At 37.3% G+C, this 144179-nt stretch overlaps 1 long non-coding RNA gene and 1 pseudogene across 1 annotated transcript; one reads left to right on the top strand and one right to left on the bottom strand.

Annotated features, from left to right (window-relative positions):
* Nucleotides 1-37019: 37019 nt before the first annotated feature.
* LOC135971123 (uncharacterized) lies at nt 37020-88702 on the bottom strand. Its single transcript, XR_010587203.2, has 3 exons — nt 88433-88702; nt 86895-86949; nt 37020-37116 (listed from the first exon to the last, which is right to left on the bottom strand). It is a non-coding gene; the product is annotated as an uncharacterized lncRNA (long non-coding RNA).
* A 10424-nt stretch (nt 88703-99126) lies between these two features.
* LOC102131917 (DNA polymerase delta subunit 2 pseudogene) lies at nt 99127-101158 on the top strand (annotated as a pseudogene).
* The last annotated feature ends 43021 nt before the right edge of the window (nt 101159-144179 follow it).

Consider the following 144179-nt stretch of genomic DNA (forward strand, 5'->3'; position numbering starts at 1 on the left):
CCATTTTTATTTTATTCCCTTCTATGCCTAGGAATTGAGATTGTGTTCTGAGGTGGAATGAAGGATATAGGAAAGACCTCGATCTGTTGCATACATTAAAAAGGTAATTTGGGGAAACGTAAAATGTCCAAATTGTGTCATTTCTGGCCTCTTTTATGGCCACTGAAGGAGATGTAAGACATATTGTCACACTGAAAACCAATCATTCAGAAATTAAAAATATATGTTTAACTAGGTGACCATACATTCTTGTTTGCCCAGGGACAGTCTTGGCTAGTGCCTGTAGTCAGGCATAATTATTAAAAGTGCCATTTTTCACCTCCAAAAGTGTCCCAGTTTGGACAATAAATTACATGGTGATCCTACTTACAACCAAGTTGGAAGAGAGAATTCTTCAAGCTTCCTAAAAATAATCTGCCAGGTAAATAGGAAGTTTCTACTGGTACTCAACCTCAAAGAGAAAAATATAATACTTCAGGGATGAGGGCTTAGTTACATCTATCTGTCTACAGATTTTTATTTTCAAAAATCTTATCTTTATATCTTTTTAATTAAATGTAGAAGTCATCCCCTATGATGAGGATGCACTATTTTATGTGTTCAATCTAACAATCAGCTAACTAATTTAACAATCTAACTAAACAATAGAGATTGAAAATCACAAGACAGCTTACCTATTTTCACCAACATTCCTAGACCCAGAGGATTTGAATAAATGTCCCACATTCATTTATTCATTCAGCAGATATTCAATAAGTATGAAGAACTGTGCTAAGAAAAGTTGTGGGGCATAGACATCAAATCAGATTCGGACACTGCCCTCATGGACTTTATAGTCTAGTAGATAAGATGAGGGACATATGTGATAAATGTCCACAGGAAAGAAGACTATGCAGTACTAATTGAGTCCAGTGGGAAAAGAAGATGGCATTCTTACCAGGAGACCTGGGATATACACTGGCATAACCATTCTGGTTGTTTAAATTTTGAAATACTTCCCAAGCAGTTGATAAAAAAGAAATTCTCCAAGCCAACCTTATGGTGTTCCCAAGTCACTTATTTAGGCCCCCAGGTCACCTTATGGTGCCCCAACATGAGCCGCAGCAGCAGGTAAACAAGTCCAGGAGCATTTCTGGTGAAAATAAGGATGGTCCAAATAGCTGCAGAGTAGATTGAGACAGATGCTCAGGCGGTGGAGAAGATGCAGGTTGGAAAGGTGAAGGACCCATACACTGCTCAGGAACCCAGTGTCCATGGGCCTGCAGAGCAGTGGCATTGGTATCAACATTATCAGCAGGAGCCTGGCCATGGGCTGTCTAGATTGGTTCACCTGAGAAATGCTGGTGTTCAGATGCATCCCCCATCAAAGCGTAGACAGCTGCAACAAAACACCAAGCTACAGGGGACCTGGTGACTATTTCATTCTATTCCCTATGGAAGCACATTGACATCATTGCAATACAGCATCATTCTCTTGATTTTTACTAAGGATCAGCATAAGAAATGACAGTATGAATACATTTTCCATATCTTCCGTAAAGGCCACTATTAAAGAGAAATTGATTGAAAATGAAAGTGAAGTGTCTTGAAGAAGATGGCCTATAAGCCTGACAGTGTGAACTAAAAAAAAAAAAAAAAAAAGTTAAAAAATACAATCAGAAAAAACTACCCTCTGTGAGATTAAAATATCTCTTTGGCCCTATAAAATATTTTCAATCTATATTTGAATATAAAATATTTTCTTTAAAAATATTTTCAATATTTTCTTTTAAAATATTTTCAATATTTTCTTTTATTTTAGTAATTCATGGTTAGGTTATTGTTTATTTCCAGGAACATTTTATTCTTACCAACTGGTATATATCCTTTTATTAGAAAAAGAATACTACATGACTCATGGAATTTCTTTATTGGCCTTTGTGACCTGCACAGGAACTAAATTTAATGTGCAACTGTAGAAAATATCCCTAGCTTCGATTTCAGATCTAATGATCTCCTCTGTTCCTACATATGGCCCTTAATATTTTACCCTTATGTTAACATCTTGTTGTATATGTGTAACCCTTCCAAAATAGGTGACTTACATCAAGTAACAGGTATATTTATGTATATGTTTTATAAAATATCCAATCTTTTGAAATTTTAGACAGAAATTTCAAGAAAGTACTAAATAGATGAAGTGTTCATCTAAACTCTGTGTCTTTAGTGGATAGTGTCCTATTACTCCACCCTTTCTTGAAGGCTTACAACAATTCTTAGCCCATATTTGTTGAATAACAGAATAAATGAATACTGCATTAAGAGAGTATTACTGTGTTATTCTCAAGATCATAATGGAGGTCCAACACCACCATAATGATGTCAAAATCCCTTCATTTTCTGAACTAAATGTGTAACAAGCTTGCCGAAAGTATATTAATCATTATCTGTGACCAGGAAATACTTTTGAATTATTTGGATATTTTGTGGCATTTGTTATAGCAGGAATTTTAACTGGAATGCAACTTAAAGAAAATCCTGTCTGCAACCATAATGCAAAACTTTCCACTTAGCAGGAGAACACCCAGCATATCTGCCTCTCCAGCAGTCCATTCATTTTCAGTTTCCAGGGTTGAGGTCCCCCTCTGGAACTATAGCAAATTAAGAGGTGTGTGATTCTTGAAGCTTTGTCTCTTTTACATTAATAAAGACTAATCATGTTTAAACATGTTAGCACAGCAAGTCTGGGGATGTGGGATAGGATGCCAGCTCTAAAGTGAAATTAGTAGTGTGAAGGAAGCTATGTGGAAAGTCGTGGAGAGAAATTGATTGAAAATGAAAGTGAAGTGTCTTGAAGATGATGGCCTGTAAGCCTGACAGTGTGAACTAAAAAAATAAGGTTAAAAAAATGCAATCAGAAAAACCTGGCCTCTGGGAGATTAAAATAACTCCTTGGCCCCTCACTACAAAGCAACTGCATTAAAAGGGGAAAAAACCATACCCATTATATGCATATTGCACAGAAGATACCTTTCAGAAAGGAGTCATGAGCAGAAAATCCTCTGGGTATAAGAAAACAAATGAAGAAGGAAAAAAATGAGCTTGCTCTTTACAATCAGTGAAAACTCTCTCTCTCTCTCTCTCTCTCTCTCTCTCTCTCTCTCTCCCCCCCCTTTCTTCCTTCCCTCCCTCTGAAACATACACACACTGTTCCCACCTTCCTCTCCGCTTCTTTGCAACTCTTAGACTATTATGTGTATCTAAAGTCTTCTGGTCACTCTAATAGCACCCCTGTGACAGCATGAGCCTGCTGACCATCCGCTATTAGTTGTGAAGCTCGACCCCCTCTCCTGCTACTGCATGGGTAAAATGTTAACATTTATAACTTGTTTTTACTGCTTACTGTGATGATGTGTGCCTGCATTTGTCCCTCATGATTACTAGGGAGGATTAAGGCATCACCTTGGGGTACCAAATACTCTGGGTTCATGACCAGAACAGCCACGTGCCCTATATCAAGATACAGAGAGTGGAACCTACACATTTTATTTGAAGCTCCTTTCTGAGAGGAACAGAAGCACACACATGGTGTACAGGTAGTAAATCAGGCTATAATGAGCCACACACTGCTTGTTAAGCATTGTGAGCAGTTCACAAGCTACACGGTGAGTGAGAATCACTGCCTTAGGGTAAGTCGTTCTTACAAATAAGAAGTCGGGACCTCTGAGGCCCATATTCATTTTGCCTAATTTCTTCATGCTAGGTAGGACTTCTATAGTTAAATATTTTTCTTCTCATGTGATATTCAACTACAGATCAAACATTTTGGGCCATTTTGCATTAATGCAAAGTTTCATCATGGTTCACCAATTTCAGGTAGTTAAGTCAATAATAATAAGGAAGAGGAGGAAGAGAAAAAATAATTTATTGTAGGCTTGCTGTGTGCTAGGAGCTTTCTGCACATTATCCCATAGGAGGCTCATGCCACTGAAGCTAGAATTTTTGTTGACCCCTTTTATACGTAGGTAACGAGTTGAGAGAAAAAGGTCAAATCTGCACTTGTGACTTCAAGTGTGGCCATGGAGAACGAGGGCTTAGTTCATCAAAAAGTAGGCATTAGTAGCTCGCAGATTGCATTTTTGTAGTTCTTTACTCCAACCCAACTTTGCAGAAGGGTTCTCACCAACCCGACTGTCCCTAGCAATGCAGCTGCTTCCTTCCCTTCACTTAATTGATCATTTTTAATAGAAGGAAACAGATAATTAACTAATCAGGCAAGACATCTATTAGTGCAGACAGGCTTGTAGATAAATATTCTATTTATTTCAGGATGTCTGTAAAAGTGTTACATATTGTCAAAACCTTGCATATTATAAGTAATGCCACCTTTAGCTAGGGGTGTATTTCTTACCTCTAGAGTCTTATGAAGTCATTCCTTTAATGGAGGAATGGAGCTCCTGGCATTCTTAGAGGACGTACCAGTGTTGCAGAGGATGCTAGGTATTAAGTGAAAGGGAGAAGCTATATCCTAATTCCTTTTCATCCCCTCCTCCCTCCACCATGGAACTACTGACAAGCTGAATAGCTTATGGGGGTGAGTTGATCAGTAGAAGTGAGTGAAGAAGGCTGAGGCAGACAATTCTCCCAAATTAGTCCGCTGCCAGTCTTGGTTCGCTGGCACTTTGACACCAACGTTAGGATGCGAGCTTTATTGCAGTGGCATTTTGGCAGGATACCATTTCACAAGGAGCTTCCAGCTCAGAAAAGAAGAACAGGCCTGTTATTACCAGATGCTTTAAATTCATGGGCCTTGCAAATGGAGAGATGTGTTTGTCAAGAAGTCCACATTTAAAGAAATACTTGATGTTGACTTTTTGTGTGGGGGAAACTCACTTAACCCTCTGAGATCTCACATTTTGGCTAAGAAAGAGCAGTGGTTAGCTGCGTTCTATAGAAGGAATGATAAGCATTACAAATTCTCTTCCAAAATCCAAATTTACTCAAGAATGCACAATAGTAATGAACATTTATAAATGCCAAGAATAAAACACGTAGTGAGAAGGGTGATGTTAGATTGTACCTATTTGCCATAGGATTTCACTGGAAGCCTTTTAAGTAAATTCCTCCAGTTCTGACAGATAATTTGTAGGTTGACACAAATGCTGTGATGTGTTGCAGATGCTATAAGCCCTCTAAGGCTGAGACTGTGAGCAAAATCAGCAGTACTCTCCCCGCATTCCCTTTATTAAGTTGTAAGCAGACAATCATGTTCCATAGGTCACAAAGTGTAAAGGTTAAACCTGTCGGATGTAAAGTGAGGAAAGCAATTCACATGTATTATCTAAGAAACTAGTCTCACTGCTTTAGAATCGTAGGCTTTGAAAGTGAGGAGCTGACTCTTAATCAAATTCAACTTAGCAAAATTAACCTAAGACACATGTAATGACTGCTATTGACTGATAATTAGTCATAAATGGAAAGTAATTCACAATATGATTAAAACTTTTATTACTGTTTTATTATCATAAAATATCTTTTCTTGTGATTCTTCCAGTACTTGAAATCAACATGAATGTAACCATACAGTTCTCAAACTTTGCACCAAAACACCTCAGCATGCCAAAATGAATTCATGACAAGATATTTTTAAATTTCAGAGGAAAACACACAGATATTGAATATCTGTCAGATACCCCATAAACTACCAGCTTTGAGTTATTCACAATGTCATTACTGATTCCTAGATTCCTTTTGATGACATCATGCCTTCACAAAACTAGGTTCTCAGCAGTTACTATGAGCAGACACCACATGGAAATCAATATAGAATGTGGAACAGGATCTAAGGCTTTCAAAGTCTCATCCAATTTCAAAGTTTGAGAAGATGCATGAAGCCCAGTAAACACACACACACTGTTTGTATGTCATACTAGATAAGAGTCAAATAAAAATATATTTTTTCAATTGATGTGTAATTTTTTAAAAGGCCACTAAGTTGTTAGGACATAAACACTCAAGTTTTTTTTTTGGACCTAACCACTTAATTGAACTGTTACATATTTATTTTGGCCTAAAAATGCTGTGAAAAAAAAATTACTAAACACTAAGAACACAGTGAACAAAAAAAGTTTGAGAAGCTCTGATGTAAACTGTTTTCCCTAATCTCTCTCTCTCTCATCTCTCATGCACATGCATGACACACATGTGCATCCGTATCCACACTCTGACCCATAATTTAAAAGTGATGTGTACCTTTTTTTCCATTTAATAGATATTTATTGAGCATCATGTGTGTGCCATGCACCAAATTAGTCTAGATACACAGAGTGAGTGGAACCAATAGTCTCTGCTGTCACAAAGCTTAAGCTCCTGAGACAGGCAGTTGACAAACAAGTAAACACCCAAACACAGAACACAATAAGAAAAGAATAAGAAAAGGTTCTTTCTAGATTTCACTCTCTAACTTCAGGGGCTCCCTTTCCCACTCACCAGGCAACAAAATTATGCTTGGCTTTCCTCCCACAAAACCCTAAGAGAGTCTTAAACCACACATGCCCACTTGCCCACCCTACTGAGGAGTAGGCAACATCATAATCAACATACAGGATTAGAAGTGGCATCAGAGACAGCTCCAATTAGCTCCAATGAGAAAGAGCTCTGGGTATATACATAGTCTTGAGACAACTGGACAGAGGTGTGCTCAACAGGGAGCTTGGATTAGGCAAGAGGAAAAGGAGAAAAGGACCCGGTGGGGACCAGCCTTATGAAAGCCTACATCCTCAGGCAGGACACCTCTGAATGGTCTACTACTCTAAGAATCAGTAATTCCAGAGCATGTCACTTCCCACCTAGATGCTTGGAAGGCTAGGGAATAAGATTGGTTGTTAGAGGATGCCACTGAAAAGAATATGGGAGCCTTCCCATTTGGTCTAAACCAACTCCAGTTTGCAATCAATTCTCAGACAAACAAAATTGTGCACAAAGTATCTCCCATCCAATGGAGGCTTTTCTCCTTCTCCTCCCTACTTCTAGCAAGAAGGATGACTAGACACTACCAATGACTAGACTAGTCATGACTAGTATTATTAGATACTACCGTTGTACCCTTTTCCATAGCTCTACATAGAGGTACTTGTGCAGTCTCTTTACCAGAAATAGCCATGCTTAAACAACAATCACCAAACAAATCCCTTGAGAATTTAAGTAACAAGGGGAATTTCAACTAGAAGCAAACTCTACACTTCTATGCATGCATTTTTATTCCAAAAGGATTGTGGATGATGACAGAGAAAGTAGTGCCAGAACAAACAAAGTATTAGCGAGAAAAGCAAATGGAGATCTTGCCTCTCCTAACAAAGTGAGATTTCTGGACTACAATATTTGTCTTCCTTCTTAGACTTGCCTGATATTAGCAGTGATACTTGGAAGAGTCAATCACTCTGGTACCATCACAAGAAGGAAAGTAATTCTAAGTTATAATTTAGAGCCTATGAAGGATTTTTATGAGACTCCTCCTAACTGAGGAACTCAAGGGAAATCAAATGATCTCCTACCTACATTTAGCAAATTAGAGTTGGAGAGTATCCTATGCCATCAGACTTAGAGCTGGGCAACTCACTACATGCTTTCACAGCAAGAGGACTAGAGCAATTTGTCTTACAGAAAGAAAAAGTAGAAACAGAAGGACAAGAGAATAAAAGGCATTTTGAAAGGTGGTGCAATGTTCAGCTATCTCAACATGTGGAGACAATGCTTCTTGTTGCTTCTGCCTTGCTGCAAGGACGGTTGTAACTATGGAGTAATCTGCCAGCCTCCTTCAGCTCATGAACCTTCTAGGTAGGAGCCATACTCATTCCCTCATTGACACGTGGTGCGCAATAATGTCAGCCGTGCCTCTGCTGTTAGATGCTCTCAGCTGCTGGGGAATCATCTACCCAAGTGTGTTCTCTTTTTTCATCTGAATCAGAGTAGTCCAGCACAAAGAAAGCAGGTTTTCAGAAGAAAATCATTAGCACTTGAAGGATTTTTTTTAGAGAAAGAAACAATGTTTTTAAAAAGCATGATCATGTTGTTCAGTACACATCTGGGTACTTAATGGCATGCTGTCTTGTTTTATTCTCTACTGGAATTGCTAAAGTCTAGAACTGGACATGACCTCAGACCTCATCTAGTCCAACCCTTTAATTTTAAAGATTTTAAAGAGAACACCTTGGAAAAGTTTTCTGGCAGGGAAATAATCTGGAGACAGATTTTCAGATTCCCAGACTGGTGTTTGACTCTATTCTATCTGTCTCAGATGTTTTAGAAGACAGTAAGTTTAGGATTGCAAATATGCCTGTATCTTCATCATAATTCTCAAATACTTACCCCCAATGAATTTCCAAGGTTGTTTACATTTTTCTTGTAAGTCTAAGAAGGAGAAGTTGTAAGAAAGAGAGAAATTCAGACAGAAAAAAAAAATATGGTATGAAGACTTTAGATATTTTTTAAATTAGTTCTAATAATAGCTATCAATTATTTAATGCTTACTCTATCCTAGATACTGGAGATGAACAGGTGGGCAAAAGTATACAGTGATCCTGTGATCAAAGAGCTTAAACCTAGTGGAGGAGTCATACATTAATTTAAAAGAACAGAAACCTCAGCACTTTGGGAGGCCGAGGTGGGGAAATCATGAGGTCAGGAGTTCAGGACCAGCCTGGCCAAGAGAGTGAAACCCTGTCTCTACTAAAAATACAAAACTTAGCCAGGCATGATGGCAGGCACCTGTAATCCCAGCTACTCAGGAGGCTGAGGCAGAGAATTGCTTGAACCCGGGAGGTGGAGGTTGCAGTGAACCGACATCACGCCACTTCACTCCAGCCAGCGTGACAGAGCAAGACTCCATTTCAAAAAAAAAAAAAGAAAAAAAAAAACAGAAACACATTTATTGAGTGTCTTCAATGTGCCAGAAACACTGACAGAGCTCTTCCTCGTTATCTCATATAATCCTAACAAAAATCTTCAAGATAAATAATATTACCTTTACTGACATCATTGCCATTTTATATATGAGAAAACCAAGTCACCATGAGTTTAAGTAAGATCCATAAGGTCTGGCCAGTGAAGGTGGAGAGATGAGATTTGAACCCAGGGAGTCTGAAGCCGGACTCCAGGCCCGACTTGCTTAACCACCATTGGCTGCCATGATGAACTATAAAATAGGAAATGTGGCAGGAAATGTTCCATGCCATTAGAGAAACCCACAATATTTTCTTCTGCCTTTCAAAGAAAAATAGTTATTTAACTTAAAACTGTTAACCTGAAATCGTGGACCCCTTCGATCTGAGTTAAAAGGAAGAGTGCAATCTATTTGAAAATAGAGGAATGACTACTTCCCATTCTACTCTCAATTACCACAAGGGACAATAACCCAAATCTAAAAACATTTTATAACACCAGGACAAAACACCTCTCATTTAACTTATGTGGAGCACTCAAAAAAATTCACGTGACCTTTGTAATGGGCAAACCACTGTGATGATGTAGGCCTTTAGTTACTGGGCGGGCATTACCCTCTGGCCTGTGCATGGTGTTAGCAGTCCTACTTCTTGTCTCTATGCTGTAAATTGAAGCATTTTGCTATGAATCTTGCCTTTCTGACTTTGAAGGTAGGGTAACCAATTATCTCGGATTTCTTGACACCAAGGTCTTTTCCAGGATGCAGACTGGAAAAACTGGGACAGAGCTAAAAACCAGGACAGTCTCAGGCAACCTTGTCTTCCTACTCATGCTTATCATGGTGGCTGAGTGCATGAGGAATTGATATAGCCCATGTGAGTGGGAAAGATCCGGCCCTGCTCATTTCTGGGTAGCCATGTCCATCTTCATGGACTCCATTGCTAATCATAGCTGATGAAATTAGTGGTTTCTTTACTTAGCACAGTGATAGCTCCTCAGTGAGCTCACCCTCCTCTTCATATGACAAAGCCACAAAAACATCTTGGCTCTCTTGGGCTATAAGATTGCCTGAGCTCCAGATGTGGCTTTCATTTGATCCTCAACATGGGCATCTTTCCTGTTGCAGGACTCTGCGGCAGGCCACTCTGACCATCACCCCAGTGACTATGCTGGTAGCCGGCCAGCTGACAGCCTCAGCAGACTGTGGGAATCTGAGGTCATGTCTCAGGCTTGTGTCTGCCTGAACAAGCCATTCTGCCCTTCCAGCTCTGCTGCAACCACTTCTTGTTAGGAGGATTTGCCATGAGAAAGTTTCCTCCCAGAATTCTATATACCAAATATGCATAGCATCCCTCTACCGAGTCTTCCTTCTCCACCCATTCCCCTTAGTTTTACAACCCCTCCCACTGCTCACAAGGGTTTGAAGCCAGAGAGGTGAGCCTGGACATGAATGTCTCTATCCTTACATTTACCTCTCTCTTTGAATGACACTCTTTCCCCATCAGAAGACTTTATGTTTCCTCCTAATGGGAACTGTTTTTGTTATTGTTGTTGTTGTTGTTGTTGTTTTGAGACAGAGTCTTGCGCTGTCGCACAGGCTGGAGTGCAATGACGCAATTTCAGCTCACTGCAACCTCTGCCTCCCAGGTTCGAGTGATTCTCCGGCCTCAGCCTTCTGAGTAGCTGGGATTACAGGTGCACGCCACCACACCTGGTTAATTTTTGTATTTTTTAGTGGAGACATGGTTTAATCATGTTGGTCATGCTGGTCTTGAACTCCTGAGCTTGTAATCCACCCGCCTCTGCCTCCAATGTGTTGGGATTACAGGTGGGAGCCACAGCGCCCGGCCCCCAGGAACTTTTCTAACATCACATTCTATATATCTCTACAATGGAGCTGGCATGTAAAGGGAAGCTCGTGAAATTAGAAAACCCTGAACTTAAGAACCGAGGTTGCTACTCCAAGCTAAGCAGTGGCCTTCTATGCCAGGGGACTCTGCCTGAAACAATAAATGCTGTTGGCTCTATGAATAAAAAATTACTAAGCAACTTGCTAAATACATCAGCAATACTTGCAAAAATATTAACCTCATTATGCTTTTTAGTTGTCTAAATTTCATACTGTCTTCTTATTTTTTTCTCTATTTTTTATCACCATGATAGCAAATGAATCTATGGCAACGTTGCCTCTGCCAGAATGAGAGAGGAGGAGCCCTGCACCTGAAGGAGGGGACATGTCAAAGAATATCTTCCTTCTGCCCTGCCAACAACATGCCACCCTGTTAAAACAGCAAGTGAAATATAACTCTACGACAACCATTCAGAAGGGTTATTTAAATTCATTTCCTAAAAAGACTTTTTTTGGATCACCAGAAAAAAAAGCTAAGTTTTGGCCGGGCGCGGTGGCTCAAGCCTGTAATCCCAGCACTTTGGGAGGCCGAGACGGGTGGATCACGAGGTCAGGAGATCGAGACCATCCTGGATAACACGGTGAAACCCCGTCTCTACTAAGAAATACAAAGAGCTAGCCAGGCGAGGTGGCGGGCGCCTGTAGTCCCAGCTACTCGGGAGGCTGAGGCCGGAGAATGGCGTGAACCCGGGAGGCGGAGCTTGCAGTGAGCTGAGATCTGGCCACTGCACTCCAGCCTGGGCTACAGAGTGAGACTCCATCTCAAAAAAAAAAAAAAAAAAAAGCTAAGTTTTATCTTCACAAATGATAATTTGTGATAGATTTGTGAAGATAATTTGTTTGCTCACTGATAATTTTTATTTTAGATATACTGCTGTACCTCGTGGTAGTCTTTTCATGAGAATATTTGACATAGACTATTTGAGCCTACTAGGTCCCAAGAGGTCATCTAGTACAGCCTTTTAAAAAAATTTCATAGACTTTATTTTTTGGAGTGGTTTTAGGTGCACAGCAAAATTGACAGGAGAGATTTCCCATATACTCCCAGCCACAATGCTGCATAGACACCCCCATTAAGAATGTCCTCCACCTTCCTATCAATCCCAAATAGTATATTTGTTACAATAGATGAGCCTGTATTGATGTATCATTACCTCCCAAAGTCTGTCATTTACATTAGGGTTCACTCTTGCTGTTGTACATTCTATAGGTTTGGACAGTTGTTTAATGACATGGTTCCATCATTATAACATCAGAGTATTTTCACGACCCTAAGAAGCCTCTGTATTCCATGTAATCATCCCTCCCTCCCTGTAACCCCTGGCAGCAGTGACTGATCTTCTTACTGTCTCCATAGTTTTGGCTTTTCCAGAATGTTATAGATTGGGAATCATGTAGTATGTAGCGTTTTCACATTGCCTTATTTCACTTAATCATATGCATTTAAGTTTCTTCCATCCTTTTTATGGCTTGAAACTTATTTCATTTAGCACTGAGTAATATTCCATTGTCTGATGTACACCAACACCTCAATACACTTTTGGTATAGCCACTTTGAAAGACAGTTTGGAGGTTTATACAAAACTAAACATTGTTTTACCATACGATGTGGCCAATTGCACTGCTTGGTACTTATTCAAAGAGTTGAAAACTTTTGTCCTCATAAAAACCTGCACACAGATGTTTACGGCAGCTTTATTCATAATTGCCAGAACTTGGAAGCAGCCAAGATATTCTTCAGTAGGTGAATGGCTAAATAAACTGTGGTCCATACAGACAATGAAATATTATTCAGCACTTTAAAAATATTTTTAAAGCAACAGGATTATGAAATATTTCATTTCCCCCAAAAAGAAATCTTGCTCAAAAACTCCATATTGAAAAAGCAGTGGTACTCTGTAGCTGAGACCAGGATGGAACCCTGGAGCCGAACCCTCAAAAGCTTCTGCTACACAGGCATAGCAGAATTTCAAAGCATCCTTTTGCAAAGCATTGATGACCACCATCAAAGACTGGCAAAGCCTGATTCCCAGGCCACCTCACTGCTCAAGATCACATTGCAGGTTTGGCTTACTGACGGTCTCCACTATTTCATGCTTACACATATTTTAGAGTATTTTAACAAAGGTTTGGTGCATTTACTAAATATTTTTAGTCGTATGCCTATTTACACATCTTTAAGTTATTTTGGGACCTGATTTTCTTTTTAGTGATGACAAATCTTTAGGCTATACATCAACAGAAGAAACTGATTCAATTTTCAAAAATTCTATATTCAGAAAAGGTTGCTTAAAAAAACAAAATGCAGCTCTACTATTTACCAGCACCTCTTTGAATGGAAACTTCAAGAACTCAGTTGAATCCTGGAACATGCCAAACATATCCCAAGAGAAATTTCAGGAGACAATTCTTTCCAAGAAGATACTTATCCGCATAAGCAAATTATTATCTCACATAAAGCAAATAGAATGAGAGTTGGGGATTTAAACAATAATATCAGGTTAAAGAAAAAAATGTTAAACTGGCTGTTCAGATCACAAAAAGGTGAGAGCCTTAGGGGTTCTAAGGGTTTTTTTACAAGTCTAATTTCTGAGATTTGAATATCCATTAAGTTGTCTTATACTTTGGAGGACTTTGTGCAGATGTTTAAACTTCAAGAACTATGAGTTCTTTAAAGCCATGGAAGATTGATTTCATGTTTTTCTTTTACAGCATTTTGATGTGGACTTGGCAAAGAATAAGGTTCCTGTGCTAATTTCCTCTTGCTCTATGTAATTAGTCAGCATTTTAAATGAGGTAACAGGATATAATTGCCTACTGACCATTGCAGCCCATTTGTTTATGACACACTCCCCAGGCTTTTAGATGTACAATATTATTACCCACCTCTTTATTTGTGTTGCTGTCTCTTTCCACCTTTTTAATTTCTCCAGTTCTTCTCCCCTCAATCTCTGCTTCCTTTGTGGGTAATGCAAGAGGCTCTTTTCCTTCCAGCTGGCAAGGCATTAAGGAGGTCTGAGGGGGTGTACAAGAGTGACTTACATACTCCCTGGAGGCCAATTACACTTGGAATCCTCCTGATCTGCCCTGATCAGGGAGTGGGGCTTCCGCTCACAGTCTATTGTGCTAGCTCTGAGCCACCTGATCTGCCTGGTCCTACCCAGGACTTAAATTAGGGTGTCACCAGTCCTGGACCCATGTCAGGGCCTCTAGGTAACACTGGGGAATAAATTAACATACTACTGTTGTTCCAGAGCCACATGGACACCATTATTTGAAACCCATCAGCAATAAAGGAGGCTGTTTCACAAGTCTCAAGAAGAAAGGGGATGAAATAGCATCATGCAATTGTGTGTTATTGCACTGTGTCTTAATACAAAAATTAGCATGTTGCCTTTGTTAGTTTGGTGGAACAGTGATTACAGTTTAATATGGCATCACATTATGTAGCTAGTAGTATAACTTTACAGCAAGCATTTCTTTCAGGATTGCCAAATATTTATTTTTTGAAAGGAAAAAGAGAGAGAGAGAAAAGAAAGAAAGAAAGAAAGAAAGAAAGAAAGAAAGAAAGAAAGAAAGAAAGAAAGAAAGAAAGAAAGAAAGAAAGAAAGAAAGAAAGAAAGAAAGGAAGGAAGGAAGGAAGGAAGGAAGGAAGGAAGGAAGGAAGGAAGGAAGGAAGGAAGGAAGGAAGGAAAGAAAGAAGGAAAGAAAGAAAGAAAGAAAGAAAAGTTCAGGCTTTATTCATGTGTTACCTAAACTTACAATCCTAACCACCAAAAGGCTAATGTAAGTGGTCAAGCTGGTTTAGAGGAACACTTGCATAACAAAGCAAAGACAGAAAGAAAGGATATGGGAAAATGACTAATAGGCAAGTTAGCAGACCTCAAACAAACTGGCTCCAAGTAAGAATTATTTGAGAAAATATGTGTTTCAGAATCAATAGCAATACACTTTACAGAATTTTGGAAAGCAAAGAAGACTTTGAATTTATTGAGGACAAATCTTGGCAGGACATCATGATGAAATGCTTTCATTTCACAGCAAAAAAAAAAAAAAAATACATATTTTTGTTGAGATTTCCCGCATTCTTTTTGGTTTTTTCCAAGGCAGTATTGCTACTGAAACTGTGCAGTGAATTTCCACAATAAGTTTCATAGTCCTTCACATTCAAAGTACACATCTATTAGGTAATTACATTTATCTGTATATCAGCCATTTTACTTTCCACTACTTTCATAATCTGTATTATAATGTCCTGAAATGAACACAAAAGAAATGAACTCAAACAGTTTTTTAAATTAGGCAATAAAATATTTTTGGGTAGATCATACTTTCATTCTTCTCTCTTAAAAAGCTATGTGTATAACAATGTATGAAGTAATATTCAATCCGCTACTATTTTAGAAAAGTATAGATCAGAAATGATGAGTTTTTATTCCATAATAAAATGGCAACACATAGTTAATATAACTCCTAGAATATGAAACATTTAAATAAATTATTTGCTATTTTAAGAAACTCAAAGTAATCAAATATTAATCCTGATTTTAGAGTATATTTTATATCTTTTTTTGAGAGAAATAATTTTAAAATTGCATAATCACCTCAATTTTTATCTTTCTGTATAGTTCAGATTAATTAGGAGTAGCGGGTAAAATTATGCCAATAATAAAAATTATTAAAATTATTTCAAAAGTATTTTAAAACTAATTGAAATTTATGACATGTAAGGAAATACTTAACTATATGAATCATGACAGCTTGAATTTCTGTTCAAAAGTAGTTAGACATATTTTGTCACAACTTACGTCTTTATAATAGTTGTTTAATATATAAAGAGTTCAGATAAAGTGGTTTTAAAAATAGTGTCTCAATAATGAATGAACAAATATATGAAAGTAATAGAAATTAATAATAAACATGAAAAAATGTCAGCCTTATAAGTGATCACATAAATAAAAATAACATCAATAAGATTTTTATAACAATCAAATGTATAAAGACTTAAAAATTTAAAAGTTGATGAAGGTATAGTGAGACAAGTACTCAGTAATAGTAACGATAGTGTACGTTTCTGAAAAGCAATTTGACTATATCATAGTCCTTATAATTTTTCATATCTTTAGTTAATTTTGCTTCTTAGACTACATATTAAGGAACTAATACAAAATTTAGTCATAAATGTATGTATCACAATTTTGATTACATATTGTTAATATAATCAAAATATTATTACTCAGTTGTGTGACAATAGGTTAGTGACTATGTAAATTATGTTGTATAACATGTAATATCATGCAGCTATGAAAATCAATTGCTAAAAAAATTTTGTGAAATGGAAAAATGCGTACAACATGATTTTAAACTTTAAATGCCAGATTCAAAACTGAATATACAGCTGTATTCCAATCATATTTTAAAAATATATGTATATCTGGAACATTTGCTCTTAGAACTCAGCCCCATGCTGCGGGGAAGTCCTAACAGCCTCATGGCAAGGATCCTAGAGAAAAGAATTAATTTACTTGCCCAACAGCTCCAGGTGGGCTTAGTCATGCAGCCATCTCTGTCAAGGTGCCAGATGTGTGAGAAAAGCCAGCTAAGACCTTCCAGGTCAGCCTGTTTGCCAACTGAATGTCACAAAGTAACCTCAGGAAATGCCGTGTGAGAAAAACACCAAATACCTATTAAGCCCTGCAAAAATCCCAGATCTACACAATTGTGAGACATAATAAAATGGCTGTTTATATGTAACTATATGGATGTATAAAGATGTAGATGTGGACATAGATAAATGAAGATAGGTAGATATGAACCTAAAAGAAATGATTAGAAAGAAATACTCTAAAATATTAATGTGGTTATCTTTGGTTAGGATGTTTATCAACAAATTTTTAACAGCATTTTGTACTTATCAAGTTTCCAATGATAAACTTGTATTGCTTTTATTTCAAATATAATTTTTTAAAAAAGAGAAATGTATTAATCATTATTGTTTTAAATAAAAAATATATCTTTAACATAATATATCCAGAGAAATATAGCAAAAAGGGCTTTGGATTAAATTACCTGCTTTGAGATTTAAACAGTTTAAATGACTAAGTTGTTAAAATTCTAAAAATGAAAATGTTTTCCTTAAACATTTGCTACTCAGGCTCTTTTAATGGATCTAACCAAATTTAGAAAATAGCAATCGACTACTTTATACATGGGTGATGTTAGGCTCTGAGATCTTCAGTGATGATAATGTACTCATATACTGGAATCTACCTTTGGATTGGTGAACCAGATCATTCATCCATCAGTTTATGGACATTTTTAGTTTTGTTCATCAGCTTCATTTCAAATTCCCAGGATCTGAATTAATTGCAGGTGTCTGCTTCCAACAGGAGTGTGGTCTTTAAATTATACATGTCACTGCATCACTTACATCATGTCACATCCTGTTATGTTTCTTCCCTCCACAAACTAGCTTAACACAACACGACACGAGAGAAATGCATTGACATGGTACAAGATGTCAAAAAATAAAGACTACGTTTTAGCAGATAATATGGTACAGATATTTTGAGTTATCTGAATTCTTTTGAGTGACTTGGTTTACTTTATCAAGGTAAAGTAAACCTTCAACTGGTTCTGTAAAAGCTGATAGCAAAATCGTTTGGGGTTGCTTCCAAGTTATTTCAACTTAAGTTTGCAGATTTTAAAATGTTAAATGATAATATGGTACAGGAGAAACGTTGTTTATTCAGGTGGCATTTGAAAAATCTATTACAAATAAACTATGAGGAAATTGTGTAGAACGGTGACTTATCATGGAATAATGGTCATGGCTTCATGAGACAAGAGCACTAATACAGAAGGAATGTTGTTTTAATATGCTGCACAAGCAAGAGTCAGGATTTGCAATCAAACTGCTAATGCATTAGTCCATTCTCACACTGCGATAAAGAACTACCTGAAATTTGGTAATTTATAAAGAAAAGAGGTTTAATTGACTCAGTTCTGCAGGCGGTACAGGAAGCATGGCTGGGGAGGCCTCAGGAAACTTAACAATCATGGGAGAAAGTGAAGGGGAAGCTGGCACATCCTCACATGGCCTAGGCTAGTATGTGTGTTTGTGTGTTAGTTTTTAACAAAAAAGATTAAAAATTTAAAAATAAAATTTAAAAAGCAATAATTTAAAAAACTACAGAATAAGGATATGAGGAAAATATTTTTGTACAGCCATACAATGTGTTTGTGTTTTAAGCTAAGGGTTATTACAAAAGAGTCAAAAAGGTAAAAAAGTTTTAAAGTTTAGAAGGTAAAAAGTTATAGTAAGCTAAGGTTAATTTATTATTGAAGAAAAATATTTTTTAGAAATTTAGTGTAGCCTAAATGTAAAGTGTTTATAAAGTCTACAGTCATGTACAGTAAAGTGCTAGGCCTTCACATTCACACACCATTCACTGACTCACCCAGAGCAACTTCCACTCCTGCAAGCTCCATCCACAGTACGTGTCCTTTTGGAATGTACCACTTTTTATATTTTATACTGTATTTTTACTGTAACTTTTCCATGTTTAGATCCACACATAATTTACATTGTGTTACAATTCCCTACAATATTCAGTACAGTAACATGATGTACAGATTTGTAGCCTAGGAGCAATAGGCTATACTATAGTGTGTAGTAGGCTATAGCATTAAGGTCTGTGTGAAGGCACTCTGTGAGGTTTACACAGCAACAAAATCACCCACCAAGGTTTTTGTTTGTTTGTTTTTTGTTTTTTGAGACAGAGTCTCGCTCTGTCGCCCAGGCTGGAGTGCAGTGGCGCAATCTCGGCTCACTGCAAGCTCCGCTTCCCGGGTTCACACCATTCTCCTGCCTCAGCCTCCGGAGTAGCTGGGACCACAGGCACCCGCCACCACGCCCGGCTAATTTTTTGTATTTTTAGTAGATACGGGGTTTCACGGTGTTAGCCAGGATGGTCTCGATCTCCTGACTTCGTGATCCACCCGCCTCGGCCTCCCAAAGTGCTGGGATTACAGGCCTGAGCCACCGCGCCCGGCCAACCAACGTATTTCTTAGAACATATCACTGTTGTTAGCAATGAGTAACTGTACTCTGCTAAGGACTGGCTATACAAAAACTAACGAAACCTTGTTCTTTCTCTCTAGTGGAAGAGAGAGTTACATAAGCCAATTGTAATACAGTGTGATTCCTGCTTATAAAAGGGGGAAGAACAAAGTAGACTTCCCTAGAAGAGAGCGATAAAATCCAATTGGATGTAGAGAAAGTTTTGCAGCAGAGGAGGCATTTGAACTGCCTGAGTGACCAAAACCACATGGCCCTGAACAGAGGACCAGGAGAAATGGAACACGCATACTGCATGGGGTGGAAGGAGGGTGGAAAAAAGAGAGCAGCAAGTTGTAGATTTGGACGTAATCTTTGGTAATGAAGAACTATGCAAGACTTTTAAGCAGAGAAGTATGAGCTGATCAAATCTGTGTTTTAGAAAAATCAATGAGGACAACATGTAGGACTTCAAAGGAGGAACTCACAAGGAGGGAAATGAAATAAGAGCTACTCAATAATCCGTGAAAGAATTATGAAGGTCTAATATTTTTATTAAGCAAAAGTAAGAAAAGGATAAATTACAATTATTTGTACATATTATATAATGTATAATAAACATAATTATACTTGGTTCTACTTCTTTGTCACTTTTTAGATCAGATTAATCATGTATATTGTGTCTACATTGCCACAAAATGCAATGTTAGTAGAATTTAAGTTCATAAACAATAGCTAGTGACTAAAATCGTATCTCAATTAGGGTCTATGTTAGGAAAGAAAAAATTATAGCTGCTAATCTTGAGCTAAATTTTTTCAGGTTCTCTTGATGTTTATTCACAAGATAAGTGATTTGTTGAAATAGTACAGTTTTATTCCTTTGTTGAAGGTGGCAGAGAATAAACATGTTATGGTGCTTGTCTCAGGCTGGGTTCCCAGAGAGCAGAGCCTGAAGAAGAATCCTCACAGCAGGAGTGAGGAAGAAGCAGGTAGACAGGGAAGGAGAGGGAGCCGGTACAGGATGCCACGATGTGTTTGAAGCTGGGCACTGCTAAGTGTAACTAAGTGCTCCAGCTCCCTAGAAGCTGTATATCCAACCTCTCAGAATGAGCTGTCTGAGGAGGCAAAAGGAGGAAGAACTTTTCCATCAGCTCCTCCTTTCTATGGGTTAAAATGTCACCCTACTAACTCCCTACACATTTCTGAGTTGCATATGCAGAGACCCCAAGCACCAAGCTCACCACGTGGTGCTCCACTCTTGACAATCAACACCTGTGTAGTAGGTGAGTGACCCAGAGGGGCACCAAGTAGGTGCTGTCAGATTGCACCTGCATGAAGTCATTCAGAGCCCACTCAATTGTAGCTGCAGCAGCGGGGGTAGGACAAGGGAGGTGACACCAGTGGTATCTAAAGTGGTGCCACCAGTCGTCTGATCCAGAGCATGAATTCCAAAACAGACAAAACTTATTACACAATCAGAATGATTTATGAAAATTAAATAACCTTCATTAATTACTTTCTTTTTTTTTTTTTTTGAGAGGGAGTCTCGCTCTGTCGCCCATGCTGGAGTGCAGTGGCCGGATCTCAGCTCACTGCAAGCTCCGCCTCCCGGGTTCACGCCATTCTCCTGCCTCAGCCTCCCGAGTAGCTGGGACTACAGGCGCCGCCACCTCGCCCGGCTAGTTTTTTGTATTTTTTAAAGTAGAGACGGGGTTTCACCGTGTCAGCCAGGATGGTCTCGATCTCCTGACCTCGTGATCCGCCCGTCTCGGCTTCCCAAAGTGCTGGGATTACAGGCTTGAGCCACCGCGCCCGGCCAACCTTCATTAATTACTTTCTACAATCAATTTTTGCCAAGAATTTGTCTTTGATAAAATCAGTAATGTAAAATTATGTAAATTTACACATTGCTTACTCACTCAATAAATAATCTGGTTTTTGTCTTAACCATGCTGTATGCCAGAATTTCAATACATTTAATAATGTAATTCACTGATCCTAGCACCCCTTCATGTCTCTCACTTCTTTCGTGTCCTCTTTCCTTCCCACCTTGGATTCTATGGTCCAGTCTTATAATTATTCACTTGCCTATATCAACTTCTTCACTCTTCTCTCTGGGGTCTTATGGGACAGAAGAAATCAGAAAAGAACTTCAACAACTCTTACAGCCACATCCTCATACCTTCCTGTGGTTTCACTCCTGTGACTGTTCTTACGAGGGTCCAGCTTCTCCACCTCTTCCCATTTTCCCTGGTTCTATCTCATCTTGTTTACTGAGACATTGCTTGAGAATTTGACTTCTCTTTCTCATCTATAATCAATTTTCTCTACTTGATTAGTATACAGTATGCAGACATACTAGAATGTTCTGATCTTTATTTAAAGCCTCTCTTGACCACACCTCATCTAGTAGCCCACAGCCGACTAGCTAACAAATCCTTTCTCTGCTCCCCTTGACAGAATCTCTCCTTATCTTTTTCTCTCTCATTCTCCCTTGAACCTCCTCCCATATGGCCTTCATTCCCTCCTCTCTATCAAGCATTCACTTGTCAAGATTGGTAACGCCTACCACACTGACGAGTGCAATGGCCAATTAGCAGACCTCATCCACTTCAATGTCAACAACATAAGACACAGATCATCTCTTCCTCCTTTTAAGCTTCTTTATTGTTTTCACTTGGCTTCTGGGGCAACATTCCCTGTAAGTTTCCTTCCACTTCCCTATCTGTTCTTTCTCATTCTCTCTGTTTATTCTTCATCTTCTCAACCTCTAAACTTTGGAGAGCCTCAGACCTCAGTTTTGTGACTTCTGTTTTCTAAGTGCACTCAGGTTTTAGATAACCTCATTCAGTTCCTGTGGCTGTAAATAACATCTATTCCCTGAAGCAATGTCTCCCAGATGTAATGTCTCCAGTCTTCATCTCTCCCCTGAATTCCAGACTCAGTAACATCCAGCTGCTTGCATGAGTTTTCTAAGTGTCTAAAAAGCATTTTCAACGTAATGTGCCAAAAACAAAATTCTTGATTCCCTCTCCTTTACTCCACGACAAAAATCCAGCTCCTCCCATTGTTTTCTCTATCTCACAAAATACTTTTGCAAGACAAAAATCTCATAGTTATCTTTGTTTGTCTCCCCTCTTTACATCTCATATATGATCTATCAGCAAACTATATGTGCTCAACTTTCAAACTATAACCAGAAATAGAACATTGCACTACTCTCGTGCTACTATCCTCATCTAAATGGTCATCATTGCCCACCTGGGTGATTGCAATAGCCTCCTAACTTAGCTCCCTGCTTTCCACATATGCCAACCACCCACCTCCAGCTCCAACCCTTCTGTCTACTCTGCGATTCTTTTAAAATACAAATCAGATCATGGGACTATTCTGTTCAGATCTTTCCAGTGACTGGTCATCTCACTCAGAGTAAAAACCATCATCACCTCCAAGACCTTCAACGATATCGCCATCCATCCCGCTCTGACATTATTCCTTGTCACTTTCTACCTCACTCATCCAGCACCAACCACACTTGTCACATTGGCTTTTCTCTGGGCATGTCAAGTACACTCCTGCCTCAACAGTTTTCCCCTTATTCCCTTGGCCTCAGATAGACTTCCTCCAGACAATCACATAGCTTTGTCCTTCCCTTCCTTCAAGTCTCCACTCAAATGACACTTTTTAAGAACGCCTCCTCAACCTCCTCAACCAAGCTGCATTACAATTGATCCTCTTCATCCGTTTTTCTTTTTCTCCGCAGGGCTTAGAGTCACCTAATAGGTACTTATGTGCTTAATTACTTATTTCTTATCTTTCTGCCCTACAAGGATGTAAGCTCTACAAGGGCAGGGACTTTGTCTGCATTGTTCATTTCTGTTTCCCTAATGACTGGCACATGGGAGGTACTCTGTATACATTTGTTGAATGAATTAATAACATCAATAGTTAAAAACAAAAGGGATACTCATTTATTAAATTTATTTAAAATTAGTTTTACTAAAATTGAAAACTTTAATTGACTCTGCATAAGAGAGAATTCTAAGTGATTTGGGAAACCAAAATGGGTTTAATTTATAAATTTGGTAACAGAAAATTAAATCCAATGTGTATTTTTCACTCTGAATCATTAAAACCCCAATTTACACTTAATAGATGTGTGATTTTTCTCCAGCTACTTTAGTTACCAGTGTAAGAGTACAAAATGGAGAAACACTTGGCATTAAATAGGACAGGAATTTCTCGAGGTGACATCGATGGTGAGAGAGAACCAGGGTGTTGATATATGCAACTGCGTGACTATAACAATAATATAAACCTAGGAATATAATGTAGGAAAAGAGAGAAGTATGGTAAAGGGAAAGGTGGTAGAATCAGTGGATTCTAACATTAAATATTCCAATTTACAGCATGGATAAATCAGAGGGCAAGTTTCTTAAAATGAATGTATAAACTGTGTAAATTAATATTATCTCTGCTTACATTTCTATAAGCAGAAAGAAAATCATTTTATTTAGTAATATAAGTTCATGAGGAAAGATGTTTACATTAATTTCAAAATACATAAATTTAAAAAGATGGTAAAGAAAATCAGTTTTACTTGACTGAAACCTAATTGCCAACCTTCAAATGATAAAACATAGCTCATTAACATTGAATTAAACTTAAAACGAATATCTGGAGCTTTCTTTACTGAAGATCTTTACATTTAGACAGTCTCATCGTTGAAATTGTTCTGCAAGAGCCTCATTATAATGAAGTTCCAACGGAGACTATTATTATCTTTTTATTGCAGTGTTGCATTAGATAAAACCAGATGTTAATCTTCAGTGTTCAGGTTACACTCCACGTACAAACCCAGTCTATTTCCCAGTGAGCAGATGGCAGGCAAAGTCTACCCGAGGACTAGCACAGCTAACGCCTCAATCTTCGTGAAGTTGATCACAGCGGATGATATATTCTTCCTAATGTGTAACTCTCATCATCATGACATAAAATGACTTTTATCCCCTTTTTGTCATTTTCCTTCTGAGTATAATAGAATCAAAATCTAAATCTTAATTCCGCTTCAAAGTCAAACTGGATGTCATTCTTTCCCACACCCTGGGAAGCCCCGTTACGACACTTATTTTATTTCTCAATCTCTAACCTTTTTCTCTCTTTATCAGCTCTTTTCCATCTGCCTTTAAATCAACAGGAACTTGAAAAACCATTTTAAATAAATGCTTGACCTCAGGATTTATTCCAATTGCTATTGTTTTTTCCCGTCTTCCTTTTGCCACTCTTGTGTGATCTCTACTCCCTGTTGTAATTTCCACAATCTCTTATAAAATGGTTTTCCTACCACAATATCGTTTAAAATCTCTCCATCTGAGAACACATGTTCCCTCCCTCTCAGTAACTGAAGTGGCCTTTCCTCCATCCCCCTCTCATCCTGAGTTTCTGAGCCGCACGTGACCCTGGGGTTCCAGGGCTCCATACAGAAGCAGCACAGTTATCATCCTTTAGTTAAGATTGCCCCTCCTCTCTTTCCTTCAGTGGCTCCTGTTCCTCCCCTCATTTTATCTGTGGATGTTTTCTAAGCTCAGCCTCTTTTGCTAAACTCTTTTTTTCTGCTTGGAGAACATTTCTAAATGAACTCTAGCATGTCCAGTATAGGCTTCCCATTTTTAACATTTACAGGCCTGAGGGATTTCACCTGGATTATAAACTCATATTTCCATCCATCCACAGAACACCATTTTTGCAAATTTGGCCTGTTGGAAATGAAATTCATTTTTCTCTAATCCAGGCTGTCACTAACCAACTCAATTTTAATACCAAAATTTGCTTCTTTCTGCAGATTTAGCCTTAGAGTCATGTATCAATTCTCTTCCTTTTACCCCAGGACTTAACCTCTCATCAAGTTCTTTGAATTATTTGCAGCAATAATAACAATGATAAGACTTACAGATGCAATAGCTTGAACACATTTCATTTTCTCCACTTCTACTACTCCCAACCTAATTAGGATCTGCTGTAATGAAATTACTAATACAGTTTCCTCACTTCCTTCAGTTTTCCTTCCTCACTCATTCACTTCCAATTCATTCTTCCAAAACTGCCAAATAAGTCTTTCGATTCTTACCATGGTTTTCAGATGCTCATTAGAATTTATATAAACTATTAGGGGACCAGATATACACATGTGTTTCAAATTTACAGTCTAAGCACCGCTAATGGCTTATTTTTCTTATGGATCATGAATGAACCATTGACTGAAAAGATAGAAATGACCAGCTTTAAATTTTCCTAGTACCTCCATACTGGTCAGGATAAGTTTGGATTAGGCTACAGTAGCACACAATCCAAAAATCTCACTGCTATCAAGCAAAAAGTTGTATTTTAGAGAACTTATATTCACTACAAGCTTGACATCTTCCAAGTACTTAAACTCTTCTGATGAGATCAGTGGTGATATTAACAAATGCCACCTTTAGATATCGGCTAACGAAATGTGTCATCATTTTGGAAATCTGAAAATTCAGTAAACAAATATTTTCCAAAAGATCAAAGTATGATGATCAAATAATCAGAATCATGCATGGGTAAAAGGTTTATTCAAAGTACAAGGCAGGCCAGTGGATTTTAATGATGCAGAGTACAAAAAGTTCATTAATATCATTTTGGACTCTTCATTGCAACTGCACTTCAAGAAACTATCACTTGTCAAGTTAAAAGGAGAAATGTGCATAATTCTCCCAAATGGATATTAAACTGTCCCTCCCTTTTTCAACTACATATCTGTGTAAGGCCAGATTTTCCTCATATACTTTAATCAAAACAGCATATCACAACAAAATGAATACAGAGGCAGACATACAAATTCAGCTATCTTCTGTTAAGCCTGGCATTAAATTAGAGATTTGAAAAAACGTAAACAGCAATGCCACCCTTCTCACTACATTTTAGAGGGAAGGGGTTGGAAAACATAGTTGTTTCTCATAAAATACATGTTATTATTTTAACGTATATTGCTTTATTATTGTTTTTAAATTAACTACTAAATAGTAATAGTACTTTTCTAATTTATCTGTTTTAATCACTAATAAAATAATTATAAACAGATATAGCTCACATAAACAAAAGCCCATCAGCATTGTCAATACTTCTTAATAATGTTACAGAATTCTGATGCCAAAAAATTTGAGAATCATTGGTCTAAGTCCCATCTGGATTTTCTTCCTTTCTTTTTGTTCCTGAGGTCATAGAGTCCTTTTTGTTGTTGTTGCCTGAACTAAACATATTTCTGCTCATATAAAGCCTTTATTTATTTATTTGGTTATTTCATTTTTGTCTGTTTGTTTCCTCATGGTCCACTCACTTTCTTTAACCCTATATTAATCCAAACAGTCTTTCTATTAATTTTTCTGCTTTTTGGATATACAATGAAATCACTGGAAAATAATGAAAACTGAATCTTCTTTCTAAGATACAGCTTTATTCTTATTCATTAGTGTTATTGACTCCTACTGACAGAACAATATTAAGTAATAGCACAGTAACATTCATTTTCATCTTAATAGAAATATCTTCAGCGTTTCTCAAAAAATAAGATGACAGTAATTAATTGGTAATGCAAATGCTTCATGATGTGAAAAAAAAAATTATCCTTCTGGTCCTGGTTTAATAAGAATTTTATCAGAAAATACGTTAAATTTAATCAAATTTATTTTGGATGTGGTGAACAGAATAACAGCCCCCATGGATGTCCATGCCCTAATCCCCAGAACCTACGGATCTGTGACCTTACACAGCAAAAGGTATTTTACAGATGTGATTAAGTTAAGAACCTTGATATGATATGGGGAGATTATCCTGAATCATCCTGATGAACTCAATGTAATCACAGTATTCTTATAAAAGGGAAGCAGGGGAGTCAGAGTCAGCATAGAAAATGGGATGACAGAAGAAAAGATTGGAGGGATAAGAGGAAGGGGACACAAGCCAAAGCATGCAGATGACCTCTGGAAGCTGGAAAAGCATAAAAACAGATTCTCTCCTAGAGCCTCCAGAAGGAATGCGGTCCTATTCACCCCTTGATTTTAGGACTCCTGACCTCCAGAACTGTAAGATAAAAAATTTGTTGTTTCAAGTCACTAGGTTTGTGATCATTTGTTTCAGCTGCAATAAGAAACTATTCCATTAGGCATCACTCATATTGATCATATTACCTTTATTCTGCAATCTATGACATAAATTTCAAATTAATATGTCAAGTAATAATGGATTATTATTTTATTTGGTGATTAAAAACTAGTTTTGGTTATGGTGTTTTATTATTTTAACAAAGTTCTGTATTTTATTTTCTGTTATTTATTTGCATCTGTGTAGTATAGTAATGAGATTAAGCTGTAGTTTTTACCGCTATGCTAAATTTGTCAGGTTTTGTTATTAAAACTCACTTGCTTCATAAAATTACTTGAAAGATGTTCTCTCTGTATGCTCTCAATCAGCTTATGTACTACAGGAATTTTTAGTCATTGTAATTTCGAAAGCACAAAAGTTAAAACTTGAGTTTACACCTTAATTTTTTTTTCCAAAAAATGTAAGCCTACCTATGTTTCTTTTTCTTTACAGACCAATTTTGATAACTTATGCCTTGTTAGGAGCTAATCTATTTTGTTGATATTTGGAAAATTATTAGCATAGTTTCTACAGTTCTCTTAAAGTATTTAAACTCTCTATTAATATATCCCCCTTATAAATTATAAACTTCCACATTTAGTTTTTCCTTTATTTTGTTCTTCTTTGAATATGCCAGTTTTCTATTAGTTATTATTCTAATAATTTTTTTGTTGTGTTTCCTAAAAATTAATTACTGACTAAACCACATTGTTCTTCCTGAGTTTCCTATGTTTGCTTTATTGTTTATGTTCAAACTTTTGGGTTAATATTAAATTACTTGATTTTTGTTCTTTGTTGTTAAGTAAACAGAGAACTCCAGGCTACAAATTTGCTTTAAAGTCATGACTTTGGAAACATCATAGAGGTTTTAATTTTAAAAATTATCCTTGTCTCTCTAAACACTCCATAGCTAAAGTCTGTACTCTTACTTTAATCCAAGAACTCTTTAGCCAAGTGCTATTTTTTTAAGCCAAGTGGTATGAATTTTTTGTTTAGATGTACAATTAGGTTTTAATTTCATTGCAATGCCATTAAAGAATATAATTTATGCATTTTTTACTCCTTGTTCTTAATTAGGATTGCATGTGATCACTTTTTATAAATGTTTCTTATATGGCTTTCATAGAGTACAGTACTTTTATACAACCATATACATATATTTTATAAAGTTTTTAAATAGATATGTAAGCCATACATCGCATATAAACAGAAATATAGATATTGATAAAATTATTATTTTAATTATATTTTTTTCAAGTCCTTTCAGTCCACGTGTTTTTTTTAGGCTTTTGATCTGTCAAAGACTAACAATGGTGTATGATAAAGCATGCCATCATAACTGTGCTTCTACCAGCCTTCCAATGTATTTTTAACATGCTACATATGTTTTTTATTACCTTTTTAGTTGCAGGTGTTTCATGACTATTATATCTCTACTATGAATATTATTAGCTTTTGTCAATATAAAAACATCATGTTACATGCTTCTTGTTCTTAAATTCTATTTTTTTTAAACTATATTGCTTCTGCTAATTTTTGTTCCTCTATTCTTTTCTGTTTTTGTGGAAGTCTGTTATATCTTTGTCTATAACTTTATATTTAACATTCTCTTTCATGTTGTTTTTTCAGATGTGTCTCAAAATAAATATTTGGAGAGGTCCATTACTAACCTAAATTTTGTTCCATATTAGTAACACATGCTAATATTTCTGAGATTTTTGGTCTATTTTCAGAATGCGGTAATTACTGACATTAATATTGCCTAGTAATATAAGCTATTTCTATATTTTTAAAAATCAGTCTTACTTTTGCTAGTGAATCTTCTTCTATTATATCATTGCTTATTACTTCTTCCTTCTATTCTCTTTTTATATACATAGATTGGATCATATATCTCCAATCTTCATATCACTAAAATTGTTGTATTATTCTTAATTATTTATACTTTCTTAAATTGTAATATTTTTCGTCTTTTTATTTTGTTAATTTTTTCTTTCTGCTAATCTTTTCTTCTCTTGAAATTGTTAATCTAACAGTTGTGTTTTTCATATCCACACAATACTATTATCACAATTTTGTTTTATCTTCATAATTGCTTGTTAGTGTCTAATACACAAATATTTTTAAATCTCACTAGAAACATAAACCAGGAATTTTAGATTTCCTCATGTTTCTGAACACAGATTTACTACAGAGAATACATCCTCTATCCTCTGATTCTGCAGATACTTCGGTGCTTTTGATCTCAAGTAACTGCCTATTATAGTCATTACCTGAGGTGGTAATCCGTTCAATATCAGCCTCTGAAGAAAAGAGCCCAGTGTTGTGGTCTTATGATGATACGGCCATCCTTCACACAGCTGGATTCCTTTCTCAGAATCCACACACACACACACACACACACACACACACACACACACATACACGGAAGACCTGAAAATAAGACCATGGTAATAGAATCTTCAAAGGGATGGAGATAATATTGTCCAGAGCTAAAGAAAGACCATGCCTTTGGGTCTACCTAGGGCTCAGTAGAAAGAATTAAAATATATACATATGTAGATACACACACACACACATATATGCACATCGAGACTAATTGTTGTAGAGTTTCAGAACTCCAAAGGAAGGAAAAATCTTAACATTTCCTTGGAGAAATAAACAGGTGATTTACAAAGGAATGAGATTCATTATGTTTATATTAGATTTCTCAACGGCAACTTATTCTGGAAGACAATGGAGCAATGCTTTGAAAGTATGGGAAGGATATTTATTTAAACCTGGAAATCTTGATTCAGCCACATTTGTAATCAATTATAAGGGGAAAATAATTACAGATTCAGGAAAGTAAAGACTCAAAAAGCTTGCCATTCTCATGTCCTTTCTAAAAATAACAATTTGAGAATGTTTTATTTTATACCAATGAAAAGCTCAATGAGATGAATTCTATAAATGATCAAAATTGCTTCAAGAAGTGGTAGAAAATCTGAGCAGAATAATTACTATAGGAGAAAGTTTTAAAGTTTATGCCTAAAAAGGCACCAGACTTAGATGATTTTATAGAAAAGTCTTAACAAATACTTCTCAGAACAGATTATCCCCAAGAGGATAGAAAATAGGAAAATGTGGATGTCTGCCCAGCATATTCTTCAAGGCTAGCATAATCCTGATACCAAAAATTGGACAAGGATAAGACAATAAAATAAAACTGTAGTCCAATTTCACTTACTGTAGTAAGTAAATTCAAGAATGATTAATAAGTTATTCCCACAGTACAGCCACAAAATAAAATATTATCAAATAGGATTTATCGTAAAAATGAAAGGCCAATGTGACATTAAAAATGTATTACAGTAATTCAGCATAAGAAGTAGATTAAAGGAAGAAAATAATATAACTTCGATAGATGCCAAGAAAGTTTAATAAAACTCACCCCTATTACTGATTTAAAGTGGTGATTAAATACTCTGCCATCCTGGAATACTATAAGTCCCAAAGAAAATGGAAAGTCCATTTTTATTGGATGATTGCCTATCAAATTGCCTATCAAGACTCCCAAAGATAGAGAGAGCCACTACTGATTTTCTAAAGAAATTTGTTATTCCCTCACCAGTGAATGTTTCAATGTTTCATTGAAGACAATGCTCTCTGGACCCTCTTAGAAAACAATTAAAGTGAGCAGGTTATACATAATTTCAAGGCAACACTTATATCTAAACACTTATTTCCTTCCACTTTAAAACATTAAAGAATTTCTGTTATCTCAACTTGATTTAAAGTAGGCCACCACAAAAAACAGATTTCAGTCAATCATTGGAGCAAGCTATTGGCACCCTTCTCTGCTATGTTGTGTATTTCTAAGTCCCATGTGCTCTGCTTCATGATCATTTGGTACCATCTTATGACTAGAAGGTAAACTCCATTGAGAGACCTGAATAATAGCATCCTCTTTTTATTATTATTATTATTTTAGACTGATTCTCACTCTGTCGCCCAGGCTGGAGTACAGTGACACAATCTCGCCTCACTGCAACCTCCACCTCCCGGGTTCAAGCAATTCTCCTGCCTCAGCCTCCTGAGTAGCTGGGACTGTAGGCAACTGCCACCACGCCCAGCTAAATTTTTTGTTTTTTAGTAGAGACGGGGTTTTACCATGTTGGCCAATCTAGTCTTAGGTGATCCACCTGCCTTGGCCTCCCAAAGTGCTGGGATTACAGGTGTGAGCCACCACACCTGCCCAGAATAGCCCCTTACACTTAAACTTATGCATCTCCTGCAACATTTTGAACAGTATCTTGTACATACCAGTGCTAGTAATTTTTGTATTAACTTCATAAAATAAAGGTTTGATCCACATCTTAAAGAACATTGAAATTAAACCTTTATAACAGTTTTAAGAAATAACAAATAAATATTTTAATTAAAATTTTGTATTTATTTAATTTTATTTGAATCCAATGGACAAATAGGGAGGCATTTGTTTTTCTCATTTAATTACATTTTGAGCCCTGAGTCAACCTTTTCTCTGCACTTGGGACCTTTCCATTTTCTAGCAGGCTAAGTTCTTTGTAAGTGTACTGGTTGCTATGTGAGAGCCATAACATACAAATTGAGATATAGAGTGGAACCGTAGACACCTAGAAAAGCGAACACCTAATTCCTTCCTATCTGCAACTGGGAGCTTCATCACTAACATTGCAGAAAAGTACATTTTTCATTATAAGAAATAACAAACCAGATTTCTCTAGTACCTACTTGAGAAATAATACATTTGAGGATTTGTGGTGAAAATTAATGATCTTAGTAGTACTCTAGTGGCCTGAAAACCTTCATGAACATCCCTAAACACCTTACCTCATGCCAAGAAGCAGCAGGCACTGTGGGGAACAAATAAGCCCATAATTACTTAGCTTTTTATGAAATGATTTTGCGAATTGTTGAGTTTCTTCTGACACAATCTGAAGTGTAGACTTTTATTCCAGAACGTGTCTAAGTGTTAAGGACATCACATGTCCTAACACATGTGGTTGGAGGGTGGTGAATAATAGGTAGTGACAAAGTATCCCTGTGCCCAGTAACTCAAATTCCATGGGAGAAATGAGTCTTTACTTTAGTGGAGCGGACTTACTTGTCAGTGGTCACTTACCCAGCTGTGGTCTATCAAATGTTAATAGAAGATTGTAATGAACACTTGAATAGGCTGGAGCTCTACAAATAAGAAATGGCTGTGTATTCAGAGTCATTTTACAAACTGCAGCTATCTTCAGAAAATTAAGATTGCACTTTCCTTCCTCCCATCCCATTTTTTTTTCAACTTTATTTTGAAGTCATAGGGTAGAATCTGATTCATACCACTGATGTCTCTTTGTTCTCAGTTCTACTGCTTTCACAGAAATGCTGTAGGCAGCCAACCAGAATGACTAATTTACTGGAGAAGTGATCAGAGTCCATTCAGTTGCCACTATAAAATAATTCATGTAAGACAATGGTGACTGCTTGCACTCCATAGCAAAAGTTTGTCCCAGAAACCACTTGATTCACCCCCAACATATTCATCCATGAAGTTAAAAGTCTCATCTAAAACATCCTGCTCATAATCAATTTGTTTTTCATATTATAAATTAAGAAATGAAAATAGAAGAGATTTTTTAAAGGTAAAACAAAATCAAAACATTTTTCACATCACTCAACTACATTTTGCTTTACAAAATTTAAATATTTTAAATACTATTTTTATTGTATTTAGAAGCAAAATTGCCTTACCTGAGCTAGTTTCAAAAGAAGTTCTTTGTTGTATTGCTCTAGCAGGTGTTAAATATTCAAGAACCCATGAATATATACTGGGTTTGTCATTTTTAATCTCTTAAAAATGTTATTCACCAAAAGCATAATAATAAATGCCAATACACTTAGGCTTAGAATACAGTTATAATAGAATTACAGAGACTCTCATATGTGCCATTGCTCCAAAAGGGCCGAGTTACCCAGTTGCATGAACTTTCAATGGGTTCTGTCAGATAAACTGCATTTTACAACTCACTCACCACCGAGATTTTTTTCGAGTATATAACTACCAAACATTTTATACCTGATTTTTTCCATTTTTAAATAGAGAGAGTTAAGTATTCAAACAGCTATTCAATATTTGGAATTACTGTTTCCCTGTAGTTTTAAAGATAAAAACTGGAATTAAATTATTATGAACAGTAAATATTTGTCAAAACATTCAGTTTTGGAGTCAATCTTTCCAGAAAATTGCTACTCAAAACCAAATGAAGTAAACAGATAATAAAAGAAGACCACAATATAGACAGAGATATAATAGAAAAATAAAGAGACTAGAAATATAACAGAATGCAATGTTTCCAGTCTCAAAAATTATAATTTTGTTTATGCTTACCCTCCCCTTAGTATAATAAATAGAACCCATTCTTATAGGATAGGGATGGCTTACACAGAAAAGTTGGAAGGACTCAGAAATGTCATATGGAACATCAAAAGAACATAATTCCATAAAATGCCCTGGGCCCAGTCCCCACTTTCAGACTTATTTCTTACCTATTTTCATCTGCCTTATTCTTTGTAAAAATATTAAGCTATTTTTAATTCCCTAAACATCGCAGGCCTTCTCACATCACCTTGTCTTTAAGAATAATGTTTTCTATTCCTTCCATCTGATAAATTCCTGTTTGACCATGTTTTTGCCCAAACATAACTTCCTCTGGGAACTTTTCTCTTACTGCCAAAGAAAGCCTAGATTCTCTTTATGTTCCCTCCACGTGTTATACAGCTACATTATGAGAAATGCTCTCATTTTATTCATTTTACCATAATTATGTACATATTTTCCTCCCCACTAATCACTTATTAAGCACCTTTTTGAGATCAAGAATTATATCTGATTCCTAATATCTATTACTGTGTCTGGCACATTATAGGTGATCAGTAGATTTTTTTAAGGAATCAAATGAGGGAATCAAAAGTAACAAAGTTATGAATTCTGCCTGAAGTTTTATCAGGGATGTTTTGAAGTGGGAACTAAGGAAGTATATATTAACAACACTTTCATGAATGTTTCTAGGTGGGGACTTCAAAATAGCAACTCTAGAGCTAATTAGAGTTGTCATGAAACTAAACTCAATAAAAGAAAATAATATGTAGATAGAAGAAAAGAGAACTCGACACTGATCTATAGGAGTTTACTTTTCACAAAGTGTAGAGGTGAGGAAAGGAAGAAAAAGAGTGGACTACCAAGTGTTAAGAATAAAGGCAGGCATCATTCTCAGCAAACTAACACAGGAGCAGAAAACAAACTTCATGTTCTCACCCATAAGTGGGGGTTGAACAATGAGAACAAATGGACACAGGGAGGGGAACATCACACACCAGGGCCTGTGGCGGGGGGTGGGCAAGGGAGGGAGAGCATTAGGACAAATACCTAATGCATGCAGGACTTAAAACCTAGATGACGGGTTAATAGGTGCAGCCAACCACCATGACACACGCATACCTATGTAACAAACCTGCACGTTCTGCACGTGTATCCCAGAACTTAAAGGAAAATAAAAATAAAAATAAATTTTAGAAAAAAATTTTTTAAAAAGAATAAAGGCAGGAATGAGACCTACTATTTGATAGCATAATAGGGTGACTATAGTCAATAATAACTTAATTGTATATTTTTAAATAACTTAAAGATATAGTTGGATTGTTTGTAACAAACAATCTCCTGCCTGTAATAAAGGCAGAAGACTGTGCTGGAAGCCAAGAGAAGTTTTCCGTGAGGGATGAAATGGCCAACTCAGTGACATGCTGCTAAGAATGTGAGTAAAGTCAGTATAAAGTGTCCCTTGGACTGGGCAATACATAGGCTTTTGGTTATCTTGACAAGAGCGATTTGTTTTCAGTAGTGGGATGAAAGCCAGATCAGAGTAGGTTAGAGATTGAATGGGAGGTGAGGAAGTGGAGACAGTGCACAGTTAAGTAGTTGATATATTTGGTTGAGAAAAGGGAGAGAGAAATGGAAAGGGGCTAGCTGAAAGGAATGTGGAGCCAAGAAAGAATTGTTTTTACCATGAAAGATATGAATGGCCCACTAGAAAAGGACAGATTGGCATTGTCGGACAGAAGAGATAACTCCCAGAGAAAAGGCTGTATTTGAGAGGCGATGGGATCCAGAGCACGGGCAGGGGCTTGGCCATTGATCCCAGGTTTGCTCTATCCGTTAACAAGGAAAGAACAGATACAGATGTAAAAGCAAGCAGGTTCCCGTGCATGACAGCAGGAAGATGAGAGCTAATTTCATCTCAAAACTCTTGGAGTTGTAATTAACACCATATTCTTTAACTCATGCCAAAAGGATATAGTTCACATCTGTGTCAGTCAGGATAATCTGTGTATTGTAGTGATAATAGACAATCCCACATCTCAATGGCTAACAGTAACAAGAGTGTGTTTCCCATTCACACTGTTGTGCCTATCACAAATCAGCCATAACTTGACTCTACTTTGCCCTTTACCTGGAACTTTGCTGATGGTCATTCACTGGGAAAAGGGACTAATCCAACTATGCTTTGACTCTTCTGCCTGAAAGTGACATACCTCACTTCTGCTCACACTTCGCTGGCTAAACCACATCAAAATGGCATGCCTGAGTTAAATAGTGCAGGAATGTATAACCTTCCTCCAGGAAGAGACATTGCAGAGGAGGAAAGCCGTGGGTGAAGAGTTATACAATCTATGACAAGTCTTATAAATAGTTCATTCATGTCTTTCAGTTAGTAAGTCTGAGGCAAAGCTAATATTCCAAGTCATGGATTTTTTTTACTCCTGTAACTACCTATTCTCTACATCCATGCTTGCTAGACTAAAATGACTAACAATTACTCATGTATTCTAGAGCCTTCACTGAGCTATTACCATTAGCTAAGCTGTCACTCCAGCTGTAGCTCTAGTCTTCCCTTGGTAGACAGATGGTTACAGGTTGTTTCTGCCATTCAGTCATTGAATAAATATTTACTATATGCCAGCTCTGTCAAGGTCAGTAAGATCCAGCCCTTCTATAAAGGAAAGTATTATATTTTCCACATGATTAATGGGTAAAATATACTCTTTATGATCTCATACATGTGATTAAATATCTCCTAGGTTTGAGAAAACTATAGGAAAACATTAAATGTGAAATATGGGTGTTGATTCCTAAATTAAATTACGCATTCACTGTATCTTATGACAATTGAACAGATTTTCTCTTTATTGGAGAAGAAATGCCTGTGAGAAGTTCTATTCTTTGGAATTGTGCCAGAATTGTGCCATTTTTATTCCAAACAACATAACAAGTGGAAAAAATTAATCACTTTATTAATTAATCAGGTAACTGTGTAGGATAGATTCATTGGGGAAACGCTATAAGATTGAGCCTTGCTCTGCTAAGGTTCAAAAAGCAGAAAGACTCTTTTAAGTTGTAGAATTCAGTAACAGACAAGAGAAAGAAAGCAAGGTGGAATTAGCTCATCTATAAATAAAGAAATATAAGACTTCCATAAGCCTTACATAAATTAAAACACCCTCATTGATAATTGACCAGCATAGCAATAAGATAGCAGAATATTTTCTAGCAAATACGGTATACCCTTTAAACAACGTTCTTGGTGGTATTTTTCTATATTTAAAATGATTCCTGTCCAGGGCATATTGCTACTTTGTATTCCTCTTGATATTTTCATTTAAAAGAGAGCCTCTGTGCAAAATAATGTCCTTGTCTGTCCCTTCCTCATACAAACCTCCAATCAAATTTAATAAAGCTAGTTTGACACAATGCCAGCCTACACTTGGTTTACCCTTGGTCGACTTTAATAGGGTCAAAAATATTTTCGCATTGGCAGTGTACGCATTAATCATTTTTCCAGAGGATTTAGAAAATTGGAAGAGACAAGGCCAAGCAAAATTTTAAATTAATTGGGCCTACCCCAGCCTTCCAGGGTCACCTTGTGGCAGTTGTCCCACATTTTCCAGGTCACGGAGTTCCTGTGTTTCCTACAGCTGCCATGAGGAGAGATCCATGCTGTGGGCACACAAAGGTGAAAGAATTTCTCTCAGAAAGTGCGAATTTTCCTACGGCAACCACAACAATTGCAGTTTCCAGATTGTCGCCAGACACCAACCACTTAAATAATGCATGCTCGGCTGACGCCTCCACTTGTGCATTTTCTAATCGAGTAGTCAGGAAAATTTGCAAACACTCTGTCATTTACCATAAATCCACTGCCTACTCATAACTACAGAGTAATTAATTTTAGTGCTGCTCAGAATTATTAATTTCAGCCAGAAAATCTCTTTTCACAATTGCCATATCCCCCATTTTATTTTCTTCCACTAATATTCATCGGAAAGGTTGAAGCGGTTTTCTCATAGGAGAAAGCTTATTCAGAGTAATGTTATTGAGAGTGTAGTGTAATAGCAGTAACGGAATCTATATTTCTGGGTCTCATCCACAATCACGTGCTCCAGAGTGTCCGGCTGACTCACCAGATGAAACTGGCAACATAAAATGAAGGCTTTTATGAAAGAAGTGATATGGTAGTCTATAAAGCCTTGCTATGTGAGAGACAACCCACCTCAGAGTTTGGTTTTTCTAATATAAGGTAGTAATCATCTATACCCTCCGTGCAGAAAACACCTTCAGCCTTTTGAGAAAATTAGCAAATATTATTTTTCACTTGTTAAACAATTGACCAAAAAGAAAGTAAGAATCTTTACCAAGTGCAAAAATAACTTGTAGTGGAATACACAATTATGAATACACTGGAATAAAATTCTCAGCAATCACGTGTATATCTAACATACACAGAATGAAAATTGAGCATTAAATATGGTGCATTTTCTCTTGATAAGGCTAAATCTGGCACTCTCATTTGACATTAGTTTCCTGCTAAAGCAGCTGCATGATATGCCATAAGAATGTCCATTTATAAATAGGTAATGAGCATGAGAAAATTGGTACAGCTTTGTTTGACTAATGGCCAGATCACTCCCTATCAGTAGCAGGAACACATAGCTAGCACAAGTATTGGCACTTTAATTGCCATGGAAGATTTCGTTTCCACTTTCTACTGCATGAATGATCAAGAAAAAAATGGAAGAAAAGTAAACTAACATCTAGAGCTGTAAACATGACTCACTGGGAAATCAGACATGGTTAAGTAAATTCCAGGATGTTTGTGGTTATCTGGGTCTAAACACTGCTGATAGTTCTGACTGCTCTTGTTTTTAACTGTTTTTCCCCTGGGTGTTTCTTAGCCCAAGTGCATTCTTACAAAGACCTTCAACCTTTGATTATGAACACTCTGATTGCAATATAGCAAAGAAGAGATGTGTCAGTACTAATGAGACTACCTAGTAGAATGCAAAATGCTCTCACCAAGACCACGACCTAGTGAGAAACTAATGATTGAAGAGCAAGGGTGACAAAACCTGACATTGTTTCCATCTTTGTGGGTATCTTTTCTTCATAATAAGATAGAGTCATTTTGAGATGATGTAACTACAGTTACATTAAAATTAGAAAGTTCCTAAAAGAGATCAAGTCACTGACACATAGAAAAAGATCATAAACAGGAAAGTGTGTCAGAAGGGAGTTTTAAAATAATCTTTTTGAACCTCAGAACTCTATGGGAATCTTGAGGCACTTGACATACTTGGGGAAAGTTAAAAAGAGTCACTTAAAACCTTAGGCTCAGTAGCATCTGCCCCACCTGGGAATCTGTTAGAAATGCAGACACTCAGTCCCCACCCCACACCTATTGAATCTGAATCTGCACGTTGACAAGATCCAGGTAATTCATGAGTGCACTAAAGTTTGAGAAGCACTGGTCTAAGACATTGTGTAGAAGGTAAAGAAATTTATATATATTTCACAAATCATTGCCAAAAATCAACTTGCCACTTCTATTTCAAGCTAACTAACTGCTTTCTAGGTCTACACATCTTTTTTTCTCCCTCAAGTTTTTCACACACACTAATAACCTTGTTCCAGACAAGGATACAATGAACACATCTTTAAGAAATGTACCTTCATTTCAAGTCAAGCCTGGGCCAACATAAGAATGAAGCAAAGAAAACGAAAAAGCTAACATCTCTGTTGTGCTGTTAAAGTTTCTGGGTTTATATCCATGGATCATCTCATCTCTCCCAATCTGGCCTCTTGTTTAGAGTGACAGATCTAACAAACATGTCTTTGAAACTGCAATTTTTTATTTTCTTGGTTATGGGGCAAAGCCCTGAGATTACTCCCAAACTGATGAAACAAAATTATCTTTTCTAAAAAAACTATTCAATTGCCTGGGCTATGATAAAAGGTCATAAGAAAAAGGGAGAAAAAAGGAGAAAAAAAAAAAGAAACGTTTTTTAAATCACTGTGATAAATAATTCATACATTGTATAACTAATCCAGAAAGTGAACAGAGTTCAACACCATTAATTAGTCATTACAAACTACTGACTTGTACAATAATATCAGTGGTGTTTCTGGAATAAAATACTAGGGAGTTATGTCCAGGGTAGAGTTAAGATACAGGACTTTTCCAAACACATGAGTTTTTGCTGGAAATATTTGCTACTAAATTGAGCTGTTATTGAAACTCTACATTGTTTAATTTCATTTTTTCAATTAATCACATACATTTAAATTTTAATTCATTATATTTTGTTAAAAGCATTATTGTGCTGATCTTCACTGTATTTTGACAGAAAGCTGAATTCTTGTTCACAAGTATAGGATTTGTTTAGCTCCAGGCATCTGTGTTTGGATTACAAGAATGCTGATTGGTTCACTGCCAGGGGCACCCAAAGGTCAAGCTGTCCTTTTTAAAAGTCTCTCTCTCTCCCCCACCCCCCTTTTTTTGTCTCATTAATCAGAGTTAAAAGACAGTGGAAAAAGCAATGACTTGAAGTCATTTAATTCTTTTTCAAGGCTATTTTTAAAAGCAGAACTCAATGTTGGTGTGAGGTCAAGTCACGTGAGTGCAGATCACACTGGCACACTTAGGACAGGTGACCTGAAACCTTTCAAAATGACATCTGTCACAGAGACAGACACAAGTTTTTTAGCCCAAGAGCTTGTTTCCTGACATTTCATTTTTCATCAGATTTTGAGAGAAGGGAAAAAAGATGAACTTGAAAAAGTCTTGCCAGGGGCAGAAAATAAGATCAGGTTTTCTGCAGCTGCCTGACTCACCTTTAAAGGTTAAAGGTCTAACAAAAGTGAACAAAAAAGGTCTCAGCTTGATGTTATTGGATAAAAGGACATGTTATTACTTTAAATATGTTTCTGAGACTTGCATAACCATTAGGCAGCATTACAGGAGAAATGGAATCAGAGTGAGATTACAGACCCATTTTAAATCCCAATTTTAGAGTTTAGTCATGGAGCAAATCAAATCCAACCTCACCCATTCATCTGGCACAAGAGATGAAATCCACAGGTGCATGAATTTTCTCATGAATTGAATCATTTCCTGCTCCTATGGTATTGAAATGGCTACTGAAATTTAGACAAAGTATAGAAATTCTTACTTTGGACTAGAAAGACTTCTGCACTAAAATACTTACATGGTTTATCTTGACTTAAAACATTAGGGAAAACACATGCTTTTGAATAATCAAAAGAGAAAATAATTGGAAGTCGGAAAAATACATGGGCTATAGTATTAGCTCTAGTAAAAGTGTGAGCTTGGGCAAGTGACATTTTCATTTCAGTTTTATCTTCTACAAAATGGGGGAAATAATACCTATCTCATGGAGTCGCAATGAGGATAAAACAGGATAATGTAATTGCATGCTGCCAAATAGAAAATGGTGTATCCATGGGTGGAAACCATACTAGCCTCATCTTTTTCTTTCAAGTGCTGAGTACAGAACCTGACAAATGCAGCATTTGATAAATGGCTCTTGATTTGAAATGGAAGGTAGTACTTTCTTTATTATTAGTTAACCGATTATTTTTAAAACTGATTCCAGGAAATTTTTCAATGAGAAACAGTGTGATTAAAGGTTGGGAAATGTTTTGTTTTGTTTGTTGCCTTTTTAGATTATCTCCAAATAAGGAAATAGGAACAAGAACTTTGACATTCACTAAGCGACTAAGCATAGTTATATTGATATAATTTTCAATTCTATGGAACCAGGCAAATCAAACTTATTGGGGACAGAATTGCTCATATTTTCCAAAATAATGGTTCGTATATTGCCAACTGGATAGTGTTGCCTTGACTATCAAATGAGAGATTTGATGTTCATCTTAGCCAAAATGCTCATCTTCGTATACAATCTGAGAAAATACAGAATTAACTGGCTAAGTAACAGGAGCTAAATATTCTACGTCTGGTCAATTCTTTGTGAAAACCAGGCTCATCTTGATAAGCACACCATCATAGCAGTCTCAAAATACTGACTATTTATATACTGTACTGACAACTCCCCCCTACAAAAATAGGACAACCTTTAATCACCAAGATGATATTTGGTGGGGGGGCCATAGACCTAAACCATATCACTAGTAGTGCATATTTTGAAATATGTAGCAATGAAACCATATTTGTATGGTCCTGTTCTTATTTGAGAACAGATTCTGTTCTTCCTTTAAGTAAAATTATTATCATATTATTAATACATACTTCAGTTCTTGGTTTTGAGAGGAGACTCCACAAAAATAGTGAAAATAACCTGGATCCTTGAATTTATTTTTTAAGCTCCTCTGGGTTTCCTTAAGAAATTCTTGCCTGTTGCTATTTTGGAGAAGTTGTCTAGCTTTTGTAGTTCACAGTCACTCTGGATTATTTTCCTGACAAGCCTGAGAAAAGCTTTCTTATACAAATTTATTTATTTTAGTTTATTTTATGAGATATTTTCTGCAAGCTTCGGATACTCAATAGTTCTTTTGACAACAGCTATTTTAGTACTGATCACGAAAGAAAACTGCATGAAAATTTTGTTCTATACTACCTGGAACTTAAAAGTACAGACATTTCTAAAGAACAACTATATAAAAATTCCTCCAGTAATCTTTGTTGTACTTTAGCCATCTCTCTAGCCTTACTTGACATTGTAATTTCCTTTTTTTTAGATTAATTAATGTGTTATACTGGATCATAATCCATTTTTGTCTTTCTATATCCTTTTCCTCAATTCTTGATGCAATTTCCAATACCGGATTTTAAAGGGGCAAATACATTTTTATTATTTCTACACTTGTGTGTAATCTGAGGTACATAATCTGTACACGTCTGCTTCTTAGGTATTTACTTATTCACAATGACACAGAATTTCGGTACTAGAGTTTGTAAGTGCTACTTGATATCCAAGAACAGGCTGGACTCATTTATGAGACTTTTAAAGCCATTCTTCTTCAAAACAAAAAGTTATATTGTTCTAACATCATGTGAACTAAAGTGCCAGAGTTCAATTTCAGTTCAGACGTAGAAACCCAGAAGATATGAGTGGATTTCCAATTTGGTGGAATATTTCAGATTTAGTTTCTGAACTGTAGAAGAGGGATGGTACAAACAAAGCAACACTTCAGAGTCTGTCAATAAACAGACATTTCATACACTGGGTGGCTTTGGGCAAATAGAAAGGGCTGTTAAAAGCTTTAGCTTCTTTTCCTCTGTAAACCACTCACTTTTTAGTCAAAAAAGGTGGTTCTTTTTATTTGAGTAGGATTTACACCCGATCAGGTAAACAGACTGTGACACGGGTATTCGAATCTGTCCACTCTTCTTGGCATCCCAATCTGCACTGATCACATTGAGGCAGTCTTTCGCAACAGCAAATACTCGTAAACCAGGAAACTCCCACCTCTGCCGTCTCATTTGAGGCGCCGCTGTGCAAAACCTGTCTTCAGCCCCTCCCAGTGCCTTTCCTTTGGCCCATCTTTGTTCTCTCTGCCAGTATCGGACTTTGCCAAGGATATCATGTATGACCCTTTCTTCTTTAAACAAAAATAGATTTTTTTTCTTTTCTGATGACATGGGCATATACACTTGCTCATTCGAGATAGAAAAAATACCATCCAGGAGTGTATTTGCTTTCAGTCACTTTTTCCTAAGCCTTGTTTTATGTACATAAAGATGTACAAAACAATGATTTTGTATTCAGATTTTTCACCATATTATAAGCGTTTCTTCTTCATTGTATTTAGGTTGATGCAAAAGTCATTGTGGTTTTTACATTGAAAGTAAATGGCAAAAACCGCAATTACTTTTGCACCAACCTAATGGAAACCATTTTTTAAGACAATCTTACTGGCTGAATAATATTCTCTTGATATAATCTTCATGGTGTATTTTGTGTTGTTTGTCCTTTTATATATCCCTTACTGAGCTTTTTACTCATTTTTAAATAATTTATATCTCTTTATAGATTAAAACTTAATCACTTGACATCTTCAAAAATATTTCCCAGATTTTTACTTGTTTTTTAAATCATTTAAGATTTGTTGATACTTTGAAGTTTTTTATATATGTGTTGACAAGTATATTTATCTTTAATTTTTTTTTTTTTTTTTTTGCAGTTGCTCATTCTATTTTTCGTACTTTTGGTTTTTCTCATTGTGTTTTAAGCTTGTAAGTTTTTCCCTAAGCAGGTGAGTTTTTGCTAAATTATGTCTTTTCTGAGATTTGATGGAGACAGTGTTGACTTGAAATAAAGGGTTAACGAATAGTAATCTTATTATGCCAGTTGCTCTCAAAGTTTGGTATCCACAAGAATCACCTAGGATATTTGTCATAAGATTTTAATTTGAAGGGCTAGTGTGAGACCTAGGAATTTGCATTTTTAAAAAGCACTAGGAGTGATTATGCTGAGATAGTCTATGGACCACACTGGAATTATGTGTTCCATATTTTAAAATTAGATGAGCGATTTCAACACATGGTGCTGGAACACTTGGATATCCATATGCAAAAAAATAAAATGAATTTCAATCCATATCTTGCACCATATACAAAAATTAACTCAAAATGGATCATATAAAAAATTAAAAATAAATGGATCATAGACCCAAATGTAAAACCTAAAACTATAAAACTTCTAGAAGAAACCATAGAAGAAAATCTTTGTGACTTTGGGTTACGCAGATATTTCTTAGCTATGACACCAAAAGCAAAATCTATAAAATTAAAAAATTGATAAATTGGATTTAATTAAAATAAAAAATTTCTGCTCTTTGAAAGATATTGTTAAGAGAAGAGATTGAAAAGACAAGCCATAGACTAGGAGAAAATATTTTCAAAGCACATGTATGGTAACATATTTGTATGCAGAATACATCATTTTTTAAAAACTCTTAAAACATCATGATAAAAAATTAAATGATGAGCAAAATATCTGAACAGACATTTCACCAAAGATGTATATGATTGGCAAATAATTGTGTGAAAAAATGCTCAACATTGTTAGTCATTAGGGAAAGACAAATTAAAACCAATGAGATGCCACCTCAGAGTTAAAGAAAAGATCATATCAAGAACCAGTGAGCATATGGAGAAACTGGAACTCTCATACACCACTGGTAGGGATGTAATATGATGCAACCACTTTGGAAAATAGTTTGGCAGTTTCTTAAAAAGTTAAACTGGCCAAGAAAAATGAAAGCATATGTCTGTGTGAAGACTTGTACCTAATTGCTCATAGTAGCTTTATTTATAATATCCAAAAGCTGGGAACAAATCAAGTGTCTATTAACAAGTGAATGAATAAATGCATTGTTGTATATGCATACAATGGGAAGCGATTCATCAGTAAAAAGGAATGAAGAATTGATACATGCAACATGGATGACTCTCAAAATAATTATGCTGAGTGAAATAAGGCAAACCAAAAAAGTGCATACTGTATGATTCCATTTACATAAAATTCTTTAAAATGCAAAGGAATCTATAGTGACAAAAAGCAGATCTGTGGCTGCATGGGGATGGGTAAAGAAGTGGCAGGGAGGAACTACAAAAGTATCTTGATTATGTTGATGGTTTCATGGGTATATAAATACATCAAAAATAATAAATAAAACATAAATTTGACTAGAGATTCTAGAAGTCTGTGGTCTAACCTGATTTCCTCTCCCTCCTACCCCTTACTGGGATAACTCAACCTCTCATTGGTTAACTGTTGGATCTCAAAGCAAAAGCTTATAGATGGATTTCCAAAACTTTGTAAAAATGAGATACAATAAAAATTGTTTTATTTTGTTTTGTTTTGATTGGGGGTGAGCCCATGGAAAATCAGTCTGCCTAAAACAAACTACATCTGTTATAGATTGGGTGCTCCAGGGAGAAGACTCTGAGATGGAGTTTCCTGTGCAGGATGTTTATTAGGGAGTGCCCTTGGGATCAACCCCTATAGAAGAAAGAAAGCAGTATTTGGTAGAGAGAGAAATAAAGCTGTGATAGAGACGTGGATGCTTCAGCCAACCCCATGGGACTCTCTGGAACAAGAAAGGCAGTGATATATAGAATTAAACCAAATAAATGATTTTCACATGACTACTAATTATGACATGCATACTAGGTGGCAATTAGTTCAGGTGAGGCTCAATTCAATGTTCAAAGGATGTTGCAAAGGGTGCAGCTTCTTGCTGTCTCACTGTCCCACTTTCCATATGCTCTACTTCAAGTTTAGGCTCCACTCAGTGGTCCCCTCCATTCCAAACTTATGTGATAGAAAACGAAGACTGTGATTACATACATCACATCCTCCCACCAACAACTCCAGTGGAAAAAAGAGATCAAATGTCTAGTAGTTCCTGTGAAAAACAAAACACTTGGCTTAAAAAGAAAAATCATCTAGCAAAAGTCTCTTTGCATCTCTTCTATCAGGCTATGTGCCCATATGTGAACCAATTCTCCTTGTCAAGAGACTGGACTAGGCTTATTGGCACAGCCTTGTAACTCAGGTGAAATCAGCTCTTCCACAATGGAGGCGGGATTATTTTATTTTCATAGGGAACTTGTGGGTACTTGCATTAAAAAGTAGAGGTAATAGATGCTGAACCACAAACTAGACTAGTGCTGTAGTCAAACTACAGTGATTTAAAGCAAAGGCACTGCAATGAGGGCATTTCAGGGGCGGAGATAATAAAAAGGGCCCTTTTTGGAGCACAGGGGTTATCTGATGGCCACTCAAATATTATCACAAATGGACAGCTGACCCTGCTTACTCATACACAGTCTGTTTTTATTTTCCCGATGAGTAAACATATCCTCTTCTTTTCAAATTAAAAACTGCAAGAAATGTCAAAAATGAAAAAACACTTTAAAATTAAACTCTATTAAAGAAATGCTAGTTCCAAAAAGACATAATTGGGCTCTCTAAAACCTGGCAGCTCCCAAACGCCAACAAGTTTTTCTCTTCGCAAGTCTGTTCTCAGCCATTCCAAGAAAGGAACAGAGAAGAACAGAGCTATATCATTTTGATGACAACCCACTTCTAATCCACAGGATCATATGCCTTTGCACCCTGCTCAAAGGAAACTTGGCCTAGAAAAGAATTAGTTTCATAACAAACCAGCCATTCTGAGAATAGAGGTGAGAAGAGATCGGGTGGAAGAATCCGAGACAGTGTTGAGGAGTTGGCGAGTTTTAATTGCCAGTTCATATGCAGCTTCATGATTGTGCACAATGACCGGAGGAACTTGGCTTCCAGTTCCTCAAACTCTTAAGTCAGGAGTAGAAAATAACAAAATCTGGAAGGTGTTTCATCCTGCTAAAAATAGGGGGAAAAAGAAATGTTTTGAGTCACTGAGACAAATACAATTATTTCAAGGCAAATAGATTACTAGGAAAGGTCAGCATCTGCAGCGTCATCTCCATTATCCTCATCCAGCATTTATTAAGTGCATGGTTTGCAAGACATGCCAAAGTTCCTCTCTCACAAAGATTATACGCCAGTACTCAAGTGCATGGTTAGCTGGGCAAATGAAGTTTAGGGAGATTTAAGCCCAAGGAAAGCTATAAAATTGGGAAGTCGCTATGAAGCAAAAGCAGCACAAAACAAATTGCATATGAATAAAAATTCTAACTAAGGTCCAATCAAAATAAGACGTGTGTAACATCTGATTAGAAGAATATTTAAAGATTACAATTTAGGAAATAATAGAATTTAAGCCCAATGCCAAAAACCTTTAGGAGGAAAAACATGTTAAATGGCTAGAGAGATCATCCAGCAGCTTCTCTTTCCTGTGAATGTATTTGAATAGCACTATTCTTTAAGCCTCTTCTTTTATTTCTCCTTCCCTGCCTACTTTCTCTTAGTACTTCCTATTTCAAGCAAGCTTTACACCCAAGAAGTTACTGCTGTTAATGAAGCAAATGGTAGTCATGAAACTCAAGCTGGAAACAAACAAACAAACAAAAAACTGCTTAAACTAAGTTCTAATAAAGCATCTTACAGATTAAAACCAGGTAGATGAAATGTGCATAATGCTTGCCTTTTTTGTGGTGCTTTGATGAAATAAGCAAAAAGACATGAAAAATTAGTTGCATTCAACCAACCTTTTCCCCTCATCACCCTGTCACCCAACAGGCCACTAAATACACTAGAGAATGATTCTGGGAAACAGAAGACATGCTCCTTTGGTTTTCTTGATTTTCTCTCATTTCTGTGAATTTAATTTTCTGTGTGAGCATGTGTCTGAGCTGGGGCAGACAGATTGGTGCAGGGTTTCTTAAAAACAATTTTTTGCTCCATCAGACACAATATATTCTGCTGAAAGAGAAGAAAGCACTATACCCGAGGGACAAAAAGTTTCCCTAAAAGTTTGTTCCCTCAAAACTTTACAATGGAAAGCAGCGTCCCTCTTGGGTGATTTAATTTAATTGTTATGTTTTTTAACTTTGTTCTGGGGAAAATTAAGCAACCATCAGCTGCACTTCATAGACAAATACCACTTTTTGGTAGATAGAACACAAAACTAGGAATCGGAAAACCCAAAAAAGAAACCTGGCACAGTGCTGGGTGATTTCATCTCCACACGCCTAAATTTCCTGTTTGCAAAATGAGATAGAGCTTCCCACTCGTCATTTCTTTCTTGGAGATGCTGTGAGGATTAATAGTCTTCACTCTGATTTTTTCTTCCAAGAAGAAGCAGAGACTTTTAATGGTGCAAAAGGCGCATCTTGATAAGTGTGGAGAGGGCAACACAGATTCTGTACTCAATTTGATGGTTAAAGGTAAGACATGTTCTGGGTGCGTGAAGGAGCTTGTAATTCAAAGAGGCATCAGACACAAATAGATAATTGAACACGGAACATGTTAAGATACATATGTGATCAGATCATACTAAGTCTTAAGAGGTACAGGGTCCTGGAGGTTAAATGCACAAACTCCAAATCACAGTTCTGGAAGCAGACTTTTAGCCGAGTGACTTCGGACAAATTATTTAACTTCCCAGTGCCCTAGTTTCCTTATCTGTAAGAAGGAGGTGAAAAAGTAGTACCCCCTTCATAGGGATAATCTACACACATATGAAGTATTCAGAACAGTCAATGCCTGGCATATAATAAGTGGCATTGTTTTTATTATTAGACTGAGTAAGCTCATCCAAACATGGAAAGGTGGGAGGAGCTCTCCAGGCAGAGGGAACAGCATGAACTGCAAAGGCTAGAAACTGTACAAGTGTTTCGTTTTTTGCTTTTGATTATAAGAAATGTCCTATTCTTAAAGCATAAAGGACCAGGTAGATGACACCAATATGAAAAGTTCATGGAGACCTTTGTTATGAACTTGGACTTTATTTTATAGACAATGAAGAGTCACCTAATAGTGTAGTCTAGGAGGTAACATGGTCAGATTTGTGACGTGGTAAATAATTGAAAGAAGATGATGACAGCATGTGGTGGCCACAATTCCTCCATCCCTGTATCCACACCTCTTTATAATATGCTTTTGGGGGTTTTCCTATCAAGAGGTGGAAAATACTTCCCTACTTATTTAAAATAGGCTGACTTGGGATTTGTGTTGTCTACTAAAGTGCGGCAAAGTTATATTGTGCCATTTCCAAGCCAAAAAGTCAAGAGGCCCTATGTTCTTCCATCTACTGTCATGGAACCCTGCCTCCACTGAGTGAACAAGCCCATGCTCACCTGCTGGAGGATGAGGCAGGGCCAAGCTCTTGAGCCAAAACCACCCCAGACCAGCCAGCTTCCAGCTGACCTAATAATTGACTAGAGAGCCAGCCAAAACCAACTGCCCAGTTGAACCCAGCCTAAATTGCCAACCCACCGAATCATGGGGTAAATAAACAGTTGCTGTTTTAAGCCATTAAGTTTTTGAAGAAGGTTATTATGCCACAATACATATATACACACAGTATAAAATTTTTAAGTAGCTAAATTTAAATAGTAGGTCTACAATAGTTAATATATACATGAATATGCCAATGAAGGTATAAATGACCATTGTAAAAATGACATGTCTTTGTAGGAAATGTTACAGTTTACAGTGAGCTTGCTTCCTTTTTCTCTTTTCTTCTTCTTTTTTTAAACAGAGTCTCACTCTGTCACCCAGGCTGGAGTGCAGTGGTGTGATCATGGCTCTCCACAGCCTTGACCTCCCCAGGCTCAGGTGATCCTCCCACCCCAGCCTGCTGAGTAGCTGGAACCACAGGCACTCACCACTACACCCAGCTAATTTTTGTATTTTTTGTAAAGATGGGGTTTCATCATGTTGCCCAGGCTGCTCTCAAACTCCTGGGCTCAAGCAATCCATCCACCTCCACCTCCCAAAGTGCTGGGATTACAGGAATGAGCCACCATGCCCAGCATAGTGAACTTTCACGCAAATAACCTCACTACTATTAAAACAACTCTTGAAGTAGTCTGAAATCGATATTGCTATTCCATTCTATAGAGAAGTTTGTGTGATACACAATCACATAATTGGGAAGTCAGACTTTAATATAGGACCGCTGACACCTGGTTTATTTTTTAACCATATCATTCTGTTTCCCCAGGAAAATTAACAAAGATATCATTTGTTTTCTTTCTTTCTTTATTCAACAAATACTTGAGAGTTTTCTATGTTTCAGGTACTGTGACAAATACTTAAACTATAGGGAGAAACCAGCCAGACATAATCCCTGCCTCTGTGGAGTGTTAGTGAGGGACATAGGTGGGTAAAAAGACAAGGACCAAGCAATGCCATGAGTGTTGTTACAGCAGAAGTTCAAGGTGTTCTTAGAGCTTGTGGAATTAGGAAAAGCCTTCTACAAGAGGCAACATCTAAACTGAAATCCAAAAAATGATTGGGAATTAGCAAGACAAAGAGGGGAAAGAAAGTAACCCAAGTAAGAAGGACTAGCATTGCAAAATCGTGGCACATTCTTGAAACTGAAAGTAATCAATCACTTAAATTTATAAGCTGTTCATACATAGTAAGAATGGGGAGACGAAAGCTGGAGGCAATAGGGGAAATTTAACTTTACAGGATTCATGGGATTTGGCCAGTATCTTAAAGACAATTGGAAGCCATTGAAAACATTTCAGGCAGGGTGGTGACATGGTCAGATTTGCTTTTCACAATGATAACTCTGGCTTGAATATGGAGACAGAATCGAGGGAGGTAGCAGAATGAGGAGACACCAGTTGACAATTTATGAAGGTGTGGCTGTAATGCAGGTACGGAATGATGATGTCCTGAAACAGGGTAGATGGCAATGAAGATGAAGAAAATTAAATAGAATTAAGTGTTTAGGAAACAGACACAAAGGCTTTCGTGTTTAATTAGATATTGACTAGAGAGAGGGCAACCCCAGATTGCTCCCTTGGGCAAGTGAGTGAATGGGAGTGCTATACACTGAGATGGGGGCCGCTGGAAAGAAACAGTGTGGGAAAAGTAAATATTAACTCCAATTTTAGGCCTTTCAAGTACGATCTTCCTGTGGGATGTCCCAAAGGAGATGTCCAGTAGGCAGTTGAGGAAACATGAATGTAAAGAAGGGTGGATTTCGTCTCTGTAGTCTCTGAAAGGATTGTGGATGCTGTGGCATAACTAGATTCAGCTGCAGCTTAGAATGGCCTTTCAGTAGTAATGGTATGGGGTGATGTGTTGTGTGCCTCTTCTCTTGGTCCACAGGGGTAAGCACTGTGATGAGCAGCTTCTAGAGGGTTTAATCCTCATGATGATCAGAGATGGGTATCAGCAGTAAGTGACAGCAAGCTAGTCGTCTAATTTGGCAAAGGTATGGATGGGAGTTGATGGTGTGCAAAGAACAGAAGTGTCATGCCCTGGTGCCCAAAGAAAGGCAATCTTATTAGGTCACTCTTGCTTCTTTCTATTACATAGATTGGCATAATCAACAATTTATACTAACTCATTTCATAATGAAAGCATCTCTGTGAGGTCAGCAAACATATATGGCTATTGCTCATTCTATAGGTGAAGACACTAAAACTTAGCAACTTGCCAGCTCTCATAATCAGTAAGTGGCAGAGTTGGGATACTAGAATTCCAGGTCCGCTTTTCTAAATCTATCACTTTCTTCACTAAAAAGGGAGTCTATTGAGAAAGACTCAACAGCACATAACATATTAAAGAGAATTAGAAAGGAGGATTAAGAACTTTATGATTTCTGATTTGGGAAACTGGAATACTTGTAATATCTCCAGCCAAAATTGAAAACTTGAGGACAGAAAAGAGCTTGGGCGAGAATATGACTTCAGTTTTGGAATGAAATTGCTGAGCAAAAAATGACCAGGCGAAATCTCTAACTATGACAGCTCTTGTCTCTCTGTAGCTGTAAATCAAGGGCCATCTTTTGGATCAGCAGGATGGAAGCTGGAACTTTTCAGAAAATAGCCTCTTCAATCCCTCTCACATCCACCCAGTCTCTTTGCAAAGAAGGTAATTAAAACAAACCATAGTTCGTGGCAATGTTCAGATTAATGAAATTAAGAACATAAAATAAGGATATTACTGAAGAGTTAACTCAGCCTCAGAAGACAGCTCCTAAGCATGGCTTACAATACTTTTAATTATAGTTCCAGGTTACCCACGAGGAAAAGGGCCATATTTCTACTCACTTACCTAGAAGAAGCATATGTGTCTTAACTGATAAATGTGTTTAGATGAAAGGAGCCAAAAAGGTTGTTATTTATTAGAAAATACCATAACTAGAGCATCTCAGGCTATATTTTTTCTTAGTACCTTTCTGACATTTGCTTTGAAGGTCGTGGAGATGACCGAGTGCAAAGAGGTTCACAGTATTTGGGGTTATTTATGCAACTTCTTGTGGATGTACAATTTAAGCTTGGCCAGTCTGATCACTCTGGAATGAGCCCTGGCCAAGTGGCAAGGATTAATCTGCCAGGAGACGGTCTTCCATAAATTATTTGGTTGGATTTTTCTTTTTTTCGTTTTCCTGGTTTAAAACATTTTCCTCCAATAAATAATCGAGTTGTACACTGGAAAACGAAAATGACTGACCTCCTCAGAAAGTAAAAGAAAGTCTGAAAATGGAAACTGGAGAGTTTTCCCTTCTAGTGTCTACCGAGTGAGAAAATGTACTTGTTTATTTGAAATACCAGCAAATGGGCTCCCACGTAATGAAATATTTATTGAAATTGCTTCTTTGGCCCTCTACAGTCACTGATAGGGTTTAACGAGAGTCAGGTAAGGAAGTCAGAGTGAAGGTACGTCTATTTATTTATTTATGGTTCAGGCCGTTTCGACCATAAGGTTTATGTTGGGAAATCATACAGACAGGGCCATACATGACTGACAATAACAGTTACTTCCCATTTTCATTGAATTGTTTGCCACAGCTCAGAAAAATCAATCTTGAGAGATTTCTGTATTTACTTGGGTCAGTATTTAAGCTTTTTCTCTGTTGTTAAAATATATTTAGGTTCGTTTTAATTAAAGTTCACAATGTTGAGTACTTAATATTTTTTTTCAGAATTCTGTGACTACCTTCATTCCCTTTTTTGTTATCTACTTTCTGTTTGTTTATCTGTTTGTGTGTTTGTTTCTCTAGCCTTTCTATACTCTGAGAACCAGTTTTAGTTCACCAACCCAAGCTAAGGGCATTTTCCATTCCTTCTTGCTTTGATCAAGATATATCTACCCAAATTAAAACCATGTCTGTACAAACTATAACAATGACCCTGTGAAAGCAATTATTTCAAAACAATGCTTAAAATAAAACATCTGTATGAGCTATGCTCAGAAAGAATGAGAAGTGTCTAGCATTCCAAAATCTCATATATGCCAAATAAAGACATCCCAGGGAGAAAAGGATCATCTCTGTTCTTCAGAGAACGCTGGGTGATACTGAGGCTCTGTGAATTTTCATGAGGTTCATCATGATTTATTGAGAAAGCTTGAGAAAGTCACTAACTGGGAGTTGCAAGAAATAATATCCAGTGTTACTTAAAAAGCATTCCAACATGTTTATTTTTGCTATTTCTGGCTTTTAGAAAGCTAATAAATTAAGAGAAACATAGAACTTTACAGCTGAAAGCAGCCTTAGAGACCATCTAATCAAAGCTTCTCAATTTATGAATAAGGAAACCAGGATCCAAAAACATCAAGTAGATTGAACAAAAGCACATAGATAGTTGGCAGCAGACCAAGAACTTGAATCCAAATATCTTAACTCTTACTTCAGTGTTTTCTCAGCAATGTTGAATAATTACACTATAATCATTATTATCATCACACACACACACACACACACACACACTCACACACTCAAACAAGCTAGAGAAACCAACCATATACATAAGTCTAATAAAAATGTTCCAAGATGGCCCATAATTTGAGCCAGCTGCTAACTTCTGACACCCATATGTGTTTCAAACAATGTAATGATGCCATGGTGTGTTGCCCAGATCTGCCCTGCAGGACTAGACCCTCATTCCCCAGCTGCTGGAAGCGCTGGCAGTCACCACTCTCAACAGTTTCTCCTCGGGACTTGCTTTGGCTGAAGAGAGCCACAGGTTAAAGCCCTGCATTGAGCGACTGGTCAATACTAGGGTGTAAAACCCTAGTTCCCCTACCTTAGTTTGAGAGTTATCCCAGCTCCAGAACTCCTCATGTGGTCATCATAGGCTTGCATTGCCATTGCATTATAGTTGGCCTTCCCCTTCTACCCAATCCTGTTGCCTTCACTCTCTCAGAGGCATTGATTCTGAGAGCTCTACCTCCAAAGATGCCGCCTGCCTGCAAACCTTCTTCTCACAGTCCACCTCCCAGAGAACCTGGCCAGAGACATACAGTGTCAAGCCTAAGAGAGGGGCTCTAGAATCCAACTGCCTGGGTTTGAATCCCGGCCTTGCCACTTTCAAGTTATGTTCCCTTGGTCAAACTACTCTCTCTAAATCTCCTTTTGATCAGTTTTTATAAAAAATAAAAATAATATTAGAGCCTAACAGATAGGGTGGGTATGTATTATATGAGATAATCCATGTAGAAGTCATAGCATAGTACTTGGCACAGACTAATTGGCAGTATCAGTCAGGATGCTAAAGGAAACAGATGGCACATTCAAAATAAAGGACTATTTACAGGGGTGTGGGCAAAGCTAAAGCAACCAATAGGGAATGGCGAGGCATCCAGGGACTAGGAACAGTGGGAAGGCAGTATCAGCCCTAGGTCTGACAGGGCAAGTAGTCAAAACAATGTTGCAGAGCCAGGAGAGAGCTGGAACTGGGAAAGAGGCACCCCTGACAGATTCAAAGCAGCAGAGGAACTCATCCCTGCCAGACCACGACAAGAGAGGGAGAGAGCAGAGAGAGCAGAAATAAATACAACGGGTTCTCTCGCCTCCCACCCCCTGCTTTCCTGCTGGTCAACCAAATAGAGCCAGAACACAAAAAGGAAGAGATGCCAGGAGAATCAATATGTAGAGATCAGCACTCCCACCACCCCCTTACCACACACTCCCCAAAGAACGGGACAGGGCAAAGAAGGGCAGAGAAGAGATCTAGAGGGAAAACAGAACAATCAGCATGGTGGCCCTCAAAGGTTAGCTATTAGCCCAATTTGTATTATTCCTGCATACCCTGTATTCAGACTCTTGCTGTTCATAAAAATGCAAGCTAATCCAAATCTTGATTAAAAGATAGAATTGGAATTTTCTTAAAAATAAGTCCAACAAATTCATTAACATAATATCTGGCATATAGTTGGTGCTCACTAAATGTTCTTTGATCAATAGACTAATTGACTTCTTATAAATGAAATAAAATTTTCTTCAATAGAAAAAGGCAAAAGAAAACCCTTTGGGAAATGAACTGACTTTAACATTCTCAAGATAATTTCAAGTTACTAAAAAATTTTAGAATTGTCAGAAGTTATATTTGCTGAGTTTCTTAAAAGAACGTTATCAAATAAATGCAACTTAGGATTGTTATTTCTCAGCATGATGATAAAAGGTTGCAAGAATAAAATTTTACATACAAAAAAATAGAAGAAAATAATCGCCCCCAAAGTGATTTTATTAAAGGTAAATATAAAATATATAAATAATTTCTTTAAATATAAATGTATATAAATATAAATTATTCTGATGAGAAAGTTCTTTTTTCACCTGGATGGAGATCTTCAAAGGATCTTTTTAGGAACAGAGAGAAGAATTGCCCTTTCTCCTGAACGGGAAGAAGAGTAAGGCCTGGAGACCACACAGGTCTGGAGTTTACACTCCAGATCCACAGGTACTGGCTGTGTAACTTTGGATATGCTTCCTGCCTTTTTGAGTCTCAATTTTTTTCTCTGTAAGCCCGTGTGGGGAGAGGAATTTCTATCTCAGAGGGTTACAGGGACAAAAATAATAAACCTAGTTCATAGCAAGCACACAGAACTGATGGTGTTAGTTCCTTATCCCACTACATATATATTTACGTATACACACACAGTTGCCAGAGACCTGCCTGTCCTCCATCAAGGAAGCTTGGATGTTGCCAGTGAAGAGTGACTTGTCACACTTTCACAGGGACACTAAAAAGTTCCAGAGATCCCTGAAGAGCCCAGTCTCCTGATTCCAGACTCTGAACACTTTCCAAGGTGTGGAGCATAGGCCTTCTTTAAGATGTGTAACCAGAAGTTCTCATCTTGGGGTCTGTGACGTAAAAGGATGAAAAAAAAATGTTGTCTGGTTCAGTGGAGATGGTCCACAGATTACATTAGATCCTCAAAGAAGTGTGTGATCGAAAGAAAGATTAAGATGCCCTCCTCAGTAATAATACCTCAGCACCCGCCCTAACCACATCCCAGCAGCTAGCCTCTCCTCATCTGGTCATGGAGGGTGCTAGAGGCCCTCCATTAACCTACGTTCCACATTTTCTTCAGGAAGGTAAAGAAAGGAGTTTTTAATCTGTGGATATTGTGACTTTACTTCCTGAAGTTTGAATGTCAATTTACATAATTCAGTTTCCAGCATATCTAGTCTGTTCTTCCAATCCAATATCCTTTTTTATTATTATTTTAGATTTTGCTGAGGCAAATCTTTTGATTGCCTTGAGGTTTGCCTGCAAGCTTTATGCAGTGGACATTTTAAAACATAGGTTAATATTGATGAAAATATAATTTCTATGAATTAAATGCAATGCTTTTATGTTCGAAAAACTGAGGTTGTTTCATTAATAAAGTTATTATAAGATTTTTAAGGTAATCTTTCCTGTTTTTATTAATCATTGAAATACAGTTAACCAGATGTTTCCATTACCTTGAAAAACGTTATCTCTTTAGAATTTGATTTTGTATTTCATGGGTAAAGGAAAGAAGAATTTCTCTTTAATTTGATTAGCGTAATGATAATAGTGTTATTTAATGATTTAACATACATATATAGCACTGCATGCTAGACACTCTTCCATGAACTTTATATACATATCAGTTTATTTAATCCTCATAATAATTTTATGAGATGGGTAATAATATTATCACTATTTTTTTAGATGAGGAAACTAAGGCACCGAAAGGTTGATTTAACAATGTGCCCAAAGTTACACAGCTAGTAAGGGGCAGAGCCAGGATTCAAACTCAGGCAAGAACAATAAACAGTGGCCACAATAAAATTAACAGCAGCTAGTGTTTGTTGACTACTTACTATGTGCCAGGCATTGAGCTAGGTGTTTCCCCTGCATTATCTTACTTAGACAAACAAGAATATCTTGTACATACTAATTTTGGCACACATCACAAATAAACAGACAAGCCCAGAGATGTAAAGTAATTGGCTCAAGACCACGCAGTTAGTAAGGGGCAGAGTCCAGACTCAATTCAGGTCTCTGCTAGCTCCACAGCCCCACGCTCTTAATTACAGTGTTTTATATATATATATATAAATGACTATATATATATATATATGACAATACAGAAAGGTTGTCAGCCATCAGGCAAAACCGAATGAAATTCAATGAGAGAATAAACATCCCTCAGCCTGTAAGTTTCTGTTCACTTTCTGATAATAACTGAAAAGGCTGAGGATGTTTGGTTGGCTTGCACCTTTATTGCAGGCTCTCCTCTCCTCCTCTCCTGTTCTCCCAAGCCGTCTTCTGCTAGCTCCCTCTCTCTGAGACCACAGAAAGAGTGATTAGAGTGACTGAGTGGGCTGTGACCAGATTTCCTGTCCATGGGCTCTGGGAATTAGAGGCAACCCTTCCCCCCTCCCCACCCCCACCTCTCCACACAGGCAGAATACCCGGAGGTCTTTTCTCTGGAGACTGTTGTTAATCTGGTCTCCTGGCCCTGAAGAATGAGAATCTGGGCCAAGATATGTAGCAACAAAATAGCAGAAGTCAGCAATGCAAATAATACAACTGCATTTTAAAAACTGTGCCTTTCCAAAACTGTTTCACATATGTATTGTCTCATTAGGGCATTTCCTATGGGAATTATTGGAAACGGAAACTGGTTCAAAGTAGTATTTGATACTTCTGAGTTTCTGTGTTTACCTCTGGCTTCATTATTATTAAATATTGCCTTCCCTCTAATGGTTTTAAATTTGTATTTGAACTTTTTCTGTTTACTTAGGAAGAGACTGATACTTTCTCAAAACATATTTAATTTCTACCAGAATTTTTTAAAGGACAAAATGATTACCATCTTGTCACAAATATTGATAGCTTTGTCCTCAATTTAGATGGAACATCACAGGCTTGGCACTTAATCACACACACACACACACACATATATATGTATATGCCACACACACACACAGACATATATATGGACTGAATGTTTGTGTTACCCCCCAAAAATTCATATGTTAAAGCCTTAACTCCCAATGTGATGTTATTTGAACATGGACTTTGGGAGGTAATTAGGTTTGGATGGGGTCATGAGTGTGACATCATGGGATTAGTTCCTTTATAAGAAGAGACACTAGAGAGCTTGAGCTCACTTTCTCTCTTCTCAAACAAATGCACACAGAGAAGAGGCCAGGCCACGTGAGCACACAGTGCGATGGCAGCCAGGAACAGGCCAGGAAGAGAGCTTTCACCAGAACTCAACCCTGCTGGCACCTTGATCGTGGACTTGAAGCCTGCGAACTATGAGAAAATAAATCTCTGTTATTTAAGCCCCCTACTCTATGGCATTATTTTTATGGTAGCCGGAGCTGACCAAAACAGATTAATATACATAAACATATAATATAATATATAATATAAAGAGACATACATAACACACCAGAAAGTGAAAAAGAAACATTGTATTGAATAAATAATTAAATAAATACCTAAGAGGCCAGAAACTTCCCAAGTTTTGGGTCAGACTCTGATATAAAGCAGACAGTCTAACTGAGGCAACCTCAGATTTAAGCTCGACAGAGGTGGTAGGAAAGGAAACTGCCCAAGGAGCCATTGATAGTGGCCACAAAAGGATGGTACAGGTGGTGGAGAGGAGGGTAAGGCCCTTTGCTGAAAGCCCCCACTCTGAAGTTGTGTAAGGTGACAAGAAACAGAGGAAGGGTTTTTGTTGGGGGTACAGGAGACTGGCCCCTGTGTGCTTACTGTTCAAGAGGAAGAAGATCCATCTCTGCTTCTGACAGCTTGGTCTTTTGTGCCCCTAATTGTGGCTTCCCTGCTACTGGAGCGCTTGATTGGTGTGGGAGAGCAGAACCAAAGGCCCTGTGGCCGGGTGCAGTGGCTCACACCTGTAATCCCAGCACTTTGGGAGGCCGAGGCAGGTCGATCTCTTGAAGCCAGGAGCTTGAGATCAGCCCGGCCAACATGGGGAAACCCCATCTTTACTGAAAATACAAAAATTAGCTGGGCATGGTGGCACATGGCTATAATCCAGCTACTAGGGAAGCTGAGGCAAGAAAATTGCTTGAACCTAGGAGGTGGAGGTTGCAGTGAGCCAAAATCGCACCACTGCACTCCAGCCTGGGCAACAGAGTGAGACCCTGTCTCAAAATATAAAATAAAATATTTAAGGAAAAAGCAAGAAAACAAAACAAAAACAAGAGCCCTGAGCTCTTAGCAAGCTTGGCTTCAGTCTATTGAGTTTCCTGGTGAGTTAAATGACTCACTTGGGAGTTATTGGTACCTTCTGGAATAATTACCAGTGTCAGAAAAAACAGAGAACAGGTCTCCATCAATAGTACCAAAAGAAATATTTCTACAGAGCCATCGAAAATAATGAGAGAAAAAATTGTAGAGAACCAAACAGGGCTTTTATTTAAAGAATTTTAATTTTGCTGTTATAATACTTAAGTGGTGAAATTTTTAAGTAAGTGCTGTCAGCTCTTCCAAAACCTTTAATAAAATTAGTCAGCAAGAAAAGTGATGGTCCAAGCAAGGAAAGATTGGAAAGGAATTAAGGAATTTCTTGATGTACTAACTTATGCAACTTTAACGGGGGCAGATACAGTCTCAATTTTTAAATATATGAAGGATTTTCTTACACTATCTTTTAGAGGTTTTTTAAAAAAAATTTATCTTAAAATTTGATAACAAGAATACCAATTCTGCTTTTATCCTAGAACTTAAATTTCCAAGACAAATGTAACCTAATCTTTCAAAGCTGAGGAAACTCACAGAATTGCTGATCTTTAAGATTGCTACTTAAGACTGATCGGTTTGGCTAAGAAGTCAGTGAGCCTGAAGAAGATTTCAGATTTTGGGGGGAATAAGTCATTGTCATTGAGTGAGTCAAACCCAGGATGAAATGAAAATTCACAACAATATTTTCCTAATTTTTTGGCTGTTACATGTGATAAGTTCTCAGCCTTCGTCATATTAGATATTTTTTCCTGACAAAATAGAACAGGATTTCTACCTAGTCAGTGGATGACTTTGAAATTCCCATATTTATTTGTATTTCCTATTGAGTTAAAATAATTAGTGCAAAAGGCATGTGGCATTTCTAAACTTTAAAAATTGGAGGTTGATTTATACCATGATTTTGGAGCTATTTAATCTGGGAAAGGCCTGGGACCCTTCCTCTCGAATGGACTTTTTAATCAAGTAGGATACAGGGTAATGAATCGGTGCCAAAATGGAAGAAGTTTTCAGTAACACTTATCCAGTGCTTCCTATGAGGCAGACATTCTTCTAAATGTTTTGCAGTACAGGCCCATAGTCCCTTACTGGTAATTCTAAAACCCAAAAGCCTTTGAAACCAATTATTTTTGTAACTCAGTCAGCAGCAAAACTTGGCCAAACTCATTTGGATGCAAAATCTGTTCTGATGTTTAGCTGCAGAAAGTGTTAATGTTCAGTTACTGATTGGTGCCCTAGATTCCACTGGGGTATTACATAAGGTATGGTATATTACATACATATAAATTAATTGTATATAATACATGGTAATGTTTATGGTAAATATTAGGTACTTGTGCCATATTACCTTTCTAAAATCCAAAAAGTTCCAAATTCCAAAACTTATCTGACACAAAATATTTCTTTTTTTTTTTATCTATTAAAATGTTTAATAAAATTAACAGCACTCTGATAAAACTGATAAATCTAATAAAATATATAATTTATATATCTGATAATTCACATATATTATATATACAATTTCAGTAGACAAGCAGGCGATGACTTGATAGATCCTACAGATATTAAAAAGATAATAAATGGATAATAAGCTATATTACAGATAATAAAATATATACTCATTAATATCTGTATACACTCTGAGTAACATAAATTGACATAAAAATTTTGAGTACTTTTATAGTTACTGAGGATGTTGAAACTCCCAAAAATTATCTCCTCAAAACAAGTAAAGCTCATATGATTTTGCTAATGCATTTTGTTAGTTTTAGGCAAAGCAAAAAACTATTTTAACACCAATTCTTCTTAAGAATAGAAAATGCAAAATGTATTGAAAATAACTAAACAATAACTAAATAGTCTCTTCTAATTACAAATTCAATACTTTTGCATTCAAATTTTCATCAGGTTTTAGAATTGGAAATTGATAAGTTGATTTTAGAACATACGGGCAAACAAAATGAACCAAAAAAAAGCCAAATTTTTCATACTTGTTTTCAACTGCTGCACAAGTTACCAAAGACTTGGTGTCTTTTTTTTTTTTTTTTTAATTTATTTATTATTATTATACTTTAAGTTGTAGGGTACATGTGCATAACGTGCAGGTTTGTTACATATGTATACTTGTGCCATGTTGCTGTGCTGCACCCATCAACTCGTCATTTACATCAGGTATAACTCCCAATGCAATCCCTCCCCCCTCCCCCCTCCCCATGATAGGCCCCGGTGTGTGATGTTCCCCTTCCTGAGTCCGAGTGATCTCATTGTTCAGTTCCCACCTATGAGTGAGAACATGCGGTGTTTGGTTTTCTGTTCTTGTGATAGTTTGCTAAGAATGATGGATTCCAGCTGTATCCAAGTCCCTACAAAGGACTCAAATTCATCCTTTTTTATGGCTGCATAGTATTCCATGGTGTATATGTGCCACATTTTCTTAATCCAGTCTGTCACTGATGGACATTTGGGTTGATTCCAAGTCTTTGCTATTGTGAATAGTGCTGCAATAAACATACGTGTGCATGTGACACAAAATATTTCAAATACAGAAAGTATTTCCCATAAGTCTCACAATTCTCTACAGTACACTTTTAGTGTTCTGAACTTACAAAGGGAAAACTAAGACAAAGAGAATATAAACACATAGACACAGTGCTCAAGGTGATACATCTAATAAGTGATGGATCTAGGATTTGAAGACAGAAAAATCTGACTCCAGAGCTCATGCTCTTAATCACTGCTCCATTATACCACTCCGAGTGACCTGCTAATGGGGTATATTTTCAATAAATCTTCTTTTTGTTATTTGTAAACGAGAAGGAGAGAATATAGAGAGTTATGACTAACAGCCTCCAACTAGGTAATTCACCCAAGGAAATTCAATATGGGATCCATTTACAAAGGGATAGAAAAAACTTAAAAGGCCCAACAGGTGACTTTGAGGCAACCCAGAGATTAGCCAGACTCAGAAAGCTACCACTACCTCTAGGACTAAAATAACAAAGAGAGGAGGTGATATTACTGAGGCCAAGAGTCAAGGAGTTGTTGACACCACGAACTGAGATGCTGTCCTACAAAGGCAGCAGACACTGCCCTGGAGACTGATGGTCAAAGCAAGAGAGATGGGGAGAAACATCCTGGTTTATCCCGTTCTCTTGCCCTCCAATCCCCCTTGGGTATCATCATTATCTGAACCTAGCTAGAAGCCAATTAGCAATGGAACCTGGAAAACATAGTTTTCAGGGATAAATTCTCTATGCTACAAAACAGAGTAGAGCAAAAGAGAGAAAAGAAAACTGGATCTAAGGGCAAGTGATCAAGTGACTACTATATGAATTTGAGAGTAAGAAATGTTGGATAATAGATTAAGGATAAATCTGAAAAGATTTGACAAGTGATTGCAAAGGAAAACCCTAACAAAATGAGTTTTCCACATTTAGTTATTAAAGAAATATTTATTAAAGACCTTTATATGACAAACATGATCAGTGAAGAAGGTAAGCTCCTAAAGGGCAGGGAGCAGGTTTTGTTTATTTACAAAAATAATTTTTTTCTTTTTAACAAAAATTAAATTCAAGCAATGTAAATGAAGAGTCTTGAACCTCGGTACAAAGAGCCAACAGTACATAAAATGGGAGAAAGGCTTTCTTAGAAGCATGTACAGAAGGGACTTCAAGGTTTTAGTCAACAACAAATTCTATGAGCCAATAAGATGAGGTGACTATAAGAAAAAAAACAATTGAATCTTGGGCAGCAGAGTTGAAGCAAAATATTAAACATAGTAGATGATATTCCTATCCTAAAGCTCACTTGTTGGATTAATTTGGAATGATTTTTGAACTTCCAGCCATCATTTAAGTACAGAAGAGAGATGAAGTGGTGAAGACACTCAAAACCATGTCCAAAGAGCAACAATTGAAAAACCAGGGAATATTTAACCTGGAGAATAAAAGGGTTAGAAGATATAAAAGCACACACTTCAAATAATTAGAAGACATATACTGGAGTATCACCTACTGCCCACCCACCCTCTCCACTTGGAAGAGATAGTGCCTCTACCACAGTCCTGCCCCCTAGAGACCCATGCAACCACCACGCTTTACACATGCATAACCCAGCAGCACTCCAGTTGCACGTGACTGAACCAGTAGTTGACAGGCAGTGAGTGGCTTATTCACCTATGCCAGCACCTGGAGTAAAAAAGGTCAGTTAGGCCGGGTGCAGTGGCTCACCCCTGCAATCCCAGCACTTTGGGAGGCCCAGGCGGGTGGAGTTCCTGAGGTCAGGAGTTCAAGACCAGCCCAACCAACATGATGAAACCCCGTCTCAACTAAAAATACAAAACAGGTGCAGTGGCTCACACCTATAATCCCAGCACTTTGGAAGGCTGAGGAGGGTAGATCATGAGGTCAGGAGATCGAAACCATCCTGGCTAACATGGTGAAACCCCTTCTCTACTTAAAAAAAAAAAAAAATACAAAAAAAATAGCTGGATGTGGTGGCGGGCCCCTGTAGTCCCAGCTACTAGGGAGGCTGAGACAGGAGAATGGCGTGAACCCAGGAGGCGGAGCTTGCAGTGAGCCGAGATCGCACCACTGCACTCCAGTCTGGGCGACAGAGCAATACTCCGTCTCAAAAAAAATACAAAAAAAAAATACAAAAAAAAAAAAAATTAGCTGGGCATGGTGGCAGAAGCCTGTAATCCCAGCCAGTCGGAAGGCTCAGGCAGGAGAATAGCTTGAACCCAGGAGTGGAGGTTCCAGTGAGCCAGCCAAGATGGTGCCATTGCACGCCAGCCTGGGCAACAAGAACGAAACTCCATCTCAAAAAGAAAAAAAAGAAAAAGGGTCAGCTGGACCTCTCACTAAAACGGAATTTGGTTTAGAAAACCAGTTAGTAATAGAGGCAAACGCTAAAGAGAAGCCAACAGATAAGAGTTGGCCCACAGCAAACAGAGGACACATGTAAACTAAAATGATGAGTGAGCAAAACTCCTTATAAGCAGAGAACATTCTGGAGCAGAGAAAAGAAAACAAAGCAAACTTCAGAATGCAGCCAAGGTGCTCAGAAGGAGCAAGGGACAAGAACAAGGGAGAAAGAGAGAGAGAGCAGAAAAGGGCAGAGACAGAATGAGGTCCTAGGAAGCTGGCTTTGTTCCTGCTAACTTCTCTCTTTTGGTTCCATTCCATGTGGATCCTTATAAGAAACACCCTTTTTCTTAAGGTAACATTTGTGAGTTTCTGCTCTTGCAAAACAAAAATAACTAAAACAAACTGTTCTAAGAAAAAAAAATGAATTAAACCAGTTTTGTATAGTCTTGAGGGCTAAACACAAATTGGTGGAAGCTCCAGAGAGACTGGTTTCTTTCTAATAGTCCATTAAATGTGTAATGGGCTGCCTGAAGAAACAGATCTTTGTTTGCCACAGAGATGGTCCAAACACAAGCCACTAGTCATATGGCAGGGATTCAAGCCCAGGATATGGTGCCATGACTGAACAATTTTCAAGGCCTTTCCAGCCTGGAGACTACATCATCTGATTCCAGGTGCAAAATTCTACATCTTGAGGTAATACAGATGGCTTTCATAATAAGAAATACACAGTCTTCTAAAATAGTTTTTTCTTTTGTTTATTAGAATACTTTTCTGTCCAGTGCTTTGCCATCTTGATCTTCTTTTCACTCAAATAGGAAATAACAAGCCCAGCTACAGTTTTAAGTTCAGCAAATAATGTTTTAAGTGTTTCTGGTTTTGAGATAAGACACTGGTCATTTTGGCATTGATTTTTTTCCATTAATTTTTAAATTTACGTGTATTTTTCAGTAAATTTAGTTCATATGATTTTGATTTGTTTACACTTAGCTCCCTAAAATGTGTGGTTTAGCAATTTGATGACTATGCACCTTCTCATTCCTCTGTCTCAGAACCAGAAAGTCATGTGTTGCCAACAGGACCAAAGTGAAATCCAGCTGACATAAATTTGCATACAAATCGAAGAAGCCATAAAATTCAAGACCATTCTAAACTTGGTGATAAAAGTTCTCTTGTTTTCAAAAAGTTACAGACAAAACAAGTTCCAAGTATAAAGTACTTTATAATGTTTTATGCAAACATGTGTTGCACAGACAAATGGCAGTGGGACAGCTGCCTCTCTTGTTACTCTGCTACCACAATTACCAGAACTTGTGATTATAGGAGGTTGTTGCTTCACATGAAGTTGTGTCTGCATCCTCAAAGAATCTGGTTACCCAGTCAAGAAAGCCAGTAAACCTGATCATTTAGCAGAATGTAAACCAAAGCACTTCCAGTAGACAAAATGCTTCTCATTCACAGAATTAGTTAATGTTGATCGTGGTAGAAACTTGAAATCATCTCGGCCAATCCTTCACTCTACCAATGTGTTTTAAATGGCTGTTTTGACATTCCATGTATATAACCTTTAAAATTCTGATGACTTGGTCCAGGCATGACTTTAATTATAAACTCAAGGCACATATGGAGCGGAGAGAATATTTTCCAGGAAAACCTAAAGAATTATGTTTTATGGGTATTTTTTTTCCTTTAAATGTGTTTGAAAGAGTGATAGCACTACCGGTATATAGAAGATGTATATTTTATATACAATTTATGTTGATAGAAATTTTTAACATATATATATGCTAATTTTCTGTGAGACAACATTGCATAAGTCATATATTCAAAACAAATACCAAAAATATATGACTTACATAATTAAATCTCTATGTATTAAACTTACACATGGGTATAATCTTTCCAATTTAGAGATATTTGCCTATGCCAGGGTCCATGTATTCAGCAATGGTTGAGAAAAAAATAAATCTTTAACCCAAAGTTGTTTTTCCCGTTTTTTTTTTTTTTATTTTTTGAGACAGAGTCTTACTCTGTCACCCAGGCTGGAATGCAATGGTATGATCTCAGCTCCCTACCACCTTGGCCTCCTGCGTTCAAGTGATTCTCCTGACTCAGGCTCCTGAGTAGCTGGGATTACATGTGTGCACCATCACACCTGGCTAATTTTTGTAATTTTAGTAGAGACCGGGTTTCACCATGTTGACCAGGCTGGTCTCAAACTCCTGATCTCAGGTGATCCACCCACCTCAGCCTCCCAAAGTGCTGGTATTACAGGCATGAGCCACTGTGCCAGGCCAGTTTTTTTCTTAATGAGTTCAGTGATTAAAGGTTTGGGCCACTGCCCTTATGTCACGTTGGGCACCTTGGCCTAGTTAGGAACCCAGGCCTAAGGCTCCACCTATTGATCTTCCTTTCTCCCAGAAGCCCCTGGATATCTTACCATATTTACAAACTTTAGTCTTCAGTATTTGAGTTTCTACTAACTACTGAGATTTCAGAAGACGGCTCATCAGGCTTGAACAGCCATTATCCAGACCACCCACTGCCTCAGATATCTCTTTTATTATTTATGTCACCCATCATTCAACTGAGACATCTTGTTTGTCTTCACCACATGACAGAGAAGAAGCACAAATCTCAATATTTATTGGTTCTTGAGACCTTGTCTTTCCTTTCTGTAATTTAAAAATGTATTTCCTATTTAAAATCTCCTTCTTCCAGAAATTTCTCATTCTACCAAAACCAGTAGTGCTTTCCCTTCATCTACTCAAACCATACCCCATAGTTCAGGACCCTACTCGAGTTTCACCTGTTGCAAAAATCCCTGATCCTCCAGCCCTGTGTAATCTATGCCAACTTTGAAACTCTCATGTATATATTCTTTACCACCTTGTTTTAGGCCCACATTTTATACAAGGTTAGATTTACTCAGATTGTTTTATATGTTGTTCTTATCTTCCTAACTAGAGTAGGGACTCCTAAGAGGAGAGAATTAGGCTTTATACAATCTTCCCATTACCACAGTGACCAGTAAACTTCAGGACCTGAAGAAGATGTCAAATACATACCAGTTACTAAATAGATAATTATTATATTTCATTTCTACTTTATAAATTATAATACAGTAATATTTCTGCCCCTAGCTACAACAGATTCATTATCTCTAAAATTACCATATTAATTTATAAAAACATTTGTCATCTATTTAAAAAGTTGTTTATAATATTTATTAAAACGTTATGAACTTTGCAACAAAAAATCATCCCTTCTAGTAATAAATTAGTTCAGCTAACAAGCATTTAAGTTTTAATCCCTACCTTCCAGAAGCTCACATTCTCATGAGAGAAAGGCATGTCAATAAATTAAGATGTAATGTAAAAGTGCTTCCAAAGAGACAAGGTCTACCACATCAAAGGCCAGAAAGGAAGTAACAACTCCCAGAGGTTCTCTAATCAAGTTCTACAATCAAATGATTATTATCCCACACAACTTGGAGGATACAAATTCTAAGCCAATTTTTAAAACTTGCCTTTATTGTATAAAACTAGAGTGCTTTAAACTAATAAGATTTATAATTTGTATTGAGGGTCACAGCAAAGTAGACAGTAAAAATAAGAAATAATTTTTAAAAAATCTTAACAAAAATCATATTTGGAGAATGTACATTTGAAAAAAATGTGAGATGTGAAGTCATATTAATGAAAGTATAATTAGCTTTTTATTAAAAATAAAAACCGCACTCACCTGAAGCATCTGTCTGTTTCAATCATGTTATTTACTGTGGTTTTGTTTTTTCATGCAGTGCAATTCCTTGTACACATGCCTGGGGACTGGCATAGGTCCAGTTGGCTTTTATTGGGGCCTATCTTTTGTTAAAAATTAGTGTAAGATGAAAACAGTGTATCTATTTTGCAATCTTGATATTACATGACAATTTCAAGATCTCACTGTAGATCAGTGTACACATCAAATGTGTGTCTTAAAACTCTTTGAATTTATTGTGAATGTTCATTTTTACATCTTCTTTTTACATTTCATGATTTTATTATCTCTATTACGTATGTATGAAATATGATAATTAAATTTCATTTTCTTCCAGAAGCAAATGGACTAGAGTTTTGACATAACTTGTTTTGAAATAAGTTCATCTGATAAGTAGTGGCTGGTAGCAAGGGAAAGCAATAAGACTTACAGATCTTGAAAAGAAATTTAGAATAGTAACTTAAATAAAGAGTAGTCTACGGTGGAAGGAGAAACAAGTATGAAATCTAAAGAAGAAAAAAATATGCATCATCTGTTGCTTTTTCTAAATTATAGTTGACAGTTGAAGCAAAAATTATAACACTTTCTGATGTGGTTCTAAATGTATATAGAAGAAATACTTAAGACAATTATATAATAAAAGGAGGAGGAAGGGGTTTAAAGAAAGATGAGGTTTCTATACTTCATTTAACCGGTAAAATTGTGAAACCAATAGACTATAATAAATTATGTGTATGTAATATAATACCAAAAGCAATCACTAAAAATATTATACATTTAAAAACACTATAGGTAAATCAAAATGGAATTATAAAAAACACTCAAGTAATCCACAGGACAACAAGAAAAAGAAAAAAAGTAAAATGAAACCAGAGAGACCAAACAAAACAAAAACTAAAATAGCAGACTTAAGCCCAAATATGTCAATAATTACGTTAAGTATTAATTTTCTAAATATACCAATGAAAAGGTAGAGATTGGCAGAGTCGATTGAAAAACATAACCAAACCACATGTTGTCTAAAAGAAACTCACTGTAAATATAACGATACAGGTAAGTTAAAAGCAAAGGATCGAAAAAGATAGATATGCCAGCATTAGCCAAAGGAAAGCAGGAGTAGCTAATAGCTACTTAATATCAGATTAAGTCAACTTCAGAGCAAAGAAAATGACCAGAGACTATGAGGAACATTATCTAATGATAAAAAAGGTAAATCTACAAAAAAGATATAGCAATCTTAAATGTGTATGCACCAAATAACAGAGCTACAAAATATGGGAAGCGAAAACTGGTGAAACTGAAAGGAGTAATAGACAAATCCAAATAAGGCTGGATACCTCAATGTCCCTGTAGAATGACTGATAGAAGTAGACAGAACATCAACAAGGATATAGGAAGACTGAACAACATCATCAATCAAAAGGATCTAATTCACATTTTTTGGACACTTCATCAATAACAGCTGAACACTCATTCTTTTCAAGTGTCTGTGGATTATATACCAAGATAGACCATACGCTGGACTGTAAAACAAACTTCAACAAGTTGAAAAAAATAGAATGTATTCTCCCACCATAATGAACTGAAAGTAGATATCAATAACAGAAAGAAGACAGGAAAATCTTCAAACACTTTGAAACTAAACAACATAATTTCTAATAACCCATGGGCCAAAGAAGAAGTCTCAAGGAAGTCAAAAAATACACAGACCTGAATGACAATGAAAATACACATATCAAAATTTGTGAGTAGAGCTAAAGCAATGCTAAGAGGAAATGTTATAGCACGAAATTGATATATTAGAAAAGAGTAAGTCTCAAACAATAATCTAAACTACTACCTCGAGAACCTAGAAAAAGAAGTGCAAAATAAACAAATCAGGCAGAAGGAAGTACATCTCAAAAATAAGAGCAGATGAATGAAAATGAAAAGTAGAAAAAAATAGAGACAACCAATGAAACAAAGAGCTATTTCTTATAAAACTTTAATAAAACTGACAACCCTCTAGTAATACTGACAAAGAAAAAGAGAAAAATTACCAGTATCAGAAATGAAGCAAGGGAAATCACTAAAAACTCTGGAAACATCAAAAGGATAAGGAAATACTATGAACAACACTACACACATAAATTTGACAACTTAGATAAAATAATTCAATTTCTTAAAAACCACAAACTACTACAGCTTATCCAATATGAAACAGATCATTTGAATAGTCCTGTAACTATTAATCTGTAATCTGAAAACTGCCCCCTACCACCAATTCTTGTAGTTCATATGGTTTCACTGGAGAATTCTACAAAACTTCTAAAGAAGAATTAATAGATAGGTGATGTCAGTAAGATGGTAGAACAAGAAGCACTGAATCCTCCTTCACCTAATGAATACACCCAATTCAGCAACAATTCGTAGACAAATTCACTTTGTGAGAAATCCAGAGACTAATTTTAAGGCTCCTGCACCCCAGACAAACATGAAACTAGACTCGTCAAAGCTAATACAGATATTTGGGCACCCTGTCACCAGAATTCCTATCCCTGGCACAGCACCTTAAATTTGCAAGTGCTGCACAAGTTTCCAGCTTCTCTGAAGGGAAGGAAAGAGTTGGTCTGCATGTTCAATATCCCAAGAAGCTATACAAGGAACTGGATTCTGTCTTGCCTGTCTCAGATCACTCACAGGTCCAGCATAAGCTAGCCATGTGGGGGAGAACAGAGACTGCAGCTTGGGCTAGTAATAACCATAAACTCCCCCAGCTCAGCACAGAGCAAACAGACAAAAAACAAAACAAAACAGAAAGCAAAAAAAACAGCCACTAGCATCCTCCCTGGAAAGGGAAATAATTGGTCTGTGTATCTAAGGCCTCAACTTTTTCAAGGGCTGCCCAAAGAACTGGCCTCTATCTTACCTGTTCCAGTGACTGACAGGACCAGGCATACCCTAGACACCTTGGTACTGAAAATAACATAGAAAGCAAGTTGGACCAAAGTGAAGTCTTGGGGCCCACAGGGTCTCTGACCAGGCTGATTGGTGAGGGTCTTTTCCTGCACAAGGCCAATTCATGAAGTCTGAGAGAGGAGATCACTTTGTCTAATGCACAACCCTAGCATAGAGAGTCAAAGAAAATGAAGAAATAGGTAAATATGTTCCAAATTCCTGACAAATATTTCAAACTAACCATCATAAAGATGCTCACCAAGGTTGGGAAAATGAGGTCATGCATGAACAAAGTGAGAATTTCAACAAAGCCATAGTAAACATCTAAAAGTATCAAACAGAAATCATAGAGCTGAGGAATACAATAACTGGACCAAAAAATTCACTACAGGAGTTCCACAACATACTAGATAAAGCAGAAGAAAGGATTGGTGAACTCAAAGACAAGTCACTGGAAGTTCTTCAATCAGAGAAGGAGAAAGTAAAGAAAGCTTAAGGGGTTTATGGAGACCATCAAGTAGACCAATATACACCTTATAGAAGTAAATAAAGGAAACGAGAAAGTACCAAAAAGCTTATTCAAAAAAAAAAAAAAATGGATGAATACTTCCGAAATCTGCAGAAGGAAATGGGACAAACTAGAAATAAAAGGAAAGTATCTCAACATAATAAATACCACAGCTAATATTATACTCAAAGAAGAAAACCTGAGAAGTTTTCCTTTCAGATCAGGAAAAAGGCAAAGATGCCCATTCTCACCACTTCTAGTTAACAACTACTGGAAGTCCCAGTGGAGTAATTAGGCAAGAAAAAGAATTAAAAGGTATCCAAATCAGAAAGGAAGAAGTAAAATTGTCCCTGTTTGCCAATGCTATGATTTTATATAGAGAATATCATAAAGACTCAATTAAGAAACTGTTAGAACTAATAAATTTAGTAAAATTGCAGAATACAAAATCAACATACAAAAATCAGTTACATTTTCATGCAATAACAATGAACTATCTGAAAAGAAAATTAGGAAAACAATCTCATTTTCAATAGTACCAAAAAAAAAAATACTTAGTAATAAATTTAATCAAGGAGATGAAAGATTTGTACACCAAAAACACAAAATACTGACGAAAGAAATTAATTAAACACAAGCAAATGGAAATACATATCCTCCTCATAAATTGGAAGATGTAATACTGTTAAAATTTCCATACTACCCAAAGAAATCTACAAATTCAATACAAACTCTGTTAGAATCCCAATGGCACTTTTTACAGAAATGGAAAAATAATCTAAAGTTGATATGGAGCCACATGAGACCCCAAATAGCCCAACAAATCTTAAGAAAAAAAAAGCTAGAAAATCACATTTCCTGATTTCAAAAGGTATTACAAAGTGATAGTAATTAAAACAGTATAGTACTAGCATTAAAAAAAAAAAAAACCATATACTCCAATAGAACAGAATAGAGCTGAGAAATAAATCCACACAGATGTGGTCAACTGATCATTGAAAAGGTGTCAAGAGTACACGCTAGGAAACAGCCTCTTCGATAAATGGTATTGGGAAAACTGGATATCCACATACAAAGAATGAAACTGTGCCCTTATCTTATACCATACACAAAAATCAACTTTAATGGATTAAAGACTTAAATGTAATACCAGAAACTATAAAACTCCTAGAAGAAAACAGGGGAGATCTTCATAACATTGTTCTTGGCAATAAATTTATGGTTAGAACACTAAAAGTAGACAAGTGGAATTACATTAAACTAAAAAACTCTGCACGGAAATGGAAACAATCAACAGAATAAAAAGGCAACCTACAGAATGGGAGAAAATATTTGCAAACCATATATTAGATAAGGGGTTAATTTCTAAAATATATAAGAAATACTCCTACAACTCAATAACAAAAAAACAAACAAACAAAAACAAAGTCCTAACAAGTAGGTAAAGGATTTGAATAGGCATATACACATTTCTCCAAGGAAGTCATACCAATGGCCAACAGGCATATGAAATGGTATCCAACATCACCAATCATCAGTGAAATGCACAAAACTATGAGATATCACCTCACACCTTTCAGGATGGTTACTATCAAAGAAAGAAAGAGACAAGTGTTAGTGAGGATGTAGGGAAATTGGAATCCTTGTATTTGGTTCGTGGGAATCCAAACTAATGCAGCCACTATGGAAAATAGTATAAAGGTTCCTAGAAAACTTAAAAACAGAACTACCATATGATCCAGAAATTCCACTGTCAAATATTTATCAAAAAGAATTGAAATCAGGATATTAAAGAGATATCAGCAGTTCCATGTTTACCGCAGCACTATTTACAAAAAACCAAGATGATTATGAACAGATTACTGGATAATGAAAATGTGATACGTACATTCAATGGATATTATTCAGCCTTTAAAAAGAAGGAAATTCTGTAAATTGCAATAACATAGATGAACCAGGGGAACATAACGATAAATAAAATAAGCCAGTCACAAAAGGACAAATATTGCATTGGAAGTATATAACTGGAATCCTAGTTATATGAGAGTATTCATCTGAAATCTAAAAAGTGAAATTCGTATAATTAAAGAGTAACTTGGTGGTTGCCAAGGGATGGGGGAGGAATAAAAGGGGAGTTACCAATCAATAGGCATAAAGTTTCAGTTAAGAAAGATGAATAAGTTCTAGAGATCTGCGTATCTATAGTAAACAATACTGTATTATATATTTAAAATTTGTTATGAGGTTTGATTCCATGTTAAGTGTTCTTACTGCAACGAATTTTTTTAATAATACATTTTTAAAATGACTAGTGGAAAAAAGAATTAAATACAATCTACACAATCTGTCCTAGAAAACAAAAGAAGATTAAACATTTCTTGATTCTTTATATTAAGCTCTTAGAATACCCTAATACCAAAACCAAAGAGGTACTAAACAAATAAAATTATGGACCAATATCCTTCATGACTATACATGTTAAATCCTTCACCAAATGTTAGCAAATAGAGTTTAGCAATATATGAAACAAATTATACACCATAACCAAGTGGGGTTTACGCTGAAGATGCAAAGTCCAAAATTTGAAAAATCCAATGTAATCCATTATAGTAACAAGCTAAAGAAAAATTCATATGATCATATCAATCAATGCAGAAAAAGAATTTGACAAAATTTAACACCAATTCACAATAAAAGCTGACAGAAAAATAGGGATCTCAGGGAACTTTCTGAACTTGATAAAAAGCACCTACAAGAAGCAAAATTAATGGTAAAAGACTGACTAATATTCCTTAATATTGGGAACAAGCCAAGCACGACTCTTTTTCACCACTGTTATGCAACATAATGCTGGAGATTCTAACCAATGCATTAAGACAGAAAAGGAAACAAAATACTAGTCTAAGAAGGAAATTAAAATGCCTTTATTTGCAGAAGACATGATTGTCTACATAAATAATACCAAAGAATCTTGAAGAAGAAGAAAGAGAAGGAGGAGGAAAGAAAGAAACTCCTAAAAGTAATAAATGAGTTCATCGAGGTCATAGGATACAAAATAAATACAGAAAAATATATTGTATTTCTATATGCCAGAAATGAATATGTGACCACTGCAATTAGAAATATGATACTAATTGCAATTGCTCAAAAATGAAAAAGATATAAATCTACAAAATATTTACAGGACTTGTACACTCAAAATGACACAACACTAATCAAACAATGTCTAAATAAATGGAGAGACATTCCATTTTCATGGATTAGAAGACCAAATAGTAAATCTATCAATTCTCCCCAAATTGGTTCCTATTAATATCTCAGCAAGAATTTTTTATAGATGTATACACAGATTATTCTAAAGTGTTTATGGGAAAAAAAGAAACTGGAATTGCTAAGACAATCTTGATAAAGAATAATAAAGTGGGAGACATGATTCTGCAGAATACTAAGTTTTACCATACAGCTACAGTGTGGAATTGGTAAAGAGATCAGTGCAACAGAATGGAGAACTCAGAAATAGCCCACATATAAATGCTCAACTGGTTTTTGATGAAAAGTCAAAAGATATTCAGTGTAGAAAAGCCAGACTTTTCAATAGGTGGTAGAGCAATTGGACCACCAGAGGCAAAAAACAACAACAAAAAACTGACATAAACCTCACATCTTATAGAAAAACTAATGCAACATGTATTATAGACTTATATGCAAAATTCTTAGCTATAAAACTTTTAGAAAAATACAGAAGGAAATCCTTGGGATCTAGGACTCACTAAGGAGTTCTCAGACTTAACACTAAAAATATGATTCATAAAAGGAAAAATTAGTAAACTAGATACTATGAAAATTTAAAACTTTTACTGTGCAAGAGATTCTGTTAATATACAAGCTACAGAATGGGAGAAAATATTTAAAAACTACATATCCAGCAAACAAATCATGTTTAGAATATATTTTAAAAGCCCTTAAAACTCAATAGTAAAAATCCAAGCAATCTAATTCAAAAAGGGGTGAAAGAAATGAAGAGCCATTTCGCCAGAGATAATATATGGATGGCAGATAAGCACATGAAAAAATGTTACAAATGTACAAAAGAAGAGGGGAGGAAGCAGAAGAGAAGTTAGTGTGGCTACAAAAGGGCCACATGAAGAATCCTTGTAGTGATGAAATGTTCTATATCTTGACTACAGTAGTCCCTTCCTGTGCTTGGGGAATGCATTCCAAGACACCTAATGGATGTCTGACACCATGGATAGTTCAAAACATACACAGCTATGGTAAAGTTTAATTTCTAAATTAGATACAGTAAGAGGTTAACAATAACATAGTAAAATAGAACAATTATAACAATATGCCAGCATCACTACTCTTGTGCTTTGGGGCCATTAGTAAGTAAAATAGGGGGTATTTGAATACAAGCACTGTGATACCACTACAGTTGATGTGATGATCAAGATAGCTACTAAGTGACTAAGGTAGGTAGCATATACAAAGGGATGATTCATGTCCTGGGCAGGTTGGAATGCAACAGCAAGAGATTTCCTCACGCTACTCAAAACGGTGCAAAATTTAAAACTTATGAATTGTTTATTTCTGAAATTTTCCATTTAATATTTTCAGACCATGGTTAGCTACAGGTAACTGAAACTTTGGAAAGCAAAGCCAAGGATAAAGAAAGGACTATTGTATATCAATGTCAATGTCCTGGTTGTGATATTATATATTATAGCTTTGCAAGATATTATTGAGGGAAATGGGTAAAAAATAGACAAGAACTCTCTATATTATTTCTTACAGTTGCATGTGAATCTTACAGTTATCTCAAAATAAAAAGTTTTATTTTATTTTATTTTATTTTATTTTATTTTAGTGGTCTCACTCTGTCACCCAGGCTACAGTGCAGTAACACAATCACGGCTCGCTGTAGCCTTGAACTCCTGAGCTCAAGCCATCCTCTTGCTTCAGCCTCCTGAGTAGCTGAGACCACAGACATATGCAACTGTGCCCAGATAATTTTTGTGTTTTTTGTAGAGATGGGGTCTCACCATGTTTCCTAGTCTGGTCTCAAACTCCTGGGCTCAAGCAATCTGCCCACCTCGACCTCCCAAAGTGCTAGGATTATAGGCGTGAGTCACCATGCCTAGCAAAAACTTAACTTTAAAAAGTAACCCAACATAATGGCTGGTATCTTTTACAAAAAATAAAGCATAGAGACATCAAAAATCATAAATAAGGAAAACTAGGCATTTTCTTTCCAAAATATCTGCCTAACAATATAAAACGGGAAGTGAACTGAAAGCATTAAAAGAAGCAATATACATGAGCAAAAACTGATCTCAAAGGTTGTATTTTTCCACACATAATAAATTTTAAAGAGGTTATTTTTATATACATAGTGATGTAATAAATCAGTAATATAAAAAGTAAAGAATAAATTAATGTGTGCAGACATTTACATTTAAAATGTGTAAAAATATAAAAAGAATGGATTTTGAATTTTACATTGCTCGAAATTAAGAGTTCATTCAGAATAGTCACTGTTTAAGTAGACTCATATGCTTTGTTTCCATTAAATTATGCAGCAATTTAAAATAAGAACGTATTGGTCTGTTCTCACACTGCTATAAAGAAATACCTGAAACTGGGCAATCTATAAAGAACAGAGGTTTAGTTGGCTCACAGTTCGATGAGCCATACAGGAAGCATGACGACTTCTGGGGAGGCCTCAGGAAACATTCAATTATGATGGTAGGTGAAGGAGAAGCAGGCAGGTCTTACGTGGCTGTAGCAGGAGGGAGAATGGAGGAAGGTGCCATACACTTTTAAACAACCAGATCTCATGAGCACTCACTCAATATCATGAGAACAGCGCCCAGGGGGACATTGTTAAACCATTAGAAACCATCCCCATGAGCCAATCACCTCTCACATGGCCCCACCTCCAACACCAAAGAATACAATTAAACATGAGATTTGAGCAGGGACACAGATCCAAACCATATCAAGGAAAAATGAAAGACAAGGCAAAAATGAATTTAGTCTAATATACTTTGCACCTCTAAAAAGTGCCAAAATTTTCATACTCATGATACATGCCTTGATGTATATGTACACCATATATCCGTGTCTGCATTTACAAAGAACATGCTCTTTTTACTCAGGTCATATGGTACCAGGAAGTCACTGCAAAATTAAATAAGGAAATTAGTGACCTAACTTTGGTCGTGTGTGTGTGTGTGTGTGTGTGTGTGTAACATTTACATATAAACAAATGCTAAACAATTGGCTTAAATGTTTCTGTGAAATTGAGTCATTATTAACTGACCACTTTGCCAAGTGTGTTCACATTTTAAATTACACTGAGAAATGTTATACAGAGGGCAGATACTAATTGGCTCATTGTTTGAGTGAAGTGATTGGGTTAGGAGTTAACTAACCTGGTCAGTCCAGTCAAAGTAGTCATTCAGATTGTGTTATACAGGTACATCTTAAAGTTTTTAGGTCATAGACATTGTGGATAAAGGCATTTTTTAAGATAATAAATACTTCAGAAATTCGAAGTTTCTTTTTGACTGATCTTTAGCAACATCCTTGGATTTGAGGAATAAAGAAGTGATAAACATCAGTGTGTTATTAAGTCCTATTTTTCCTTCCTGAAGATAAACTCCACCTTTATTCTTCATTTCAACTTCAACCACCCTTGTTCTGGCTTTCATCACTTATATTTAAATGCTGCTGCAACCTCCTCTCTGGTCTCTCTGCCTCTAATTGATTTTTCCTCCGATCCTTTCTGAGCACTGCACTTCTTAAAATACATTTTTCTATTTTCACTCCCCAACTCAGGGCTCCATCATGATTCAGTGCCGTCAACTCCTCTAGCCCTTCCCAATCTATTCCAATCCCCCATTGAGCCTTGCTTCCTGCAATTCACCCCCACACACTTCACCCCAAGCAAGTGTCCTCACATGCCCCTGTGATTACCCAAATCTGCCCTCATGTCTCAGATTTTCCTGCCTGAAAATATTCCCCTATCAACCCCACTGCATTCTCTTTTAACCTTCCTCTAATTTCCATGCTACCCGTACTTCAAGGCCGAGCTCAAGACTACCATCTTCAACAATCCTTGACTTCCCAACCTGCAGTCATTGTTGTTCCTGATTGTCCTCTTATCCAATTCATTCATTCATCTGCTCTACGCAAATATCTTGAGGTATTATTTGTGTGTCAGTTACTTTGCTCATTGTAGTACTTCTTTCATATCACTTAATTTTGTTCTATGATTAATATATTTGTCAAATAAAAGGGATCATGCCTTAATATTCTTTTCCAGATCCCTCGGTACTCAGCAGTGGAGTTGGCATATTATCATCACCATTAACACCACCAATATCGAACATCAACTGAACTGCTTCTACCTATAGTCAGTACTCTCCTTGGCCCTGAAAACTCAAAGATGTAAGATATGACCCTGTAATCACAGTTTAGGTGGGGAAAAAAGTGCCAAATGAATGGTGTGTACTATAATGTTAGAAGGCCTCAGATGCAGGCGCAAGCACTGAGACAGAGCATGGCAAAGGTGATGCAGCTCTAAGTGTTTTCCATTATTGTGGTGGATCCTGCAGTGACTGACCCAGCCTCCTGGGGACTAATGCACCCATTTCAAGCTGCTGGGACTATCAATATCAACTGCTGTACCCCTCACTGGTGATTGCCTGCGGCTGCACAGGATTACAGCCCCTCCCAAGGGGCAACCCACAGGCAATGATTAGTTTATTCAGGGAAATAGAGGCCCAGGTGCCTTTGTTTCAATTTCAGTCAACTCTGAAGGGCCTTATAACCTCAGAGCTCTGGCTAACATAGGTAGAGACCTCACTTGCAATCACGCTTCAGCTTCTCACTCTATCCAGTACTTCAATGATTACTTGGTTTTAAGTTATCTTCCAAAACCACTCTCCAATAAAACTTGGGCTTGGGCATGCAACTTCCTATCTCACAATCTGGTTCCAAGGATCCCAATCTACTTTCGTGCTTTCAAAAGAAGGGTATAGTTACCTACACAGTTCCTAGCTAAAAAAAAAAAAAAAAAAAAAAAAAAAGTTCTAGTTCAGATTCAGAACACTAGCAAACAGATGCCCTATCTTAACTTTTCCAAAGTTCTTGGAGTCAGCAGGAATTTCTGTCTCATCTCTCACAAATAAAGAAACTGAAGACTAGAGAGAGGAAGTGTCCAAGACCACACATCTAGGACATAGCGGGTCCAGGACTCAAACCCTGGCCTTCTCAATCTTACCCAGTGTTCTTATGCTACACCAGACAGTTTGGAAAGTGGTCTGGTATTAAGAAAAGAATATGCACATTAAAGGTAAACTTGGGCTTTTCTTTTCTACCAGTTACTAACCATGTGATTTTCAGCAAATCATTTAACTTCTCAAAATTTAATTTCTTAGGTGGCTTTGTGTCTATAAAATTGACATGAACATACCTCTTCATAGCATTATTATGAGAATTAACTGAAACATAGAAGACACTATTTCCTGTTCTCATAAAGGAGTGGTGATGTATAAGATCAAAGACGTTTGTAAAGTTCAGATTATGGAACTTGGAATATTTTCCTGATCATCCCATTGAAAGTGACCTCTCCTTTTGATCATCTCTTATTTAAAGTGACCTCCTATTTCTCTAGAATTCCACATATTGTGGTTCACACTACTCTTAGAAACATGCACATTTTATTTTTTATAGGCTTTATTTTATAGTTATTTGCCTTTATTTTCCCATCAGTATGTGAAGTCTTTGAGGGCCAGAATGATCCTAGACATTTCTGTACATGTCTCAGAGCCTTGCTCAGTAAGTGTCAGAGAGTAAATGTTGCATGGATGTATGTTGACTGTGCTGATACATGCTAAATAAATGGATGCTTTGTGGTGCTGCGCCTGCCCCAGCAAGTCGTCATGTGAAGGCAAGAAGATAATACATTTACTGTGAGAACAGGCTACTCTGGAAGACATAGAGGAAGTTGCAACCAAAGGGAACAGTGAATTGAAACATCCAACCTGCCCTATAAAAGAATGTGGACCTATGGACGTCAGATTTTCTTGGTACTGACAAGCAGCTAAATCACTGATTTTAAAAATCACTAAACTCATTTTAATGAGTTTTAAAAGCATGGTATTAGAGTAAGGGTTACTCTTATGGGGGATAAGAGTAAAGAGTCGGGGGAAATGGGAAGTGCTGCTCCACTACTGTTCATTCCCGGGAAACATGGAAACAAGGATTAGGAAGAGGGTTCCCCCAACAGTGCGCATTTACAAACACTAATCTCAGTCAAATCGGAAGTGAAGACTTTTGCTGAGATGGAGGATGGGGTGGAAATGCTGCTGTAGGAAATGTGATAGGGAGTCAGCAAAAGAATTGTGAGCAGCCATAAAATTAGAAAGCATGACTCTGTACAGATCCCAGTCGGAACAGCTTTGTGATTTTCAATAGCAACACTCAACAGCCCAGCTGTGTGACAAGAGAAATAATATAGTAAGGATGACCTGGGTGGAGAAATTCTCTTCCTTTGACTTATGCCTTGTGCATGTTCATAGATTTAAATATATATGATAGAGTGTCAACTCATTAGAAATATTAACATATTGAATCCTAGCTCTTATCCTCCTATCGGAGAGATGGTACAGCAGAACTACTAAGAGCAAAAGCTCTACAGACTAATAGTCCTAGATTTGAATCCAGTCCCTATTCCAATTGGCAGCATATCCTTGGGAACATTATTCAACTGTACTATATATTGTATATACAATAGTACATATCCCTTAAATTAATTGTGAGAATTAAATAATGCATAAAACATTTTAACACAGTGCTCATGAATGCTGAATAAATGCTAAATAACAATAAATGAGGAAAAGAACTTGGCACACACAAGATTAAGCACTACTTGGTTTAGAGCTTATGAGAATTAGATCAGAGGTTATGAAACTAGCACTTATTATAGTTTATAATTAAATACAATTTTCTCATTTATTATTTACTCCCCAACAGACTATAGATTCCATAAAGGCAGAGACCTTCTCTGTTTTGACCAATTATCGCCCAAATATAGTACCGAACACCTAGCAGGTATTAATTAAATAACCAGTTAATTAATTAAAATGAGCAAGCTATTAAGCTAAGACAATGATCACAGAAATACTTTATTAGGAACTTGTGTTTCCAGATCACTCTGCAAGTTATCATACTGATTAAAAAATAAATAACATAAACAACAAATCAATCTAACCTTCTTCCAAGTTTCTAGTTAAATGCCTTTCCTTCCCCAAACAAAAAATAACCTGCCATTTTGTTAGTTCTGTTAAACCTCCATTCCTTCAGTGACTCCTCCCTCCCCAGCCTACAGAGTGTGTGAGGTATTGTGGGTGTGTGTGTGGTATTTTGTGTGTGTGTGTGTGTGTTTTCTCATCACAACACTTTTACTTTGTCACCTAGAGCAGCCCTTTCTTTCTGTTTACAGTCCCTGCCACTATTCCTACTTACTGTCCACAACTGCTGCCACTTTGATTTCCCTCTATAATTTGATGTTTGTATTAGAATCTTGAATCCCTTTAGAACTTTCATCAAACAGTATAATCAGTAACATATTATAGAAAGTGACCATCTTTATTTATCCTGAAATTGTACATAGAGTAAGCAGACAAATATTTGTTTGGTTGTGTTACCACTTTTAAAGCAAAACTCCCGAAAGCATTTTTTAAGTAGAAATTGTGAAGGGATACTGGATGCCAGGAGTGTAAAAATAACTAAGATGGGAAGTTGCCATTTCCTCTGCTAATTGACATCACTGTGTCAGAGTTTTCAGCTTTTCAGGGCTCATTTTTGCTTTTTGAATACATGAAAAACAACTAGAGACCTTCACACCTTTTGCAAACTGTTGTTTACTGGAAAGAACTTCTTTAACATTGGTTGACTGTGAGCAATGCTTATTTATTTTCTTATCTCTCTTTCTAGTAAATAATAGATCTTACCTAAAAATGGTTGAGGCAACCCTAAAGGCTTTGTGATTCAAGCATTAAATGACAATCTGCCATCACACTAGCCTCCCCCACTGACAGGGAATCCTTCCTCTGGATCTTCAACAAGGGCCCCCTGATCCACGCAGCTTTGAGAATATTCAGCTAGTAGAATTTAGATCATATTTGCTATGTATGTCCAGCTATTTTTCTTTCCAGTATGTTTCTTGAATTCACCCTTGGTGAATACCAAGCTACCTTGATGTAGCTTCTGGTAGAAATTAAATATGATACATTTCAAGGATGTAAATTAAAGAAATCCTTTTTTAAAGATAACTCCTCTTGCCTGAAATAATATTTTAATTTATTTATCATCGATTTTGGTGTTGAAGCCATCTCTATTAATACAAAAGAAAAAGTAACTTCCAGACTACTGATTTACCTCGCCTTCAGTCAAATTTTTAAAATATTTGGAAAAACTGATTCTGGGTAATTTAAGCCCATACAGCCACATGAGTAAAGTGATTTGGCTGTTAATAGGAAAGAAAAGAGAAATAAGTTTAAGTAAATAAACCGAAAAAGCCACCACATCACAGGTTCACAAAATAGCAGAAACAAGGTATTTTTGTTAGGTGAAGGCTCTCTTGTGGAATTAGGTGTATGAGTTCAATTTCATATAGCAACGGAGCCCTCAAAGAGGAGTTAATTCAAAGATAGAGAGTAAATAAATATTCCTTAGTGAAACAACTGCATACACAGAAAAAAATAGTCAGCATCAACATGTCAGAGACAAACCACGCTAATGCAGAGTCAGATACCCAGAAAAAGTCAAGTATATGTCTTTTGTGAAAAGAATGCTAATTATCAAAAAACTCATGAAGACTTAACCTAGCCTTTTTGTTTCTTCAATAACAATTATAAACTTTGAAATTGAAGCTATGATTCTGTTATTGTTTCATATCTTTGCAATTCCTATTACTCATCACATACTAGAAGATCCCTCCATAAGTAAGTAAAATAGTTTTCTAGGAGGGTACTGGGGTATCATGAACTCAAATGAAGCAGAAATTGACCCAATAGAACATGGGTAGTCTCAATGAGTTGAAGTATCTTCCAAGTGCTATGTGTTTGGAGAAGGATTTTTGTTTCTAGAAACAACAAATACTCTCAAACCAGTTAAGTAAGCATTCATGCAAAGTCCACTATGTGCAAAGCCCCATATTTGATACTTGGAGAGACAGCCAGGAACAGTACATTTGTCAAAGGAAAGGTAAGAGATAACAAGTAACTTTAAAACAAGGCAGAATATAAACATATTATATTGGGGCTTAAAACAATGCACCATGAAAAGAAACAAAGATGTATTCAGTTCAGATTAGTTTGGGAGTTACGGGTGGTCTTCAGCTGGAGAAAGAGCTTATTTACTATTAGTTATTATTTTGAAGAGTTTCTTTTCTTATAATAAAAGTGTCATCCAGAGGGTAGCATAAGCGTGAATAAATGATTAAATACAATCAAAACCTGAGGCAAGCGACTTCTTTTGGCTTACATCCCGAAGACTCCTGGGCAGACTTGAAGTTAAGCCAGACGTGCTAGCCCAGTTGCGTGGGCCACTTTGGCCATTCGAGCTTGGATTAGCTTTTGGTGGACTGACCTGGATCTCCTGAAGTGACCCATAATTTCCAAGACCACTGGTGAAAAACCCGCTCATGAATCTTCAGATCTCAACACAAAGTCTGTGAGCCCACATACAGCAACCATTACTGGAGCCGCACACGTGCCCTCTGTAAGGCATATGTATTTTAAATATTAAGCACACTTTAAAAGTTTGTTTTGCCCAGGATTTTTAAAATCACACTAAAAAACTACTGTAAATATTTAAAGAAGGATCCAGTGTTGAAAAATAAAACTTTTAGGTTTGTCCTACTAGTCATCTTTAATTGCACTGTTTTCTCTGCCTCTTTTTTCCTACAGAGCAGTCACAGTAGTTCACAGAAGCCTGGCTTCTGCACAATTTTTGAAAATAAGAGTTTACATTGAAAAACATTGGCATTGAGAGATCAATCACCTAATATGCGAATAAAAACCAACAACTAAATTTTAACAAAGGTCCAGCAGCCTTCTCTTGGTCTTTTCCTAAGTGCTTAGTTTGCCGTTCTAACTGTAACCTAATCATTGCTTTTCTGATTCAAATATCAATACTTAATATTTATCACCAGAATGCTAAGTTAGATGGTCTGGCCACCTCCTCTTTAACAAGCAAAAATGATCTAAGCACTAGCCAGGCTTTGATGAAGCAGGGAATGAACTGAAGGGAGCCTCCTTCCACCAACACAGCAGCAATGTGTTTTCTGTCTCAACTGAACGTCCACAAATTTGTAATTTATTTGGGAAAATATGTTGCAGATAAGCAAAAAAAGGCATCTGGAAGCCTTCTTGCCAAATGGTAACTTTCTGGAAGTTTCCTCATTTAGAAGTAATTTCTGGAAAATTTCTTGATTAATACAAATCCGTGAACAAACTTAAAAATGATGGCTTTGTTATTGCTTTGGCACAATATGTTAACAACACTGTGAGTGCTGCCAAAACTCTGAGAGTTCTTTCATGCGGATTATGGTCTTGTTTACATATCCAGCTGTACTGAGGCCTTGTCCATGGTGGTAACCTAACAATGTTCCCAGTGGGGGTGCCCATTAGGGGAGGGGAGACTAACTGAAGTTTAGTTTGTTTAAATTGAGCAAGAATGCACAGCGGCACTCAGATCTTTGGGGAATGTGTTGGAAGCATACCCTTTCTGGGATCTGTTTTCGTTTATTTAAGGGGGATGTTTGCATTGCTCAAAAATTGCAATACACAAACTTGCCATGCAAAATGCCTTCCACATGTTTACTGTGGTCTATACAGAAGTGAGTAGAAAACACAAATAGTGCTTGATTGAAGTAAAATGCTAAATAAAATAGTAATTGCTGGCCTTGGTCATTTTATTAATTAAAACCCCAAACCGCTCTCTGTTATATGTATGTGTGCATACATGTGTAAAGTAAATTCTCCCAAGCATGACCATTTAGATCTGATAGGAAATTCATTGAAGAAATTGAATCTGGAATTGTGAGAAATTTGTTCCCGTTGATAGGACATTTATGTAAAATTTTTGTTGTTTTGCACTGATTTGTATACATGGACTTCACTGAGATTTTACTTTACAGGTTCTAATAACAAAATAACAATTGTTTTTCCCCAGAGGACAAATGTGAGAAACAATACATGTTTTCTCATTTTTGACAAAAATTTTAGCAGCGTTTTAGTTGCTGCATGTTATTACTAAAAACGAATCCGGGATATGAGTTGCCTCTACTCTTACTTCCTGACATTTATGAAGTCTACAAATGAAAATAGTCTGTTCAGAAGAAACTTCCACTTTTTGTGCTTTTATCTTTGCCAGTAATAGAGAATCAGGAGTAGACCAAGGAGACCTCAGGCAACTGCGGTAGCCTAACTCTGTTAAATAAAGGCTCCGCACAAAGTATTTCTTGTCTGACACCAGCTGAGAGGCCAAGGTGCTTCTGTTTTGTTGAAAAACGCACCAAGGTTTAACTTGATCTATTGGATATCATTTAGGTCAGAATAAAATTCTTATTGGAAAACTCATAATTCATACAGTTTTTAATTCTTCAAATTACATCTTAGGTCAGTTTTACCAAAGTAATTTTCATCATGGAATTTATTTATTAGTTTAATCAAAAAGCGAAACTCCAGTAAGTATTTTTCCAAAAAAGCCGGTTTTCATTTCTCAAAAAGAAATCTATTTTAAAAACTAATTTCAGTGTATAACATTAGCTTTGGTATCAGTATGTCAGGATTTTAATTAAATGTATTATGTTATTTTGTTCTAACATAGAAATCTCATTAATACGCAAGAGAAAAATATAACATTCCCATTGTCTATGGAATTGTTGAGTCAGTTACTTCTGTGTCTCTTACTTAGCATTCCCACATGAAAATGGCATATTCTGTTTAAGAAGGTGCAATATATTCCCACACTGTTACCAAGCTTCAAATTTAAGCTTCAAATTTAAACCATGATCACTGGATTACAAAGCCATTTTTATTTTTCCTGTCACTGAGTTTTACTCCTACATTTTTTTCAAAAAATCTCATATATTAACATACTTTTAAGTCAATATTAACAAGGAGAAGTAAACAAAATGTAAGTGCAAAGAACACAGCACCAGGCTACCTAGGTTTTTACACTTATTTCTACTTACCAGTTACATGCCTTTGCGCAAGTTACATATCCTGTCTCCAGCTCTGTTTCCTCATCTAGAGAAATGAATTAATAATGTTAACTTTCTCATTGGATTATGTAGAAGATTAAATGAAATAATACATGTATAGCACTGAAAAAAGTGCCTGGCATGTAGTAAGCCCTCAATAAATGGTAGGTATAAAACTAGTACTAGAAGGATTGGCCATTAATTTTAGTTAATTTTAAAATTCTTTTTAGAATTGTATGTGTTTTAAAGCAGTTAATAGGGTCATGTTAAAAAATATCCAAGACCTTGTTGACACAGTACTTCTAAAAGTATTCATAATTATGCTGACAATATCAGACAGTCAAACCTGGAAATATTTAGAAACTATTAAGTTTATGAAAGACAAGTCTGACTAAACCACTTAAAAGCAAGCCTGTTGCTATACTATTTCTAAAATTCTTCTAGGGAAAACATTGTGAGGTTAAAATAGAACAAAGAATAGATTGCGACACATTCCTATGGGCTCTAAATAATATTAATAATGATCATCTTAATATTCAAATGGTTTCAGAGCATCGTATTCAGTATATAATTATTCTTCACTGTGATTTATTTTCTTGCATTCAAAGAACGTATTCTTTAGTGACAATTTTAAAATACTGTATTAAATATATTAGGTATTCTTTTTTAACAGTATTCTTAAAATAGAATACTCTGAGTATCTAGAAGGAACTGCTAAATGTGTCCATAGTCTGACAATGGAATTTCCTTAACATTTTGTCCAACAGAGCTTCAGTGAACTGGCACCAATGATAACCATTCTGGGCTTCTGGGTTATTTCTCTACATTTTCAGTGCTACCTTGGTAGATACCAGGCCAATTTCCTAGATAGGCCAGAGCAAGGGAGAGGTGGGGATGTTTCACTACCATTTCTGGGTTAGTTCAGCACAAATTATTTCCCAATCCTATTTCTTATTCTTATTTGCTTCCCAAGGACATAAACAATATAGAGTGTTAGGAAAACAAATATCTTTTAGAAAAAGTTTGATATTTATAATTTAATAATTGAAAAAATAAGATAGATGTTTCTGTTTTCTAGAGATGCACTATAAAATTTCTTTATTAACTCACTGGAATAAGTAGGTTAATGAGCCACATAGGGTATTTTAAAGTACCTGTTAGATTATTGTCACAGCACCTTTTAAATAATTCACCCTAATTTTGTTCAAACTGGCACCCAGCATTTGGGATAAGATTGATCAGACCATGTTATTGTCTGATGGAAGCTGAGGAATTCAGGAGCAATAAGTTATGATGGCACGCTTGAGAATTGTTGGAGACAAATCTTCCTCCTGAAATTACAAGTTCATACTATAATATTGTCATGCCTTTGTATGCCATTATTTTATAAATGTTTATGAAAATCAGTTTCTTTAAATAATCCTTTCTCTATGCTATCCTTTCACTTTTATTTCCTAAATAAGGAAGGCTATTTATTAAATCTTTAGAATTCAAAGTCATTTTGGAGGAAAAAAGAAAGTATTTTTTACCACAGTAGCGAATCATTCCTAGCTGAAGGCGGCTTTTGTTCTCAGTCATCGGTTAGACTGCACTTTCATAGCCTAGTGCCTTCTACCAGAGCCTCTTGATATATTCACATAAATGATGGAAGATGCATGAGACGTGAAGGTGACATGTGCAGTCTCCAGGAGGAAACTGATGCCCTGGTTGCTCGCTAAGGAGCCATGCTGGCGTCAGCGGCATACGCAGCCATGCGGCTGCCCTCCCAGCTGGAAGGAAGGAGGTAAGCAGCAGCTGTCAGCAGAAAGAGATGGGAAAGGGGCAATGACTCTCCAATTCACAGAAATAAAATTGTTCATGAAAATTCCCAGTAATGCCCTCCCATAGCTGCATTCCTTCCAAGACTTCTGACTGACTTCCCTGAAACTTCTTTCGTCTTCTGGCTTATCAGTTGTTTCAGGGTGATGTATTACTCAGCCACCGCCTGTGAAGTGAACCAGAACAATTTGAGGTTAATTCACCTCTCCCAACAATAATAAAAGTTTGTTCGTTCAGAGATTCAACAATGAAATTGTTACTGATTAGTCCAAATCAAAAAATCTGCACTTCTGTCGTTTCAAAAAGATTTAATTACCTTTTCCTAATGCAGTATATATGCCCCATTTGCCAAGACAAAAGAGCTATTATTCAAAGGAAAAAAATATTGCTGTAGCAAGCACAGTAACTTTTAATATTTTCACTGCTGAACTGTCAAAATGTGAGCACTCCCACCCCCTTAAAAAATGAAAGTATGGAACTATCGCATAACCTTCACTTTTATAGTAAGAGGTTTCTAGAATATGACAAAGAAAACATAGCAATTTCAGCCAGGTCATAATTTAGTATAAAATAAAACAAGACATTTAAACCCAAGGAGGAAAAAAAAAAACCGAGAGTGGTAGAACTATCCAACTATGTGTGCAATTTCCTTGTGCTCAAATTGCATTTTCTCCCTTCAGTGTTATACTGAGCAGGGTCTTGCCCTCTAGATTAGAGACTTTTGCATTAGAGGAAACTAGGTTATGTCTTCCACTGTCAGAGACAGAAATTATGAGCTGGAGTGCATTTTAGCCAGTCACTCTGAAAAATGTTCGCCCAAGGGGGTAATAATTAGAACTGTTTTTGTCAGGTGACTGCATTTTAAGCAGTGATGTGTCTGAGAATCTAGCTAAGGGCTTTAATATAAATATAAATATTTTTTTCAGTCAGCATTGTGGCTTGATGTTTTTTTTTTTTTTTTTTTTGCTTTGCTTTTTATTTCAAAAGTAAGCACTTTTCAGGAATTATCAGCTAACATGTCCTACAGTTTAGCATGATGGTGACCTGATAATATAATAGCCAGCAGAGAATGATACCCAAGCAGCCTGAGAAGTTAATGCATAAAACGATAAATGAATTCATTTTGAGATCACCATGCATGTACGGGCACAAATAATTAGTCTGTATAGATTGCTTAGAGGAGTCTAAGCCCAAACATAAAATAGTTTTACTTCTAAATTATTGTTTTACTTATTTAAGTAGTTATTTAATGCAATTTAATATGGTAGTTCACACAAACATAAATAAAATATACAAAAATACAATTGATGCGCTTTTGGATTACTTCAAAGTGGTTTGACACCTTTGGGGTCAAGATCCCATGGTCGGTGGGTTACCTAGGAGTTCTCTATTATTTATTAAGTTGTCCAAATCTGAATATAACCTTTTTAGACAAGAATGGATCATTTTAATATTTGTTCCCATTACAAAAGCATTATGGAAAGATGGGGACGAATGGAAATAATCTCATATCCTTTGGCTTATAAACTTTAATAAAGACTATCCTTTTGTTCCTACAATAACCCTATCTTTGCAAATAAATGAATCACTTTCAATTATGAGCTTCTCAGAACAAAAGGTCATGTTTTCTGTAGAGTCTTAAAAATACCACATCCCATCCCCATCAGAGTATAAATAATGAATAATTACAAAATGAAACTTTCCTCCTGAAAATTAGCTTTAACTATGTTATATCACAGGAAATAATAAATATCAATAATTTGAAAGTAACTAATTTTCTGGAACTATTCTACTTTATATATCACAGACCATTTGAAATCTTTTATTTGTTAATTTTTAAAGACTGGGTCTTGCTATGTTGCCCAGGCTAGAGTGCAGTGGCTATTCACAGGCACAATCATCACAGACTACAGCCTTGAACTCCTGGCCTCAAATGATCCTCCCACTTCAGCCTCCTGAGTAGCTGGGACTACAGGCTGGCACTGCTGCACCCAGCCTGAAATCTTAAACTTTCTATTCTAAAAGGGGTTCAGTTGGAAAAATGTTGACTTTCATTATAACCAATTATAAGTAGTACGTCTTTCATAATATCAGAAGCATGACATGACAAAGAATAAGCTTCTACAGTGTGAATTCCCCCCACTGCCATGTAACTCACCTTATCTTGCTTTGCGTATATCCACGTTGTAATCTTCCAGTTTGAACTTTAAATTGCTTTTAAAAAAAATTGTGCTTAAAACTCTGTACTAAAGCTGATTCTCTCCCTCTCAAATGATCTTACCTCCTTCTTTTTTTCCCAAGGTCCTCTCTGGGTATAAAAGGATAATCCCATGTTCTCATGGTGACTTACATACTAGCGTCTGGGTCTTTGCTGGCCTCTGCTGGTCTGTTCCCCTCTGTATCAGGTTATTGAACACCCTGTTCTAGTGTGCAATATTTTGTGCTTTTTACTGCCCAGTGCTTTGGGGGTGTGGAGAGGAGACAGAGAGGTCACGGTAGTAACTATTCCCAAAGTCCTTAGATCCTGCTGTAACGTCCTATATCACAGTCCCTGTACTCTGCAGCATCGTTGTTCCAACCCCAGGCTTCTTGCATTGCACTGATTCTCTTAATAGCAGGACACTCTAGAAATTATGGAATCCCTAGATAATCTCATGGGCCATGGGCAACCAGGGGCATTATTTAATGCACTTGTCTAATGCTTCCTTCAGCATTTCTAATTGACCAATCGTGTGCTGCCATATTAGTGTTGTACCATGATAAACATGGGATTTCTTCAAGGAATTTGAAAAGTTCTCAGGATAGAACCTGAAGCAACTATCAAGCTTAACTTAACCCCTCCCCTTATCTATGAACCCCACAATTTTAACTAGATTTTTCTGTTAGCCTTCACTTTACTCCAACCCAAAGGGTTTGAGCCCAATTAAGCATACATTTGACAGAACTCTTATCTGACCCCTTGCCATTCATATGCCTTTTCTGTTTTCCCTCTTCTCAGACCTTTCTGCCTAATTTCCCTTCTCTTCTCTCAGTAGCTGTCGCTATGTAACATCTTCCTCCTTCCCTTAGTTTAACTCACTCTTCCCTTCACTGCATCATAGTGATGAAGGAGTTTCAGGAAAATTAACAGATTATTAAAGACAGAAGAGACAATGACATGTGTTCTGGAGGGGGTGTTGTCTCCCGGCTCCTCCTCTGTTCTTCTCTGCCTTTTTTGTACCTCACGGACAGGGAGCCAGCAAAGCTATTTTCCCCAAGTTCCCTTGACTTTCTGTTAGATTTTTGCCAGTGGAAGGCAGGCACTGAAAGAAAAGTGAAGAAAGAAGGAGGCCATTTTCTTCCCAGCTTCTAAAGGCAGTTTCAGCAGCCATAAAAATGATAGGTATATGTGGCTCCAAGTTCTACTCAGGTAACCCAATTTCAACTTCAGCAATCTCACCTGCATATGGACTCTAGGTAACACTATTTTCTCCTTTGGATTTCTAGGCCTATGGGTAGTAGTGGCTTAATATAGGTACTACTTTCTAGGTAACATTACTCAATCAGTGCCCCAGCCCTTCTAATACTTTGAAACTAATTCACTGTATTAACTCTGAAATTCCTGAGTTGGATTATGTTTGTGTGATTAAACAGAGAAAGTATGTCAATCATATGATCTCTATTACATTTTTTTAAAGTCTACCTGTGGAAATATTATTAGTTCCTTTTTGTTAAAACCGTGGTTGAAAAGTATTCGAAGTAGACTTCTGGAGTAGTATGTATTAACCATCAAGACTGTCTAAAGAGAATTTTTAGTCTTATAAGGCAATTACTCTCGTAGGGCCTAAATGGAATCTATAGCCATTTAGAAAACAAGAAACGTTCATTATTATGACTCATTTTTGGCCATATATTTCTGTAAATCATGGACTGCCTACACTCTTTATAAATTTTCTTTGGGTTCAGGAAGGAATACCAAGTACTTTTCTGGAGTCTTATTGCTTTCTGGCCTCTCTGACTTCCCTTGCCATTTTGACCCACATATGGAAATGAGAATTACAAAGTTTTGTGTCTCTTTCCTTACTCCATCTAGCACCACTCATGCTGCCACTCACTTCAAATTCCTTACTTTGAATGAATTACTGCCCAGCAAGCTAGGATGCCTGCAGTAATAGAGCAATGCTGTAGGCCAAGGACTCCAAAGACACAAATAAGGTATACACACACGCACGCACACACACACGCATTCAGTTACCCATCCATTTTCCTTCTAAACCAGTGGCCCGTTAAGTACAGGAACAGGTTTACTTTTTTATCTTTGTATCTCTAGGTTTGTTTTTTCCCACAGTCAAAAGGTATGTGAATAACTTTTAGAACTTTTATAGAATGAGAACTGTAAACTTATAAAAGTAAAAAGAGCAATAGAAATCACATTATTCTACTAATGATTATCTCTACTGTAACATATCATTCCTATCATAATTTTTTAACTCTTCCTAATTTATCTGTGAATGCCTTCCTTAAAGGAATGTCTGATTTTTATCTTACCATCCTGTGTTTAACACAGTGCTTAAAACACAGGGAACATTCAATAAATGCTTGGTGAAAAGGAGTAGATGAATAGATGAATGAGTTAATGGCTTACTGAAATAATGAATTACTAAGGAGTCAAATATCTTGTCCAAGAATGCAGCGCGTAAGTAGACTAACAAGGCTAAATAGCACCTAAATGATTCAAGTTTTCTGATCCCGAGTTCAGTGTTCTTTTCACAGACCTTCTTCTGAGTTAACATTTTTAGTGTTTTCTCATAAAAGAAGTTTTAATCCTTTGCCATCAGAATAATGTAGAAATGTGGGTGAAATAAGGAGAGATGCTGTTACACTTGTCGAAACAAGGCAAACCATAAAGAAAGGGCTCGGTTCCTAGTACCAGGTTCAGAAGCAACAGTGAAGTCTCCAAGACCAACTGGAGAATACAATGATAAGCATGCATGATAGGGAAACAATACTGAGCACAATTCCCCTGCAAGCTCAGTTTCCACTGGGGTCACTCTGTGCCTCTTTATGGAAAATGTATCATACATAATCAGCAACATACACTGAACTTCCATCAGAGTAGAGATAACTTCAATATCTGTCTACATTATCATTATTTTTTCCCAAGAACAGTATATTCCACTCATATGAACTGTGTAAAAGAACAAAAACCCACAAGATATGAAAGTGCTCTTTCAGAACATGATTGCTGTAGAAGCATCACTGATTTTAATGTATAATGTTTAGGAAAAATGTATTCAATTAGCTTCTCTCTCAACATGTATCATTTTTAAAACAAAAAAAAGAGGATAAAGAAATGTCATTGAAAGATAGATACTATTAAAATTCTGTTACAAAAATACTTCAATTCCTTTGTTTTTATGTTAAATCCAACTGCAAATCACAAAACCACCTCATCTAAGACCCAAAACAAAATTGAATACCCATATTAATACCCAAAATTTTTGGTAGAAAATTAACACACCATAATGCTTAGGGAAAAAGCCTGATATACCACCATTTGGTTGCATCAGTTTTTCCCAATATGAGATGGAGTAGAAATATGACATTTGATATTATCACTGACGGTTAATTCTGTGAACATTTTAATATTTTTCAGATATCCCAAGATTTATATTTTTCCTTCCTCAAATGAAAGCAAGAATTTAAATACCAAGTCTTTCCTTTCTTTTGAAAAAATAAATGCTATAATATACCTCCCAAGGTTAATCTGTGTCCTTGCACCTCCAATGAATCTATGGCAAGAATGTTTTTTATTGCTCTGCCACATCTAAAATTGCTTAGTCCATACTCTCTTAGACACATCATTTTTCAAACTCAAACTTCCAAGTTTCATCAGAAAAGAGCACATTACACTAAATGCAAAGCAAATGATTACTAGCTCATCTTCTAGGGATATATGCATTCTTTGCCAAACAAGCAAGCCCATGTGTTTTAGTTTGAAGAAAGAATCTTGCAGCAAGCAAGCACTCTTAATATACCATAGACTTTGAATGATTCTTTGGCAAACTGTAAAGTAGTTTGTTCTGGAAATTGTATGAGCCACGGAGCCCTTGCCCTCATCATTTGACTTGTAATGGATGTAGTTCCAAATAAATAGTTTACATTCCCAGCCTTGGCTTTTTAAAAATCTCTTATTAATTATCGGCCTATTGCAGTCTGGCTTCTTTCTCCCTACTCCAAATCATGCTAGAAGGAGGAGTAGAAGAAGCCTTTTATGGATAGAATTGGTTACCCCAAAATTCATATGTTGAAGTCCTAACCCCAGTACCTGTGAATGTGACCTTATTTGATAATAGAGTCTGCAGATGATCAGGATAACTGAGGTCATTAGAGTGGGCCTTAATCCAATCTGACTGGTGTCCTTATAAATAGGGGAAATGTGAACGCAGACACAGATGTGCATCCCGGGAGGGCACCACAAGGAGATCAAGTCGGAGATCAGAGTGACTTAGCTAAAGCCAAAGAACACCAAAGATCACCAGCAAATCACCAGAAGCCAGGAGAGAGACATGGAACAGATTCTCCCTCACAGCCCTCAGGAGGAACCAACTCTGCTAACACCTTGATCTCAGGCTTCTATCCTCCAGAACTGTGACACAGTGTCTGTAGTTTAAGCCACCTCATTTGTGGTACTCCATTACAGCAGCCCTAGGCTAATACAAAGCTTCTGTTCTAGAAATGAGCAGACCTGGGCTTTGCATCCATCTTTTCACACAGTGAAGGTTTCCCAGAGTTTCATCCTCAGCCTCTTCTCCCTGGGAAACCCCACAGCCTCCATTGTCATCTTGAGGCCAAGTGCAGTAGCTCCTCCTTATATGCAGTTTTGCTTTCTAGGGTTTCAGTTACCCATGGCCAACCATGGCCTGGAAATATTAAGATATTTTGAGAAAGAGAGAGAAAGCGAACATTCACATAACTTTTATTACAGTATGCTGTTATAATTGTTCTATTTCATTATTCATTATTATTGTTAATCTCTTATTGTGCCCAATTTATAAATTAAACTCTATCACGGACATGTATGTATAGGGAAGAAAACATAGTATGTATAGAGTTCACTACTGTCTCTGGTTTCAGGCATCCACCAGAGGTCTTGAAACATATCCCCCAAGGATAAGGGGGTGCTACTGTACTTCCATATTTCCATGTCTAGCTCTAGCCTCTCTTCTTTGATTCAAAAATGTATTTGTGACTGCTTGGTCAATATCTCCAAGTGATTTTCTTGCAAGGATCACAATCAAGTTCACCCCAAGTCTGCTGCTGCTTCTGGGTAAATGGTTATCTCATCAGTTAACAGCATCACCACCCACTCAGTAAACCAAGATAGAAAGGTGAATTATATTTAACTCTTCCTTCTCCTTCAGTCATTATATCAAGTAATTCCAATTAAACCGACCTGTGAAAATTTCTTTAATCCATTTCATCCTTTCCAGTCATGCTATTATTTAATACTGCGTTGGTTGGAACCCAATTACTTGCTCCAGCTTCTCCATGAGTCTTCTGAAGGTTCTGCCTACCTCCAAACAACCCTCTGTGCCTTTTACCAAAGTCATTTTCTGCACAGTGCCTATTATATCTTCCCTATTCAAAACCTTTGTTTTTCCACTACATATAAAACCAAGGTGAAATTTCTTATCAAACCACATCAGGTCTTTCAGAATCTGATTTAACCCTAACATTCCAACCTCATCTTCTGCCACATCCCACCTACATCCAACCCCATCTGAAGATGCAAGAGAACTACACTTTTCTGAACACTTGAAGGCACTCACGGCTATGTGACTAATTTTGGCCAATGGTCTGTGACTCATTGCCCCATATATCACTTTCAGGCCAGAGTATTTAATTGTCAAGATGAATCCACTAGCACTCTCTTTCCTGATACAGCGATCAGAGAGGAGGCTCTGTGATAATACCAGAGAGAAGGTCCCTGAGACACTGCATGGCAAACAGTTGCTAAAGAGTGAGCAGACTTGCAGCCAATTTTGTGTAAATAATAAATAAACTGTAGTTATGTTAAGCCACTGAGATACATGAGAGGTTTGTTGCTGGTGCATAAACTAACTTTCTGTCTGGTATATCACCCATATCCACCAATCTTTTTATACTCCTATGTACTATGCTTTGATTCACATGTTAAAGTGTGTTGGTTTTACATTAAATTGCCACTGGTAGGTGTATTTTGTGGCATTTTCAGTGTAATGATATAGTATATACTTTAAGAAAATTTAAACAAAAAAAACAAAGACTATTATGCATGCCATAAAGCTCAGTTCAGTTGCTTCTCCTTCTTGAAGGTCATCTTAAATTTCGCCTCCTCCCCAGTTTCTCATACTCATTTTTTTCTGCCTTGTCAAAAGAGTTGCTTTTTATCTTTGGTGTCTCACCTTATCTTATGGTTATTTATTCATCTCTTTTCCCTTCAGTCACACATTTAAAAAAAAAAAAAACTGTAAGCTCCTTAAGGTCAGGACCTGTATCTAACTTATTCTTTAATCCTCCTAAGCACTTCACACAAAGTGCAAGCCCATTGTCTGTGCTCTTCATGCATTGTCTATGCTCAGTAAATGTGCATTGGATGAGTTCAGTTGTAGAAAGTAATAAATGGATTTTTTTAATAAATGCACCATCTCTCTGGAAATCCACAGTGCTCACATTTTGTGTTATGAGCTCATTTTAGAGTGATTGGATGACTTTTATTGGCTAATGTCTGCCATGTGGTAATGTCTTCATTTGCTGAGTTGATGTTCCAAATCTTACAATTCTTCGTCATAATTATTAGCTTTTCCCCTGAATTTTGTGCTTCATTGAGGTTCTAAAGGGTAAAATTAACCTCCCAGCTTTTCCTCCATAAATTTATAATTTCATTGTGATTTCATTGCTAGATTGGCTTCCATTTCAGAGGTTTGTCCAAAGTTTAGGTGATTATGTGTCTGTTGTTTTTCTCTTCTCTCCAATATGGTTATTTCCTTACAGTCTAACTTGCTCAACTGCATAGCAATAGATACAGCAACATGAAATTCTAAATACTACTTACTTAGAAAAGGTAAATCTTAAGGGAAATGAGACATGTTTTTTCACCTGTTAAAATTATATGAGAATTTATGAAAATAAAGACTCATTCCCATAATATTCTTCCCTGCTCTGGCATCTGTTTACCTGGACATAAGTCAATGTTTTCTGTGGAACACAACATTGTAAAGTGTACATTAACAAGTTCTTAAGGGATATCATAAGCATAAAATCTGTTTAGCTATTCAACAATATGGAAATTTGATTGTTTAACTTGAACTAGAAATGTATGGCTTCAATTTCACTAAAGTTATACATAATTACATAGATTAAGACATGCATTTGGGAATTTATTACTTCTCAAAATTGGTAAAGCTATCATAGACATTAGACTCATAAGCTATGTAATTGCTTGTAAATAGATACATTGTAGGTGGAAAAAAACATTCATTTAAAGGGTCAGAAAATTATGTCTGGCTGCAAAACTACATTTGAATGAGTCATAGAACTTCTTGAGACTCTCTGGGGAAGATATTGAAATACTAATTTTTACCTCACTTGCCTCAGTTGCTTGTCCTTTGTAAAACTAATTTGTAAAAGCCTGCCTCCTTGTCCATCTTTTAATCCCTCCAGTCCTAACACCTGGCTTAGCCAGTTACCACTCCTATATGTACCTCTTTATCAAACTGTGGACCCAGTGAAGCCCTGCAAGGAGTAAATGACCCTGGGCCAGTCAGGAGCTCAGCATCAAGCAGATCTTGTTTCAGGCCTTCTAATAAGCAGACTTGCCCTTTTGTTTGTAATAAAGACTGTGCCTCATACTTCATGTTAGTAATCTTATTCCATTGCTCCCGAGTCTGCTCTGATTTGCTGCCTATTAAGCGAGCTAGTTGAGTGGTTTTTCAAAGTGTGTCCCACAAAAGCATCAGAAACATATGGAAACCTAAAGAAATGCAAATTCTTAGACTCCGCCCCAGACCCTAGTGAATCAGAAACTCTGGAGGTACAGTTCAGTAACGGGGGCTTTAACAAGCTGTCCAGGTGTTTTTGATGAATGTTCAAGATTGACAACTAGTGGGTCGGTTATTTGGCTTTAATTCCTCTTATTTCCATATGCCTGTCTGCTCTCTTCCATCCATCATCAAGTCCTCACGCCAATAGGGCGAACTTCTTTTGGAAAGTAGAGAGGGAGTAGGAGAGATTTTTATGCCAGATTCAAAAGCGTGTGACTTTGGGAACAGAAAGAAAGGTTGAAAAAGGAAGGGTAGTCTGTTTCATTGTCCAATAATACACCATGGAAAATTGTAGTAAATGCAGCTGTAATAAGTGAAAAAAAAATTGTCAAAGGAAAGAGATGTCAAAAGAGAAATTTTTAAAGTTTTGCTCAAAGCTAGGACGGTACTATCCCTGCCCTGGGCATTTTTAGAGGGACACCAATAAAAAAATGTACTTACTTTTTTGGTGGCTAGACTGTGTTTCTTTCAATTCAACACCGCGGAGATAAATACAGAAACCAAGTTAATATTCAGGTTTTACAAAGAAGCGTCCTGCCCAGTTCAGTGTGTTATGGGACAAGAAAAGCATGGGACAAGGAAAACCGAATCAGCAACTTCATTATCTATCCCTCTGCCTCTCTGAGCTATTGTTCACTCAATTATCCCCACTCCTTTATTCATCCTTCAGCCTCCGTTCTCCATGGTTCCTTCTCTCTCACTACACAAACCTAAGAACATCATCATCGTATCTTTTAAGAGTCTTCTTTAATCATGCAAACACCCCATAGGCACTACCCTAAATATGCTCTTCTGTTTGCCTACAAGTTTCTATAACTTGAAAGGAAATTCACTTTCAAAATCTCAACTTTGCACATCTGTTTATTCCTTGACCCACTATAACACACAGAAAGTCACAATGGGTCAAGGAATAAACAGAAGTGCACAGAATTCTACGGAAAGGAACTTATATCATATCCATCAATGATCCATTTAGAATATCCAATAGTTGGGGATGGGGCGCGTCCCGCGGAGAGCACGGCTTTAGCAGGCAGTACTCCCATATTTATGCCACCTGCCTCATCCATATGAGACCCTACCAGGAGAACCGGGCCCAGCAGCACTGGGGCAGTGGAGTGGTAGTGAAGAAGCTGTGCAAGCTGCAGCCCCGGGAGAAGTGCTGTCTGGCGGGCACTCTGTTCAAGTCCATGCAGCTGTAGCCCTCCATCCTGCGGGAGATCAGGTAGGAGCACAACCTGCTCCCCAGCCTCCTCGCAGCAAATACATCCACCCAGATGACCAGCTGGTCTTGGAAGATGAACTGCAGCGTATCAAACTAAAAGGCACTATTGACGTGTCAAAGTTGGTTACAGGGCCAGTCCTGGCCGTGTTTGGCTCCGTGAGAGACGACGGGAAGTTTCTGATGGAAGACCACTGCTTTGCTGACCTCGCTCCCCAGAAGCCCGCACCCCCGCTTGACACAGATAGGTTCCTGCTGCTGGTGTCTGGCCTGGGCCTGGGTGGAGGTGGGGGCGAGAGGTTGCTGGGCACCCAGTTGTTGGTGGACGTGGTGACGGGGCAGCTTGGGGACGAAGGGGAGCAGTACAGCGCCGCCCACGTCTCCCGGGTCATCCTTGCCGGCAACCCCCTCGGCCACACCACCTAGAGCAGAGATTCTATCAACAAGGCCAAGTACCTCACCAAGAAAACCCAGGCAGCCAGCGTGGAGGTCACGAAGATGCTGGATGAGATTCTCCTGCAGCTGAGCCCCTCAGTGCCGGTGGACGTGATGCCTGGCGAGTTTGATCCCACCAACTACACACGCCCCCAGCAGCCCCTCCACCCCTGCATGTTCCCGCTGGCCACTGCCTACTCCATGCTCCAGCTAGTCATCAAACTCTACCAGGCCACCATTGATGGAGTCAGATTCCTGACAGAACGTGTCAGGAATGACAGAACATCGGGACAGAATGTGTGACATTTTCAGATACAGCAGCATGGAGGATCACTTGGAGATCCTGGAGTGGACCCTGCGGGTCCGTCACATCAGCCCACAACCCCTGACACCCTAGGTTGTTACCCCTTCTGCAAAACTGACCCGTTCTTCTTCCCAGCGTGCCCACATGTCTACTTTTGTGGCAGCACCCCCAGCTTTGGTTGTTGGTGACTGTCCCTGACTTAACTGCCATGCAGACCACCTGCCTCATGAACCTGCCCAGCCTGGCGCCCCAGTCCATCAGTTTCTCTGGCTTCAGGGCAGAGTACCATGACCTGGGAGGCCTGGGCCTGGGCCTCTGACTCAAAAAAGTGGTTTTGACCAGAGAGGCCCAGATGGAGGCTGTTCATTCCCTGCAGTGTTAGCATTGTAAATAAAGCCTGAACACTTGCTGATGCGGGGGGAGAAAAAAAAAAAAGAATATCCAATAGTTTTAGCTTTTACCTTCCATGATCCCTCTGGAGTCTAATATTATTGCTAAATCCTTCACTCAAACACTGTCCTCTCACGGTTTCTAACATGAAACTCTCTTTTTTCTCTTCCTCTCTATGGCTATTGCTCTCCAGCATCCTTTTAAGCTCATCATCTCCTACCCTCCTTTTATGTTCTGAAGCTTCTCCAAATTCTATCCTTGTCTCTCTTTTCTTCTCATCCTACATACACTTATCAAGCAGTGTTATCATCTACCACCAGCTCTCTTCTACCTCCCCAACCTAAATTAATCATAGCACTATTCTGATCTTCAGACTCTTAACTCTAATTTCTCCGATTATATTCATTTGAAAATGCCAAAGGATATTGATACATCATCTTCCTTTCAAGACTGTATTTGGTCTACATGTTCTGTCTCTCATTCATTGCAAAACCTGAACCCTGGCATTTATTTATATTAGTTCTGTAAGTATTTTTCTCCTTTAACCTTATATCAAATCAGTGAATAAAAGATTTTATTTATTCTCTCCATCTTCACTGCTTCTGCCAGTCATGGTGTACATTACTTCTTGCCTGAATTACTGCAGTTGTCTCATATCTTGTGTCTGTCCCCTTCACACTGTTGAAAGTGATACTGTTATATTAAATGAGAGCAAATCTAACTGCATAAATTTCTCAATAGTTTCCCATCAAAGACACTATAGAATCCGCCATCTCTTAAGTGCATTCAAATTTCCTCATAAATTGGTATATTCATACCAAACCAAGCTGGCTTTCACCTACCTTCACTCCATTTTTTATTTTTCCATTATACCTCTGATTCTCTGAGCATACATTTTTTGTTTGTTTGTTTTTTGAGCTTTGGTTTTGAGACAAGGTCTTGCTCTGTCACCAAGGCAGGAGTGTAATGGTGCAATCACAGCTCACTGCAGACTGGACTTCCTGGGCTCAAGCAATCAGCCTCCTGAGTATCTGGGACTACAGGTACACGCCACCATGCCCAGCTAATTTTTAACTTTTTCCGTAGAGATGGGATCTTATTATGTCACCTAAGCTGGTCTTGAACACTGGTCTCAAGCAATCTCCCTTTCTCAGCCTCCCAAAGCTTTGGAAATACAGGCATGAGCCACTGACCCAGCATCCATGCACACTCTTTTTTTAAGATGAAATCTCACTCTGTCACCCAGGTTGGAGTGCCGTGGCATGATCTTGGCTCACTGCAAGCTCCGCCTCCTGGGTTCAAGCAAGTCTCCTGCCTCAGCCTCCTGAGTAGCTGGGATTACAGGCAGGCGCCACCACACTTGGCTAATTTTTGTATTTTTAGTAGAGACAAGGTTTCACCATGTTGGTCAGGCTGGTCTCGAACTCCTGACCTCGTGATCCACCCACCTCGGCCTCCCAAAGTGCTAGGATTACAGGCGGGAGCCACCGCACCTGGCCCACAATCTTATTTTATAATCATCTATTTGTGTCTTTCTCCCCAAGCAAGTTCTTGATATCTGGGACTATATCTTCGTTTTTGTATCCACAGCATCCACCACATGTAGAGGTTTCTGGCATGTAGAAGATGGTCAATAAATGACTGTTCAGTGGGTAAGTAATTGAATCAATGCCATTCATTCAATTTAAGATTCCCCACTCTCACTTGCACATATAGAAAACACCTTCTCATTCTCAACGCTCCACTGAAAGTTTACTCTGTGAAAAAACTGCTCTGGTTCCCACAGGCCAAATTCAGGATTTCTTCCCTGTGATCTTTATATACATCTCAATTGTAGAAGTTACCACATTTTATTGAAATGATTGTGTATTTGACTCTTGGAGTAACCTAATTAATACAACTGGGCAAAAAACAAGATAAATTTAGAGCATCTAAGAAAAGAAAAAAAAATTCTCTAAACTACATTTTACTAGTTTACTAGTTCCTAGTGGAGAAAAATTAAATTAATCTCAAATATTCAGAATACATGCACACACACACACACACACACACACACACACACACACACATTCTTGTGTAGGGTCTATTTTATTCAATTAAGGTTTTAACTCTATAATTGTATAATTTTATAGCCCTTTCAAATATTGTTTCAGTTAGATATTTGAGCTAGGTGGACACAAATGACGATGGAAATCAAGGTTCTGATGCCTAAAATGGCAAGAAAAAGAAAGGATAACCCTAAAGCATTGGCTGCTCAGCTCTTAATCCTGGCTGCATATGTTACAAGTTACACAAGCATAAGCACAGCTGCTTCTCTACATTTGTTTCCAATGAGCGGCTGTAAAGGGAAATAAAACTACAACAACCTACCTCTCCAACTCCTATTTCAACTTCCGTCTCCTTCCTGGAAGGGATAGAAAAAGCATTATAGAAAATAAGGTTTGAACATATTATTATTCACTAGTAGAAAAGACTCTGTAATTTTATTCTACTTTTTATTTAAAACAGAGCCTAACATGCTTTCTTTTACTTAGTAAGTGATATAAGTGTTTACAAAGTGAATAAATTCAATCATTTAATATGCTAACTGCATATTAGTAATTGTGTGATAAAAAAGTACTTTCCCCCATTACCTCATTACTCTTGCTACTAGCACTCTGAAAATATGACAATACCATACAGCTGGCTAACTGCAAAGTGCTGAGAGGGACATGTTGAAAACTTCTTACCAAACTAGGAAGAACATGCAATACATATCATATCACGTACAGATTGGTGTAGTCATGGCTGCTACTACATTATCCCATCTGCTGTAATGCCTGTCTACTCTAAAGGAGCTTACAATTTAGAATAGAAGCAACTATGTGGGGCTGTAATACAAGATAGAAGGAGAAAGAAATCATCTCAATAGCTCAGCCAGGTGGTCAGAGAAGACTTCATGGCATCACAGTCAGACTATGAGAATGAACAGTCTTTCCTTATGTGGGGAAGGAGGTGGGTGAGAATAAAGTGGGCACTGGGCACTCCAGGGAGAGTCAGTTGCCTAAGCACGTGCACAGAGGCTGGTTTTCCTAGTCTCTGGCTAAAGGAAAATCCTGGCTCCTTTCTGGTCCTTTGTTCACTGACCACAATATTAAAAAAGAAATCTTAATTTCACTTAGTTACTTGTGCATAGGCCCCAGATGATTAAGAATTGAAAACATGGAGAGAAGAGAAGAGGAGAGGAGAGGAGAGGAGAGGAGAGGGAGGAGAAGAGAAGAGAGGGGAAGCTTGAGTGAATATCAGGAGAAGCTATAAAGTGCAGGACCAGAAGCCAAAGCCTCAAGAGTTTGTTTCCGCTCCGATACTCACCAGTCACGTGTCATGAGGATACTTAGCCCTTCTAAGCCTCAGTTTCCTAAACTCTGCAATGAGGCAACTAGATCAGAGGAGTCGCAAAGGTCTCTTCCAAGTCTAAACATCCACAACAGACTAATTACCTGAGTTCTCTGCCTCTCCTTGTCTATTATTCATTAGCATCTCCAAGGGAGCAATAAAAGGAAGTGAAATTTAAACCAGCCAATTTTGCTGCTTATCAGCTCTGGGAAAAGATTTGACAGACCGGGAAGCTGAGAACTATCTGTTAACTTCAATCATCAACACAGTCCCTGCCCGCCATTACACAACAGATAGTCTAGATTTTACTTTATTTTTCTATTGAAGTTTCTTTTTTAATATCTATAAAATTATTTTTATAATCCCCTTTTTATAGGTCCACAAGGTCCTAGAGGCCATCATATAACATTTGAATATTAAATACCAGTACTATATGACTTGCTAGAATGATCTCAGTCAGTTTCAAATTCACGTTCTGCTCACACAAATCAAATGTTGTTACCCATCCAAGCTATTTGACTGCTAAAATGGACAAGTGGCACTGTTCATAACATGAGGATCACAAATAATAACCACACTCTCTTAATGTTCAACAATTATACCAACAACCAATTTTCATCTCTCATTTATGAGCCAGGCGCTGTGCTAAATGCCTTACATGCTGTCTTAGTCCGTTTTGTGCTGCTATAACCAACTACATGGGATTGGTAATTTATAAAAAACAGAGATTTACTTCTCACAGCTCTGGAGACTTGGAAGTCCAGGATCAGGGCACCAACATTTTGCAAGGCGCTTCTCACCATATAATCACATAACAGAAGGTGGAAGGACAAGGAGGGAACAAGCGGGGGCCAAACTCGCCCTTTATAATGCCATTAATTCCATCTATGAGGGTAAAGTCCTCATGGCCTAATCATCTCTTAAGGGTGCTACCTCTTAATATTGTTACAATGCCAATTATATTTCAACATGAGTTTTGGAAAGGACAAATATTCAAACCATAGCATATGCTAAGGGCTCTTTATTACTGTCGCCAAAACACTGGAAAGGAAGCTCCACGTGGGCAGGGACTTCTGTTTGCTTTGTTCCATACTGATTCCCTCAGGATCAAGAGCAGTGCTCTGCACTATTTATATGCTCAAATTCCAGTGGTTCACCCTATTTACCACCATACTGTGAGTCATAACTGATACACTAGTGCTCTACCCTCTGTGAAAAGCTGCGCTGTGGGGGCAGCTCTGGAAGCTGCCTCTAGCATGTATCACTGGGGTGGCCTTGACAAGTTACTCACCTGTTGAGATGCTTTTGTTTCCTCTCTAGAAAGTGGGCATGATGGCAGCACGACCTCATACACTGGTGGGGATTAATATCAATTGCATAACAAACCACGAAAAACAATGATTTAAACAATAACACTCATTTATTTTTGCTCTCAAATCTGCAATTTAGACAGGGCTCATCAGGGAAAGCTCATTTCTGCTCCACACAGCATTAGGAGGGGCAGCCCAATGGAGGGCAGGATGATCCACATGCAAGACAGACAGCTCACCCTCAGGGCAAGAAGTTGGTGCCAGTTGTTGGCTGGGGGAAGCCCAGGTTCTTCCCCACATAGCCTGGGCCTCCTTGTGGCATACTGGCTGGGTTCTCATGGAGAGCATCCACAGGGAGGAAGTCCGGCAGAAGCTGTCTCCCCTCCTTTTGACTTAGCTTTGGAAATCACATAGCATCATTTTTGTCATCTCTATTCCTTTTGAAACAGTCACAAAAGCCCATCCAGCTTCAAGGGGAAGAGACCTAGATTCTGCCTTTTGCTGGGGGAGTAACAGTGACATGGTTTGGCTGTGTCCCCACCCAAACGTAATCTTGAATTTTCACATGTTGTGGGAGGGACCCAGTGGGAGGTAATTGAACCATGGGGGCAAGTCTTTCCCGTGCTGTTCTTGTGACAGTGAATATGTCTCACAAGATCTGATGGTTTTATAAAAAGGAGTTCCCCTGCACAAGCTCTGGCTGTCTTTGCCTGCACCATCCACGTAAGGTGCGACTTGCTGCTCCTTGCCTTTCGCCATAATTGTGAGGCTTCCCCAGTCATATGGAACTGTAAATTCATTAAACCTCTTTCTTTCGTAAATTTCCCAATCTCGGGTATGTCTTTATTAGCAGCGTTAAAGCGAACTAATACAGGCAGAGTTCTGGAAAACATGCTGAAGGGAAAATCTTGTTGTGGTCATTTTTGGAATATACAAGCTCCCACAGCTTGTGCCCCTGAATCTGGTTTTCCTCAAAGGAAATTTGTACTTAACTAAGGAATGATTGGAATGTCCAGCTACTTTGTGATTAGGTAAAACTGCTCTAATAACATGAGATAGCCGGGTACTGTTCACTCATCAGCCACAGTAACATGTGAAGGTTGATAATGGGGTTTTCTCATGCCCCTTGGTAGATAGATAGGGAATTCCCAAGCGCTGGGCCATGGAACCTAGAAGGAAACCAATCCATGTATCAAACTGAAAGGGTGGAGACAAATCAGAGAATGGAAACTGATCAGCAATGGAGAAAGAAAACAAAGATGTATTGAGTCGTTGCTCATAAGAGCTATTTGCTTAGGTTGTAAAATCTTCCTTCAACCTGTTCTCATGAGCTTGACTTTTTATTGACCAAAAGCCCATATTTTCAAGTCATCATAAAGCTTGAAAATTTCACAGTGTAGCATCTCCATATTAAATCCTCACAGCAATTTTATCAGTAACATTACCCTAAAAGTGTCCAATAGACTACTCTAAAGCTGGCTTCCCGTGGGGGAAGTCGGATGGCTTCAGCTATAAATGAAGTTCAAACTTTTTCAGAGAAAGTGTTTCTAGTCCAGTATTCAAAGTCCTTTTATTGGGATAGCTCAGGTCCCATGCTGCCCACACACCTATGGCTATGCCAGAGGAGTATAACATGGTGATTGGGCCAAGAAAATGACAGCACACAGTTTGGACATTTCTATCATTTAAGTTTCTCCAGGCAGTTTATAGAGAGGTTAAATAAAATGGGCTCTATGTGGCCTGTCATTTCCTTTTCTTTTTTCACGTCAAGAAATGGCCATTTGTTTCTAATATTTCTTTTCTCTTCCAATCAATTTCTTATCTATAACAAAGTATCTCTTCTGATCCAATTCTGTGAAATTCTGAAGCATCAGAAGGATGTTTTTATAAAATGGTTCCATTTACAAGTAATTCTATAGCAAAGTCCCTAAGGACCATGATGCAGTGAAGTTTTAGTATAATATTCTCTTGGATGCAATAATCCATCCATTGTAGCCCATATCATGGGATCCTTGGTTTAATAAGACTTTTGCTTCAAGGCATTCAGTATCCATCCAGTGCACTTAAGAAAATCAGGTAAAACAGGTGTTTCCTCAATTAACAATTTAGAGTTTTGTTACACAGAAAATAAGTGAACCAAACTAGAAGATAATATTCCTAACAAAACATACCAGTACTCCACATTTCCTGTTTTCCCAAAGACCTTGAATGAATCACTTCATGTATGCATTTTAAAGTAATTAATTTAATGCATGCTTTGGGGGGGGAAAAATCATTATTTACAGCAACCTTACATTAACCAACATGTATTTAATCATAAAAGTCTGTCAAGCAATGAAGTGTAATTTTTAACATCTACGGAATTAACATAAGTAGTATGATTAACTGAAATTTCCAATTTTATGAAAAATCTTGCTCAAGTATTTTAAAATAAGTAGTGTCCCTGTTTACAAACATTTTTAATCATGTTGTTTCTTAAGTTAACTCATTGGCAGTTTTTTTAACTTTGGCAGAACCAGAACTTCTCCCATGCCATATAAAAAATGAATCCGTTGGTCATACCCTACTTATAATTCATTGTTGATTGCTCTCAGAAGACTAGAATCTATTCTAACATACGACCCAAGATAATTCTCACAATGAAGTAAAATTAAATTTGATTCCATTCCCAATTCTCTACAAAAATTTAAGCAAGTCATAAAAACCAGTTCTTCAGGGTTTTTTTTTTCTAAATATTACAACTTATAAAGAAAATACAAAATTTGTTTGAAGTCCTAAATAGTTTATCTGAAAACATTTCAAAATATCCTCAAAGAAGTTCTGAGAAAAAAGTACAAAACAGAATGAAAGCAATTGGTAGAAAGACACAGGGCCTAGGCGTGTTCTCACCCAGGCATGGTTTGCTCTGGTCTCCACGTACCCTGCCTGCTCAATCTATGACTTTAGAAGAACAAATTTGAAAAACAAATCAAATTTTTCCAGCTTTCATCATTTATACAAATCTGTTAACTTCAAAGAGAGCTTTGTTTATGGTTAGGGTGACTAATTTATCTCCCAAACCAGGACACTTTTGAGAATAAAAGGGGATATTCTTAATAATTAAGCCTGCTCATTAGACATAAACTGGACTGTCCCGGGTACACTGGGACATAGGTTCACCCTACTTATGGACAGCGATGACTTGGTTAAGAGAAATGAAGTTCAGAATGAGCAGTTGTTCACTGAAAACTTCGTAAAAATCTGCATTGAACTGACTTTTTTCCTTTTATTTAAAAAATCCTGAAATCTTATTGGGATAAGATCCCAATTCTTGCACTGGACTTCTTTAGCATCTTCACTACGCTACTATGGATTCTCCCCAATTTCTTTCATACTTACCCTGATAAAATAGATGACAAATATATCCAAATTGACACAAACTCTGGACACACAATATTCACAACCAAAGTGTTTCTAAGAGTCCATTCTACTATTATCTTCTCAAAACCTGGGGATTTAAATGTGTCTATCTAAAGCAGGATGCTGGGAATTTTACTGACATTTCCCTGAGCTAAATTCTCTCACCGAGTACTGCTCAAAGCTACCTACTTCTTCTCAGCCCCTGTGGATCCAGAGTTCCCTCATCTGCGAGGCTTATAGTTGGCTATATACTATGCTGCAGTTCTCTGATGACTGGGTTGTTGCTGTTAAATTACATGAACCGCTCCGAAGGAATCAGATCTTGGGATAGCTCCAAAGGCAGGTTATTTTCCTTTCATTCCCAATTGAGTCAGAAAAATTTATTCATTTACTAGTCAGAAAATAAACTTGATGCATGTTCCTCTGGAGATCCATGTGCTGTACCTTTTTATGGCAAAATGCCACATGTGCATCAGAAACAAATACTTGGTCACGTGGGCCATGGCCACAGCTGCTTGGGCCACAATTCACTCAGAGCTTGTAAGGCAAGCAAGGCTGAATCCAGAAACCACTGCAGAAACAGGCCCCCAGGGAGGTCCAGGTGGTGCCTTTCCTTCTGGGGTCCCTGAGGGTGCCTTCACACATGCTGGGGGTGCTGGCCTGCTGAGACTGCCTTCCCACACCAACGGTGGGGGTATCATAGGTGTAGACACATTTTTTTGTGACAAGTTCCCTGCCTTTGTACCCCCGGACCACAATCCCTCAATGCTCTGCCACTGCCATTGCCACTGCCAGCTTATCCCCACCTTCTCCCAATTTTTCATAATGGTTTAAAAGTAGACAACCCAATCTCCTTTCCCTCAGAGTAAATGGTTATCAAAATCACACGTGGACTTACTCTGTGTGTGTGTGTATAAAGTTTCAAGGTATTTTTGAATAGCACATGTCCCCAGTAACATAAATGCTTTGAATCATTGACCGTCCAGGAATTGGTTAAACATTATGAAAGGAAAAAGTTGGCAATTAAATTATTAGGGGAACTAAGATTTCATTCCTCTTACTGGAAAAAAAAAATCACCATTATTTGAAGCTTACCAAAAAAAGAATTTTTATGGGCATATTTTAGCCTACCATGGTATAATCAAGCATTTTTATGGATCCCATTTATATTAATAAGGCAGTAAAGGAGGAAGCTTCAGATAAAACAACTGAAGTCTCAGAAGCCTTAAGAGCCCATGACAAGACGAAAGAGGAACCCCTGTCTCCTGATTTTGCCAGCTAGACTGGATTCATTCTGCTTCCAAATTATTTACTTTTTCTTTGGTCAATGTGGGAACCCTCTGACCAGTCAAGAAAAGTAGGACTTGATGGCCCATCATGTGAAAAGCTATTAACATAACCACAGTTGGCCCTGAAATATGCTTTCAAGAATTTAGAAGATTTGCCAACCCCTATTTGAATTTTTCTTCAGAAAAGTGCACTTTTATTAACACCCTCTTCCCTACTGTGGATGAAAATGGTCACGATATTCTCATGGGAGAAAAAAGAACATTCTCAAGAGCCTCTGTAGATGGAGAAATAGAATTTCTGGCCAAGAATAAAAGTGAGGAAGTCTGAAATGTTTAGAGCCTCTGATTAAACCTTCAGTGGTATATTTCTGTTAGACAAAGCATTTGTCACAAGTAGCTTGTCTGCTTGAGTATGATTTATGTGGCTGGACTGAAGTTGGCTGAATAATTTATGCTATTTATTGTTCTGGAAAGTTTCTTTTCTTAATAAATAAATAAATAATGCTGTGTTAAGAGAAGAGGAAAATAGTGGTAAATGTCAGTCACATGAGGAGAGAAAAAGTTGTTTTTCCATGTTGGAAGCTAATAAAGTGTATCTAAGAGGAATGGTCCCCACATGGAAGGGCAGGACTCTAATAGGTGAATATGCTCAGCATTTTCAATGAAACCAATTGGCTAAGAGCAGCTGTCAAATAGGTGTGAAATGAGCTAAAATTACGAGCGATACACTTTCTTTTAAGGTACTTTGCTTTGTTCCTTACAGTGCCTTGCAGCAAAAAAATTTTAATTTAAATACTGAAAATGGAATGCAGCTATATTGATTTAAATTCACTAAGCAAGTATCGGAATCTATTTCCTGTTTCCTGCATAAGTGCGGAGTGTGTGTGAGTCTATGTATGTGCTCGCGTGTGAATGCTGTCAGCTTTCCTACTATTTATGAGTGAGTCACAGTTTATTAGAACCTACCACAATGTATATTAGCATAAAACACATAACTTGAATTGTCAGTTTATAAAATTTTCAGAATGTATGATTATAGTTCTGTTCTCACTGTAGATTTTTATATAGCTCCAGTTGATTTATCCTACCTGCTGAAACACCGGGCTGAAATGAAACCTTGCTTGTTTTTTGTTAGGGTTTGTTTTTATGTGTTGGGTTGGGTTTTAGGGTTTTTTTTTTTTTCTCTTTGGTTACCATTTTATCACATAAATCTTATTCTTGAAACCTACGCCAAAGACAAAGTTATAGACAAAAGAATGGATGGATGAGTGTGCAGAAACACATGTGGCTCAATTCAGCTGAAACTGTTTTATAGATAACTCACTGTAAGCTATGACTAAAAATATTTGAAATGTTTACAGGCTGCATAATATATATGTTTGACATATTAAAGGAGACTTCTATCAGCTGCTCAGTAACCATTCCAGAAAAACGCCTTAAAAGAACTCAAGCAAAATCACAGCCCCTCATCTGCAGTGCTGTTTCTAATTTGAAGGCAAATTCATCTCTGACATACAGCAGATTCTGTGCAGGTGGAAGCAAGCCCCTCTCTGCTCCTCTCTCTGCCAGTCAAATTATGTCATCAGTGAAGGATCACTGGTTTTTAATGATACGGTGGCCTCCATACTGAGAAGCAGTCCTAGCAGAGCAGTATGCATAGCCAATAAAATGGCTGTCACCAAATTACAATTGACACTTAACATCACTAAATCTGCAGTGTAATTCCTTGTGACAGTTGTGTAGGTATATTAGAAGAAAATAATTTACTTCAAACCCAGCATGTTAGACACATTTTCCTGAGCGTAATTCATGTCACATTTACAGTAGCCAAAGCAAGCAGTCTCGAGGCAACCTTAATTCGGGAAGAGATCATAGATACTAACATGTTCATTGAAGTATGATTATTTATGCATGCAATAAACAAAGCTAGAGCAGTTGTTCATTGTAGGTTTTAATTGTTATTGGGGGTTTTAATTGTTATTGGGTTTTAAATGAATATTAGCCTCTTTTGCTGTAGGGAATAAGAAAAACTATTTAAAAAAAAACAAAGCCACATTTTATATGGAAAACAGGCATCAACTAAAAAGTCCATTTTTCAGGATTAAATGGACATTCATGTAGCCCTCACTCCTACCACAACTCGATATTATATTTGGACTTGAAATTCTGTGCCCATTACCACTTGACAAATGTATACATATCCAACTTCCAAAATGCAAGTAAACTAAAAAAAAAAAAAAAAAAAAAAGCCAGCAACTGTATTTCTCTTCTCTCAGAGTATTAACATTGGGGAACAAAGGTTTGTGAGGCAGACATGGTTTCTTCTGGAATACTATTTTGATGCATTCATCTGGAGCAGATCTGCAGAAAGACCCTTCCCTGGCCTTATAAGCATATATAAATATGTGACAGAGTTAAAGGTCTCCGCTCTTCAGAATGAAGTGGTTTGAATGTCTGGTGAAATGGGACTGCAAAAAATTCATTCCAACTTTGTCTCTAGGCAATTCACCTTTGGCCCAGTGATGATATGAGTCTTTCTGCTGATGGGGGAGATATAATAAGTCAGCTCAGGCAGTCTTTAGAAGGCAGGGGCCTATTTGTTAGCAGAATGAGGCAGGTGTACTCTTCTATGGGAGATTAGCTCATCCCAGCACGATAATTACCTCACAGGAAGCCCTCAAGGTTACACATCAAATGCAGGAGTTGCAGATTCAGTCCTGGAAATGGGCATGCCTGTATCGTTAAGTAGTCTTACTTTAGAAACTCCAAATTTAAAAACACAAATCAGTGAGTGATAATTTCCCTGTCCTTTCATCAAGACATTAACACGTCTCCAGCAAGTGCGAGCTCACTAAAAAACAATAGCCTGGATTACAGTTTAGCTTCCAGGTGAGGGAATTAACCTCTGTCTGTGTGTCTTAGTTGATTTTCTTATCAAAGCGGGGAACTGCAAACAAGAAGTAAGAGAACCCACATTTGACTGGCTGAGGTCCTTTGGGATGCCTCTGCTATTTGCTTACTCCTACCTTTTGGAAAATAATTTGTGTATTTCCCACAACAGAATCACAGCATTACAGCTTTGTCATCAAAGGGCAAAAGGGGAAAGTGGCAGTTGGGGTGACTTGGGGTTTTTATGTTACATTTAAGAACACGGCTTGCTCTTCCTACACCATCATGGCATTGAGGTGGCCGTTCTAACCATGTCTTGGGCTGCTGAATGCTTTAGCTGTGCTAAACAGAGCTGTGTCACTGCCGCAAGCTGTGGGCAAAAGCTAGAACCTCTCCGGTTTTCTAGGTCAGTGAGGATGACCTGTGGAATTCTTCAGTGTCACTGGTCCCTGGAGCACACTCCTGACAGCATAAGGCTAAAGAGGTGGCGGTGGTCTGATTGCATGACCACAGTTGCCGAGTTTATCATGTGGGGGCACCAGTCATGAGGGTGCACCAAGAAAAACGGCAAAAATAGAAGCAGGAGCATGGGCAGGGGTAATATGATTAGGAGTCAGGGAGATTCACCAACTTTTCAGCTAGAGGTGTATCAAGCCAGGTCATTTCAAAGGGTTTCTTAGGCAGAGGCACAAACATATTCATTTGTTCTATAGAAATGAAGATTTGGGGAAGGCATTCTTAAGAATGCATAATGGCAAACTATTTCACACACAAACATCAGAATTGTAAATAAATTTTTTTATGATTATTATTATAGTTTAAGTTCTGGGATACATGTGCAGAACGTGCAGGTTTGTTACATAGGTATACATGTGCCATGGTGGTAAACACAAATATTAATAGAGCAGTCCTGAAAAAGATCAAGGGTAAAAGATGTTTTTGTTAATAAATTGAGTTTGTATGTGATGTCTTCCCGTACGAAATATCTATCAATTTTATATTCTGAAATGTCATTAAATTGATTATTCATTGAGGCCAGGAGAAATCTTGGTGTTCTCTCATACTATTTAAGGTCTATTCAGTGTCAAGGACAGTGTGACAACCCTTGGAACACTATGTCTCATGGAGTGAATTTGGGTCATCTGGCATGGTGGAGCCTTCTGAAAATCACCTCCTCTCCTAAGACCCATGTTAGTTTAGGACACCGTGCCAGGACATTTAGGAGTCCCCAAAGCCCCAATCCAGAAGAACCCCCAACTTGTCAGGACCTCCACACCAGCCCTATCACCATGCCTCGCAAGACCCAGAGCAAGAAAAGAAATCAAATAAATACAACTCCTTCTGTAGGAGAAGCCACAGGCAGAAATTGCACAAAAACTATTCACTCACTGATGATGTCAGAAAGCAGCATGAAAGCCTGGACACACTGATCAGAAAGTCACTTAATTTCTATTTTGAAAACGTAAAACAACGTTATTCTTATATGAATTTAACATAGAAAAATACCTTCATACAGAAGGGCTAGGTTAACAGAGGGCAGGTGACATCTAATCTCTTAGTGTCTGGATGCTTCCAAACCAGGTTCTGTAACTCCCATGGTCAAAACAAGTCTGATTTGTCACAGAACATCTGGCCTCTTGCCCCTTTATTAGGAACAGCTGATTGGAAGATATTTCCCAAACTAGCAAATTTAGAATAATTATGTTAAAAAGGACTTTAAACATTTTTTTTTTCTAAATACCCTCTATTTTAAAGAATGTCTTTTAGCCACTATAGGGAAGAAAGTTGAATGTATGCACATGTATATACATACACACTCCACAATTGCACATGCTGTCTCTACACACACACACACACACACACACACACACACACACACACCCTCAGCCATTTTATTGTTTACTCAACCTATCCTCACCCCTACCCCCACCCTTGGAAAATGTGGTTCTATTTGCGGGCCTTGTTAAGACTCTTCTATCACACTAAATACTCAGTCTCAATTTTAAAAATGAACATATCTTTCTGAAATTACATGTTGAATATCAAACAAAGGCCATTTTAATGTTTTCAAGGCCAGAGCAATATCATGGATAAGTCTGAAAGGGATGAAAGTCAAATCATGAACTGTGCATGGCTTTGATAACCAAATAATTTCAGTGATTAAGACAGAGAAATGTGCTCTGGAATCACATTTGCACGATATGGAAGGAGCACCATTTATTTGGGGGGTTCTTTTCCATTGACATAGATATCAGAAAAAGAAAAGAAAAATTCTCATTATAAAAACAGTTCTTTATTAGCTCCTATATGCTTAAGAATAATTTTTTAAATGAAGACTCTAGGAAAACTTTAATTCCACATGAAAATGCTGTTCTGTATTTTGTAAGGTCTCACTTATATTGTAAACTAAATTTTAATTTATAACCTCTGATAGGGACATATGACATCAACTGATGTTTCCGTTCAAAGAGGGAAATCTAGAAATAATTATTTTCTCTATATGTCTGGATATTTTAGCTTTATAAAATGAACATATAAAATGGACAAATTATTCCTTTTGTGCCCAAAGCACTATCAGTAAAAGAGGCAGCATTTCTTTATCATCCACATTCTCCTTTTTAAATCCCATGTTATATAGTATACAATTATTGTTCAAACAAGTCACAGAATGAAAAGATTCATATTTGTGGCATTGTTACATTTCATTTTACTGAAAAATACAACATAATACTATAATATGTCAAACTCATTTAGTTTATTTTTTTAAAAGAGAGCAAAGAATACATTTCTAAAGAAATTTAACATTTATGTTTGATATAAGCATACAAATTCATTTTTTGAATAGTTAAAAATACCCAAACAGAATGTTAAATTTGTCCAAGTCACTCAAGTTAGAAGGTTCTAGATTTTGCCAGAAATTAACTTTACATGATTATAAATAAGGATTTTTTAAGAAGTTTACATCATTTTTATATAAGCTTTTAAGATTAAAGTTCTAGTTCTCTATTGTTACAGAGCAAATTATTCCCTAAATCTTGTAACTTACCATTTTATTATTTTTTATTATTTTGTAGGTCAGAAATTAGTACAGGTCTCATACTGGGCAGTTCTTTTGCTGCCTCTCCACATGGCTAGCTTGGGCTTCCTCATAGCAGGGCAATCTCAGGATCATTACATTTCTTACACAGTAGAACAGGGTTGCAAAAGAGGAAATTCCAAGAGGCAAGAAGTAGACCTTTCTTTCAAGGCCTAGACCCAGAAACTGTCACAGCAGCACTTCTATATGTTCTATTGGTCAAAGCAGTCACAGAGATCACCCAGACTCAAGCCTAGGGGACACAGACCTGCCTCTGAACAGGAAAAATGTCAAGGATTTTGTAGCCATCTTCCATCCACTACAACAAAATGTTTCATTTTGGAATCATCTTGTTAATAAATTTTCCTAAAAAGGACATACATGGCCTGGTACGGTGGCTCACACCTGTAATCCCAGCACTTTGGGAGGCCAAGGCAGGGGGATCACGAGGTCAGGAGTTCAAGAACCGTCTGGCCAACATGGTGAAACCCCATCTCTACATATATATATATATATATATATGTGTGTGTGTGTGTGTGTGTGTGTGTGTGTGTGTGTGTGTGTGTATGTATATACACAAAAATTAGCCAGGCATAGTGGTGCACTCCTGTAATCCCAGATACTCCGGAGGCTGAGGCAGGGGAATTCCTTGAACCCAGGAGGTGGAGGTTGCATTGAGCAGAGATTGTGCCACTGCATCCCAGCTTGAGTGACAGAGTGAGACTCCATCTCAAAAAAAAAAAAAAAAAAAAAAAAAAGGCATACACTGTGCCTGATTTCTTTATTGGGAACCACCAGTTTTCAGGACCAATTTTAGTGTTCCCTGTAAAATACGGAATAACTAACCAGGAAAGTCATAGAAAAGTCTAAATATAGAAGCAAATTATATGTCACATGTCACATGGAATATATAGCCTACTATTTCCAACCTAAGAGTAAGTCAAAGAATAAAAGGTAAAACTGAATTCAGGCATTGTTGTTGCTGCTGCTGCTGCTACTGCTGCTGTTTTATTGTTTTAAGTTGGGTTAGGAAGAAATGGTTTAGATGCATAAAAAAGTAAGTTAACACGTGAAAATTTAAGAATATAGCTGTCACACTGAAACTTTGGCCTCAAACAGTTTATGTGTCTTACCAAAACCTCAATTTAATTTTGAAAATGGTTTTGAAAAATAATTTATATGCTCAGACCAACAAGACTGATTCCATAAGCCATACCCAGCAATCAACCTAATTACTGCACGATAATTCAGACAGCCCCCCAAATTAGTCAAAGTCAGGTCTATCCATACTAACGAATCCTCAGTAATAAAAATACAGTTTTCTCTCCCACAGATAGATACGGACTAGTCAAGTGGGTTGTAGGATTATATCTATAAACTAAATTCCATGTTGCCATTGACTCCCAAGATAAATTAGAAAAGATGAATCATTTCACATAGACAGAAACTTTTGCTTTCGCCTCCCTACCTTTTCACATGTTATGCCTTCATTCAGGATGCTTTCCATTGCCCTACCATCCCTATTTGCTGGTCTGCTACTCAACCTTTGAAATCCCAATCCAAATTTGGAGTAAGGCTTAGGACGTAAATGCTGCAAGAAAAATTACTGCTACTCCAACAACGAGAAAAGGTGAGTCATCTACATCTCACCAGAAAACTGAATCGGAAAGACAAACAAGGTAACTGACTTCTAAAACGTGACAGTCCTCTCTGAGGATAAACAGGATGCATGAAATGTTTTGCCTTTGGCAGAACACGGGGGAAAGAGGTGGCAAACATAAAAGTGGGTGAGAAGAAAGCTAAAATTTTAACAAATTTTTGAAGGCCTAATGTGGGCTAACATGAAAGCTTGGAATCCTGGAAGCTCTAGATAGAAGAGGAGTCTGCACTCACTTGGAAGTTCTTTTCCATACCAGATGCTCCTGAGAAAGCTTTGGAGCAAAGCAGAAAATCTGCAGGAGGTCGCCCTTGGTGGAGTAGAGGCCCCAAACCCTCAGCAACTTATTTTATAGAAAGCAAAAGCATTCAGTCTCTAGAAGAGCGACAGGAAACCCTGCCCCCTCTCAGGGTCCAGGCAAAGATCCACTGTTTGTCTCTAGGAGAGGTGTCCACAATGCCCTTGTCCCAGGTCCTAGGCAAAAAAAAAAAAAGAAGAAGAAACTTCTCACTAATGAAAAGGTAGAAACATAGAAATAAAAGTTGTCTGCCCCTAACAAAGAGATAAGAAACTACCCCAACAAATGCCATGATCAGGTATCTTGAACTAAGTAAAGACCACTAAGGGAAGAGTATCATTCTTTTCACTGACTGCAGGCAAAAGTACACTACCACTGAAGAAGGAATAGAAGTAAAAGCTGTATGTCCCTAAGAGAGAGGCATAAAATCTGCTCAGGCTCAGATTTATGTACTCACACAATGGTGAGATCTGCTACCCCTGGAGGAGGGACAGCAAATTCTCTTTCCCAAGACCTCCACTGATACAAAGCAGAGTGAGAAGCCCCACACTGAGGTACAAGCACACAAGACTTGCCTAAGAATGAGGATGGACCAGTAGAACCAAGAATTTGCTGTTCCTATCACAAATCTCATATTAAATAACAAGAATAGCAGTCTTCCATTAAAGGAGAGGAAAGAATACAGGAGGAGACTTTCTATGGCACAGGTGGGCAAGGCCTGTTAAAACCTGCTAGTAGAGCAAGAACAGTAATGAAAACTCTCCAGACTCTGGGCCCCCCTGTAAACAAGGTAGAAGAAGCCCAATGCTGGAGGAATTGAGACTGTATTGCACTGCAGACAGCTAACTATAGCAGCAACAAAAATCAGACTTTATTTCTTATTGATTAAACCTCCCGTACTAATGTTCTGACTGAAGAAGAGACATGCCCATTTCTAAATATAAATACTGATGACCTCTCTGTGTGTTTTTCTGCACACCATATTCAGCATTCAGTTTAAAAATACAAGACACAAAAGAGTAAGGAAAAAAAAACCCACTGTCAAGAGGTAAAGTCATTAACAGAACCAGGCCTAGAGATGACCCAAATGTTGGAACTACTAGATAAGGACTGTATAATAATGTGATTATTTTGTTAAAGGATCTAGTGGGAAAAGTAAGCAATATTTACCAATAGATGGGAATCCCAGCCGAGAGACAGAAATTATTTATTAAACCAACTAGAAATGCTAAGATAACAACATAGCAACAGAAATGAAGACTGCCTTCAACAGGCGTATCAGCAAACTGAACACAGCAGAGGAAATAATGAGTGACCTTGAAGACGGACCAACAGAAATTACCCGAACTAAAACACAAAGAGAAAAAAATAGAGTGAAAAACAGAAAAAACCAAAACAGAAGTAATATCTAAAGAGATAATGGCTAAGAATTATCTAAAGCTAAAAAATTACAACAAATTATAGATCCAAGAATATTAGAGACCCCCAAGCAGGATGAAAAGCAAAAGAAAGATAGAAACAGAGGGAGGGAGGGAGGCAGGAAAGAGGAAAAAAGGAGAGAAAGAAAGGAGTGAGGAAGGGAACACATAGATACATTATAGGTCAAATTGTTGAAAATAAAAGATAAAGTCTTGAAGGTATTTAGATGGAAAAAATAAATTATATGCTAAGAAACAATACCAACACGCTTTTCTTTAGAAACTATGATCATCAGGAGAAAACAATATGCTATCTTTTAAGGACTAAAAAATTTTTTAAGCCAACCCAGAATTCTATATCCAGGGAAATATCTTCCAAAAATGAAAGAGAAATAAAGCTTCTTTCATACAAACAAAAAAAAAATGAGAAACTTCATTGCCAACAAACCTACGCTATAATAAACGTTAAAAGAAGTTTATCAGATAGAAGTAATAAGATACCAGATACAAATTTGGACCTACGCGAAGGAATGAAAAGTGCTAAAAAGTAGTAAATGTACACACTTTTTAAATTTTATAATTTCTTTCAAAGATAACTGACTGAATAAAGCAAAAATATTTACAACGTATTATGTGATTTACCAATACGTGTAAAAGCGAAACATATGGTAATGATAGTGCAAAGAATTGAAGAGAGGAAATAGAAGTTATTGTTTAAGTTCTTACACTATTATACAATTGTACAATATTATTTGGATGTAGATTTTGAAAGTTGATGATGCTACTTTTCAGTAAACTCTTCACAAGATGCTGTTATTCTGCAGGATAGTCCCATCTGTCCTATTCCTACCCCTGGACATGTTTGCCTTGACCTTAGAAGTTTCCGCAAATCTTGGGTTTCTTTAGTTTCACACTCACTATATAATGTTGGGGAAAATTTTTTTTTAATGTTGACAGACTTTTTATCCTCTGGACATGTTTCAAGTTTCAATGAAAAGATGGCCTAGAAACCAAATATATCAAAGAGAAAAGTACAGAGTGGTCCCAGCAAGAGAGAATAGGAGAAAATCAAGACAGGTGGGTACCTCCAAAACTTCCTTCTGTGAACTCTAAATGTATATCTTGGTAGATTGCTGATGTATTGTGACATGAGCAGTGTGTTGGTTTCCTAGGGCTGCCATAACAAAGTACCACAGACTAGACGGTTTAAACAACAGAACTTTATTTTCTTACAGTCCTGGAGGATAGAAGTCTGAGATGAAGGTTTCAGTGCAGTTGGCCTGCAGATGCCCATCTTTCTGTGTCTTCACGTAGTCTTTTATCTCTGGTTCTGTGTCCTAATCTCCTCTTCTTATAAGTATGCCGGTCAGATTGGATTAGGGCCCACCCCAATGATCTTATGAAACCTCAACTACCACTTTAAAGACCCTACCTTCAAATACAGAAACAGTCACATTCTGAAAGACTAGGGATTAGAACTTAAACACATTAAATCTGTGGGAATACAATTCAGTTCACAGCAGGCAGCATACAAAGTTATCAGTGTTGGAGGAGGCCAGTAGCCAGGTCCCAACCATGAGAACTCACGTAGTTATGTTCAAATATAAACCTAGAAAGAACTTCAGAGGACCAGAGCAGAAATTCAGTCTACAAGAAGTAGGTATTTAAAGAAAAACAAAACAAAGCAATAGAAATATAAATTTAAGATATTAGAATGTGTTATATTTTGAGCATAAAATAAATAATTCAAGTGCTTTATATTATTTATATACAATTACTTTAATACAAGTTACTTCAAGTTTGTTTTTCTTTTTTTTTTTTTTGAGACAGAGTCTTGCTCTGTCGATCTTGGCTCACTGCAACCTCTGCCTCCCAGGTTCAAGAGATTCTTCTGTCTCAGCCTCCCGAGTAGCTGGGATTACAGGCATGCACCACCATACCCAACTAATTTTTGTATTTTCAGTAGAGACAGGGTTTCACCATGTTGGCCAGGCTGGTCTCGAACTCCTGACCTCAGGTGATCTGCAGCCTCAACCTCCCAAAGTGCTGGAATTACAGGCATGAGCCACAGTACCGAGACTCAAATTATTTTCACAAGACCCCATATAGAGCAGATTTCATTAATCCATTTTGAATATGAGGTCCTAAGAAACGAAGAAGTTTATTCAAAGTCATACAAGTGACAAAGTCAGGGCATCCTGGGATTCTTGCCAGGACACTGTCTCCCTGCATTAGAAAGAAAGAAATATAAATATCGAAAGTCTTGCTTTGGTGAAATTTAAAAGTAATAAACTTAGCTTGCCTTGGCTTTTACTTGCATGATTTTGTTCTCTTCTACCTAGCACTAGTTAGCATAAGTCATCCCAATGAAACCAACCCATTGCAAGTGTCCTAACCAACCCTTCGTAATTGTGCAGCATTAATCTGTTTATTTACAGATAAGGCAATGTTCTTCAGAAGACAGGCAGGTTTCCTCACAGATGACAGAAACCATCACTACCCATGGCATCTCCATCCATAGATACATCCTCCCAAAATGTATGCCAGAAGGCCTTGCTACCCCAGTTACTAAGAATGACCTTTCCCTAGTCTGTAGCAACCATCATTTTGTGAAGACTGTTTCTTTACCTATATTTTGCTCGTCAATTTGCTTTGGCTTGATGCCATGGTTTCCTATTAGTTCTGCAATTCTCCTTAGTGCCACTATGCAATGTATCTTGACATTTTCTGTAGTCACTTTGCTTTCAGTACAAGTCAAATACCACCCTTATGGAACTGCTGTGGGGATTCAATGAAATAATAGACCTGAAGGCACTCCAATTCTTTAAAAGTGTAACACTGACTGTGTTAGATAAGGAGATCACAAAGATGATTAACAGAGAGCTCACAATTCAGCGGCAGAAATACACATTACACAAACAAGTGTCAATTTCAGCACAATTTAATTAGGCAGAAAATATTCATTCTCATAATGGAAGGAGGATTTGGAAGATAAAAAATGCTCATGAATGGCATGCCTGGTCAGGGGAGAGGCAAGAAGATAGCAAAGAAAAATCATCAGGGTGGTAGCCAGAGCTCAGGGTGTGTTAAGAGGACAGAAGTCTGATTGTTTACCCTCTTGAGCATCCTTAGCAATATTATAAATAATTTTTGCATCTTGTATCCTAAAGAGTAGTATATTTTTATTTTTGATTAGTGATATTAGTGTTATATATTTCATTTTAATGAATTCTTTGATAATTTATTTTATATAAACAATTCTTTTTAGTTTTTCACATTTAACAAGAAATTTATGTTATTTAATGAACTTCACTTTGTATAGTAAAGAGCATGATTTTCTTGAGTAACACAATTTTAAAGTAACATGTTTTTATATAAGTACAGTTAAATGTAGATAGAAATTAAACTACACTGGAGTATGCTGTTGTAAATGAAAAGTCAACTGGAAAGCTATATTTTCTCTTTTTAACATTAGCTTTTTAAATACAGTACTAAACTAATTTTGGTTCCTGTACAAGAATTTGATCAGATGAATACAACATATGCAACTGTCGAAGAGTATCTTGAGGAAAATTTGCAGAATAATTATCATTTCTATACTCCTCCTCAAACTTGTTGCATTTCAGTATCCTTATGTTTTGTGTGTTTCTTGTCCTTAAAGAACAGTTCATTATAGGTGGAAATTAAATAATCTATGTGGGAGAGAAACCTTTTTAAACTGGATAATATTTAACCTCTACAGTAGTTAGCAATATGGAGCTGAGATGAATCCCTTGAGTAATGGAGGCCTGAGAACACTCATCTTACTCTACTGAACTGCACATGCTCATGCCATTAAATTAAATTAAAGATGCCATTACCACCTAGAATGCTGGTTCCCAAAGTGTGTTCCCTGGACCACTAGTTTCTGATCCCCTATGAACTTGTTAGAAATGCAAATTCTTAGGCCCCACCTCTGGCTCATGGAATTAGGGACTCTGGGGGTGAGGCCAAGAAATTTGTGTTCTAACAAACACTCAGATGATCAAGAAGCACGCTGACGTTTAAGAACACTCGCCTAGCACAGGTTGAAACACCACCTTCAGGAAGCATCTTTTGGGGAAACTCTGCCCTAAAGGAATTAGCAGAATAAGCCTCTCAAGGACTTCGAAGTGATGCCTCAGGAAGGCAGGCAGCCCACAGAAGCCCAGGCAAAAGAGACCATCAGATTCCATTTACATTATTAATATGGCAGAAATACCCTAGGGATGGAAATACTTTCTTCAAAAAGAAAAGAACTGAAAGAAAACACTGGGTCAGTCTCACACTTGTGGCATGTTTTTAAACAGAGTATCAGCATTGGAGTCTGACAGTGAATTGAAACTCTGGCCTAGTCCTCAGCGGCCTCACGGCTCACTGTAGGAGGGTAACTGAACACTTCATCTGTAAAATGGAGACAATGAATCTGTCCCCATGGGACTGAGGTGAAATGTTATAACAGAACATAAGTAAAGGGAAGCCTAGCACAAAAGCATTTGTTTATTTACGTCATAGGGTGGTAGAATTATTAACCAAGGAATCATTTTGGTTTAATTCTTCATTTATCTTTCCCACCCTCCTTCCCCTGCCATTTCTACCAAGGGCCAGATTTTGGGCTCTCTTGACTCTAGGTTGGTTTGTGACAGAGCAAAAAGCAAAAGCTGCAGAAGACAATTGCTCTTCATGTCTTTTGTAAAAGTTTGAACTTATTGTGAAGAGACAGAAATGGCTTTGAGAAGAGTAAGAGGGAGAGCTCCCACGCACTGCAAGGAGGCCAAAGCCCCGGAGCTACTGTGAGGAGTAGGATCCCTGCACTGTTCCATGGTAGTGTTTGCAAAAAGGTCAAGACTCAGGTTGATCAGGAAAGGAGGGTTCGGTGTGGCTTATGAGACCAGACTGCAAACATGGAGTCTCATAGGCTTGGCAAAGATTCCTGGTACCGAAGTAAGGCACAAAAACCCTCCTGATCAGCGGTGAACATCCAGACTGAGAGAATGGATGTCTTAAAGGTAATTACCTCAGAGGCCAGTGATGGTCAGAGAGTCCGCAGTGCATCCAGGGCTTTTGCACAACATAGGAGACAGAGAAAGAGAAAACCCTCAATCTGGGTCTATCCTTTTTGTCAGGCTCACAAGATGGATAGGGGATGGATGGTAGTTGTCCCAAAGAAACAAAGAAATGTGATATTTCCTCCACATCTGAGTTTGCGGACTCATAACGATACCCTCTGCTATGCTTTTTTTAACATCCATTTTACCTTGAGAATTACACAGATATTTAATTAATGAAAGCAACAGCCTTTCCATGTACTGAAGAATGAGAAGGTATCAACCCTCCCCTTTTATCTTTATGAAGAGTAAAGTGTAGGCCTAGACTGAAAACCTACCAATAACTCACATGGGTGATTTTTAGCAAATGTAAAATAGTGACTTTTAAAACCCCATTAGAATCTACATTTGTAAAACAAGAATCTGGGTTTTTTAAATACTTCTTACAATTAAAAGTGTTTCTATTTTCTTTCTTCGAGATAGGGTCTCATTCTGTCACACAGGCTGGAGTGCAGTGGTGCAATTATGGCTCACTGCAGCCTTGTCCTCCCCAAGTTCAGATGATCTCCCACTTAAGTCTCCCAAATAGGTGGGACTGCAGGCATGCACCACCACACCTGGCTAATTTTTATTTTTATTTTTCTAGAGACAGTGTTTCACCCTCTTGCCCAGGCTGGTCTCAAACTCCTGGGCTCAAGCAATCTGCCCACCTCAGCTTCCCAAAGTGCTGGGATTATAGGTGTGAGACACTGCACCCAGCCTCTATTTTCTTATAAAATTCTTTGCAGACAAAAATGGCTCATTGAGCTAGGTTCTTGTATTAGGCCTTTCTCACGCTGCTATGCCCAAGGCTGGGTAATTTATAAAGAAAAGAGGTTTAATTAGCTCACAGTTCCACATGGCTAGGGAGGCCTTAGGAAACTTATAATCATGGCGAAAGGCACCTCTTCACAAGGCAGCAGAAGAGAGAATGAGTGCTGAGTGAAGGGAGAAGCCAAGAACCTTATAAAACCATCAGATCTCATGAGAACTCATTCACTATCATGAGAACAACATGGGGGAAACACCACCATGATTCAATTATCTCCACTGGTCCTGCTCTTGACACGTGGGGATTATTATAATTCAAGGTGAGATTTGGGTGGGGTCACAGAGCCAAACCATATCAGTTCTCTTATGAATATATGACGTGACTGCAAAGACTAATGAAAAATTAGCAGGCCCTTCTACATGAGAGGCTCAAACTAACTAGGCTGAGGTAAGAAACCTGCTAAACTGTAACAACATCAAAAGTAATGGTAACTTCTCTGAGCACCTGAGTGATAAATTGCAGCATCCATATTACTGTGAAATAGAAGCAGGTAGAACTATCCCAACAGAAAAAAAAGGAGAAACAATGTGACATCAGTGGCATGATGACCCATGACCTAAACGCGAGAAAGTTCTAGAAAAATAGGTTATTTGAACACATTGGCCATTTTAAGTCCTCTCCTCAGGAATTGCCAAACTGCTTCTAATCTAAAGTTACAATTCAGGAAATTAGTTTGGTACTGGCAAAATATACCTAAATAAACTAGCCAACTTGATATAATTTGGTGCTATCAAATCCACCTTTTGAAATATGTTGCCTGAGGCAATTCTGTTCTGACACTGCATTTACATGCATTTTGAAATTCTTGGTGGTAACCAGAAGAATGACTATCAATTGAGTCAATTCTCCTTTCTTAATCTCTGGGGCAAAGCAAAACACTCTCTGTGTATGAGAGAAACAACCTCTAGTATCCCATAAAAGAGAAATTAATTATCTAACCCCATAAACCTGTGAAGGTTTTTCCTCTGAGAGTTTGACAGCCCCACCTCCAACCCAATAAGTCAAGGCATAGAGCAGAGTATTATTACTGTGAGTAATATTTATGGTATCCTAGAGCTTTGCTAGCTATCATTCAAGGGTCAATGAAAGTGGTACAAACAGGAGAAAAGTACAAAAACATAAAAGGTTCAAAAGAAGCACCACAGGTTGTTGGTTGAAAGGATGGGACTCTGGGAGCCAGTTGCCTACATGGTTTCAAATCCCAGTCCAACCTTCCTAGCTGTGCAACCCTCGACATGTTGCTCAGCCCTCTGTGCATTTGTTTTCTTGTCAGTAAAAAACCATAATACACTGCCTGCCTCATAGAGATAGTGAGGATAAAGTGAATTAATAATTGTAAAGTGCTAAAACAACACCTGCCCTTAGTTTAAAATATATATATATATATGCCAAATAACTAAATAAAAGAATAATCTATGAAGGAATAGTAAATATTTATTACAAACTACACTGGGTAGAGGTGGGTTAGGATGTCTTCAGATCTTTATTTTATTTCTTTACAACTGATATATTTAGTTTATAAGAAAACTGGATGAACTATTCAGTAAATGATCTTATATTTATATCAGGTCTAAGAGTTTATGTAAAGTTGTAACATTTTGTCCAAAGAACTCGTGTGCGTGAGATGTCTCTATACAAGACTTAAGTCTTAGGTGGCTGTGGTTTGTTCATTTTTTTCTACTCTTGGTATTTTCAAAGTCTGAGATTGAACTAGCTTTCACATATCTTGTTGGAAAACTCTGGGCCAAGTTTCCAAAATACATGTTTTATTCCAGATTTATTTATTGGCCACAAATTTTTACATAACAATATCCAGGGCTTTTGGAAGGCAAGAGCAATACAAAACACAATACTCACTCTCTCCAGAAGCCAAATTCAGAAGACATACAAACGACATAAAGTAGTTGAAAATAATTTTGAAGAAATCAAATTTAAATAACACTTATGATACTGTTACACACCAGTGCTTTCACATTTCTTATCATTTTCTATCTCATTTGTTAATATCCCCATTTTATAGAAAAGGCAAGAAAGACACAGAGAGGTAAAATGACTTGTTCCAGCTCCAGAGTTAATATATTGTTGAAATCTGTTTTGGAACCAAGTTTATCTGTATTCAATCCAGGGTTCTTTCCATTCTACCTAAGCTGCCATGATGATCATCAAATCTAAAGACAAGACACGACTTAGTTGTACAAATGAAAGGGAATCAAAGTGAATGAAAACAAGTAGAAAAGTCTCACGGGGAAGAGGCTGAACAGTGGTTAGGATTCGAGGAAGTAAACAGGAAGAGAAAGGACCACAGTAGAAAGCTGAGAATTAGCAAAATCAAGACGAATGCCAAAACAGGCCAGGCTACACAGCAATAAGACTTGGGTATCCTGGTAAAGATGATTCCAGAATTAAGATGGAGGAAGAAACTCAAGCAGCAGAGTTTAGGCATGATGTTGGGAAATTTAGAGCCGTTACAGGCTTTTGAGCAGAGGAGTATTTGTTTAGCAGCAGAATTAGAGAGGGTAGAGGCAGACAGAAAACTTCTGAAGGACTGCTGCATTAATTCAGGTAAGGGATGACAAGCGTCTGGGGCGGTCTGATTACTGTGGAATAGAAAGGAACATCATCACAGCACTAACTGTAAAGGAAAAATTTTCAGAATGTAGTAATTTGAAGCATGAAGGGGAGCAACAAGTTAAAAATGCCTGAGGGCTTTGAATGTGGGAAACTTAGACAATGGTGATACCACTGATAATTGTAAATGCTGAGCCAGGAAGGAAGACAGGCATACAGATCTGGGACAGACACCGGCAAAACCTTTGAGTTGGAAGGAAATAAACACCCCAATGGGGGTACCAAATGGAGAAACCAAGTGAGTTTAATTCTAAGTTTACTGAGCTCCATGTGACACTAGAGTTGTACAAAATGATTCAACCTTTGGGCAGGAATGAAAACAGAAAGATGAGAGTCACCAACTTAGAGAAAAGGGTAGAAAGTGAGTTATTTGACTAAGTAGCTTAAATGGCCACTGAGATGTCCTACCTGTCCACGAGTCGCCAAGAGGAGTTTCATTTTGTTCGTTTCTTGTTCTGTTTTAGTTAACATAACAAAATGTCCAGTATCTGACTTCTGAGGAGCAGGCAGCCTGTGAGGAGCATTCTCATTATCTGTGCTCTTGCTTTCCATTTTTGAAAAGGAGTAGCCAGTATTTCTCTGTTGAAACCCTTGAAAAAGGAACACATGAGAGAATTAAAATGTGCTAAGTGATTTGAAATGCTAAAAATGGCACTTCAGCATTGGCTGTATGAGAATTTTAATATTCCTGCCAGCTGAGATACAGGCAATTTTATATTTAATTACTAAAATAAATGTAATTTAAGAATTTTGTTGCACACCTAAAGTCAGAAAATAAAGTGCTCTCTTAAGTATAATAAAATGTCTTGATCTAAGTTGGACAGATTATAGCACCACATTCAGCATTGGAAGGGAGCATCAAAATGATCTAGCCCAATCTCTTGGAGTTGGAACCCCTTGGATATACCAGGAGGTGTCCACTCAGTCACTGCTGGATGGCAGCTGGGCTGCACAATTTCTTATACATAAGTTTATCAGCTGTCTACAAACATCACCCAAGAACCTTATTCTTATTCAGTCTGCAAAGTGACCTGATTTGGTATCTTAGATCGTCATGGACAGCAGCTGCGTCCAATTCTAACATTAACCTAACTTAGGACAAAAACAGAAATCTTGGAAAGTTCTATTGCATTGGGAAAGCTTACTATAGAAAACACAAATCTGCTCTCCCAAGTCCACAAGAGAATCATCAGAGGAAGTCAGAGCAACTGAACCACGGGGAATTATGTTCTTTCTTCCCTAACATCTGGTATGGATTTATAATGATGCAAAAAAAAAAAAAGAAGGGAATCATTTAAATTAGGCATGTGGATTTGTGCCTTGACCTTGTTAAGTGAAAAGTAGGTGTTACCACTATGAATTTCTATGAAACTGGTAGTAAATGTGTAAAAGTCAAGACCCCCTACAGAACATGAAGAACCCATGCGTTGAAAGGGTAGAAACACAAAATGCTAGTATATTTCTACAAGGAATATCTAGATACAATTTAAATGATTTATTACAGGGTTGAGTTAGGGCCTTCATTTTTTTATCTTTTTTAATATAGCAAAAATATGGAAAAAGGTAAAAAATAAATGAGGGTACAATTAAGAGAAAGTACAATTAAAAGAGAGCATCATAGTCAAATATTCAAAAACCAAATCCACTAGCTATAGATTTCCAAGACTAGACCTTATAAAATATGAATGTAGCATAAAGGAGATGAGATGTTAAGAATAAATGCTTTTCTTAAGAAGAGTTTGCCATGACATTTAAGAAATTCTGTGATTACTTTTTTATCCAAGAAAAGATTATTTTATTTCACTCAAGCTTTAAAAATTCAAATTAAACTGCTAGGCTTTTAAAATGGAGTTTATTGTCATCTTCTTTAGCTCCATAATTTAATATTTTCCCCCATTCCCACTTTTGGTCAATCCAGCCCTTCATTTCCACGCTGGATCAGGACACTGTGCAATAGAGAGGGTGCTCAGAATGCTTGGTCTTTGACCTCCACTTCCAGAGAGTTTTATGTAGAAAGCCCATGATTATTGCCTTTGCCTCCTGCAACCTCTTTTTTCACCTTGAAGTTTAAAGGTTCACAGCCAGTGTCTGGCTCTTATTATAGGTTTTAAGATGAAGTCTATAGAGTGAAAATAACTCTGTTTTTATTTTTTCAGAATTATTGGCTTTCAAGCCTTTGGATTCCCTGCAGATAATTACTGTTTTGGCCTGTGATTTCTCTGATATTTAATGCCTTTGAGAGGAATAAATTACCTATATAACAAGAAGGGTTAATTGGTAGTTGTGAGCCAATGGATGTGCGCCTTGCATTGGTTTTTTGTTTTTTTGTTTTTTTGTTTGGTTTTTTTTTTGAGACGGAGTCTCACTCTGTCACCCAGGCTGGAGTGCAGTGGTGCGATCTCGGCTCACTGCAAGCTCTGCCTCCTGGTTGACGCCATTCTCCTGCCTCAGCCTCCCGAGTAGCTGGGACTACAGGCGTCCGCCACCATGCCCGGCTAATTTTTTGTATTTTTAGTAGAGTCGGGGTTTCACCGTGTTAGCCAGGATGGTCTCGATCTCCTGACCTCGTGATCCACCCGCCTCGGCTTCCCAAAGTGCTGGGATTACAGGTGTGAGCCACCGCACCAGGCCTGCACTGTTTTTTTAAGTGTCCTGCAAGCTCTGACTATCTGAAGCATCCTATTGGTTTTAACCATCTATAACACAACTTGTGAGCTGGATTCTTGACTACTGGAAGCTAAAAGAAATAGAGAATTCTGGTAGCTTTGCGTGTTGTTGATGTTGAGGGTTCTTCTGTGTTTGTGACATTTGTACTCCCTCAAGGTGACCGCATTTCTTTCTAATATTCTGAATAATAATTCTATAAACCTGATATCTATGCCCAGATCTAGTTTCATAACACTGGAATTCAAACTTAGAGCTGAAGTTTCCATGAAGTTAATTCTTTCAGCATTCAGCCTCCCTTAGCTGTTTCAGGAATTCATTTTAGAGAAACTGTGCTTTTTTGTGTGTATTTGTCTTATTAAATCCTTGAAACTAAAAAAGCTTGAACAAAGTAAAACATCAACACCAACTTTCACGGTAAATTATTTTGTGTGAATGAAAGCTTTTTAAGAGTGTAACTCTTGGCATAATTACCCAAAAGTCATTTAGTAAATGCCATGAAACATTACATCTGCATATCAAAAATGTATTCTGTATGCTACAGGAAAATTGTAGTACGGAGGCAATTTTCTAATATTTACATATTTATAACAAGTGCCTGTCATGGGAAAGTTAAGCTCACCTGTAAAACTTTCATGTTACATAACATGAAGAATGTCTCATGCTTGGGTGTTCTAATAACCATGATATTATTTTAACAATTACACTATTTAATACCTTGGATTAGTTCCTCTGATAGTGCTATTAGCTGTCACTATACTCAATAATAGGTGACTTCATCTTTGTTATGACATGATCTTTCCTACTGTTTGTTGACCTTTCAATACAAGGGGGAGGGGACGCTCCCAGCCCCCCAAACCTTTAAGCAGCTACTGTAAAGCTGCGGTTTAATTCTCAGCTGGAATGTTTAGAAACCCTTGGTGCTAAATACCTCAGTGGACTGCTTAAACACCAACAACAGCCTTATGGGGCCTTACCCGACCTTAAACACATCTTTTTTTGTTGAGAATATTGCATTCTGCCACAATTCTGTGGGCTAACCCTGGGCTCACATTAAATATACCAGCCTCATTGAAGCTTACTGAATTGAGTTGAGTTGTTCTTTGTTTTATTCTCTCGCTGCTTCACCCCCAACTGGGACTGGGCAGCCTTTCTTCCAGTGGAGCGTGCTTTAAAGTAACCCAAAGACGAGGAGGGGCAACGGGGGAGAAAAACCAAAAGGTGCAGCTAAGGCCCATAATTAGTCTTGATCCTCCAAGTCTAAAATATTTTAACGCCAGGTTTCTGATTGCAGTATGGGCAAAGTGGATTTGGGAATGCAGAAAAGTAATTAGGTCTGTGCACTGAAGTGTGGAGAGCATTTAAAAGTGAATGGGTGGTTACTACATTCTTGGCAGGCTGTTTTTTATCTTTTCATGCTCTGCTGTTGTTAGAGGTGATGGGTTTATTGCAGTTTTTGCACTCTGGAGGTGGCTATGTTTTTCTTAACCCAGCCTTTTGCTCTCCATCTCAAAAATGAATCCTCGTGGTGTGAGGAAGAACAAGGGAAATTTTTAGAAAATAAAAACAAGGCACATTGACCAAATATTATGCGGTGAAGCAGAATAAGTTGGGAATAAACCTCAATGCCGCAACAGGTCACTTATAAAGATTCTGGGTTTAATTAATGACTCACTGAGCACAGGACTAACGGTAGACAATGGTCACCCCAAGGAGAAGGAAAACAAAACATGTTATTCTCTAACCATGTTCACGGAGCCATCCAAACTATCGGGGGGGAAAGCTGACATCATTATGTCACTTCTGGGTCCTGGTATAGAAGATACAAACTATAAATGTCTGAGTTGTCAAAAATGCATGCTTTTGATTACTTCAGTCTATAGAATTGCTGCAATTTGCTCAGATCACGTCTCTCCAGCCCAGACGTTCATGTCTGCCAGTCAAGTCATCATCAGTCCTGGCTTGAAAGTCAGAGAAAACGTATGTGCAAAAAAAAAAAAAAAAATCTGGAGAGAGAAGAAAACAGTTGAGGTAAGAATGGGTAAAATTTAAATAGGCTTCTTTTAATGTCCACAGAAGTTTTTTAGCTTAAAATAAATTATACCAAAAAATAAGTGTGTTTCTTTAGCAATACAGACCTATACAAGAAAAAATTGTGTGAGGTAACTTGATCTTTCTAAACACATTTAGTGAGATCTACAGAATTTTTAAAGGTAGAATCAGATCTTGCTAATGGAGAATCAAATGAAACAAACAAAATGTGGAGTTTTTGGAGGTTTTGTGCTGGTAGTTATTGTTTGGGGGTTGAGGGTTTTCTGTTTGTTTAGTTTGGTTTTTATTTTGGAAATGTGCCTTAGGAAGGTCACTTCAAAGATGGCTGAACTGAAACATTTATGTCCTGACAAGTACTTCAGCACACTTTGAATTTATACAAGTAAGTTATCTACTTTTTAACACTTTTTAAGGGTCGTATTCAGTATCTTAATTAAATACTATTCTACCATTATCTAGACTGCTATATGAGAAATATATTTCCTTAGCCACATATAGCTCTTAGCTTATTGAGTTTATCTGCATTTCTAGTCAATGAGAATGAGCACTTTGCTGTTTGACATATTATCCCCTTAGCCCTGGCTAGCCTCAAAGCCATTTTTTCATCTCAAGTTTTCCTGTTAAAAGATTAATACAGCAGTAATATTGCTGACAACCTTATGTTTCAGGTCTTCCAGAAGATACAGATAAAATATGCGATCAGATGCTGTTATAAGTAAGATTTACATCTTCATCATAGCTTGTCTATAACCAAGAAAACTTGGAAACAACATAAATATCTAGCAATGAGGAATTGGTTAAATAAATGATGACGCGTTTATGCAATGAAGTGCTATGCAGTCATCAGGAATGACACTGGGGAAGACTAATAATGAGAGAAGATATTCAAAATATATTAAATTTAAGTTTACAAAGCAGGTTATGAGGAAATATGCATAGTATAATCCTATGTGTATATAAAATAGGTAATAAATTATATAATTTATTTAAATATATAATTGTTGCCAAAAAGAAAAAAGTCAGCTCCCCCACCTTTTTGTTAACAGGACCTGGTGCAAAGTGAGGCACATTTTTTACAAAAGAGAAAAATATGCCAAAATGTTAATAAAGGTTACCCCTGAGTTGTGAAATTCAGGGTGACTGTATTTTATTGTCTCTAACTATATTTTCTAAAGTTTATTGAATTAACTTATATTAGGACAAGATGATTTTATAATTTAAAAAATGATTAATAAAAGTCAATTAAAAAGAAATAGCTTACCAAACTATGATATTTAATTATACCTGCATATTTTTAAAAATACCTTTTATGATCTGTCCTCCTGAGTTCAAGAGGCAAAACAAAAACAAACAGCAAAAAACAGGTTTCTCTCCTCACCTAGATCCTATATTTATTGTTGTACCTGAACATAAATTTCATTACCCACAGTATTTCTCAAAGATCCCTCTCTGGTTGCCTAAAAGGTAGAAAAGGATTCCACAGTTGAATTGTATTTTACATCTGGAAAGACCCAAGCAAGAAAACAACCCCTCTGCTTGTCTGTCAGGAGGCATCGCCAGCTCATGGGCTTCACTTCGCTCTGACTAGGTTCTACCCAGAATGCTCAATTCCAGGCCTGCACCAAGTACAAGGTACCCGTGGCTCCCTGACCCTCCCTGAACCTAGAAAGCCAGGTCCACATTAGGACTCAGCTCCTTGTGTTGAGGCAACCTTCCTTCTTGGATGCCTGATGTATTCCTCATTATGCAAATGGAAAATAAGCACCAGCCTATCCAGGTCAGACACATAATGTGTATAAATAATTGCTGGGGGAATTATGTGGCTCACTGAACTCATCGAAAGCCAAAAGCTTAAGAAATTTGTGTCCAACACAGACACCCGCTTGCTGGGAGCCCATGGACAAGTCACTTAAACTCTCTGTGTTTCATCTTAAAATAGAGACGATAAGTATGTTGGCCTAGACCCCAGGGAATAGCAAAAGATTGTGAAGCACTTCAAAAATTCTGTATCAAAGTAATAGGTGCTATTTAGGGAAAAGGTCATGAAATCATCAAAAACCTCCTGAAACCTCAGGGAAAAAAAACCCACTGTGATTTCACAAACTGTGATCTAAAAGGCATAACTAAATTCACAGAAACCCAAATTTACAGACATACCTAAAGCACTTGCCACAGTTCATTTCAGATGACTTTTTCTGCAGAAGTCTCATTATTCTCCTTAAGCAAAACATACTAACCAGATTTTTGTGAGAATTCTCTGGCTTCACGTGGTTTACGCAAAAATCCTGCCTTAAGATGAGTTGCTGAGAAAGTTCTTGAGAGCATCGCTTACTGCAAACCAAATTGTATTCAGCAGGTAGAAATTAGCACGTGGGCTAGATACAGCCTAGGATCACAAAAACACACATGGAAGCCACAAGACTGCTGCTCTATAATTATGTGGCTTTTCTGCAATAGTCACTGTAAGCTTCTGTGGCTTCCATTAGGAACATAATGAAGAGGAATTGACGGCGGGGATGTTTCTGGTCTCCATCTCATCCCCTTCTCCGCTCCTCCCCGCCCCCCACCCCCAGAGTATTCCTTTCTTCGGGGCACAACATCCTCTTACAATCTTTGGTCTGAGACAAGACAATGCCCCAGTTGCAGTTTGTGCAGTTTACCACATTTTTTATGTGGTCAAAGAAATAGGGCTGGTAATTGACCGGCTATCTCCCATGGTCTAGGTCACAGCCTTCAGCCACCATTTTGTGATCCACAGACAGGAGATAAGGAGAGAAAATTCCAAAGACGCCAAAGCAGGAAATGGAGCTGTCTTATGCTTCCTGAAATTTCTAACCTTAAAACAATTCAAAACAAAATAAAAGAATGTCCCCTTCCTATATATCTGATACTCTGTTGTATCATTCAATACTCATGTCTATCTGGTATAACGTTTCAAAAACTGGGCTTTGGAATCGCACAAAACCCATCTTCACTTCTTACCTAAGTGGCCTAGAAGTAATTTAACATTTCCTTACCTCAGTCTCCTTATCCATAAAATGGGGATAATAATGCTACTACCTAGTGTTGTATAGGGTTTGGAATAATACATATAAGTACTTAGCAGAATTCCCAGCCTATAATAATTGTTTGACTGATTATAACTATTGTTCTAATTATTATTATATCAGCTGCTGTTTTCCTTATTTGGTAACAGAGAATATGGACCTTCAGGAAGATTAAGTGGTTGGAAAGCCAGGATTCAAATCCAGAAACTGCCTCCAAAATCTATGTTGTTTGCACTCCCCTTTACTTTCTCCATCTTTGGGAAATAGATCAGAAGGACAAGCTCAAAATTCTACTTAGGTAGTCTAACCATGCACATGAAATGATCTTAAAACATGAGTCCAGGCAAAAATAAATACATTCTTTTATCCTAAGCAGCATTATTACAGCATCTCTTGCGGTGAGCACTATGCTTGTTTCAAACCCACAGTAACCATGCTTGCCAGGGTACTCACAAATGAATTTCTCAGCACCGAGGGCAAAAGAGAGAGCAAAAATGATCATTTCTTTTGCCCTTTTTTCTTTCTTTCTTTGAGTGGAAAATCCATGACCTCTGTGACCCACAACCCAAAACCATAGCCCAAGGCTTGGTATAGTTAGGGGTTGAAGGGTATGGGGAGGGCTGATAATGTTAGAGAAAGACAAACTCCGAGCAGAAACAAAGGCCAGTAAACAGAGTGAAAGAAGCTTAGTAAGGGGGAAGGAAGGGGGGCCTGGAAGCAGAGAACAAGGCACAGAAAAAGGACTTGGAGAAAGATTGAATAAATTGTTTGCTTGTGCTGTTTAGCAAAATCAGCTAAACTTGGCTTTCAAAAAGTTTCACACAAAATCATTTTCACTGATTATTTTTTGGCACAAGAAATTTTGTAAAATTTGGAAATTCACAAAGTGACACAATTTGCTAAAAATGCCATTCAACACAATTTGATATAAACTACAGAAATGTTATTATAATTCATTAGGAAAACTTTAAAATGTGATAGTGTCCTGAAAACTTGGATCGGTGCCACAAGAATCACTGGCAGCTAAAAACTAGCATAAGAACTGAAATGCTCAGTCTATCTATTCACAGGCAAATGTCATGTGTCTTTTATGTGGTTAGCTTCACTTTAATACTCTGGTGATATTTTGAAGCCATTTTTAGCCTTTCGTTTTGTTTTTTTTCCCATGAGTCAAATCCTACAGCCCTTACACATGATCCTGTATAAAATCCACATGATGTATTTACCAACAAGGAGACCATACTGACTGCCTCAACTGAGTCCTGAAGGTCTGGATATAGATTCTCCTGCCTCATGGTTAAAACTGGCCCGTTCCTTGGTTTCTGTCTTCTTAATAAAGATAAAAGGGGCTAGTTTCCTAACAGAGTCCAGTGCTCCTAATATAATTCTGGGAGATATATGTTATGAAATGGGAAAAAAAAGTCCTGAATGAACATCAGACAAACTAGAAGGTTACTGCCTCTTTGTGGGAAAGGGTTTTGTCTTGACCATCTAAGCAAAGACCATAGCAGATAGTAAATGCTCAGTAATTTACAGGGAAGAAGGAAGGAAGGAGAAAAAGAGGGAGGAAGGAAGAATGGAAAAGAAGAATAGAGAAAGATTTGGTTCAAGTTCTAATATACAGCAGAGTGAACTTGGGAAAATTGCTAACTTTCCTAAACCTGTTTCCTTGAGAATAATAACACCTACCCCCGGTATTATTTATGTTAGGGCTTTAGAGTTGATCAGACATTTACACATACACTATCTTATTTCATCATCATATCATTTGTTGTTTTTATTTGTATTTCTAGCATTATTTTACATGTCCTATATAATAATGTAAAACAATTTACATTTCCTCAAGATAAATTGCCCATGCTTTATAACTGCACGTCCTCAGTCTTTCCACTCTCAACCTCCAGGTCTCCTGCCAAGTGGGCTCCTTGAAATCCTATTTTCTAGAATCCCTTCTTCCTGACCTAGTGAAAATGTATTGATTTAATGTACCCATTCTTCAGTCACCTGCTTTATGTTTGATAATCTGATATAATCATTCCAGAGTGACTGAAATTGAGTATTAATTCTGGCATTCATTCCCACCCCCTGAATTACAGGCACTGGAAAGAATAAAACTACATTTCCCAGGCTCCCTTGCAGCTGTTCTTTGAGTATTCTAGATGCAGCCAAAGAGATGCACTTGTGACAAATCTGAAACACAAGAGAAGCTATCTTTGGTGGCAGCTACACTTGACAAACAAGCTTTGATAGTCACCTGTGCTAGCAGCTCTAGACTCCACATCCTCCTCACTGCTCACCAGTGTCCTAAGGCGAGGCCACCGGGAAGTGGAAACCGTGGTGGTAGTGGCCAGCACTTTTCTAACCACACAATTGCTGCAGCAAAGGAATAACAAGAAATCGGAATCAGATGTCAGCAACCTCACTTCCATTCCTCCGATGTCTCCCCATGGTTTTGTAAACTCATAATCCCCTGTATTAAACTCTTTCTGCTTGAAGCTCCCAGAGCAATTTCTCTTTTCTGCACTGAACTTTGATTGATAGAGTCACTTAGTGATTACTACAGGTTACAGTCACTCATCCCATCCCTTCTCCCTTATAACTGCCTTCATAATTATACAGTTGTCCCTCGTTATCCTCCAAGGACTGACTCCAGGACCCTGCGAATACCGAGATCTGCAGATGCTCAAGTCCCTTACATAAAATGGCATAGTATTTGCATATAACCTGTGCACATCCTCCCGTATACTTTAATCATTCTAGTTACTTATAATACCTAATATATTGTCAATGTTATATAAATAGTTGTCACACTGTACTGTTTAGGCAATGATGATAAGACAAAAAAACACCTGTACATGCTCAGTACAGGTGCAACCATCCTTTTTTGTTTTTCAAATGTTTTTGATCTTCAGTTGCTTGAATCTACAGATTCAGAATGCAAAGATACGGAGAGCTGACTATATACACGTTTCATCTGCTTTGTTTTAATTATTTACTCACATGTTGATTTTTATGTTTTTTACCCTATTGTATTTCTTTGCACATGTAACTTCTCCACCCTTGTCACCAAACTATAAACTCTTAGAGTAAACGTACTATGTCTCAGTCATTTTCCCATCCCTAGTGCCGGTGTCAATGCATAGTGCTTAGAAGGCAACTCAGTAAACACTCTGAACCTCTTTTGGGTAATATATGTGCCTTCCTGCTTTTTCTGAGGGAATGGTTGGCCCTGCATTTGGATGCATGCATTGTCTGCATGGTGTTATTTATGCCACAAGAAAAAAAGAGGGCCTGCTAAAATATATATATATATACACACACACACATGCATACACTATCTATCTGTGTGTATCTATCTATCTTTCTATCCTCATCCATAGCTGTGTCTGCAGGTAAAAGGACATGGAACACTGATGCAATTGCCAATATTGGTCTTTAAAACAACTTGTTTAAGTTAAGAGACAGCAACAAGCTAGGAAAAAATATTTGCAATTTACAATACAATCAAAGAACTAAACTCTCTAATATATAAAGAGAAAATGGAATTCAAAAAGGGGAAAAAAACCCTATTAGAAAGTGAGTAATAGTTCACAGAAAAAGAAATACAAATGACTCATAAATATATGAAAAGATGTTCAAATCACTCCTACGTAGAAAAAAATGCAAATTAAAATTACATCAAGATACCATATTTCACTATCAGATTGGTAAAAATCCAAAAATTTGACAACCCTTAGGATTGGCAAGATAGAGAGAAACGGGAACAGTGATTCATTGCTGGTGGGAGTGTAAATAGGTATAATCATTCTGGAAGGCAATTTGGCAATATTTATTGAAATTACAAATGCATATACTCTTTGACTCAGCAGTTCCAATTCTAGGAGTTTCTTCTACAGATATATTCACACATGGGCAAAATCATGAATGTGCAAGGTTATTTACTGCTGCAGTTCTTATAATAGCAAATGATGGGAACAATCTAAAAGTTCATCAATAAAAAACTTTAAATAAAGTATGGCACATCCAAATAATGGGATACTATTCAACCACAATAAAAAATGAAACTTAAAAAATGAGGAAGTTCTGTGCTACCGATAAGTAAAAATGTGTAAAATACATTGTTAAGTGGGGGGAGGATGTATTGTATGCTACATTTGTTTAAAAAGTGGGGAAAGGAATGTGTGTAGCATTTGCTTACATAAACATTTTTTAAATCTCTGGAAATCTGCACAAGAAACTAAGAACATGGAAATACAACTACTATTAAGAAAAAAGGAGGGTATTCAAGTCTTATTTATTTGAATTGCTTAATTCCTCTGAAGGCACAGCTTTTTATCCTCACTAGGATTTTTTTGGCCAGGGAGAGAGTCTGCAAAGTTTTACAAGTAAAGTGATTTCTCATTGAGCACTATTTTTTAAATTTATTGAAAACACATTGACAGTAGGCCAAAGTAGGGGGAAAATACCAACAAATCTCTTCCTACTTAGAAACATTCCCATATTAATTTATATTTATTTCATTTAATAATCTACTTTTTCAAAATGCAATTACAGGATACATGTCATGCAATGAATATCTGAGAACTCAACATTCACTATCTAATTTAACAGTCTCTTCAAAATAATGTATATCTGCTGAGGAATGGGTGTTTTCTACTGGAGGATAGAGAAGAGAGAGGGAAAGTATCCCAGCTTGTAGGAAGGGAAAAACAAGAAAGTAGCAGTAAGCAGGCAGACCAACAGCCAGAGCAGGGGTGGTGTGGGGAGGGTGGACTTGGAGAGAGGAAGGAGTAAAGAAAGGAAGGTGAGAGGATGACTAATCAAAGGCCTGCTGCATGTTTTGCCTGGAACCTTGCTGGTGGCAACCACCTTGGTTCCACACTCTTTGCTCCTGCTACCGTGAATACACAGATCCTGGTTTGCAAATGTCCAAGATTACTAAGGAATCTTCGTTTTGTTGATCCAACAGGGAGTAGCTCTTATTAAGCCTCATGAGTTTCTAATGAATACATACTGTATTTCATAGTAAGACCTAGTGCTTAAGAATTGTTTTATGTTTTTTTAAATCTCCACAGTACAATAGATAGCTATTTAAAGAATAGAAGTTTAGGTGAGATTTTACATAGTTAAAAAATGTATTTTGCATTAGGTTTGTTATCACATAGAATGCATGTGTACATAAATACCATTTCCGAACCAGCTGGTTGACTCGAAAGCCTGGTTTCAAACTGTTCAAAACTGCCATTAATATTAATTGCCTACATTGTGGCATCTGCTAAATAAAACCAATGATAGTAAATAAGATAAGGAAAATAAATGGCACTACTATCATCGTATGAATATTATGCCTGTCCATAGTACTCTGAAAAAGCCACTGTGCCTACATTATCCCAACCAATAGTCATTAGGAATTAAACCATTATAGTCATGGGCTGTATAGTCATGTTTTGGTCAACAGACTACATGTATGATGGCAGTCCCATAAGATTAAAATACTGTATATCTACTGTAATTTTTCTACATGTGAGTGTGTTTAGAGACGCAAATACTTGCCAGTATATTACAGTTGCTTACAGTATTCAGAAAGGTCACATGCTGTATACAGGTGCATAGCCTATGATCAATAGGCTGCCTTATATATAGTCTAGATGTGTATAGTAGGCTATACCATCTAGGTTTGTCTAAATAACCCTCTGATGTTTGCATAATTATGAAATCACCTAAAAAATGCATTTCTCAAAATGTATGCCTGTTGTTAAGTGACATGTGACTGTATTTAAGTGCTTTAAGAATAATCTGTCAGCTCTGAAGAATAGCACAGGTTCCTTTATATTACTCCAACAAGTGGGTATTTAGCCCATGTAGTAAAATATATATATGCTGCAGAGTTAAGGTTTCACTTGTGATGGTCACCAAAATTCTTCATGTTTGCTTCAGTACAGATTTTTTCATAACTTTTAAGTGTTTAATACTATAGAAACTCTATAGTATTTCTATATGCTATGCACATAGAAATACTTTTCCTGCACGTTAAGAGGAGATGATGTGGTCATGTTGGAAATCTATTTACATTCTTTCCCGCCGGGTTCCCATAGTATTGTTATTAAAGAAATATATATGGTACCCAATATAGAGACTGGCTGGTTGGTTTCCTAACTGAGAAACAGGAGGTGTTATATATACACACATACATGTATATATGTATATATATGTGTGTGTATATATGACATGCCATATATATAAATATATATATTTCTACAGCCATATATATATGGCATGTGTATATATATGGCATACCATATATAAATATACATATGTGCCATATATATATGGCTGTAGAAATGGGGAAAAAGAAATATATACATATATGTATGTCACTGTGATTACTATTCTCACTCTATATATAGTTCTTTTTCCCCCATTCTACATCCATATATATATGGCATATATGAAGGAAAAAGAACAAAAAAATGAGAAATAGGTATCCCACGAGGGGAGGAAAAAAGGGATTTGGCAATAGAGAAGTATCCATCATTTTGTATATTTGGAAGTGAGTAGGCTTCAATTGTTTCCAGGTACAGAAACAACTGTGGAGCAACCATTGTGTTGTTTCATAAAAGAAGGCCATGAACTGGCAACACTGCCTGCCACTGAGGTCACTTGGTCCCACATGAGCAAGGATTTTCATTCAGGGACATTGACACTGATCCTTTCTATAGGGCCACCAATGATGTTTGTTCCACGCTTGCCAGTGTTCAGCCTAGATGCCTTGTCCTTACCATACCCTAGATAGGACGATCGTGATGAATGGTTACTTCCACTGCCAATTCTGAATAGATGTGTGTGATTTAGTATACCTAGTTTAGATACTGAAGGCAATAACTTCTGGTATTAGCCTGTTCTTACACTGCTATAAAGATATATCTGACATTGGGTAATTTACAAAGAAAAGAGGTTTAATTGGCTCATGGTTCTGCGGGTTGTCCAGGCTTCTGCTTCTGGGGAGGCCTCAGGAAACTTACATCGTGATGGAAGGCAAAGGAGAAGCAAGCACATCTTTACATGACTGGCAGGAGAAAGAACATGTGCAAAGGGGGAGGTGTTACACACTTTCAAATAACCAGATTTCATGAGAACTCCATCTGGAGACAGCACTAGGGGAGATGGGGCTAAACCATTAGAAATCACCTCCATGATCCAATCACCCACTACCAGGACCCACCTCCAATACTGGGAATTACAATTAAACATGAGATTTGGGTGGGGACACAGAGCCAAACCATGTCACTTCCTTCCTTAAAAAATTTCTCAAAAGCCTACTGAAAGAAAAACTTCTAACATATAATATGACAAAAAATTTAACATACATTAAAACTATATCAATGAGGGATTTTAATAATTTTGAATATGTTGTTTGGCACTCCAGACCTGAATATTGAAACGATAGTCTTCCATTTCAAAGCATCAAAGAATTTCCTTTCTACTTGCCATACCATGACCACATATCTACTTTATAGCTACTTTTTTTCCCCTTTTAGGCACAGATATGTTAAAGAGCAGATCACTCAGCCTATGTTATAATGAATTGTAGGGAAGAGGGGATCCTATTTTCCAGGCTGGACTCTGCTTGTAACTTGCTACATGATACTGAGCAAATAACCTCACCTCTCTGAACCTTAAATTTCTAAACTATAAAATGAGGGGTTAAGCTAAATCACCCCTAATGCCTTCTGTAGTGTAAACGTTTTATAAAACCATCACTGTGATTACTATTTTCATTATTTCAGGTTGAAATCTGAAACCTAGTTGTAGGGATTACACTCAAACGTTTCAGTTTGGCAGTGTTCAGCTAGCCTTTAGCGGTTTATCTGGATGGGCACACATAATGGTTAAGATGTCTGAAGAAGTACACAAAGTATTCTGTGGTTGACTTCGATAAGACAAAATGCTTTCTGCAGGGTGTGATTCGGATGAGCACACCAGGATACTCAGCCAAACTCATCTGAA

Source organism: Macaca fascicularis, chromosome 6, assembly GCF_037993035.2.
Source record: "Macaca fascicularis isolate 582-1 chromosome 6, T2T-MFA8v1.1".
Lineage (NCBI taxonomy): Eukaryota > Metazoa > Chordata > Mammalia > Primates > Cercopithecidae > Macaca > Macaca fascicularis.